The sequence below is a fragment of the Rutidosis leptorrhynchoides genome, chromosome 11 (assembly GCF_046630445.1).
Source record: "Rutidosis leptorrhynchoides isolate AG116_Rl617_1_P2 chromosome 11, CSIRO_AGI_Rlap_v1, whole genome shotgun sequence".
NCBI classification, from domain to species: domain Eukaryota; kingdom Viridiplantae; phylum Streptophyta; class Magnoliopsida; order Asterales; family Asteraceae; genus Rutidosis; species Rutidosis leptorrhynchoides.
This window is the reverse complement of record NC_092343.1, coordinates 409,241,493-409,385,671: the sequence shown is the minus strand read 5'-3', so window position 1 is coordinate 409,385,671 and position 144,179 is coordinate 409,241,493.

Sequence of the window (144,179 nt, the reverse complement as noted above, 5' to 3'; positions counted from 1 at the left end):
TCGGAAATCATCTGCTTATCATCCTTAGGAAATTACCTGCTTATCATTATTAGTCTAGACACGTCTTGCTACATTAATTGCATGAGTAGTGTATAGACAAAATTCATATCTTAGCGTATCTGCTAAATCATATCTTATCGTATCTATTACTGTAAACTTTGCCTGACATATTCCGTAAATTCCTCCGTAATCTATGAAATCTTTTGATCTATATACATATATGGATATCCTATGTAAATAGAATACCACCCGATAGCCGGAAAATCATTTTATATCTAAAAATCCTTTATCCAATCGTACGAAATGGAAGTTGTCATCAGTTCAAGTCACTCGGATTCTGAAATGGAATCTCACTCAAGCTCCAAAAGTAGTGTAACCGGAATGGATCAACCAATCAGTCATCATCTATTCTGGATGAATTGGGGATGGGTTCGTAGTCTCCTCAATCATTGGAGACAAGAAGAAGGCGATCCTTTCCATCCACCACATTGCCCTCTTGACGAAGAACCTGAAGCACTTACCGGCAAATCTGTCCGAAACACCATTTTCTCTCTCATTTCCAGAGTATCTCGTCACGATTATATACTCCATCAAATTCTAGATTTTATTTATCCGCTCGTCCGAACCGACAATCACCCCGGTGTAATAGAAGAAGTCAACGAGCTTCGCGCTCGGGTAGTAGCTTTGGAGAATATGTTGCAGAAATTACAAACACCAGTAGCAGCACCAGCAGCATAACCAGTACCACAATCATCAACACCAACAGTACCATTACCACCTCCAACCACAACCGCGTCGTAAACCTCAACTTCACAATCTGTCCCACGAGCATCAACGTCATACGCACCATAGATACCAAGGAGTACCAACAACAATAACTGATGAAGTATTAATTCATAACTTCATTGGAGAAACATTCCGCGGGAATTATGTAATCTCTAAAGTCTTAGAGATTATCTAATCTAGCCCTAACCATAAATCAGTTAAGCAAACCAAAATGATAGAAGGAAGAGTAGAAACCCTGATAAAAATGGTGTGTGATTAACAAGCTAAACTTGCTTTACCAACATCATCAACAGTACCGTCAGCGTTACCAGTATCGTCAGTACAGTCAACATCTGAATCAACAACACCGATAACATCACAAACTCTGTCAGTTCAAGAATCACTGTGGACATCGTTACGAATCAATAACGTGTATATTGTATCAACGAGTTATGAAGAATTAACTCATTCCCTCTGAAGAAATTATATGTATATTATATATATATATATATATTTTGAAATAAATCTTTTCGTGCTAAGCTATTGTGTGTGAATCTTAACTACTCGGTTAATTCATAGTACAAATATGCAATAATGTACGTCCTTCGGCCGCAACTTAACCAGCGTTAACTACAATCTCTGTCGCAATTCAACAAATTCCAATTCATAATAAATCAAGTATATATTTGATTTTACACTTTCATCATCGATGTACTCGAAACTTTTCAGATAACATCATTCGTACTTTGCGAAATTCACAAGAATTTCACGAACCGAACATCATACATCAACAAATAACGAAGTATTGATTCATAATTTCAATGTCATTAAAGAAATACTGCGTAAAAGTTATGTACTTTTTAAAGCCTTTCGGGATTATTCAATTCTAGTTTTAACCGTAAATCAAATGAGTTTAATTTAACATTAACTCATTAAATCTATGTTACATCTGAAGAAAATATACATATATATATATTTTCATAAAGACTGTAATAAAATTCTTTTGTACAAAATATTAATTGTGAAAATTTTTTTAACGGGTAGGTAATACCCGAGAGATATATAAATTCACAATTAATATGTTACATTCTTCGAATCTGATCAAGCAAATTATCAACTATACTTCCTACTTTCACAATAATATACATTCTTTCATAGAGATCAAAACAACCATACTCATTCAAACCCAATTACAAATTTTGATTTTGAAACCTCAGAATTCAATTCGAGATATAATCGGTATCATCACTTTTAGATTCCTACATCTTTCAAAGCTATACTTTGACTTCAAAACTGTGTTAGAACATCAAATGTATATTAACGATTACAATCTGTGTTCAAACCCTTCGAAAATATCTGAAGACACTTCAAATAATGAGCAATCGAGATGATGATCCAACCACATGTTACCCACAGTTATGTACCCAAAAAAAACTCTTGAAACCAAAGTAAAAGTTTAAACAACGTATCCGCGTCAGATTCTTTGGCATTTATTAGCAAAAATAACTTTGCGACTCCTATTCAAAGTAGCCAGTTTTGTCACAGCTCCAGCAAGTCAACTTCGACTTTTCAGTCAGACTAACCTTATTATAACCTTGAGATATACACCATCGTTACCAGGGAACCTTTTACATCCCACCACATTATTAGCAGATGTACCAACAACTTCATTACCCCTTGACTTTAGCCTCTCCAAAAAGTCATTATAATTATTCATTGAAACCCCATCATTTACTCATTCGCATCTTGTAATGAGAATTGCCATACGAATCATTGGGAATTAGCAATCAGTATTTTGAAATCTCGCAGCATGTCTACGCCAACAGTTATATGTGTATATATAACGTCTATCTTCTGGACTTAATTTGAATGTGAAGTTTCTGAAAAACACTCCGAACTACGAATTGGTTCTCCGAAAATGGAAAAAAATGCTGATGAAGCAGCAAAAACTATAAACGACTTTAAACGGTAAAATCTGGATGATAATGATGAAGTGTGCTGGCAAAGCGCAGAAAGAGAGAAGTTTTGGAACTGGAAAACGGATTGAGCAAGGTAGGAAGGAGGCTGTGGACAAATTACAAAGACTGAACCTGACTTCAAAGGATCCGAATGATTCAGTACCTGCTGAAGTCATTAACGAATACCTTGCTCCTGACTCTAAACCCCTGTGGACAATATTTTTCATCATCATCTGATATTAGAAATTCTAAAATATCATCATATATTTCATTATAAATATCCTCCATATTTCTGAAGATATTTTCTTAATTTTCTTATTTGAAATCATTTACCTCTTCGCACTATCCGTATTACATCATAAAAGAAACTATTTTAGTTTCTAAATTTTGAAACATTCAAGTTTAAGATAGGAATATTTTGAAGTAGTGTTGGGAACTGAAGCATGAATTAGTATAATATAATGACACTTGATCAATGTAATTATATTACAGTAAGTCATGCTGAGTTTCTAAATGGAACGTGATGATTCACAGATCATAACATCATCATGTGCCATGTTATACGACTCTTGTATTCTATTTAACCTCTAAAAAATCAAGAAAATATTTCTTGATGATTCGGCCTTTTCCAAGGTATTCTAGTAATTTGACAATCAAGATCGTGCCATCACAATTTCCTTCCTAGAACATTAACAATGTTCATTCCAAAATTCATATCTGTGAATTCTGGACCATTACAAGCGGTGCTTAATCGCAAGAAGAAGAAACGAAAGGACAAAACTCCGAAATAGAAATTGGGGTATAAATTGCAGCAAATAAAAGAGAGCATTAACTGTGAATGATAATGATTATAGAAGACAGAAGCAGAGACTTTGAAATATAAGGAAACATATAAAGCCCAACGACAAACTAAAAATTATAAACCATATATATCAATGGATATAGCAATATAAAAACACGGGAGAACTAGAAACACTATAAACCCAAGAGTATAGTAGAAGTAAATAGATTCTTCCGGCGGTAGATGAAAAAGAAGAATGAGCGATATGAAAGTTAGAAGCATATCGAGAATCAGAACTGGATGGAGCATATTGTGAATACTTTAAAATATGAGTTGAGGGAAAAAGAATAGAAGGTGATGAAATATGACTAGGAACTTAGAAATCAACAGATTTAACACACACAATGGCGGAATAAGTGAATCAAACCCTCTAGTGAATAGGTTAAGTTTTTTTTTTTGATTAATTTAGTCAAACCACAACTAAATCAAGTGTGATTAGATCAACACCTAGAGCTATTATTCACCACCTGGGTGATTTGGACTGAGAGAGAATCGGAGGAGCTCACTAGATCTGAATGTGTGTAGCAAATGAGAGGCTTAACCTAAAATGAAGAACATAAGACTTTATATACCCCTGTTGTTGACTCACCCATACGATTCATTCATCACACGTACGAGTTGGCTTCATCAGCCGTACAGGTGATCACTCACTCGTGTCTTCTCATTTAGGTTGTAATTGTGACTTAGCTTAGCATCAACCGTGCATATGAGCCTGTCAGTCGTACTAGTGAGGCTTCACTCGTACGTCTGACTAAGTCTAACATAGTCAAACATCTAAATCTCATTCCTGCAGTTCCTGTAACCACATACAAACACGGATATGATAATAACGAGTAATCATGGTGGCCTGTAAACTGTTGTACCTGCAATAGACGTGGGTAGATGTCTAGGGACTTGCATAAAATGCATCAACAGAAGGTGTGAGTTGTAAGGAAACGAAAGAGGTGAATTTATAAGAAAATCTCCGACAGAACAATTAAAATGGACGATCGCATTTAAATCGGATCCTAATTCCCTTGATTACCGGAGAGTCAAATCTTATTAAGAAGATTTTCTTCAAATCCCTTGAAATCTGGAAATCAATCATATCTACGTCAAATGATAAGATGAATCTACACTTACTCATTTCACTATTCTATGTTAGCTTCATTCGTACTCTTCATATAAATGGACTGTTTATCCAAATTATTCGCTGATGATAAAACTCTAATTTTCAGCCCGTATGCATCATGATAACATACTTATTATCATTCACGACCTTTCCACTCAAATTTCGGGACGAAATTTCTTTAACGGGTAGGTACTGTGACAACCCAGAAATTTCCAACCAAATTTAAACTTTAATCTTTATATGTTTCCGACACGATAAGCAATATTTGTTAAGTTAAATTTCAAGAATTTTAAACTATGTTCATACATTCATTCAACCTCGACCAAGTTTCAACGATTCACGAACCATTAAACGAATATGATTATATATGTATATGTGTATATATATTATAACTTGAAACGTAAACAAAATATTAGATTAAATACTTTATATGATTGTATCTGTTTCAAAATGTTTATCAATGAAATTAGAAGATAAGATCAAATGATTGAATTATCAAATATATTGAATTATGATTACAAGTCTCTGTTGAAAGGCCCACGTTGATTTGAGAAATCTTTCCATTTTAACAATATTCGAAAAATGGTAAAGTGATTTATAAATAAGAACAAATTGTCAATCATTGAGAACTAGACAAAGGATAGTGGAAGATTGAATCTCATAAAGACTCGATTGATCTATTTAGTTTCAAACGTACAAAAACGTTTTCAGTTTAAAAAGAACTTTATTATTAAAACGTATATAACTTTTATAAATATCTAGAACCACTTTTGATAACTCATTACTTAACTTGTATGATAAAGATAATAATATTTATATTTTATTTTATTAAATATATATAATGATTTAAATTAATATTATATATATTTATACGCGTATTATACATACATAGTTTTATACTTTTACTATACTTAAACTTTACCTTTACTTTATTTTTACTTTACTTTAACTTTAATAATTTACTTTAATAATTCATACTTTAATAATTCACTTTAATAATTCATACTTTAATAATTCACTTTAATAATTCATACTTTAATAATTCACTTTAATAATTCATACTTTAATAATTCACTTTAATAAATCAAAAATCTATTATAAATAGAATTCAATAGGTTTCATTATTTCATAGAAATTTGAAAATATTTTTCTCTAAACTCTCTCAATCGATTTACATATATATATTTACTCCGTATTATTTCAAGATATTATTAGTATACATAAAATATTATGACGGAGTGCTGTCCGAGTGATTTCGAAATTGTTTTTTGAGTAGAATAGGATTAAGGAAATTATGGGTTATAGCTATGGAGGTGATTGAGTATGGTTCATGGGTATGCTCGCGAGGTCAATATAGTGTTTATCATTTACGTTGCGTCTACGTACCTTTCCTGCAATATTGAATCTCAATATTGATACGTGAGTACTCATAATTTAACTTTTACATACCAATAGTGTATCCCTGACTAGTGCTCGAGTATTTAGGATTATGCATGCTTGTACTTTTTATATTGCCCTCAGACAGGTTAGGTTGAATCTTGAATTAGTTACACTTGCGGTTGAGATAAGGTATAAGATATGCATGTCCTTGGAAAGCTAGCGAAAAATTAAGAACTTTTCCTTTAGATATCGAATGGTTTCGATGAACGAATTAGAAGTTATAATCAATTGAATTTTCGATATTTTTATTAAAAATGATTATTATTATCGTCGTTTTTATCGTCGTTCTAGTTTTATCTTATTATTATCATTATTATTATCTTTATCAATAAAAGGGATTTATCATTAAAAATTGTTAATTTTTTTATTATTACTATCGTTATTATTGTTAAAGTTATAATTAGTATTATTATTATTATCCAATTATTATTATTATTATTATTATTATTATTATTATTATTATTATTATTAGTATTATTATTATTATTATTATTATTATTATTATTATCATTATTAATATATATATCATTATTTAAAAATGGTTATTTTTATTGTTATTATTATTATTACTATATTATCATTAAGATAATTATTAGTATTATCGTTAATAATATTATAGTAACTATCATTATTAATATTAGTGTAATTAAAACAAATATTTGTAACACCTAATTATTTTGATTACTATTATTATCATTATTATGGACACGATATAAAAGACGATTAAAAGCTATTAAACGAAACGATTAGGAAATAATGAGTAAGAGTATCATGATGAAATTAAAATATTATAAGATATTGATTTAGATAAAATTATCGTTCTTATTATTTTTATCATTACTATTATTATTAAAAGTATCGTTAGTATTAAAACTATCATTTTAACAAAAATTATCATTTTAATAAAAATGTCATTGTTACTATAAAATATCATTATTATTAATATTTTAAATAGAATTATTATTTTAAAGATAATATTAAAAAAATTATCGTAAATATTAAAGTTATCATAATTAGAATTATCGTTTTATCATAATGTCATCTTAGTAATTATAAATATTGATATTTTTATAATAATAATTATTATTACAAAATAATACAACTTTTACTTACTATCATTATAGATATTATTTTATCAAATAAATATGTGATACAAACATATTTTATTACGTGTAATAACTTACTTTAATAATACCTATCATATTATCTTTATGATATTAAATAAACCCTATAAATTTTATTACTTAATATATATAAAAGTATATTTTATTATATAAATTTAATATAAAATTTTATTTATTAATAAATAAATTATATTATTTACTCTAATAAATCTTTTAAAAATATTTAAAAATATAAAAGGACGATATTTAAACTATATATTAATCATGTATAGATTTTTGAAAATTATTTTGAGTCAAATTTACTTTTGTTGACTTTTGCATATTAGTCTCGAGCATTAGGATTGTGGTAAATTATGACTTGACCTAATTTGTTAGACAAATATTGACCAACACATAAATATATATAATTAATTTAGGTTCGTGAATCCGAGGCCAACCTTGCACTTGTTCAATGACGTTATATGTATTTTTACTACGAAATACAGTATGGTGAGTTTCATTTGCCTTTTTACCCTTTATATTTTTGGGACTGAGAATACATGCGCTTTTATAAATGTTTGACGAAATAGACACAAGTAATTGAAACTACATTCTATGGTTGAATTATCGAAATCGAATATGCCCCTTTTTATTAAGTCTGGTAATCTAAGAATTAGGGAACAGACACCCTAATTGATGCGAATCCTAAAGATAGATCTATTGGGCCTAACAAACCCCATCCAAAGTACCGGATGCTTTAGTACTTCGAAATTTATATCATGTCCGAAGGAGGATCCCGGAATGATGGGGATATTCTTATATGCATATTATTAATGTCGGTTACCAGGTGTTCAATCCATATGAATGATTATTTTTGTCTCTATGCATGGGACGTATATTTATGAGAACTGGAAATGAAATTCTTGTGGTCTATTAAAATGATGGAAATGAATGATTATGATAAACTAATGAACCCACCAACCTTTTGGTTGACACTTTAAAGCATGTTTATTCTCAGGTATAAAAGAAATCTTCCGCTGTGCATTTGCTTGTTTTAAAGATATTACTTGGAGTATTTCATGGCATATTTCGAAGAACGTTGCATTCGAGTCATTGAGTTCATCAAAGATTACTATTAAGTTAATTTATAATTGGATAGTGGATATTATGAAATGGTATGTGTAGTGACCCGAACTTTTCCATGTTTATATATATTAATTGAGATTGATATTTACATGATTAAATGTTTCCAACATGTTAAGCAATCAAACTTGTTAAGACTTGATTAATTGAAATATGTTTCATATAGACAATTGACCACCCAAGTTGACCGGTGATTCACGAACATTAAAACTTGTAAAAACCATATGATGACATATATATGGATATATATATAGTTAATGAAATGTCCCGTTCTTATTGATTAAAAACGTTCCATATTAATTGATTTCGTTGCGAGGTTTTGACCTCTATATGAGACGTTTTTCAAAGACTGCATTCATTTTAAAACAAACCATAACCTTTATTTCATCAATAAAGGTTTAAAAAGCTTTACGTAGATTATCAAATAATGATAATCTAAAATATCCTGTTTACACACGACCATTACATAATGGTTTACAATACAAATATGCTACAACAAAATAAGTTTCTTGAATGCAGTTTTTACACAATATCATACAAGCATGGACTCCAAATCTCGTCCTTATTTAAGTATGCGACAGCGGAAGCTCTTAATAATCACCTGAGAATAAACATGCTTAAAACGTCAACAAAAATGTTGGTGAGTTATAGGTTTAACCTATATATATCAAATCATAATAATAGACCACAAGATTTCATATTTCAATACACACCCCATACATAGAGATAAAAATCATTCATATGGTGAACACCTGGTAACCGACATTAACAAGATGCATATATAAGAATATCCCCATCATTCCGGGACACCCTTCGGATATGATATAAATTTCGAAGTACTAAAGTATCCGGTACTTTGGATGGGGTTTGTTAGGCCCAATAGATCTATCTTTAGGATTCGCGTCAATTAGGGTGTCTGTTCCCTAATTCTTAGATTACCAGACTTAATAAAAAGGGGCATATTCGATTTCGATAATTCAACCATAGAATGTACTTTCACGTACTTGTGTCTATTTTGTAAATCATTTATAAAACCTGCATGTATTATCATCCCAAAAATATTAGATTTTAAAAGTGGGACTATAACTCACTTTCACAGATTTTTACTTCGTCGGGAAGTAAGACTTGGCCACTGGTTGATTCACGAACCTATAACAATATATACATATATATCAAAGTATGTTCAAAATATATTTACAACACTTTTAATATATTTTGATGTTTTAAGTTTATTAAGTCAACTGTCCTCGTTAGTAACCTACCACTAGTTGTCCGCAGTTAGATGTACAGAAATAAATAGATAAATATTATCTTGAATCAATCCACGACCCAGTGTATACGTATCTCAGTATTGATCACAACTCAAACTATATATATTTTGGAATCAACCTCAACCCTGTATAGCTAACTCCAACATTCACATATAGAGTGTCTATGGTTGTTCCGAAATATATATAGATGTGTCGACATGATAGGTCGAAACATTGTATACGTGTCTATGGTATCTCAAGATTACATAATATACAATACAAGTTGATTAAGTTATGGTTGGAATAGATTTGTTACAAATTTTCACGTAGCTAAAATGAGAAAAATTATTCAATCTTGTTTTACCCATAACTTCTTCATTTTAAATCCGTTTTGAGTGAATCAAATTGCTATGGTTTCATATTGAACTCTATTTTATGAATCTAAACAGAAAAGTATAGGTTTATAGACAGAAAAATAAGTTACAAGTCGTTTTTGTAAAGGTAGTCATTTCAGTCGAAAGAACGACGTCTAGATGACCATTTTAGAAAACATACTTCCACTTTGAGTTTAACCATAATTTTTGGATATAGTTTCATGTTCATAATAAAAATCATTTTCTCACAATAACAACTTTTAAATCAAAGTTTATCATAGTTTTTAATTAACTAACCCAAAACAGCTCGCGGTGTTACTACGACGGCGTAAATCCGGTTTTACGGTGTTTTTCGTGTTTCCAGGTTTTAAATCATTAAGTTAGCATATCATATAGATATAGAACATGTGTGTAGTTAATTTTAAAAGTCAAGTTAGAAGGATTAACTTTTGTTTGTGAACAAGTTTAGAATTAACTAAACTATGTTCTAGTGATTACGAGTTTAAACCTTCGAATAAGATAGCTTTATATGTATGAATCGAATGATGTTATGAACATCATTACTACCTTAAGGTCCTTGGATAAAACTACTGGAAAATAGAAAAATGGATCTAGCTTCAACGGATCCTTGGATGGCTCGAAGTTCTTGAAGCAGAATCATGACACGAAAACAAGTTCAAGTAAGATCATCACTTGAAATAAGATTGTTATAGTTATAGAAATTGAACCAAAGTTTGAATATGATTATTACCTTGTATTAGAATGATAACCTACTGTAAGAAACAAAGATTTCTTGAGGTTGGATGATCACCTTACAAGATTGGAAGTGAGCTAGCAAACTTGAAAGTATTCTTGATTTTATGTAACTAGAACTTGTAAAATATATGAAGAACACTTAGAACTTGAAGATAGAACTTGAGAGAGATCAATTAGATGAAGAAAATTGAAGAATGAAAGTGTTTGTAGGTGTTTTTGGTCGTTGGTGTATGGATTAGATATAAAGGATATGTAATTTTGTTTTCATGTAAATAAGTCATGAATGATTACTCATATTTTTGTAATTTTATGAGATATTTCATGCTAGTTGCCAAATGATGGTTCCCACATGTGTTAGGTGACTCACATGGGCTGCTAAGAGCTGATCATTGGAGTGTATATACCAATAGTACATACATCTAAAAGCTGTGTATTGTACGAGTACGAATACGGGTGCATACGAGTAGAATTGTTGATGAAACTGAACGAGGATGTAATTGTAAGCATTTTTGTTAAGTAGAAGTATTTTGATAAGTGTCTTGAAGTCTTTCAAAAGTGTATGAATACATATTAAAACACTACATGTATATACATTTTAACTGAGTCGTTAAGTCATCGTTAGTCGTTACATGTAAATGTTGTTTTGAAACCTTTAGGTTAATGATCTTGTTGAATGTTGTTAACCCATTGTTTATTATAACAAATGAGATGTTAAATTGTTATATTATCATGATATTATGATATATAATATATCTCAGTATGATGTATATACAGTTAAATGTCGTTACAACGATAATCGTTACATATATGTCTCGTTTCGAAATCATTAAGTTAGTAGTCTTATTTTTACATATGTATTTCATTGTTAATACACTTAATAATATATTTACTTATCATTTAAAATAATTAACCAAGTGTATCAATATCTTAATATGATTCATATGTACCTAGTAAGACGTTGTTATAACGATAATCGTTATATATATCGTTTTCGAGTTTCTTAAATTAATAGTCTCATTTTTATGTATATAACTCATTGTTAAAATACCTAATGAGATACATACTTATAATAAAAACATGTTAACTATATATATAACCATATATATGTCATCGTATAGTTTTTACAAGTTTTAACGTTCGTGAATCACCGGTCAACTTGGGTGGTCAATTGTCTATATGAAACATATTTTAATTAATCAAGTCTTAACAAGTTTGATTGCTTAACATGTTGGAAACATTTAATCATGTAAATATCAATCTCAATTAATATATATAAACATGGAAAAGTTCGGGTCACTACAGTACCTACCCGTTAAATAAATTTCGTCCCGAAATTTTAAGCTGTTGAAGGTGTTGACAAATCTTCTGGAAATAGATGCGGGTATTTCTTCTTCATCTGATCTTCACGCTCCCAGGTGAACTCGGGTCCTCTACAAGCATTCCATTGAACCTTAACAATTGGTATCTTGTTTTGCTTAAGTCTTTTAACCTCACGATCCATTATTTCGACGGGTTCTTCGATGAATTGAAGTTTTTCGTTGATTTGGATTTCATCTAACGGAATAGTGAGATCTTCTTTAGCAAAACATTTCTTCAAATTCGAGACGTGGAAAGTGTTATGTACAGCCGCGAGTTGTTGAGGTAACTCAAGGCGGTAAGCTACTGGTCCGACACGATCAATAATCTTGAATGGTCTAATATACCTTGGATTTAATTTCCCTCGTTTACCAAATCGAACAACGCCTTTCCAAGGTGCAACTTTAAGCATGACCATCTCTCCAATTTCAAATTCTATATCTTTTCTTTTAATGTCAGCGTAGCTCTTTTGTCGACTTTGGGCGGTTTTCAACCGTTGTTGAATTTGGATGATCTTCTCGGTAGTTTCTTGTATAATCTCTGGACCCGTAATCTGTCTATCCCCCACTTCACTCCAACAAATCGGAGACCTGCACTTTCTACCATAAAGTGCTTCAAACGGCGCCATCTCAATGCTTGAATGGTAGCTGTTGTTGTAGGAAAATTCTGCTAACGGTAGATGTCGATCCCAACTGTTTCCGAAATCAATAACACATGCTTGTAGCATGTCTTCAAGCGTTTGTATCGTCCTTTCGCTCTACCCATCAGTTTGTGGATGATAGGCAGTACTCATGTCTAGACGAGTTCCTAATGCTTACTGTAATGTCTGCCAGAATCTTGAAATAAATCTACCATCCCTATCAGAGATAATAGAGATTGGTATTCCATGTCTGGAGATGACTTCCTTCAAATACAGTCGTGCTAACTTCTCCATCTTGTCATCTTCTCTTATTGGCAGGAAGTGTGCTGATTTGGTGAGACGATCAACTATTACCCAAATAGTATCAAAACCACTTGCAGTCCTTGGCAATTTAGTGATGAAATCCATGGTAATGTTTTCCCATTTCCATTCCGGGATTTCGGGTTGTTGAAGTAGACCTGATGGTTTCTGATGCTCAGCTTTGACCTTAGAACACGTCAAACATTCTCCTACATATTTAGCAACATCGGCTTTCATACCCGGCCACCAAAAATGTTTCTTGAGATCCTTGTACATCTTCCCCATTCCAGGATGTATTGAGTATCTGGTTTTATGAGCTTCTCTAAGTACCATTTCTCTCATATCTCCAAATTTTGGTACCCAAATCCTTTCAGCCCTATACCGGGTTCCGTCTTCCCGAATATTAAGATGCTTCTCCGATCCCTTGGGTATTTCATCCTTTAAATTTCCCTCTTTTAAAACTCCTTGTTGCGCCTCCTTTATTTGAGTAGTAAGGTTATTATGAATCATTATATTCATAGATTTTACTCGAATGGGTTCTCTGTCCTTCCTGCTCAAGGCATCGGCTACCACATTTGCCTTCCCCGGGTGGTAACGAATCTCAAAGTCGTAATCATTCAACAATTCAATCCACCTACGCTGCCTCATATTCAGTTGTTTCTGATTAAATATGTGTTGAAGACTTTTGTGGTCGGTATATATAATACTTTTGACCCCATATAAGTAGTGCCTCCAAGTCTTTAATGCAAAAACAACCGCGCCTAATTCCAAATCATGCGTCGTATAATTTTGTTCGTGAATCTTCAATTGTCTAGACGCATAAGCAATCACCTTCGTTCGTTGCATTAATACACAACCGAGACCTTGCTTTGATGCGTCACAATAAATCACAAAATCATCATTCCCTTCAGGCAATGATAATATAGGTGCCGTAGTTAGCTTTTTCTTCAATAACTGAAACGCTTTCTCTTGTTCATCATTCCATTCAAATTTCTTCCCTTTATGCGTTAATGCAGTCAAGGGTTTTGCTATTCTGGAAAAGTCTTGGATGAACCTTCTGTAGTAACCAGCTAGTCCTAAAAATTGGCGTATGTGTTTCGGAGTTTTCGGGGTTTCCCACTTTTCAACAGTTTCTATCTTTGCCGGATCCACCTTAATACCTTCTTTGTTCACTATGTGACCGAGGAATTGAACTTCTTCCAACCAAAATGCACACTTTGAAAACTTAGCGTACAATTCTTCCTTCCTCAATACTTCTAACACCTTTCTCAAATGTTCACCGTGTTCTTGGTCATTCTTTGAGTAAATAAGTATGTCATCAATGAAAACAATGACAAACTTGTCAAGGTATGGTCCACACACTCGGTTCATAAGGTCCATGAACACAACTGGTGCATTAGTTAAACCAAACGGCATGACCATAAACTCGTAATGACCGTAACGTGTTCTGAAAGCAGTCTTTGGAATATCATCTTCTTTCACCCGCATTTGATGATACCCGGAACGTAAGTCAATCTTTGAATAAACAGACGAGCCTTGTAGTTGATCAAATAAGTCATCGATTCTCGGTAGTGGGTAGCGGTTCTTGATGGTAAGTTTGTTCAACTCTCGGTAGTCGATACACAACCTGAATGTACCATCTTTCTTCTTGACAAACAAAACAGGAGCTCCCCACGGTGATGTGCTTGGTCGAATGAAACCACGCTCTAAAAGTTCTTGTAATTGGCTTTGCAGTTCTTTCATCTCGCTGGGTGCGAGTCTGTAAGGAGCACGAGCTATTGGTGCAGCTCCTGGTACAAGATCTATTTGAAAATCAACGGATCGATGTGGGGGTAATCCCGGTAATTCTTTCGGAAATACATCGGGAAATTCTTTTGCAATGGGAACATCATTGATGCTCTTTTCTTCAGTTTGTACTTTCTCGACGTGTGCTAGAATAGCATAGCAACCTTTTCTTATTAGTTTTTGTGCCTTCAAATTACTAATAAGATGTAGCTTCGTGTTGCCCTTTTCTCCGTACACCATTAAGGGTTTTCCTTTTTCTCGTATAATGCGAATTGCATTTTTGTAACAGACAATCTCTGCTTTCACTTCTTTCAACCAGTCCATACCGATTATCACATCAAAATTCCCTAACTCTACTAGTATCAAATCAATCTTAAATGTTTCGCTAACCAGTTTAATTTCTCGATTCCGACATATATTATCTGCTGAAATTAATTTACCATTTGCTAATTCGAGTAAAAATTTACTATCCAAAGGCGTCAATGGACAACTTAATTTAGCACAAAAATCTCTACTCATATAGCTTCTATCCGCACCCGAATCAAATAAAACGTAAGCAGATTTATTGTCAATAAGAAACGTACCCGTAACAAGCTCCGGGTCTTCCTGTGCCTCTGCCGCATTAATATTGAAAACTCTTCCGCGGCCTTGTCCATTCGTGTTCTCCTGGTTCGGGCAATTTCTAATAATGTGGCCCGGTTTTCCACATTTATAACAAACTACATTGGCATAACTTGCTCCGACACTACTTGCTCCGCCATTACTCGTTCCGACACCATTTGTTCCTTTCGTTCTATTAACCCCTGGTCCGTAGACCTCACACTTCGTCGCGCTATGACCATTTCTTTTACACTTGTTGCAAAATTTGGTGCAGAACCCTGAGTGATACTTTTCACACCTTTGGCATAGCTGCTTCTGATTGTTGTTGTTGTTGTTGCGGTTATTATTGTTGTTGGGATGATTATTGTAGTTGCTGTTGCTGTTGTTGTTGTTGTTGTTGTTGTTGTTGGGCCGTTTGTTGTAGTTGCGATTGATGTTGCGATTGTTGGGATAATTGTTGCGATTATTGTTGTAATTGCTGTTGTTGTTGTATTGGTGATTATTATCACCGTTTTACTCCCACTTTCTTTTGACTTGCTTCACATTGGCCTCTTCAGCAGTCTGTTCTTTAATTCTTTCTTCAATCTGGTTCACTAGTTTGTGAGCCATTCTACATGCCTGTTGTATAGAGGCGGGCTCGTGTGAACTTATATCTTCTTGGATTCTTTCCGGTAATCCTTTCACAAATGCGTCGATCTTCTCTTCCTCATCTTCGAATGCTCCCGGACACAATAGGCACAATTCTGTGAATCGTCTTTCGTACGTGGTAATATCAAATCCTTGGGTTCGTAACCCTCTAAGTTCTGTCTTGAGCTTATTGACCTCGGTTCTGGGACGGTACTTCTCGTTCATCAAGTGCTTGAATGCTGACCACGGTAGTGCGTACGCATCGTCTTGTCCCACTTGCTCTAGATAGGTATTCCACCATGTTAACGCAGAACCTGTGAAGGTATGCGTAGCGTACTTCACTTTGTCCTCTTCAGTACACTTACTTATGGCAAACACTGATTCGACCTTCTCGGTCCACCGTTTCAATCCGATCGGTCCTTCGGTTCCATCAAATTCCAAAGGTTTGCAGGCAGTGAATTCTTTGTAGGTGCATCCTACACGATTTCCTGTACTGCTAGATCCAAGGTTATTGTTGGTATGTAGTGCAGCCTGTACTGCGGCTATGTTTGAAGCTAGAAAAGTACGGAATTCCTCTTCATTCATATTCACGGTGTGTCGAGTAGTCGGTGCCATTTCCTTCAAAATAGTCAAATGGAACAAGTTAATCATACAGAATATTAAGAGTAGTTAATAGTATTTCGTAGCATAATATGAACTCATTTATAAAAGCTTTTTCTTCATATTAGCGTTTTATAAGTTTAAATTCGGGTAGTACCTACCCGTTAAGTTCATACTTAGTAGCTAATATACAATTCAACTACTACAATTCTATATGAAAAACTGATTATAATAATATTTCGCGTTCAAACTTTTATACAATATTTTACAAACTTACAATACCGTTTATTTTACATAAATCATGAAATATAGCACACAATAACTTTAATACAAGATAGTTGTGAAGATAATTCTAGCTAGTACACAAGTCGTTCAGCAAAGGCAATAAAGACACGTAATTCATACGTCCAGAAACAAGTCATGCATTCTGGTTTTACTAGGACTACTTCCCCTCCTTGGTCTTGTGGAACATAACCGTTATGGCCGTTGATAAGACAGCGTGTTGTAACGTCGTCAAAGGGACGAGGGTTACGTAATGTCCAACAGTCCCGTAATAATCTAAAAACCTCATTTCTTACCCCAATTACCGACTCCGTCACTTGTGGAAACGTTTTGTTTAATAGTTGTAGCCCGATGTTCTTGTTCTCACTTTGGTGAGAAGCGAACATTACTAATCCGTAAGCACAACATGCTTCTTTATGTTGCATGTTAGCCGCTTTTTCTAAATCACGAAGTCCAATATTCGGATATATTGAGTCAAAATAATTTCTTAACCCGTTGCGTAAAATAGCATTTGGGTTCCCCGCAATATATGCGTCAAAGTAAACACATCGTAACTTATGGGTTTCCCAATGTGATATCCCCCATCTTTCAAACGAAAGTCTCTTATAAACCAAGACATTCTTGGAACGTTCTTCGAATGTCTTACAAACTGATCTCGCCTTAAATAGTTGTGCCGAGGAATTCTGGCCGACTCTAGACAAGATTTCATCAATCATGTCTCCGGGTAGGTCTCTTAAAATATTGGGTTGTCTATCCATTTTGTGTTTTTAAACTGTAAAATAGACAAGAGTTAGATTCATAAAAAAAAATACTTATTAATACAAGCAATTTTTACATATATCATAAAGCATAAGAACACTATATTACATATATTACACCACACGAATACAACTATCTTATTCCGACTAACTCGTTTCTTCTTCTTCGGTTTTGGTTCATTTTGCCAAGTTTCTAGGGATATATGATGTTCCCCTAATACGAGCCGTCGTTGTCCACATTGGTTTAGAAAAACCTGGTGGTTTAGAGGTTCCCGGGTCATTGTTACAACTTAAGGACTTCGGGGGTTGACGATACATATAAAGTTCATCGGGGTTGGAATTAGATTTCTCTATTTTTATGCCCTTTCCCTTATTATTTTCTTTTGTCTTTTTAAATTCGGTTGGGGTAATTTCTATAACATCATTGGAATTCTCGTCGGAATCCGATTCATCGGAGAATTGGTAATCCTCCCAATATTTTGCTTCCTTGGCGGAAACACCATTGACCATAATTAACCTTGGTCGGTTGGTTGAGGATTCTCTTTTACTTAACCGTTTTATTATTTCCCCCACCGGTTTCGATTCTTCTTCCTGTTCCGATTCTTCTTCCGGTTCCGATTCTTCTTCCGGTTCCGACTCTTCTTCCGGTTCCTCTTCGGGAACTTGTGAATCAGTCCACGAATCATTCCAATTTACATTTGAATCTTCATTATTATTAGGTGAGTCAATGGGACTTGTTCTAGAGGTAGACATCTATCACATAATATCAAACACGTTAAGAGATTAATATATCACATAATATTCATATGTTAAAAATATATAGTTTCCAACAAAAATGTTAAGCAATCATTTTTAAAGAAAACACGGTCGAAGTCCAGAATCACTAATGCATCCTAACAAACTCGATAAGACACACTAATGCAAATTTTCTGGTTCTCTAAGACCAACGCTCGGATACCAACTGAAATGTCCCGTTCTTATTGATTAAAAACGTTCCATATTAATTGATTTCGTTGCGAGGTTTTGACCTCTATATGAGACATTTTTCAAAGACTGCATTCATTTTAAAACAAACCATAACCTTTATTTCATCAATAAAGGTTTAAAAAGCTTTACGTAGATTATCAAATAATGATAATCTAAAATATCCTGTTTACACACGACCATTACATAATGGTTTACAATACAAATATGTTACAACAAAATAAGTTTCTTGAATGCAGTTTTTACACAATATCATACAAGCATGGACTCCAAATCTCGTCCTTATTTAAGTATGCGACAGCGGAAGCTCTTAATAATCACCTAAGAATAAACATGCTTAAAACGTCAACAAAAATGTTGGTGAGTTATAGGTTTAACCTATATATATCAAATCATAATAATAGACCACAAGATTTCATATTTCAATACACACCCCATACATAGAGATAAAAATCATTCATATGGTGAACACCTGGTAACCGACATTAACAAGATGCATATATAAGAATATCCCCATCATTCCGGGACACCCTTCGGATATGATATAAATTTCGAAGTACTAAAGCATCCGGTACTTTGGATGGGGTTTGTTAGGCCCAATAGATCTATCTTTAGGATTCGCGTCAATTAGGGTGTCTGTTCCCTAATTCTTAGATTACCAGACTTAATAAAAAGGGGCATATTCGATTTCGATAATTCAACCATAGAATGTAGTTTCACGTACTTGTGTCTATTTTGTAAATCATTTATAAAACCTGCATGCATTCTCATCCCAAAAATATTAGATTTTAAAAGTGGGACTATAACTCACTTTCACAGATTTTTACTTCGTCGGGAAGTAAGACTTGGCCACTGGTTGATTCACGAACCTATAACAATATATACATATATATCAAAGTATGTTCAAAATATATTTACAACACTTTTAATATATTTTGATGTTTTAAGTTTATTAAGTCAACTGTCCTCGTTAGTAACCTACCACTAGTTGTCCACAGTTAGATGTACAGAAATAAATCGATAAATATTATCTTGAATCAATCCACGACCCAGTGTATACGTATCTCAGTATTGATCACAACTCAAACTATATATATTTTGGAATCAACCTCAACCCTGTATAGCTAACTCCAACATTCACATATAGAGTGTCTATGGTTGTTCCGAAATATATATAGATGTGTCGACATGATAGGTCGAAACATTGTATACGTGTCTATGGTATCTCAAGATTACATAATATACAATACAAGTTGATTAAGTTATGGTTGGAATAGATTTGTTACAAATTTTCACGTAGCTAAAATGAGAAAAATTATTCAATCTTGTTTTACCCATAACTTCTTCATTTTAAATCCGTTTTGAGTGAATCAAATTGCTATGGTTTCATATTGAACTCTATTTTATGAATCTAAACAGAAAAGTATAGGTTTATAGTCGGAAAAATAAGTTACAAGTCGTTTTCGTAAAGGTAGTCATTTCAGTCGAAAGAACGACGTCTAGATGACCATTTTAGAAAACATACTTCCACTTTGAGTTTAACCATAATTTTTGGATATAGTTTCATGTTCATAATAAAAATCATTTTCTCACAATAACAACTTTTAAATCAAAGTTTATCATAGTTTTTAATTAACTAACCCAAAACAGCCCCGGTGTTACTACGACGGCGTAAATCCGGTTTTACGGTGTTTTTCGTGTTTCCAGGTTTTAAATCATTAAGTTAGCATATCATATAGATATAGAACATGTGTGTAGTTAATTTTAAAAGTCAAGTTAGAAGGATTAACTTTTGTTTGCGAACAAGTTTAGAATTAACTAAACTATGTTCTAGTGATTACGAGTTTAAACCTTCAAATAAGATAGCTTTATATGTATGAATTGAATGATGTTATGAACATCATTACTACCTTAAGGTCCTTGGATAAACCTACTGGAAAATAAAAAAATGGATCTAGCTTCAACGGATCCTTGGATGGCTCGAAGTTCTTGAAGCAGAATCATGACACGAAAACAAGTTCAAGTAAGATCATCACTTGAAATAAGATTGTTATAGTTATAGAAATTGAACCAAAGTTTGAATATGATTATTACCTTGTATTAGAATGATAACCTACTGTAAGAAACAAAGATTTCTTGAGGTTGGATGATCACCTTACAAGATTGGAAGTGAGCTAGCAAACTTGAAAGTATTCTTGATTTTATGTAACTAGAACTTGTAAAATATATGAAGAACACTTAGAACTTGAAGATAGAACTTGAGAGAGATCAATTAGATGAAGAAAATTGAAGAATGAAAGTGTTTGTAGGTGTTTTTTGTCGTTGGTGTATGGATTAGATATAAAGGATATGTAATTTTGTTTTCATGTAAATAAGTCATGAATGATTACTCATATTTTTGTAATTTTATGAGATATTTCATGCTAGTTGCCAAATGATGGTTCCCACATGTGTTAGGTGACTCACATGGGCTGCTAAGAGCTGATCATTGGAGTGTATATACCAATAGTACATACATCTAAAAGCTGTGTATTGTACGAGTACGAATACGGGTGCATACGAGTAGAATTGTTGATGAAACTGAACGAGGATGTAATTGTAAGCATTTTTGTTAAGTAGAAGTATTTTGATAAGTGTCTTGAAGTCTTTCAAAAGTGTATGAATACATATTAAAACACTACATGTATATACATTTTAACTGAGTCGTTAAGTCATCGTTAGTCGTTACATGTAAATGTTGTTTTGAAACCTTTAGGTTAATGATCTTGTTGAATGTTGTTAACCCATTGTTTATTATAACAAATGAGATGTTAAATTGTTATATTATCATGATATTATGATATATAATATATCTCAGTATGATGTATATACAGTTAAATGTCGTTACAACGATAATCGTTACATATATGTCTCGTTTCGAAATCATTAAGTTAGTAGTCTTATTTTTACATATGTATTTCATTGTTAATACACTTAATAATATATTTACTTATCATTTAACATAATTAATCAAGTGTATCAATATCTTAATATGATTCATATGTACCTAGTAAGACGTTGTTATAACGATAATCGTTATATATATCGTTTTCGAGTTTCTTAAATTAATAGTCTCATTTTTATGTATATAACTCATTGTTAAAATACCTAATGAGATACATACTTATAATAAAAACATGTTAACTATATATATAACCATATATATGTCATCGTATAGTTTTTACAAGTTTTAACGTTTGTGAATCACCGGTCAACTTGGGTGGTCAATTGTCTATATGAAACATATTTTAATTAATCAAGTCTTAACAAGTTTGATTGCTTAACATGTTGGAAACATTTAATCATGTAAATATCAATCTCAATTAATATATATAAACATGGAAAAGTTCGGGTCACTACAGTTAACATGATACTATGATAAGTAAACATATCATTAAGTATATTAACAATGAACTACATATGTAGAAACAAGACTACTAACTTAATGATTTTTAAACGAGACATATATGTAACGATTATCGTTGTAAAGACATTTAATGATATTCATACATGATAATATCATGATAATATAATAATTTAAAATCTCATTTGATATTATAAACATTGGGTTAACAACATTTAACAAGATCGTTAACCTAAAGGTTTCAAAACAACACTTACATGTAACGACTAACGATGACTTAACGACTCAGTTAAAATGTATATACATGTAGTGTTTTAATATGTATTTATACACTTTTTAAAGACTTCAATACACTTATCAAAATACTTCTACTTAACAAAAATGCTTACAATTACATCCTCGTTCAGTTTCATCAACAATTCTACTCGTATGCACCCGTATTCGTACTCGTACAATACACAGCTTTTAGATGTATGTACTATTGGTATATACACTCCAATGATCATCTCTTAGCAGCCCATGTGAGTCACCTAACACATGTGGGAACCATCATTTGGCAACTAGCATGAAATATCTCATAAAATTACAAAAATATGAGTAATCATTCATGACTTATTTACATGAAAACAAAATTACATATCCTTTATATCTAATCCATACACCAACGACCAAAAACACCTACAAACACTTTCATTCTTCAATTTTCTTCATCTAATTGATCTCTCTCAAGTTCTATCTTCAAGTTCTAAGTGTTCTTCATATATTTTACAAGTTCTAGTTACATAAAATCAAGAATACTTTCAAGTTTGCTAGCTCACTTCCAATCTTGTAAGGTGATCATCCAACCTCAAGAAATCTTTGTTTCTTACAGTAGGTTATCATTCTAATACAAGGTAATAATCATATTCAAACTTTGGTTCAATTTCTATAACTATAACAATCTTATTTCAAGTGATGATCTTACTTGAACTTGTTTTCGTGTCATGATTCTGCTTCAAGAACTTCGAGCCATCCAAGGATCCGTAGAAGCTAGATCCATTTTTCTCTTTTCCAGTAGGTTTATCCAAGGAACTTAAGGTATTAATGATGTTCATAACATCATTCGTTTCATACATATAAAGCTATCTTATTCGAAGGTTTAAACTTGTAATCACTAGAACATAGTTTAGTTAATTCTAAACTTGTTCGCAAACAAAAGTTAATCCTTCTAACTTGACTTTTAAAATCAACTAAACACATGTTATATATCTATATGATATGCTAACTTAATGATTTAAAACCTGGAAACACGAAAAACACCTTAAAACCGGATTTACGCCGTCGTAGTAACACCGCGGGCTGTTTTGGGTTAGTTAATTAAAAACTATGATAAACTTTGATTTAAAAGTTGTTATTTTGAGAAAATGATTTTTATTATGAACATGAAACTATATCCAAAAATTATGGTTAAACTCAAAGTGGAAGTATGTTTTCTAAAATGGTCATCTAGACGTCGTTCTTTCGACTGAAATGACTACCTTTACAAAAACGACTTGTAACTTATTTTTACGACTATAAACCTATACTTTTTCTGTTTAGATTCATAAAATAGAGTTCAATATGAAACCATAGCAATTTGATTCACTCAAAACGGATTTAAAATGAAGAAGTTATGGGTAAAACAAGATTGGATAATTTTTCTCATTTTAGCTACGTGAAAATTGGTAAAAATCTATTCCAACCATAACTTAATCAATTTGTATTGTATATTATGTAATCTTGAGATACCATAGACACGTATACAATGTTTCGACCTATCATGTCGAGACATCTATATATATTTCGGAACAACCATAGACACTCTATATGTGAATGTTGGAGTTAGCTATACAGGGTTGAGGTTGATTCCAAAATATATATAGTTTGAGTTGTGATCAATACTGAGATACGTATACACTGGGTCGTGGATTGATTCAAGATAATATTTATAGATTTATTTCTGTACATCTAATTTTGGACAACTAGTTGTAGGTTACTAACGAGGACAGCTGACTTAATAAACTTAAAACATCAAAATATATTAAAAGTGTTGTAAATATATTTTGAACATACTTTGATATATATGTATATATTGTTATAGGTTCGTGAATCAACCAGTGGCCAAGTCTTACTTCCCGACGAAGTAAAAATCTGTGAAAGTGAGTTATAGTCCCACTTTTAAAATCTAATATTTTTGGGATGAGAATACATGCAGCTTTTATAAATGATTTACAAAATAGACACAAGTACGTGAAACTACATTCTATGGTTGAATTATCGAAATCGAATATGCCCCTTTTTATTAAGTCTGGTAATCTAAGAATTAGGGAACAGACACCCTAATTGACGCGAATCCTAAAGATAGATCTATTGGGCCTAACAAACCCCATCCAAAGTACCGGATGCTTTAGTACTTCGAAATTTATATCATATCCGAAGGGTGTCCCGGAATGATGGGGATATTCTTATATATGCATCTTGTTAATGTCGGTTACCAGGTGTTCACCATATGAATGACTTTTATCTCTATGTATGGGATGTGTATTGAAATATGAAATCTTGTGGTCTATTATTATGATTTGATATATATAGGTTAAACCTATAACTCACCAACATTTTTGTTGACGTTTTAAGCATGTTTATTCTCAGGTGATTATTAAGAGCTTCCGCTGTCGCATACTTAAATAAGGACGAGATTTGGAGTCCATGTTTGTATGATATTGTGTAAAAACTGCATTCAAGAAGCTTATTTTGTTGTAACATATTTGTATTGTAAACCATTATGTAATGGTCGTGTGTAAACAGGATATTTTAGATTATCATTATTTGATAATCTACGTAAAGCTTTCGAAATAGACACAAGTAATCGAAACTACGTTCTATGGTTGAATGATCGAATTTGAATATGCCCCTTTTTAGCTTGGTAGCCTAAGAATTAGGGAACAGACACCCTAATTGACGCGAATCCTAAAGATAGATCTATGGGCCCAACAAACCCCATCCGTGTTACGGATGCTTTAGTACTTCGATTTTTTATCATGTTCGATGTAGAGTCCCGGAATGATGGGGATATTCCATGTGCATCCACATTAGTCGGTTACCAGGTGTTCACCATATGAATAATTTTTATCTCTGCAGTTTGCGAATGCCTGATTTGAGATAGTTGTTATAAAAAATGAAATCTTGTGGTCTATTATTATTATGATTTGATAAATGTAGAAATTAAACCTATAACTCACCAACATTTTTGTTGACGTTTAAAGCATGTTTATTCTCAGGTGACTATTAAGAGCTTCCGCTGTCGCATATTTAAATAAGGACAAGATTTGGAGTCCATTCTTGTATGATATTGTGTAAAAACTGCATTCAAGAAACTGATTTTGATGTAACATATTTGTATTGTAAACCATTATGTAATGGTCGTGTGTAAACAGGATATTTTAGATTATCATTATTTGATAATCTACGTAAAGCTTTTTAAACCTTTATTGATGAAATAAAGGTTATGGTTTGTTTTAAAATGAATGCAGTCTTTGAAAAACGTCTCATATAGAGGTCAAAACCTCGCAACGAAATCAATTAATATGGAACGTTTTTAATCAATAAGAACGGGACATTTCAGTTGGTATCCGAGCTTTGGTCTTAGAGAACCAGAATTTTGCATTAGTGTGTCTTATCGAGTTTGTTAGGATGCATTAGTGAGTCTGGACTTCGATCGTGTTTACTTGAAAAATGATTGCTTAACAAATTTTGTTGGAAACTATATATTTTTAACATGTGAATATTATGTGATATATTAATCTCTTAACGTGTTTGATATTATGTGATAGATGTCTACCTCTAGAACAAGTCCCATTGACTCACCTAATAATAATGAAGAGTCAAATGTAAATTGGAATGATTCGTAGACTGATTCACAAGTTCCCGAAGAGGAACCGGAAGAAGAGTCGGAACCGGAAGAAGAATCAGAACCGGAAGAAGAATCGGAACCGGATGAAGAAATAGAACCGGTGGGGGAAATAATAAAACGGTTAAGTAAAATAAAATCCTCAACCAACCGACCAAGGTTAATTATGGTCAATGGTGTTTCCGCCAAGGAAGCAAAATATTGGGAGGATTACCAATTCTCCGATGAATCGGATTCCGACGAGAATTCCGATGATGTTATAGAAATTACCCCAACTGAATTTAAAAAGGCAAAAGAAAATAATAAGGGAAAGGGCATAAAAATAGAGAAATCTAATTCCAACCCCGATGAACTTTATATGTATCGTCTACCCCCGAAGTCCTTAAGTTGTAACAATGACCCGGGAACCTCTAAACCACCAGGTTTTTCTAAACCAATGTGGAAAACGACGGTTCGTATTAGGGGAACATCATATATCCCTAGAAACTTGGCAAAACGAACCAAAACCGAAGAAGAAGAAACAAGCGAGTCAGAATAAGATAGTTGTATTCGTGTGGTGTAATATATGTAATATAGTGTGCTTATGCTTTATGAAATATGTAAAAATTGCTTGTATTAATAAGTATTTTTTTTTATGAATCTAACTCTTGTCTATTTTACAGTATAAAAACACAAAATGGATAGACAACCCAATATTTTAAGAGACCTACCCGGAGACATGATTGATGAAATCTTGTCTAGAGTCGGTCAGAATTCTTCGGCACAACTATTTAAGGCGAGATCAGTTTGTAAGACATTCGAAGAACGTTCCAAGAATGCCTTGGTTTATAAAAGGCTTTCGTTCGAAATATGGGGGATATCACATTGGGAAATCCATAAGTTACGATGTGTTTACTTTGACGCATATATTGCGGGGAACCCAAATGCTATTTTACGCAACGGGTTAAGAAATTATTTTGACTCAATATATCCGAATATTGGACTTCGTGATTTAGAAAAAGTGGCTAACATGCAACATAAAGAAGCATGTTATGCTTACGGATTAGTAATGTTCGCTTCTCACCAAAGTGAGAACAAGAACATCGGGCTACAACTATTAAACAAAACATTTCCACAAGTGACGGAGTCGGTAATTGGGGTAAGAAATGAGGTTTTTAGATTGTTACGGGACTGTTGGACATTACGTAACCCTCGTCCCTTTGACGACATTACAACACGCTGTCTTATCAACGGCCATAACGGTTATGTTCCACAAGACCAAGGATGGGAAGTAATCCTAGTAAAACCAGAATGCATGACTTGTTTCTGGACGTATGAATTACGTGTCTTTATTACCTTTGCTGAACGACTTGTGTACTAGCTAGAATTATCTTCACAACCATCTTGTATCAAATTTATTGTGTGCTATATTTCATGATATATGTAAAATAAGCGGTATTGTAAGTTTGTAAAATATTGTGTAAAAGTTTGAAGGCGAAATATTATTATAACCAGTTTTTCATATAGAATTGTAGTAGTTGAATTGTATATTAGCTACTAAGTATGAACTTAACGGGTAGGTACTACCCGAATTTAAACTTATAAAACGCTAATATTAAGAAAAAGCTTTTATAAATGAGTTCATATTATGCTACGAAATACTATTAACTACTCTTAATATTCTGTATGATTAACTTGTTCCATTTGACTATTTTAAAGGAAATGGCACCGACTACTCGACACACTGTGAATATGAATGAAGAGGAATTCCGTACTTTTCTAGCTTCAAACATAGCCGCAGTACAGGCTGCGCTACATACCAACAATAACCTTGGATCTAGCAGTACCGGAAATCGTGTAGGATGAATCTACAAAGAATTCACTGCCTGCAAACCTTTGGAATTTGATGGAACCGAAGGACCGATCGGATTGAAACGGTGGACCGAGAAGGTCGAATCGGTGTGTGCCATAAGTAAGTGTACTGAAGAGGACAAAGTGAAGTACGCTACGCATACCTTCACAGGTTCTGCGTTAACATGGTGGAATACCTATCTAGAGCAAGTGGGATAAGACGATGCATACGCACTACCGTGGTCAGCATTCAAGCACTTGATGAACGAGAAGTACCATCCCAGAACCGAGGTCAATAAGCTCAAGACAGAACTTAGAGGGTTACGAACCCAAGGATTTGATATTACCACGTACGAAAGACGATTCACAGAATTGTGCCTATTGTGTCCGGGAGCATTTGAAGATGAGGAAGAGAAGATCGACGCGTTTGTGAAAGGATTACCGAAAAGAATCCAAGAAGATATAAGTTCACATGAGCCCGCCTCCATACAACAGGCATGTAGAATGGCTCACAAACTAGTGAACCAGATTGAAGAAAGAATTAAAGAACAGACTACTGAAGAGGCCAATGTGAAGCAAGTCAAAAGAAAGTGGGAGGAAAACGGTGATAAGAATCACCAATACAACAACAACAGCAATTACAACAATAATCGCAACAATTATCCCAACAATCGCAACATCAATCGCAACTACAACAAACGGCCCAACAACAACAACAACAACAACAACAACAACAACAGCAACTACAACAATCATCCCAACAACAATAATAACCGCAACAACAACAACAACAATCAGAAGCAGCTATGCCAAAGGTGTGAAAAGTATCACTCGGGGTTCTGCACCAAATTTTGCAACAAGTGTAAAAGAAATGGTCATAGCGCGGTGAAGTGTGAGGTCTACGGACCAGGGGTTAATAGAACGAAAGGAACAAATGGTGTCGGAATGAGTAATGGCGGAGCAAGTAGTGTCAGAGCAAGTTATGCCAATGTAGTTTGTTATAAATGTGGAAAACCGGGCCACATTATTAGAAATTGCCCGAACCAGGAGAACACGAATGGACAAGGCCGCGGAAGAGTTTTCAATATTAATGCGGTAGAGGCACAGGAAAACCCGGAGCTTGTTACGGGTACGTTTCTTATTGACAATAAATCTGCTTACGTTTTATTTGATTCGGGTGCGGATAGAAGCTATATGAGTAGAGATTTTTGTGCTAAATTAAGTTGTCCATTGACGCCTTTGGATAGTAAATTTTTACTCGAATTAGCAAATGGTAAATTAATTTCAGCAGATAATATATGTCGGAATCGAGAAATTAAACTGGTTAGCGAAACATTTAAGATTGATTTGATACCAGTAGAGTTAGGGAGTTTTGATGTGATAATCGGTATGGACTGGTTGAAAGAAGTGAAAGCAGAGATCGTCTGTTACAAAAATGCAATTCGCATTATACGAGAAAAAGGAAAACCCTTAATGGTGTACGGAGAAAAGGGCAACACGAAGCTACATCTTATTAGTAATTTGAAGGCACAAAAACTAATAAGAAAAGGTTGCTATGCTGTTCTAGCACACGTCGAGAAAGTACAAACTGAAGAAAAGAGCATCAATGATGTTCCCATTGCAAAAGAATTTCCCGATGTATTTCCGAAAGAATTACCGGGATTACCCTCACATCGATCTGTTGAATTTCAAATAGATCTTGTACCAGGAGCTACACCAATAGCTCGTGCTCCTTACAGACTCGCACCCAGCGAGATGAAAGAACTGCAAAGCCAATTACAAGAACTTTTAAAGCGTGGTTTCATTCAACCAAGCACCTCACCGTGGGGAGCTCCTGTTTTGTTTGTCAAGAAGAAAGATGGTACATTCAGGTTGTGTATCGACTACCGAGAGTTGAACAAACTTACCATCAAGAACCGCTACCCACTACCGAGAATCGACGACTTATTTGATCAACTACAAGGCTCGTCCGTTTATTCAAAGATTGACTTACGTTCCGGGTATCATCAAATGCGGGTGAAAGAAGATGATATTCCAAAGACTGCTTTCAGAACACGTTACAGTCATTACGAGTTTATGGTCATGCCGTTTGGTTTAACTAATGCACCAGCTGTGTTCATGGACCTTATGAACCGAGTGTGTGGACCATACCTTGACAAGTTTGTCATTGTTTTCATTGATGACATACTTATTTACTCAAAGAATGACCAAGAACACGGTAAACATTTGAGAAAGGTGTTAGAAGTATTGAGGAAGGAAGAATTGTACGCTAAGTTTTCAAAGTGTGCATTTTGGTTGGAAGAAGTTCAATTCTTCGGTCACATAGTGAACAAAGAAGGTATTAAGGTGGATCCGGCAAAGATAGAAACTGTTGAAAAGTGGGAAACCCCGAAAACTCCGAAACACATACGCCAGTTTTTAGGACTAGCTGGTTACTACAGAAGGTTCATCCAAGATTTTTCCAGAATAGCAAAACCCTTGACTGCATTAACGCATAAAGGGAAGAAATTTGAATGGAATGATGAACAAGAGAAAGCGTTTCAGTTATTGAAGAAAAAGCTAACTACGGCACCTATATTGTCATTGCCTGAAGGGAATGATGATTTTGTGATTTATTGTGACGCATCAAAGCAAGGTCTCGGTTGTGTATTAATGCAACGAACGAAGGTTATTGCTTATGCGTCTAGACAATTGAAGATTCACGAACAAAATTATACGACGCATGATTTGGAATTAGGAGCGGTTGTTTTTGCATTAAAGACTTGGAGGCACTACTTATATGGGGTCAAAAGTATTATATATACCGATCACAAAAGTCTTCAACACATATTTAATCAGAAACAACTGAATATGAGGCAGCGTAGGTGGATTGAATGGTTGAATGATTATGACTTTGAGATTCGTTACCACCCGGGGAAGGCAAATGTGGTAGCCGATGCCTTGAGCAGGAAGGACAGAGAACCCATTCGAGTAAAATCTATGAATATAATGATTCATAATAACCTTACTACTCAAATAAAGGAGGCGCAACAAGGAGTTTTAAAAGAGGGAAATTTAAAGGATGAAATACCCAAAGGATCAGAGAAGCATCTTAATATTCAGGAAGACGGAACCCGGTATAGGGCTGAAAGGATTTGGGTACCAAAATTTGGAGATATGAGAGAAATGGTACTTAGAGAACCTCATAAAACCAGATACTCAATACATCCTGGAACGGGAAAGATGTACAAGGATCTCAAGAAACATTTTTGGTGGCCGGGTATGAAAGCCGATGTTGCTAAATACGTAGGAGAATGTTTGACATGTTCTAAGGTCAAAGCTGAACATCAGAAACCATCAGGTCTACTTCAACAACCCGAAATCCCGAAATGGAAATGGGAAAACATTACCATGGATTTCATCACTAAATTGCCAAGGACTGCAAGTGGTTTTGATACTATTTGGGTAATAGTTGATCGTCTCACCAAATCAGCACATTTCCTGCCAATAAGAGAAGATGACAAGATGGAGAAGTTAGCACAACTGTATTTGAAGGAAGTCGTCTCCAGACATGGAATACCAATCTCTATTATCTCTGATAGGGATGGCAGATTTATTTCAAGATTTTGGCAGACATTACAGCAAGCATTAGGAACTCGTCTAGACATGAGTACTGCCTATCATCCACAAACTGATGGGCAGAGCGAAAGAACGATACAAACGCTTGAAGACATGCTACGAGCATGTGTTATTGATTTCGGAAACAGTTGGTATCGACATCTACCGTTAGCAGAATTTTCCTACAACAACAGCTACCATTCAAGCATTGAGATGGCGCCGTTTGAAGCACTTTATGGTAGAAAGTGCAGGTCTCCGATTTGTTGGAGTGAAGTGGGGGATAGACAGATTACGGGTCCGGAGATTATACAAGAAACTACCGAGAAGATCATCCAAATTCAATAACGGTTGAAAACCGCCCAAAGTCGACAAAAGAGCTACGCTGACATTAAAAGAAAAGATATCGAATTTGAAATTGGAGAGATGGTCATGCTTAAAGTTGCACCTTGGAAAGGCGTTGTTCGATTTGGTAAACGAGGGAAATTAAATCCAAGGTATATTGGACCATTCAAGATTATTGATCGTGTCGGACCAGTAGCTTACCGACTTGAGTTACCTCAACAACTCGCGGCTGTACATAACACTTTCCACGTCTCGAATTTGAAGAAATGTTTTGCTAAAGAAGATCTCACTATTCCGTTAGATGAAATCCAAATCAACGAAAAACTTCAATTCATCGAAGAACCCTTCGAAATAATGGATCGTGAGGTTAAAAGACTTAAGAAAAACAAGATACCAATTGTTAAGGTTCGATGGAATGCTCGTAGAGGACCCGAGTTCACCTGGGAGCGTGAAGATCAGATGAAGAAGAAATACCCGCATCTATTTCCAGAAGATTCGACAACACCTTCAACAGCTTAAAATTTCGGGACGAAATTTATTTAACGGGTAGGTACTGTAGTGACCCGAACTTTTCCATGTTTATATATATTAATTGAGATTGATATTTACATGATTAAATGTTTCTAACATGTTAAGCAATCAAACTTTTTAAGACTTGATTAATTGAAATATGTTTCATATAGACAATTGACCGCCCAAGTTGACCGGTGATTCACGAACGTTAAAACTTGTAAAAACTATATGATGACATATATATGGATATATATATAGTTAACATGATACTATGATAAGTAAACATATCATTAAGTATATTAACAATGAACTACATATGTAGAAACAAGACTACTAACTTAATGATTTTTAAACGAGACATATATGTAACGATTATCGTTGTAAAGACATTTAATGATATTCATACATGCTAATATCATGATAATATAATAATTTAAAATCTCATTTGATATTATAAACATTGGTTTAACAATATTTAACAAGATCGTTAACTTAAAGGTTTCAAAACAACACTTACATGTAACGACTAACGATGACTTAACGACTCAGTTAAAATGTATATACATGTAGTGTTTTAATATGTATTTATACACTTTTGAAAGACTTCAATACACTTATCAAAATACTTCTACTTAACAAAAATGCTTACAATTACATCCTCGTTCAGTTTCATCAACAATTCTACTCGTATGCACCCGTATTCGTACTCGTACAATACACAGCTTTTAGATGTATGTACTATTGGTATATACACTCCAATGATCAGCTCTTAGCAGCCCATGTGAGTCACCTAACACATGTGGGAACCATCATTTGGCAACTAGCATGAAATATCTCATAAAATTACAAAAATATGAGTAATCATTCATGACTTATTTACATGAAAACAAAATTACATATCCTTTATATCTAATCCATACACCAACGACCAAAAACACCTACAAACACTTTCATTCTTCAATTTTCTTCATCTAATTGATCTCTCTCAAGTTCTATCTTCAAGTTCTAAGTGTTCTTCATATATTTTACAAGTTCTAGTTACATAAAATCAAGAATACTTTCAAGTTTGCTAGCTCACTTCCAATCTTGTAAGGTAATCATCCAACCTCAAGAAATCTTTGTTTCTTACAGTAGGTTATCATTCTAATACAAGGTAATAATCATATTCAAACTTTGGTTCAATTTCTATAACTATAACAATCTTATTTCAAGTGATGATCTTACTTGAACTTGTTTTCGTGTCATGATTCTGCTTCAAGAACTTCGAGCCATCCAAGGATCCGTAGAAGCTAGATCCATTTTTCTCTTTTCCAGTAGGTTTATCCAAGGAACTTAAGGTAGTAATGATGTTCATAACATCATTCGATTCATACATATAAAGCTATCTTATTCGAAGGTTTAAACTTGTAATCACTAGAACATAGTTTAGTTAATTCTAAACTTGTTCGCAAACAAAAGTTAATCCTTCTAACTTGACTTTTAAAATCAACTAAACACATGTTATATATCTATATGATATGCTAACTTAATGATTTAAAACCTGGAAACATGAAAAACACCTTAAAACCGGATTTACGCCGTCGTAGTAACACCGCGGGCTGTTTTGGGTTAGTTAATTAAAAACTATGATAAACTTTGATTTAAAAGTTGTTATTTTGAGAAAATGATTTTTATTATGAACATGAAACTATATCCAAAAATTATGGTTAAACTCAAAGTGGAAGTATGTTTTCTAAAATGGTCATCTAGACGTCGTTCTTTCGACTGAAATGACTACCTTTACAAAAATGACTTGTAACTTATTTTTTCGACTATAAACCTATACTTTTTCTGTTTAGATTCATAAAATAGATTTCAATATGAAACCATAACAATTTGATTCACTCAAAACGGATTTAAAATGAAGAAGTTATCGGTAAAACAAGATTGGATAATTTTTCTCATTTTAGCTACGTGAAAATTGGTAACAAATCTATTCCAACCATAACTTAATCAACTTGTATTGTATATTATGTAATCTTGAGATACCATAGACACGTATACAATGTTTCGACCTATCATGTCGACACATCTATATATATTTCGGAACAACCATAGACACTCTATATGTGAATGTTGGAGTTAGCTATACAGGGTTGAGGTTGATTCCAAAATATATATAGTTTGAGTTGTGATCAATACTGAGATACGTATACACTGGGTCGTGGATTGATTCAAGATAATATTTATCGATTTATTTCTGTACATCTAATTGTGGACAACTAGTTGTAGGTTACTAACGAGGACAGCTGACTTAATAAACTTAAAACATCAAAATATATTAAAAGTGTTGTAAATATATTTTGAACATACTTTGATATATATGTATATATTGTTATAGGTTCGTGAATCAACCAGTGGCCAAGTCTTACTTCCCGACGAAGTAAAAATCTGTGAAAGTGAGTTATAGTCCCACTTTTAAAATCTAATATTTTTGGGATGAGAATACATGCAGGTTTTATAAATGATTTACAAAATAGACACAAGTACGTGAAACTACATTCTATGGTTGAATTATCGAAATCGAATATGCCCCTTTTTATTAAGTCTGGTAATCTAAGAATTAGGGAACAGACACCCTAATTGACGCGAATCCTAAAGATAGATCTATTGGGCCTAACAAACCCCATCCAAAGTACCGGATGCTTTAGTACTTCGAAATTTATATCATATCCGAAGGGTGTCCCGGAATGATGGGGATATTCTTATATATGCATCTTGTTAATGTCGGTTACCAGGTGTTCACCATATGAATGACTTTTATCTCTATGTATAGGATGTGTATTGAAATATGAAATCTTGTGGTCTATTATTATGATTTGATATATATAGGTTAAACCTATAACTCACCAACATTTTTGTTGACGTTTTAAGCATGTTTATTCTCAGGTGATTATTAAGAGCTTCCGCTGTCGCATACTTAAATAAGGACGAGATTTGGAGTCCATGTTTGTATGATATTGTGTAAAAACTGCATTCAAGAAACTTATTTTGTTGTAACATATTTGTATTGTAAACCATTATGTAATGGTCGTGTGTAAACAGGATATTTTAGATTATCATTATTTGATAATCTACGTAAAGCTTTTTAAACCTTTATTGATGAAATAAAGGTTATGGTTTGTTTTAAAATGAATGCAGTCTTTGAAAAATGTCTCATATAGAGGTCAAAACCTCGCAACGAAATCAATTAATATGGAACGTTTTTAATCAATAAGAACGGGACATTTCAGTATGCATGCCTGTCAATTTTCGATGTAAAGAAAGTTTGTCTTTTAAAAACGAATGCAATGTTTGTAATATGTATCATATAGAGGTCAAATACCTCGCGATGTAATCAACTATTGTGAATCGTTTATAATGTATATGAACGGGTCCTTTCAGAGTGAGAAAATGGTGTCTCGAACAGGTTCGCCAGTAAGTGCTTCAGGTTCATCGCCAAGAGGGCAATGTGGTGGATGGAAGGGATCGCCTTCTTCTTGTCTCCAATGATTGAGTAGACTACGAACCCATCCCCAATTCATCCAGAATAGATGATGGGAAATTGGTTGATCCATTCCGGTGACGCTGCTTTCGGAGCTCAGGTAGATATCCATATCGGAATAGCTGTCAGAATCTGAGGAATTCGAACTGGTTAAGGGATCCATCTCTAATGATCAGGGAAGGAATGTTTGGTATGAAATATATTGTAGAATTTAGATTTGGTATTCTTTAATTACATAATTTGCATATGTATATATAATACCTAAATCCCATAAATTACGGAGAATCTTTGAAAGATGTTAGTCAAAGTTCACAGCAATAGATACGCTAAGATATTAATTCGTCTATACACTATTACTCAATAAATGCAAGAAAATGCGTCTAGACTTAAGTTGATAAGCAGGTAATTTCCAAAGGATGATAAATAGATAATTTACGACTAGAAATGATAAGCAAAACTTTTGACATAAAGACACGGTCGAAGTCCAGACTCACTAATGCATCTTAACAACTATCAGTTAGACACACTAGTGCAAAACCTGGTTCGCTAAGACCACCGCTCTGATACCACATGAGACGACCCGTCCTAATCCATAAGGACGAATACAATAACATATGATTACATTGCGAGGTATTGACCTCTATATGATACATTTTTACAAACATTGCATTCGTTTTTAAAAGGCAATCTTTCATTACATCGAAAGTTGACAGGTATGCATACCATTTTATAATATCCAAACTATAAATGACCTAATCTGTCATTTACTTAAAAATAATCTCTAATGAACTTCAACGACTCTAATGCAATGTCTTTTGAAATATGTCATGAATGACTCCAAGTAATATCTTAAAATGAGCTAATGCACAGCGGAAGATTTCTTTCAAACCTGAGAATAAACGTGCTTTAAAGTGTCAACTAAAAGGTTGGTGAGTTCATTAGTTTATAGTAATTATTTCATTTTTATCATTTTAATAGACCACAAGATTTCATTTTTCATAACAACCATCTCAAATCAGGCATTTCGCAAACTGCAGAGATAAAAATCATTCATATGGTGAACACCTGGTAACCGACATTTACAAGATGCATATGGAATATCCCCATCATTCCTGGACTCTACATCGGACATGATATAAATTCTGAAGTACTAAAGCATCCGGCAAGTTCGGATGGGGTTTGTTAGGCCCATAGATCTATCTTCAGGATTCGCGTCAATTAGTAGACTGGTTTACTAATTCTTAGGCTACCAAGCTAAAAAGGGGCATATTCAAATTCGATCATTCAACCATAGAATGTAGTTTCGATTACTTGTGTCTATTTCGTAAAGCAGTTTTAAAAGTTGCGCATGTATTCTCAGCCCAAAAATATAAAGGGTAAAAAGGCAAATGAAACTCACTATACTGTATTTCGTAGTAAAAATACATATAACATCATCGAACAAGTGTAAGGTTGGCCTTGGATTCACGAACCTATATTGATTATATATATTTATATGTTGGTCAATATTTGTCTAACAAATTAGGTCAAGTCATAGTGTACCACAATCCTAATCCTCGAGACTAATATGCAAAAGTCAACAAAAGTCAATTTGATTCAAAATGATTTTTCCAAAATTTATACATGATTATTATATAGTTTAAATATCGTCGTTTTATATTTTTAAATATTTTTAAAAGATTTATTAGAGTAAATAATATAATTCATTTATTAATAAATAAAATATACTTTTATATATCCTAGATAATAAAATTTATAAAGTTCATTGAATATCAAAAAAAATGTTATGATATGTTTTATTAAGGTAATTATATTATTTGTATTACATTTTTATTTGATAAAATAACATTGGTAATAACAATAAGTAAAAGTTGTATTATTTTGTATTAGTAATTATTATTATTCTACTAATAACAATATTTATATTTACGAAAAAGGTATTATAACAATATGATAATTCTTATTAATTATGAAATTTTATATTAACAATTATATTCCTATCAAAATAATAATTTTTTTAAAGATGATATCTTTAATATTGATAATAATACTTTTAATAATAATAGTGAAAAATGATAATTTTATCTAAATCAATATCTTTAAATTTCATCATGATACTCATACTCATTATTTCCTACTCAATTTGTTAATAGATTTTAAATCGTCTTTTATATCTCGTTCATTTTAATGATAATAATAGTAATCATAATAATTAAGTGTTACTAATATTAGTTTTAATTATAATAATACTAATAATAATAAATATTATGATAATGATAATACTAATAACTATTTTAATGATAATAATAATAATAATACTAACTATAACTTTAATGATAATAATGATAGTAATAAAAATAACAATGTTTAGTGATAATACTTTTTATTGATAATTATAATAATAATAATAATAATAATAATAATAATAATAATAATAATAATAATAATAATAATAATAATAATAATAATAATACTAATAATAATAATAATAATTAGATAAAAACTAGAACGACGATAATAATGACGATAATAATAATCATTTTTAATAATAATACAAAAATTGAATTAACAATAACTTCTAATCCGTTCATCAAATCCATTCGATATCTAAATGAAAAGTTTATAGTTTTTTACTAGCTTTCCAACGACAAGCATATCTTATACCTTATCTCAACCGCATATGTAACTAATTCAGGATTCAACATAACCTATCTAATGGCAATATCAAAAGTACAAGCATGCATAATCCTGTATACTCGAGCATTAGTCAGGGATACACTATTAGTATGTAAAAATTAAATTATGAGTACTCACGTATCAATATTGAGATTCAATATTGCAGGAAAGGTACGTAGACGCAACGGAGATAGTAAACACTAAATTGACCTCACGAGCATACCCATGATCCACACCCATAACCTCCATAGCTATAACCCATAATTTCCTTTGCCCTATCCTACTCGAAAAACTCATTTTTGAAATCACGCGGGCAGAACCTCGTCGTAGTATTTTATGTATGATACTAATGTTAATACTACTACTACTACTAATAATAATAATAATAATAATAATAATCTTAATAATAATAATAATAATAATAATAATAATAATAATAATAATAATAATAATAATAATAATAATAATAATAATAATAATAATAATAATAATTTAAATAGAATAATATACGGAGTATATATATCTTTAGATAGGGAGATGTAAAGATATGTGTGTGTTATATCCGAAGCTTAAACGCGTTTTTATAATGATCTGACCAACCCAGCCATCCCATGCGATTGCATGGGATGTATATGGTATATTCATGCATTTGCATGATCGCTAAAACCAGCTGGTATCCACTTTTCATTCTTGCCGACACCCAACTTAAAAGTTTAAGATTCATTTGTTAACATAATTAATATTAATTAATTTATAATATATTAAATCCTTAGAATTAATTAAATATTATATTATATTTACGTGCGTAGTAAAAAATGTAATTTTTGTTCAAATGACTCGAACGTTGTCACTCGACTCATGTACCACTTTCGGTTTTTTGAGCGCACTTTCGTGCGTTTAGAAAACTAGCCTTTTTTCGTTACGCGACGTGTACCCTTATTAATAATTTGACTATCTCATCAACAAATTACTTTATAAAAAATGTAACTTATAAAATTGAGCGTTGTGGTCATTTATTTTTATAAATCATAGTCTCGTTATTTATCAAAGCATATTTAATAATATTATTTTAAATTAAAATGTTTTATGACTAAATTAAAAATATATATACATAATATATGGGTTTGAAATATTTACATAATAATACAATATTTAAATTTTCAAAACTAGTTATATTTCAAAGTATAAATTTAGATTGTTTACCTAATCGAAGATAACGTTTACACTTCAAAACTTAGTTTGATATAATTCCTTTATACGCAAATGTTTAGTTTACTTTCCTTAAACCTTCTAAATAAAATATCTTAATATCGATTGAATCAAGTAACGAGTGTTAATATCGTTCACATAACTAATTTGTAATCATAAATACTTAATATACTTAAACACATTTTAAATACGTGTTGCACGTTATTTATATATCTAACAACCAATATTCCAAGTTACGTTATCTAAACAAGACATTTTAATATACGAGTTCTATTATATTTGAAAAACGTTTTCGCACGTTTGAAAATCGATCAATCAAATATTATGAAATTCAATTCTCCACTAACTTTTGTCTTACTTTCGATAAGTGTCACTTTTTCTCATTTGTAAATCACTTTACCAATTATTTCGAATACCGTTAAAAAGAAATGATTTCTTAAATCAACGTGGTCCTCATAACAGAGACTCGTAATCATAATTCAATGTATCTGATAATTCAATCATATGATATTATCTTTTAATTCCGCTAATAACTATATTGAACAATTATCGAAACAAACACATTTATGTAAAGTATTATACATTTTCAATTTACATTACGAAATGTTTTAATAATAGACTTCTTTTAGACTGAAAACGTTTTCATTCGTTTGAAATTAAATCAAAAAACTATTATAGAGTTTCTAAAACTAATTATATTCAGATCACATGATTTATTACTAGAACTTATGTTTATCTTAAATCCTTATAAGTTTGTGTTAACTTGTTTAATAACACTTAAATGTTAATATATCTATTAATTGTATTTGACACCGCTCAAATATAAGTTCAATATACTTTGTCTATATATATATACACACATATCACAATAGCATGTTTTATTATGTAGATGTTTATCTAAAACAAAACGACATAATGTTATACGATTAGTACTTTGTTAACGTTTTCAAGTCATATAATAATTTCATAACTTATTTTCATATCAACCAACCGTTAACTGCTTTGCTACTCAATTTAATATTCACACATGTATATGATCATACATATCTATTTACACAAAATGTTCGTGAATCGCCAGGCACGGTCAAAGGTAATTAATTACATGAATATAGATTTCAAGACTTTCGAGACTCAACATTATAGATTTTGCTTATCGTGTCGGAACCATATAAAGATTAAATTTTAAATTTGATCGGAAATTTTCGGGTCATCACATATCCGAAAGGAATGACTCTTTGTCGACCACAATTGGAGGTGAGCATGTGACGAGTGATAAACGTTTGACCTATCGCTCTTCGTCGATCACATGTGAGTATTTAGTTATGTGGCGAGTGATTAATGTTTGACCTATCGCTCTTCGTGGGCCACATGTGTGTTTGGGTAAGTGGTGAGTGTTATCTGTTTAGGTGCTCTTCGTCGTCCACTTATCATAGGATGGTAAGTGTTTTCGCTTTTCGTCGACCATCCTTGTGATTGAGGTAAGTGTTAACGTTTCGATTGCACTTTTCGTTGGCCTCATGGTGTGTAGTGGCGAGTGGTTAATGATTTTGACCTACCGCTCTTCGTCGGTCACGTACGCGTTGTGATGGTTGGTGAGTGGTTAACACATTTGACCTACCGCTCTTCGCCGGTCACCATCGAGTCGAATGTCAGCATTGTGTATATTGGGTTGTGTAAGTTTTATTAGCATTGTATGTATGATTATTCGTTTATTGCGGTTTACTAATGATATTGTGTTTTTCGTGTAGGGGTATGCAAGTGATTGAATTATGTATGTATGCGTATAAGTATTGCATTCACTAAGCATTAACTTACCCTCTCGTTGTTTATATTTTTAGGTTCGGAGGCGGACGTGGCAAGGGTATGCTCGGGATTAGATGATTTCTCCTTTTGATGCTTGCTTGGATTATATTTGGATTCGACCTAGGATTTGGGTAGTTTATCCCCAAGCATCATGCTCGTAGTTTTGTTTGGAACTTAAACTCTTTTGGGTCGAAATTGCTACTTAAACGTAATTTGGGTCGTTGTGGGCCTGGTGTTGTAAAACTCGTTTTGATTATGGAAACCTCTTAATTATAATTATTATAATGTGTTGTGAAAGTGTTTTCGTGTAAAAGTGTCGGGAAGCGGGTTTTTCGCTCGCGTGATTTGGAAAAACTGAGCAGGAACTTTTAGTACATTTGGACACCGTCCAAAGGGCTTGGACGTCGTCCTGGTCTTCACTGCTGGACGCTGTCCAGATGAACTATCACATAAATTTTTTTTAAGGCGTGTTTTTGGAATAACGAAGTCGGGTCGTTACACATATCCTTAACATAAGCATAATTACCTTTCCCTAACCCAAATCTAATATCATGGTCAACATTTCCCTGATCTGCATACTCTGGATACCCTTCCACCTTATTTACTTTTCCGCACTTAGGACCATTAGCTTAAACAAAATACTATCCTTTATCTAGGTAATTTAAATAAAAGACAATTATCCACTTGATCTTCAATTCGTTAATCCATTCAAAAATATGACCATAGGTTAAATTACACATTCTACACCTTAGAACGTAAAAGTAAATTTAGGCCCCGCACAATATAAATTAACAAAACCACTGTATGCTACCTTGATCAACTGAATCTGACGTCCTGCGGCCTAATGACACCACATGAATAAAACCGTCCATTTCGGTCATATCATAGTAGTCATATCAGTACACTATCGAATCTCCCAATAAACAAGGGATGATAAAGCTACCCGGGTCTCCCAAATTTGGAGGCATCTTTTGCTTTTGCAAAATGGCCGAACATTCCTCATGGAGGAACGTGGCTGACACCTCTTGATATTTACCTTTAGATGAGATTAGGTCCTTTAACAACTTCCCGTAGTTGGGCATCCATCTTATCACTTCCGCCAACGACATATTAATACTGATTTGGCTGATCATATCCAAAAACTTTTTATATTGACTTGCTAACTTATCTTTCTTCAAAGCTTTAGGATATGAGATTGTCGCTTTATACACTTTCAACGGCGGCTTGGCTATGATCTCCGAAGAATAATCTTTCTTTTGCTCTTTAACCTTTGGCTCATCGTCCTTAGGTTCCTCATCATTTGGTACCTGCAAAACAGTAGGAGAAACAAAAGTTGGAGACTTTGGAGTCTCCGCGTTAATAGTCAAACCACTTCGGGTAGTTATAGCATTCACGTGTGAAATGTCTCATTCATATTGATTATAAACGTTCCATATTAATTGATTTCGTCGCGAGGTTTTGACCTCTATATGAGACGTTTTTCAAAGACTGCATTCATTTTTAAAATCAGCATAACCTTTATTTTATCGATAAATGTTTAAAAAGCATTACGTAGATTATCAAATAATGATAATCTAAAGTATACTGTTTACACACGACCATTACATAATGGTTTACAATAAGAATATATTACATCAAAAATAAGTTTCTTGAATGCAGTTTTTACGCAATATCATACAAGCATGGACTCCAAATCTTGTCCTTATTTTAGTATGCAATAGCGGAAGCTCTTAATAGTCACCTGAGAATATACATGCTTAAAACGTCAACAAAAATGTTGGTGAGTTATAGGTTTAACCTATATATTTATCAAATCGTAATAATAGACCACAAGATTTCATATTTCAATAAACATCCCATACATAGAGATAAAAATCATTCACATGGTGAACACCTGGTAATTGACATTAACAAGATGCATATAAGAATATCCCCTATCATTCCGGGAAATCCTTCATACATGATAAAAACGAATTCGAAGTACTAAAGCATCCGGTACTTTGGATGGGGTTCTTTAGGCCCAATAGATCTATCTTTAGGATTCACGTCAATTAGTAGATAGGTTTACTAATTCTTAGGCTACCAAGCAAAAGGGGCATATTCGGCTTCGATCATTCACCCATATAATGTAGTTTCATTTACTTGTGTCTATTTCGTAAAACATTTATAAAATTGCATGTATTCTCATCCCAAAATATTAGATTTTAAAAGTGGGACTATAACTCACTTTCACAGATTTTTACTTCGTCGGGAAGTAAGACTTGACCATTGGTCGATTCACGAACCTATACAAATATGTACATATATATATCAAAGTATGTTCAAAATATATTTACAACATTTTTAATACGATTTAATGTTTTAAGTTTATTAAGTCAGCTGTCCTCATTAATAACCTACAACTAGTTGTCCATAGTTAGATGTACAGAAATAAATAAATATAAATTATCTTGGATCAATCCACGACCCAGTGTATACAAGCCTCAGGCTAGATCACAACTCAAACTATATATATTATTTTGGAATCAACCTCAACCCTGTATAGCTAACTCTAACATTACTGCATATAGATTGTCTGCGGTTGTTCCAAAATATATTATATAGAGGGGTCGATATGATATGTCAAAACATTGTATACGTGTCTATGGTATCCCAAGATTACATAATATATATTAGAATACATGAATAATACAATATAAGTTTGTTAAGTTATGATTTGTATAGAATCGTTACAATATTTCCCGTAGCTACAACAATAAAAAAAATATCCAATCTTGTTTTACCCATAACTTCTTCGTTTTAAATCCATTTTGAGTGAATCAAATTGCTATGGTTTCATATTGAACTCTATTTTATGAATCTATACAGAAAAAGTATAGGTTTATAGTCGGAAATATAAGTTACAAGTCGTTTTTGTAAGAGGTAGTCATTTCAGTCGAAAGAACGACGTCTTGATGACCATTTTGAAAAACATACTTCCACTTTGAGTTTAACCATGATTTTTAGATATAGTTTCATGTTCATAAGAAAAATCATTTTCCCAGAAGAACAACTTTTAAATCAAAGTTTATCATAGTTTTTAATTATCAAACCCAAAATAGCCCGCGGTGTTACTACGACGGCGTATGTCCGGTTTTACGGTGTTTTTCGTGTTTACAGGTTTTAAATCATTAAGTTAGCATATCATATAGATATAGAACATGTGTTTAGTTGATTTTAAAAGTCAAGTTAGAAGGATTAACTTTATTTGCGAACAAGTTTAGAATTAACTAAACTATGTTCTAGTGATTACAAAGAGAATTGGAAGTGAATTGGAAGTGAATGATGAGTGGTAAGTGGTGAGTGGTGAGTGGGGTTAAAAGGAGTTCTAGTTAGTTGACTAGTTCATGGTAGAAGTTAAAATTGATTAGTCATACTTGACATAATCAAGAGTGGAATCCCATGCTAGTTCCTATTGGTATATACCCACAGTAAGTACATCTAGAAGCTGTGTATAATACGGGTATGAATACGACTAGAATTCTTGATGAAAAAAGAATGGGAATGTAATTGTACCCATTTTCATTAAGTATTAGTGTTTTGATATATGTTTTGAAGTCTTCTAAAAGTATATTAATACATCTAAATACACTACATGTATATATATTTTAATTGAGTCGTTAAGTCATCGTTAGTCGTTACATGCAAGTGTTGTTTTGAAACCTTTAAGTTAACGATCTTATTTAATGTTGTTAACCCATTGTTTATTATATCTAATGAGATGTTAAATTATTATATTATCATGATATTATGATATATTAATATATCTTAATATGATATATATACATTTAAATGTCGTTATAACAATAATCGTTACATATATGTCTCGTTTCGAAATCCTTAAGTAAGTAGTCTTGTTTTTACATATGTAGTTCATTGTTAACATACATAATGATATATATAATTATCATTTTATCATGTTAACTATAGTGTAACAATATCTTAATATGATACATATGTATTTAGTAAGACGTTGTAATAACGATAATCATTATATATATCGTTTCGAGTATCTTAACTTAGTAGTCTCATTTATGCATATAACTCATTATTAATATACTTATGGAGATACTTACTTATCATAATCTCATGTTAACTATATGTATATCCATATATATATCGTCATGTCGTTTACAAGTTTTAACGTTCGTGAATCGCCGGTCAACTTGGGTGGTCAATTGTCTACATGAAACTCATTTCAAATAATCAATTCTTAACAAGTTTGATTGCTTAACATGTTGGAAACACTTAATCATGTAAAAATCAATTTCATTTAATATATATAAACATGGAAAAGTTCGGGTCACTACAGTACCTATCCGTTAAATAAATTTCGTCCCGAAATTTTAAGCAGTTGGAGGTGTTGTCGTATCTTCTGGAAATAAGTGCGGGTATTTCTTCTTCATCTGATCTTCTCATTCCCAGGTGAACTCGGGTCCTCTACGAGCATTCCATCGAACCTTAATAATTGGTATCTTGTTTTGCTTAAGTCTTTTAACCTCACGATCCATTATTTCGACGGGTTCTTCGATGAATTGAAGTTTTTCGTTGATTTGAATTTTGTCTAACAGAATAGTGAGATCTTCTTTAGCAAAACATTTCTTCAAATTCGAGACTTGGAATGTGATGACCCGGGAATTTCCGACCAAATTTAAACTTAATCTTTATATGTTTCCGACACGATAAGCAAAGTCTGTAATGTTGAGTCTCGAAAACTTTGAAACTAGGTTCATATATTCAATTAACCTTTGACCGATTCCGAAGATTCACGAACATTGGTTGATAAGTAAATATGTATATACATATAATATAGTATATATAATAAATTGAAATTTTAAAATATAATTTAAACATTAAAACTAAATATGTAAGATAAGATACGAAATAATTAAGTTGTACTTCAAATGAATTTATATAAATATAGGATTTCTATAGATAATTATTATAATATGGATATCATAAAATATACATATATATACGAATTTACTACACTCGTGGGATTAGGTATTGTTGTTACTATTGTAGTATATATATAAGAATTTAATACTTAATGTAAGTTACTATATATATAATCATTAAATTTAATAATTAATAAATGGTATATTTCAAATGTAAATACAAGTTAAGAATATAATCGTTATAATAACTTTATTATTTCTATCATTAGTAATGCCAATATTAATATCAATATCAATATTAGTTTTATGTATATATTATAATTGTAATTTAAATATTATCAGTTATAATAATTGTTATCATTATGTATTGTATTATAAGTAAATTTATAAATACTATAGAACTCTGTAATATTTCATTCTATGTAAATAAGCTATGTGATAATATTAATTTGTTATATTATTATTATTATTATTACTATTATTATTATTATTATTATTATTATCTCCATGATAAGATTAACATTATCATTACTTCTACTATTTTTATCGTTATTAATAACAATGTTATTATTTTTATATCTATGTATTAGTATTAATTATATATAATGGGTAAAACAAATATTAACAGAAATCTTTATCATAATCTGTTTTGTTTTTTTTAAAGGCAGTTATGTATTAAATAAAAACTCAGAGTACAATAAAGTTTTGACACAATATTGTGTCCATAGAGTTTGGCATCGCACAGTATAAGCAAAAATATAAAACTCCTAATTTGTTTTGTATTTATCTATTTGTCTTTCTGTTTTTTTTCTTTTTCTTTCTCCTTGCTCGTGAATAAGTGTCGAGCTAGTTTTCTGCATAAAACAAGAAATCATCTCATATTATGGATAACAGGTCACTCGATTACTCTCATCTGTAGCAGATATAAAAGTTATTAGCTGCTATCATCTATTTAATTCAAATGAAAATAACAGGAGCACCTCTTTACCTCTGTTCATACACTTTTTCATCATATTCCAATTAAGAACGATTTTTCAAAATGTATTAATGCTATCATGTTCTAAATCTTCAGTTTAAACTATCTGTGAAGTTGCAAATCTCAATTCTTTTTATCAAGGACGAATTTGCGAGTCAAACTTATATTTCAAAAAGTCAAAGCTGTTGTTCATCCTAAAATTCGAAATGGTTTTGATGTTTCTGATTAAATTGATAATTTCTTAGGTTTCTGTAAATGATTTAAAATATATTTCATTTAGGTTTCATGAGCTATAACATACTAAATTTCAAAATCTATATTTTTTTTATACATAACAGCGACGGCTTATGCTGTTATATTTTTTTATTTATTTTTTTTCTCGTTTTAATTCAAGATCAAAATAGACGGATTATATTTTGTATAGAAGTCCTAAAGTCATTTACTTAATTAAATAGCATGTATGAATCAACCACGCAAGCTCGTAACATGTCCTCCAAGGTTTGAATTGTGCGTTCGCTTTGTCCATCGGTTTGAGGATGATATGCGGTGCTCACGTCTAAACGCGTTCCCAACGCTTCTTGCAAGGTACGCCAAAATCTAGAAACAAAACGGCCATCTCGGTCGGAGATAATCGATAAAGGTACACCGTGTCGGGCTACAATCTCCTTGATGTAAAGTTGTGCAAGTTTCTCCATTTTGTCGGTCTCCTTCCTGGCGAGAAAATGTGTGGATTTGGTGAGACGGTCAACAATAACCCAAATAGTATCATAACCGCCTGTCATTTTTAGTAGTTTGGTGATAAAATCCATCGTTATCCTTTCCCACTTCCATTGCGGGATCTCGGGTTGTTGAAGTAGTCCGGACGGTCTTTGGTGTTTGGCTTTGACCTTGGAACATGTCAAACACTTAGAAACATAAGTAGCTACGTCCCTTTTGATGTTCGGCCACCAATATTGTTGTTTAAGGTCGTGGTACATCTTATTGGCACCGGGGTGAATCGAGTATCATGACTTATGGGCTTCATCTAAAATAAGGCTTCGTAGGTCCCCATAACTAGGCACCCAAATCCTTCCGGCGAAATATCGGAGTCCGGTTTCCTTAGTTTCGAATCGAGAGACTAGAATGTTTAAGAGCTCGTGTGAAACATTTTCATTCTTGAGAGCCTCATCTTGGGCTACCCGAATTTGGCTATTAAGGTTGGTATGGATGGTGATGTTTAAAGCTCGGACACGAAGAGGCACTGCTCTTTCTTTTCGACTTAAGTCATCGGCTACTACGTTTGCCTTCCCGGGATGGTAACGAAGCTCGCAATCGTAATCTTTTAAGGTTTCAATCCACCTTCGTTTTCTCATGTTTAGTTGCTTTTGATCAAAGATGTGTTGGAGGCTTTTGTGATCGGTGAAGATAGTACTCTTGGTTCCATAAAGATAGTGTCTCCACATTTTAAGTGCAAAGACAACGGTTCCGAGTTCGAGATCATGTGTCGTATAGTTTCGTTCATGAATTTTGAGTTGTCGAGAAGCATAAGAGATGACTTTCGTTCGTTGCATCAACACACACCCAAAACCATGTTTCGAGGTATCGCAATACACAACAAAATCATTGTTGCCTTCAGGAAGTGACAAGATAGGAGCGGTGGTTAGCTTCGTTTTCAAGATTTGAAATGCGGATTCTTGTTCGGTTGCCCAAACGAATTTTCTTCCCTTATGAGTTAACGCAGTTATAGGACGAGCGACCAAAGAGAAATCTTTGATAAATCTACGATAGTATCTGGCGAGACCCAATAATTGACGAATGTGAGTAGGAGTAGTAGGAGTCTACCATTTACTAACGGCTTCGATTTTTGATGGATCGACTTTAATACCTTGATCACTTACAACATGACCAAGAAATTGAACTTCTTTCAACCAAAATTCACACTTGGAGAATTTAGCATAGAGTCGTTCTTGTCTCAAGAGTTTAATCACAAGTCGGAGATGTTCCTCGTGTTCTTCTTCGCTTTTAGAATAAACCAAAATATCATCGATGAACACGATAATGAATTTGTCAAGATACGGTTTGCACACGTGGTTTATAAGATCCATAAACACCGCCAGTGCATTAGTGAGACCAAAAGGCATGATAAGGAATTCATAACTACCATAACGAGTTCGAAAAGCGGTTTTGGAGACATCTTCCCCCTTAACCCTTAATTGATGATAACCCGAGCGGAGATCGATTTTCGAATATACACGAGATCCTTGTAGTTGATCAAAGAGGTCATCAATGCGAGGAAGAGGATATCGGTTCTTAACCGTCAATTTGTTTAGTTCACGATAATCAACGCACATTCGTAGGGATCCGTCTTTCTTCTTAACAAACAAAATCGGAGCGCCACATGGTGAATGGCTAGGTTGGATAAAACCACGATCAAGTAGTTCTTGGATTTGACTTTGCAATTCTTGCATTTCGGATGGAGCAAGTCTATATGGTGCACGTGCTACAGGTGCGACTCCCGGAATAAGATCGATTGGGAATTCAACCAGTCGATGAGGTGGAAGACCCGGCAATTCGTCGGGAAATACATCGGAATAGTCACTAACAATTAGCACATCATTGATGTGCTTCTCATCGGACTCGACTTTCTTAACGTGAGCAAGGATCGCAAAACAACCCTTACGGAGTAGTTTTCTAACTTTAATGCATGAAACGAGGTTGAGTCCGGTGCAACTCTTATCGCCATAGACGATCAAAGGTTCACCATTCTCGATAGGAATTCGGATTACGTTAAGATCACAAAGTATGTGAGATTTCATTTTGGCTAGCCAATTCATACCGATTATTACATCGAAGCTTCCTAGTTCCATGGGTATCAAGTCAATTTCAAACTCATTACCTAAAATGTTTAACATACACCCCCGGTAATATGTGTCGGCACTCAATAGTTTTTCGTTGGCCACTTCAATGGTATAAGTGGTATCTAGTGGAAGTGGTGGAGTGTTAAAAGAATGAGTCAAAGTCTTGGATACAAAACTCTTATCGGCACCCGAATCGAATAAACAAGTAACATAAGAGTTGTTGAGAAGAAACGTACCCTTGAATAATTCATTGTCATCTCGGGATTCCTCGGTGTTGATGTTGAAAGCTCGGCCGCGCGTATTGGGGTTATCTTTCTTCTTCGGGCATGCATTTCTATAATGGGCCGTTTGGCCACATTCGTAACAAGTACCCGTCTTTGGTGCATTGTGAAAGGACCCGTCCTAATCCATCCGGACGAAGTCCATATTGATTATAAACGATTCACAATAGTTGATTACATCACGAGGTATTTGACCTCTATATGATACATTTTACAAACATTGCATTCGTTTTTGAAAAGACAAACTTTCATTACAACGTAAGTTGACGGCATGCATACCATTTTATAATATATCTAACTATAACTGATTTAATAATAATCTTGATGATCTCAACGACTCGAATGCAACGTGTTTTGAAATATGACATGAATGACTCCAAGTAATATCTTTAAAATGAGCAATTTCACAGCGGAAGACTTCTTTCATACCTGAGAATAAACATGCTTTCAAGTGTCAACCAAAAGGTTGGTGAGTTCATTATTTCATCATAAATAATCATTTCATAATTTTAATAGACCACAAGATTTCATATTTCCGTTTTTCATAAACATACGTCCCATGCATAGAGACAAAAATATCATTCATATGGATTGAACACCTGGTAACCGACATTCACAATATGCATATAATAATATCCCCATCATTCTGGGATCCTCCTTCGGACATGATATAAATTTTGAAGTAATAAAGCATCAGGTACTTTGGATGGGGCTTGTTGGGCCCGATAGATCTATCTTTAGGATTCGCGTCAATTAGGGTGTCTGTTCCCTAATTCTTAGATTACCAGACTAAAAAGGGGCATATTCGGTTTAATAATTCAGCCATAGAATGTAGTTTCGCATACTTGTGTCTATTTCGTAAAACAGTTATAAAAACAGCGCATGTATTCTCAGTCCCGAAAATATATATTGGAAACGCGTTTAAAAAGGGATTAATGAAACTCACCATACTGTATTTTGTAGTAAAAATACATAGGACGACATTGAACAAGTATAGGGTTGGCTTCGGATTCATGAACCTCTATTAATTGTATTTCTATTAAAACATATAATATAAATTTCCAAATTTCATTTATTAGTTATATAATTTTTATGTGTTTGTAGTTATATAAGTTTTTATACTAAATTTTATTTATTACATATACTTTATTTATATGTATTATATCTTAAGTTATATGTTATATATATCTATGCTGTATATATACATTTAAAATACCTAATATTTATTCCTTCAGTCATATTAATATATCTATATATATATAATATATGTTTAGCATTATATTAAAAACTGATAATTTGTTATATGTAAGTATTTATATAAATAATGTTCATAATAGTAATACTAACCTAACTGGGATTTAAATAACTGTAGTAAAAAAAATGTTAATTTTTGATATAAAGGTAGTTTTAATAAAAAAAAAAAAAAAAAATAATAATAATAATAATAATAATAATAATAATAATAATAATAATAATAATAATAATAATAATAATAATAATAATAATAATAATAATAATAATAATAATAATAATAATATTTAAATGATAAAATTTATAATAATATTAATAATAATAAAAAATACTAATGATAATGATAATAATATTTCCAATTCTTATAAATATAAATATGATATTAGTGCTACCATTAATTACAAGACTAATAATAACAATATCATAATAATAATGATAATAACAAGAGTGGTAGTAAAAACTACCTCAAAGGAGTAGGTTAAAATAACAAACTGCCCACGACAGGACTCGAACCCGCAACCTATCGTTCTTCGAAAACGCTCCTAACCAATGCACCGCTAGTGTCTTTCTTGAATTAACTCCCATATTTAAAATATAATTCGATAGGCCTGCTGGGAATGAGTTGGGTCGGGCGCTACAGTGTGGCCCAAAATAATCCTAATCCAATTTGTTAATTTGACCCAAGTTGTGTTTGATGCGTACCCATTCACGAAACAGAAACAGAAGGAATCGATGTTCATCATCATCCTTCAATCATCATGACCGTATGATCATCATTCTCACGGCATCATCATTTATTATTTTCGTTCATGATCATCACCTAATTACTTCTATCCTTAAACAACACATTAAGATGACATGTTCTACTCCATAAAAAAATTAAATAGCTGTTATGAAAGCCGAACTCTTACGGCCCAAAACATAGACATGTGTCTCGGTTCAAAACAAACTTAAAGGTGTTCGGTCCCTTCCCTCACTTTAATACCGATCGAATAATTAAAATAAATATGATTAACCCTTGAGTTATTAGTTGGCAAAGGAAAAAATATTGGATACTTGCCATCATAAAATATTCTTGTTGACCGCATACCTCACAAACACACTTTACGAAATTTAAAATTTTGAATCCATCCACCACTTGTTCGATTTAGTCACAGCTCATTAAATGGATCCACTAAAAGTATGGGTAATCATTTGGAAGCTAGTATTTGGCTTGGTAAAAAAAAAGAATAACATATATGACCTACTATCCACTATCCCAATATTTATCTACTTTAATGATCATGTGGGGTTTATGATAAACAACTTGGAATCTTGTTATTTGCAAAGGAAATTTTCGGTGGGTGTGGGGTTCGAGCAGATAAAGGAACAGAAAGGTAATTATAGGTGTACCCCGAAATATTTAATGATTCTCCTTCATCAGAACTCTTCAAAAGAAAAAGAAAGGGATGCAGTTGGTTTGTTTGGCATTTATGGGGTTGGCAAAAATATATGTAATATTAAGAGGAAGTAGAACGACGGTTAATGGTTTAGTTGGTTGTTTCAATGGTTAACTTCAAACAGAAAGTTAGTTGCACATCAAGCACTTGAGGTTTTGTTGCAAATGGTTATTACGAAGAAAAATAAAGTGGGAAGAGAGGGAGAGAGATCGATTGCGAGCGTGGCTATGATGGTTCATAGAGTTTCAATATGGTGGTTTAGTGATGATTAAAAGGTGTGGCTTATGATTTTCTATTGATGATCAAAAGAGTTTGATGTGGGTTTTCAAAGGTGGTGAGAGTTATGGTGATTCAACAAAGAAGGATTCGAGCAAGGTGGTTCGATGGTCATTGTTGTTTTGGGTTCAAGAACAAGGAATGGTTTATATTTTCTGTCTTTTATTCTCCTTTGTAGTAGTTAGTATATATAACGTGCCAATGTATGATTTATAAAACAATATAAATCAATTGCGATTGTTTTGTAGTTCAATATGCTCGACATCAGAATCACCTGTCAGACTTAATAATATAGAAAGAATCTGATCAACTCCACTAAATTTTTGTTTGTTATTGAGCATACAGGATCGAGTTGTACTGGATGGTTGATAAAATCAACTTATGATTGTACTTGGGAAAGCGATTGCGAACAGGAAGAGTTACATATGCATATAACTGTATTTATAATTATAATTATTTTTATGTCTGTATATAACTTTATATATATATATATATATATATATATATATATATATATATATATATATATATATATATATATATATATATATATATATATATATATATATATAACTATATATATATATATAACTCTTTTATATGTCAGTTATATATATCTGTATCAATCCGTAATTTTTGGAAAAGAAATTAACAAGTGTAAATACTATTAATAATACAAATAATAATTTTTACTAATAATAATAATAATATTGATAAGGGAATTAGTAATAATAAATAATAAATAATAATATGATGATGTTAATATAAATAAAATAATAATTTTTAGTAATAGTGGTAATAATAACAAAAGGTTTAGAGTAATTGATAATATTAATGATAACAATATAAATTAAATAATAGTTATGATAATATTACATATAATAATAATGTTTAACCAATATTAATAATAAAGGTAATGATATTTATTAATAACAATAATACCAATAATATTATATCAATTTATATATATAACAATTTTCATAATCCATATATTATCTATTGTAAATAATAATAATATTAACACTAAATTTTTTATATTAATTTTAGTATTAAAATTGATATTAGTATAACAATCATATTTGTAATTTCATTCATCATATTAATATTCTATATTTTAATTATACCATGTATATTATATGATATCATATGTTTATTGTTTATACATTTCAATATAATTATATTTTTATAATATGTCTGCATAATAAATATGAAAATATAATTGTCTTACATATATTTATCTATTTACAACAATGGTTCGTGAATCTTCAGAAATTGTCAAAGGTCAACTGGATATATAAAATAGTTCAAAAATTTTAAGACTCGACATTACAGACTTTGCTTATCATGTCGAAATCATATAAAGACTAAGTTTAAATTTGGTCAGAAATTCCCGGTCATCACAGTACCTACCCGTTAAAGAAATTTCGTCCCGAAATTTGAGTGAGGTGGTCATGGCTAACAATAAAAATGTTTTCATGACGAATATGAGTTGGTAAATAGATTTTTATCATTATTGACCAATATAGATAAAACGATTCGATTATGCGAAGCGTACGAGTGACGCTATCACAAAATAGTGAAATGAATTAATGAAGTTTCGTTTTTAACTTCTGACGTTGCCTTGGTTGAATTCCGGAATTCAAGGGATTTAGAGAAAATCTTCGAAATCTAAAAGATTTGATTCTTCGGCGTGTAAGGAAATTAAGATCTCTATAATTAAATACGGTGATCTGCCTTGATTTCTCTGTCTGATATTTCTATTATAAATTAAACTCTTCCATTCCATTATTCTCACCATTCCCATACTTTCTTCCTTATTTCATACATCCTAAAGATTGTGGAAATGCTTAATCCAGTTCTAATCCTTGTCCTTACCCTTACTATTGTAACAATCATTTTCCTTTTCCAACTTCCACCCGAGGAACCTGCTTACTTCTACTTTGCTCTTGGGGTTATAGTGCTTTTAATTCTCCCGTGTCTTTATGTTGTGGTAAACATTGATATACACAGTTTGTAATTTATGAATTGTTATCGGGCTTTATATCTCTTCTTATATTTTAATGTCCCCCTTTTTGTTTCCTATAATCATTGTCATCCACAGTTAATACTCCCTCCTATTTGCTGCGATTTATACTCCAATTTCTATTTCAGAGTTTTGTCCCTTCGTTTCTTCTTCTGACGATTTGGCATCTCTCGTAATGGTCCAGAATTCGCAGATATAAGTTTCAGAATGAACATTATTAATGTTCTAAATATGAAGGAACGTAATAGCACAATTTGATTTGTCAAATTACCAGATTCACTGAGAATAGAACTATCAAGAATATACTTTCTTGATATGTTCAGAAGTTAAGCAGAATGACAGAGTTATGTAACATGGCACATGATGACGTTATGATCTGTGAATCATCACGTCCCATTAGAAACTCAGCATGACTTACTGTAATATAATCACGTTGATCAAGTGTCATTATATTATACTAACTCATGCATCAGTTCCCAACATTACTTCAATAACATTCATATTTTAAGCTCGAAAGTTTACAGAATATAGAAACTAACAGTTTCTGTATGATGTAAAACTGATAACACGAAGAGATTGATGATTTCAGATAAGAATAATTATAAAAATATCTTCAAAATTATGGAGGATATTTATAATGAAAGATACGATGATATCCCAGAATATCTAAGATCAAAGGATGATAGAAACTATTGTCTGCAAGGGTTTAGAGCAAGGAGCAAGATATTCACTAAAGACCTTAACAGACATTGAATCATTTGGATTCTTTGAAGTCAAACTTATTCTTTGTGATTTGTCCATGGATTTCTTCATAATTCTGCATAATCTTCTTTTTGGTACTAAATTTTCTATTGAATGTTTCAAATATAATGATACACAGGAAGCACGAAGAGGTATATAATTTCGGACGAGAATATTTATGAAAATATCCTCGGAAATATCGAAGATATTGATGATGATATTTTGGAATTTCTAAGTTCGATGGTTGATGGAGAAAGATTTTCCGCAAGATTTTAACATGACTTCGGAGCTGGATATTCTCTAAAGATTTAATCGGATCCAGAATTACCTGGATTCTTTGAATATAAGGTTTGGTCTTTGTATTTGTCCTTGGTCTCCTTCTTGGTTAGCTCAATCCGTTTTCCAATTCCAATCTTTTCTGAGATTTTCCAACGTACTATTCTTTATCATCAAACTTCCGATGATTAAGGTCGTTTACGGTTGTCTATAGTTTCTGCTGCTTCATTCAGCTTTTTCAACATTCAGAGTATTGATTTGTGACTGAGTGTTTTTCAGAATTTCAGAATGAGATATCATAATTCTAAGAGATAAATATCATACATATAACTGTTGATGTAGATATGCTGTGAGTTTTCAAAGTACTTATTACTGATTCCCGGTAATTGGTATGGCAGTTATCGTTACAAGATGCGGATGATTATATAATGGGTTTCAATGAATAAATATAATGATTTGTTAGAGAGATTTAAGCCAAGAATCAACGAGGTTGTTGGTACGTCTGCTGGTAATATGGTGGAATATAAAAGAATACTCTGGTATCAAAAGAGTAATCGTATATATCAGGATTATAGTAAGGCTACTTCGAATGAAAAGTCAAAGTTGACTTGCTGGAGCTGTGACAAAATTGGCTACTTTGAAAAGGGATCGCAAAGTTATTTTTGCTAATAATTGTCAAAGGATCTGACGCGGCTACGTGTTAAACTTTTACTCAGTTGCCGAGAGTTTCTCAGGTGCGATACTATATACATAAATCTTTCCTTCCGTAGATGAAGTTCGGTAGGTTCATCCTCTCGTTTGAGGTGTTTTCAAGAATTATGACAGGTTTGAACGCAGATCGTAATAATCAAGATACAAATGAGCTTTAAGATGAAATCAAGTGGCAAACTTGAAGAATTGTTTAGTTTCATATGTTATAGTCAATATTTTAATTCATTTTATTTGTCTAATGTTGATAGTCTTCAGTTGATAGTCCACAGTTAGCAGTGTACAAATAATAATTCATATATAGTTTACTATATAATATTCGAATTAATTAATACGTATCGTGACCCGTGTACATGTCTCAGACTCGATCACAACTCAAAGTATATATATTATTGTAGAATCAAACTCAACCCTGTATAGCTAACTCCCACATCACTGCATATAGATTGTCTATGGTTATTCCAAATAATATATATATATATATATATATATATATATATATATATATATATATATATATATATATATATATATATATATATATATATATATATATATATATATATATATATATATATATATATATATATATATATATGCGTCGATATGATATGTCAAAACCTTGTATATGTGTCCCCATATTTAAAGTGCGTAAAATAAATACAGAAATTAAATGACGATAAATAAAATTGCGAGAATTAAAATTGCGATAAATAAATTGCGATAAATAAATGTAATACGGAATTAACAGTTAGCTAGGGTTTTGTTAGCGTGAATTCTTAACAAGATTCCTCATATTTACTTTGTCTGTTTCTAACAAATTTTATTTTGTCAAATGTTTTCTTCATTATGCCACTTGTTGGATTCTGATAGATCAAAATCCAAATATGAAATTGAATGAAAATGGTTATTCTGTGGTGGACGGATACGTATATCAGTGGTTGTAAATAGGATAGTAAATGACTGTTGAATTAGATTTGAAAGAATGTACAGTGTACTTATTAATGTGAAATTTATATATTCATCAGGTACTACCTACCCGTTAAAATATTTTCATCATTAACAGTTTGTACGAAAGAATTTTTAATTACAATCTTTATGAAAATATACTTACATATATATTTTCTTCAGATGTAATATAGATTTAATGAGTTAATATGATATTAATCTCATTTGGTTTACTGCCAAAATTAGAATACATAATCTCTATAACATTAAAGATTACATAGTCACCATGAAGAACGAAGATAATTGATGTAGAACGATACGTAGAACGATGATTATACTCGAGGTACAGAATGAGATGTTGAGGCGTGTGATGTTGAAACTTGGGTTGTTGGTGGTACTGTGTGGTGACCCGAACTTTTCCATGTTTATATATATATTAAATGAAATTGTTATTTACATGATTAAGTGTTTCCAACATGTTAAGCAATCAAACTTGTTAAGGCTTGATTAATTGAAATAGGTTTCATATAGACAATTGACCACCCAAGTTGACCGGTGATTCACGAACGTTAAAACTTGTAAAAACTATACGATGACATATATATGGTTATATATATAGTTAACATGTTTTTATTATAAGTATGTATCTCATTAGGTATTTTAACAATGAGTTATATACATAAAAATGAGACTATTAATTTAAGAAACTCGAAAACGATATATATAACGATTATCGTTATAACAACGTCTTACTAGGTACATATGAATCATATTAAGATATTGATACACTTGGTTAATTATGTTACATGATAAGTAAATATATTATTAAGTGTATTAACAATGAAATACATATGTAAAAATAAGACTACTAACTTAATGATTTCGAAACAAGACATATATGTAACGATTATCGTTGTAACGACATTTAACTGTATATACATCATACTAAGATATATTATATATCATAATATCATGATAATATAATAATTTAACATCTCATTTGTTATAATAAACAATGGGTTAACAACATTCAACAAGATCGTTAACCTAAAGGTTTCAAAACAACATTTACATGTAACGACTAACGATGACTTAACGACTCAGTTAAAATGTATATACATGTAGTGTTTTAATATGTATTCATACACTTTTCAAAGACTTCAAGCCACTTATCAAAATACTTCTACTTAACAAAAATGCTTACAATTACATTCTCGTTCAGTTTCATCAACAATTCTACTCGTATGCACCCGTATTCGTACTCGTACAATACACAGCTTTTAGATGTATGTACTATTGGTATATACACTCCAATTATCAGCTCTTAGCAGCCCATGTGAGTCACCTAACACATGTGGGAACCATCATTTGGCAACTAGCATGAAATATCTCATAAAATTACAAAAATATGAGTAATCATTCATGACTTATTTACATGAAAACAAAATTACATATCCTTTATATCTAATCCATACACCAACGACCAAAAACACCTACAAACACTTTCATTCTTCAATTTTCTTCATCTAATTGATCTCTCTCAAGTTCTATCTTCAAGTTCTAAGTGTTCTTCATATATTTTACAAGTTCTAGTTACATAAAATCAAGAATACTTTCAAGTTTGCTAGCTCACTTCCAATCTTGTAAGGTGATCATCCAACCTCAAGAAATCTTTGTTTCTTACAGTAGGTTATCATTCTAATACAAGGTAATAATCATATTCAAACTTTGGTTCAATTTCTATAACTATAACAATCTTATTTCAAGTGATGATCTTACTTGAACTTGTTTTCGTGTCATGATTCTGCTTCAAGAACTTCGAGCCATCCAAGGATCCGTTGAAGCTAGATCCATTTTTCTCTTTTCCAGTAGGTTTATCCAAGGAACTTAAGGTAGTAATAATGTTCATAACATCATTCGATTCATACATATAAAGCTATCTTATTCGAAGGTTTAAACTTGTAATCACTAGAACATAGTTTAGTTAATTCTAAACTTGTTCGCAAACAAAAGTTAATCCTTCTAACTTGACTTTTAAAATCAACTAAACACATGTTCTATATCTATATGATATGCTAACTTAATGATTTAAAACCTGGAAACACGAAAAACACCGTAAAACCGGATTTACGCCGTCGTAGTAACACCGCGGGCTGTTTTGGGTTAGTTAATTAAAAACTATGATAACTTTGATTTAAAAGTTGTTATTCTGAGAAAATGATTTTTATTATGAACATGAAACTATATCCAAAAATTATGGTTAAACTCAAAGTGGAAGTATGTTTTCTAAAATGGTCATCTAGACGTCGTTCTTTCGACTGAAATGACTACCTTTACAAAAACGACTTGTAACTTATTTTTCCGACTATAAACCTATACTTTGTCTGTTTAGATTCATAAAATAGAGTTCAATATGAAACCATAGCAATTTGATTCACTCAAAACGGATTTAAAATGAAGAAGTTATGGGTAAAACAAGATTGGATAATTTTTCTCATTTTAGCTACGTGAAAATTGGTAACAAATCTATTCCAACCATGACTTAATCAACTTGTATTGTATATTATGTAATCTTGAGATACCATAGACACGTATACAATGTTTTGACCTATCATGTCGACACATCTATATATATTTCGGAACAACCATAGACACTCTATATGTGAATGTTGGAGTTAGCTATACAGGGTTGAGGTTGATTCCAAAATATATATAGTTTGAGTTGTGATCAATACTGAGATACGTATACACTGGGTCGTGGATTGATTCAAGATAATATTTATCGATTTATTTCTGTACATCTAATTGTGGACAACTAGTTGTAGGTTACTAACGAGGACAGCTGACTTAATAAACTTAAAACATCAAAATATATTAAAAGTGTTGTAAATATATTTTGAACATACTTTGATATATATGTATATATTGTTATAGGTTCGTGAATCAATCAGTGGCCAAGTCTTACTTCCCGACGAAGTAAAAATCTGTGAAAGTGAGTTATAGTCCCACTTTTAAAATCTAATATTTTTGGGATGAGAATACATGCAGGTTTTATAAATGATTTACAAAATAGACACAAGTACGTGAAACTACATTATATGGTTGAATTATCGAAATCGAATATGCCCCTTTTTATTAAGTCTGGTAATCTAAGAATTAGGGAACAGACACCCTAATTGACGCGAATCCTAAAGATAGATCTATTGGGCCTAACAAACCCCATCCAAAGTACCGGATGCTTTAGTACTTCGAAATTTATATCATATCCGAAGGGTGTCCCGGAATGATGGGGATATTCTTATATATGCATCTTGTTAATGTCGGTTACCAGGTGTTCACCATATGAATGATTTTTATCTCTATGTATGGGATGTGTATTGAAATATGAAATCTTGTGGTCTATTATTATAATTTGATATATATAGGTTAAACCTATAACTCACCAACATTTTTGTTGACGTTTTAAGCATGTTTATTCTCAGGTGATTATTAAGAGCTTCCGTTGTCGCATACTTAAATAAGGACGAGATTTGGAGTCCATGCTTGTATGATATTGTGTAAAAACTGCATTCAAGAAACTTATTTTTGTTGTAACATATTTGTATTGTAAACCATTATGTAATGGTCGTGTGTAAACAGGATATTTTAGATTATCATTATTTGATAATCTACGTAAAGCTTTTTAAACCTTTATTGATGAAATAAAGGTTATGGTTTGTTTTAAAATGAATGCAGTCTTTGAAAAACGTCTCATATAGAGGTCAAAACCTCGCAACGAAATCAATTAATATGGAACGTTTTTAATCAATAAGAACGGGACATTTCAGTTGGTATCCGAGCGTTGGTCTTAGAGAACCAGAATTTTGCATTAGTGTGTCTTATCGAGTTTGTTAGGATGCATTAGTGAGTCTGGACTTCGACCGTGTTTACTTGAAAAATGATTGCTTAACAAATTTTGTTGGAAACTATATATTTTTAACATGTGAATATTATGTGATATATTAATCTCTTAACGCGTTTGATATTATGTGATAGATGTCTACCTCTAGAACAAGTCCCATTGACTCACCTAATAATAATGAAGAGTCAAATGTAAATTGGAATGATTCGTGGACTGATTCACAAGTTCCCGAAGAGGAACCGGAAGAAGAGTCGGAACCGGAAGAAGAATCGGAACCGGAAGAAGAATCGGAACCGGATGAAGAAGTAGAACCAGTGGGGGAAATAATAAAATGGTTAAGTAAAAGAAAATCCTCAACCAACCGACCAAGGTTAATTATGGTCAATGGTGTTTCCGCCAAGGAAGCAAAATATTGGGAGGATTACAAATTCTCCGATGAATCGGATTCCGACGAGAATTCCGATGATGTTATAGAAATTACCCCAACTGAATTTAAAAAGGCAAAAGAAAATAATAAGGGAAAGGGCATAAAAATAGAGAAATCTAATTCCAATCCCGATGAACTTTATATGTATCGTCAACCCCCGAAGTCCTTAAGTTGTAACAATGATCCGGGAACCTCTCAACCACCAGGTTTTTCTAAACCGTTGTGGAAAATGACAGTTAGTATTAGGGGAACATCATATATCCCTAGAAACTTGACAAAACGAACCAAAACCGAAGAAGAAGAAACGAGCGAGTCGGAATAAGATAGTTGTATTCGTGTGGTGTAATATATGTAATGTAGTGTGCTTATGCTTTATGATATATGTAAAAATTGCTTGTATTAATAAGTATTTTTTTATGAATCTAACTCTTGTCTATTTTACAGTTTAAAAACACAAAATGGATAGACAACCCAATATTTTAAGAGACCTACCCGGAGACATGATTGATGAAATCTTGTCTAGAGTCAGTCAGAATTCCTCGGCACAACTATTTAAGGCGAGATCAGTTTGTAAGACATTCGAAGAACGTTCCAAGAATGTCTTGGTTTATAAGAGACTTTCGTTTGAAAGATGGGGGATATCACATTGGGAAACCCATAAGTTACGATGTGTTTACTTTGACGCATATATTGCGGGGAACCCAAATGCTATTTTATGCAAAGGGTTAAGAAATTATTTTGACTCAATATATCCGAATATTGGACTTCGTGATTTAGAAAAAGCGGCTAACATGCAACATAAAGAAGCATGTTATGCTTACGGATTAGTAATGTTCACTTCTCACCAAAGTGAGAACAAGAACATCGGGCTACAACTATTAAACAAAACGTTTCCACAAGTGACGGAGTCGGTAATTGGGGTAAGAAATGAGGTTTTTAGATTGTTACGGGACTGTTGGACATTACGTAACCCTCGTCCCTTTGACGACGTTACAACACGCTGTCTTATCAACGGCCATAACGGTTATGTTCCACAAGACCAAGGATGGGAAGTAATCCTAGTAAAACCAGAATGCATGACTTGTTTCTGGACGTATGAATTACGTGTCTTTATTGCCTTTGCTGAACGACTTGTGTACTAACTAGAATTATCTTCACAACTATCTTGTATCAAAGTTATTGTGTGCTATATTTCATGCTTTATGTAAAATAAGCGGTATTGTAAGTTTGTAAAATATTGTATAAAAGTTTGAACGCGAAATATTATTATAATCAGTTTTTCATATAGAATTGTAGTAGTTGAATTGTATATTAGCTACTAAGTATGAACTTAACGGGTAGGTACTACCCGAACTTAAACTTATAAAACGCTAATATGAAGAAAAAGCTTTTATAAATGAGTTCATATTATGCTACGAAATACTATTAACTACTCTTAATATTCTGTATGATTAACTTGTTCCATTTGATTATTTTGAAGGAAATGGCACCGACTACTCGACACACCGTGAATATGAATGAAGAGGAATTCCGTACTTTTCTAGCTTCAAACATAGCCGCAGTACAGGCTGCGCTACATACCAACAATAACCTTGGATCTAGCAGTACAGGAAATCGTGTAGGATGCACCTACAAAGAATTCACTGCCTGCAAACCTTTGGAATTTGATGGAACCGAAGGACCGATCGGATTGAAACGGTGGACCGAGAAGGTCGAATCGGTGTTTGCCATAAGTAAGTGTACTGAAGAGGACAAAGTGAAGTACGCTACGCATACCTTCACAGGTTCTGCGTTAACATGGTGGAATACCTATCTAGAGCAAGTGGGACAAGACGATGCGTACGCACTACCGTGGTCAGCATTCAAGCACTTGATGAACGAGAAGTACCATCCCAGAACCGAGGTAAATAAGCTCAAGACAGAACTTAGAGGGTTACGAACCCAAGGATTTGATATTACCACGTACGAAAGACGATTCACAGAATTGTGCCTATTGTGTCCGGGAGCGTTCGAAGATGAGGAAGAGAAGATCGACGCATTTGTGAAAGGATTACCGGAAAGAATCCAAGAAGATATAAGTTCACACGAGCCCGCCTCCATACAACAGGCAAGTAGAATGGCTCACAAACTAGTGAACCAGATTGAGGAAAGAATTAAAGAACAGACGGCTGAAGAGGCCAATGTGAAGCAAGTCAAAAGAAAGTGGGAGGAAAACGGTGATAAGAATCACCAATACAACAACAGCAATTACAACAATAATCGCAACAATTATCCCAACAATCACAACATCAATCGCAACTACAACAAACGGCCCAACAACAATAACAACAACAACAACAACAACAACAACAACAACAACAACAACAACAACAACAACAGCAACTACAACAATCATCCCAACAACAATAATATCCGCAACAACAACAACAATCAGAAGCAGCTATGCCAAAGGTGTGAAAAGTATCACTCGGGGTTCTGCACCAAATTTTTCAACAAGTGTAAAAGAAATGGTCATAGCACGGCGAAGTGTGAGGTCTACGGACCAGGGGTTAATAGAACGAAAGGAACAAATGGTGTCAGAACGAGTAATGGCGGAGCAAGTAGTGTCGGAGCAAGTTATGCCAATGTAGTTTGTTATAAATGTGGAAAACCGGGCCACATTATTAGAAATTGCCCGAACCAGGAGAACACGAATGGACAAGGCCGCGGAAGAGTTTTCAATATTAATGCGACAGAGGCACAGGAAGACCCGGAGCTTGTTACGGGTACGTTTCTTATTGACAATAAATCTGCTTACGTTTTGTTTGATTCGGGTGCGGATAGAAGCTATATGAGTAGAGATTTTTGTGCTAAATTAAGTTGTCCATTGATGCCTTTGGATAGTAAATTTTTACTCGAATTAGCAAATGGTAAATTAATTTCAGCAGACAATATATGTCGGAATCGAGAAATTAAACTGGTTAGCAAAACATTTAAGAATGACTTGATACCAGTAGAATTAGGGAGTTTTGATGTGATAATCGGTATGGACTAGTTGAAAGAAGTGAAAGCAGAGATCGTTTGTTACAAAAATGCAAATCGCATTATACGAGAAAAAGGAAAACCCTTAATGGTGTACGGAGAAAAGGGCAACACGAAGCTACATCTTATTAGTAATTTGAAGGCACAAAAACTAATAAGAAAAGGTTCCTATGCTGTTCTAGCACACGTCGAGATAGTACAAACTGAAGAAAATAGCATCAATGATGTTCCCATTGCAAAAGAATTTCCCGATGTATTTCCAAAAGAATTACCGGGATTACCCCCACATCGACCCGTTGAATTTCAAATAGATCTTGTACCAGGAGCTGCACCAATAGCTCGTGCTCCTTACAGACTCGCACCCAGCGAGATGAAAGAACTGCAAAGCCAATTACAAGAACTTTTAGAGCATGGTTTCATTCGACCAAGCACATCACCGTGGGGAGCTCCTGTTTTGTTTGTCAAGAAGAAAGATGGTACATTCAGGTTGTGTATCGACTACCGAGAGTTGAACAAACTTACCATCAAGAACCGCTACCCACTACCGAGAATCGACGACTTATTTGATCAACTACAAGGCTCGTCTGTTTATTCAAAGATTGACTTACGTTCCGGGTATCATCAAATGCGGGTGAAAGAAGATGATATTCCAAAGACTGCTTTCAGAACACGTTACGGTCATTACGAGTTTATGGTCATGCCGTTTGGTTTAACTAATGCACCAGCTGTGTTCATGGACCTTATGAACCGAGTGTGTGGACCATACCTTGACAAGTTTGTCATTGTTTTCATTGATGACATACTTATTTACTCAAAGAATGACCAAGAACACGGTGAACATTTGAGAAAGGTGTTAGAAGTATTGAGGAAGGAAGAATTGTACGCTAAATTTTCAAAGTGTGCATTTTGGTTGGAAGAAGTTCAATTCCTCGGTTACATAGTGAACAAAGAAGGTATTAAGGTGGATCCGGCAAAGATAGAAACTGTTGAAAAGTGGGAAACCCCGAAAACTCCGAAACACATACACCAGTTTTTAGGACTAGCTGGTTACTACAGAAGGTTCATCCAAGACTTTTCCAGAATAGCGAAACCCTTGACTGCATTAACGCATAAAGGGAAGAAATTTGAATGGAATGATGAACAAGAGAAAGCGTTTCAGTTATTGAAGAAAAAGCTAACTACGGCACCTATATTGTCATTGCCTGAAGGGAATGATGATTTTGTGATTTATTGTGACGCATCAAAGCAAGGTCTCGGTTGTGTATTAATGCAACGAACGAAGGTGATTGCTTATGCGTCTAGACAATTGAAGATTCACGAACAAAATTATACGACGCATCATTTGGAATTAGGCGCGGTTGTTTTTGCATTAAAGACTTGGAGGCACTACTTATATGGGGTCAAAAGTATTATATATACCGACCACAAAAGTCTTCAACACATATTTAATCAGAAACAACTGAATATGAGGCAGCGTATGTGGATTGAATTGTTGAATGATTATGACTTTGAGATTCGTTACCACCCGGGGAAGGCAAATGTGGTAGCCGATGCCTTGAGCAGGAAGGACAGAGAACCCATTCGAGTAAAATCTATGAATATAATGATTCATAATAACCTTACTACTCAAATAAAGGAGGTGCAACAAGGAGTTTTAAAAGAGGGAAATTTAAAGGATGAAATACCCAAGGGATCGGAGAAGCATCTTAATAGGAAGACGGAACCCGGTATAGCGCTGAAAGAATTTGGGTACCAAAATTCGGAGATATGAGAGAAATGGTACTTAGAGAAGCTCATAAAACTAGATACTCAATACATCCTGGAACGGGGAAGATGTACAAGGATCTTAAGAAACATTTTTGCTGGCCAGGTATGAAAGCCGATATTGCTAAATATGTAGGAGAATGTTTGACGTGTTCTAAGGTCAAAGCTGAACATCAGAAACCATCAGGTCTACTACAACAACCTGAAATCCCGGAATGGAAATGGGAAAACATTACCATGGATTTCATTACTAAATTGCCAAGGACTGCACGTGGTTATGATACTATTTGGGTAATAGTTGATCGTCTCACCAAGTCAGCACACTTCCTGCCAATAAGAGAAGATGACAAGATGGAGAAGTTAGCACGACTGTATTTGAAGGAAGTCGTCTCCAGACATGGAATACCAATCTCTATTATCTCTGATAGGGATGGCAGATTTATTTCAAGATTCTGGCAGACATTACAGCAAGCATTAGGAACTCGTCTAGACATGAGTACTGCCTATCATCCACAAACTGATGGACAGAGCGAAACGACAATACAAACGCTTGAAGACATGCTACGAGCATGTGTTATTGATTTCAGAAACAGTTGGGATCGACATCTACCGTTAGCAGAATTTTCCTACAACAACAGCTACCATTCAAGCATTGAGATGACGCCGTTTGAAGCACTTTATGGTAGAAAGTGCAGGTCTCCGATTTGTTGGAGTGAAGTGGGGGATAGACAGATTACGGGTCCGGAGATTATACAAGAAACTACCGAGAAGATCATCCAAATTCAACAACGGTTGAAAATCGCCCAAAGTAGACAAAAGAGCTACGCTGACATTAAAAGAAAAGATATAGAATTTGAAATTGAAGAGATGGTCATGCTTAAAGTTGCACCTTGGAAAGGCGTTGTTCGATTTGGTAAACGAGGGAAATTAAATCCAAGGTATATTGGACCATTCAAGATTATTGATCGTGTCGGACCAGTAGCTTACCGACTTGAGTTACCTCAACAACTCGCGGCTGTACATAACACTTTCCACGTCTCGAATTTGAAGAAATGTTTTGCTAAAGAATATCTCACTATTCCATTAGATGAAATCCAAATCAACGAAAAATTTCAATTCATCGAAGAACCCGTCGAAATAATGGATCGTGAGGTTAAAAGACTTAAGCAAAACAAGATACCAATTGTTAAGGTTCGATGGAATGCTCGTAGAGGACCCGAGTTCACCTGGAAGTGTGAAGATCAGATGAAGAAGAAATACCCGCATTTATTTCCAGAAGATACGTCAACACCTCCAACTGCTTAAAATTTCGGGACGAAATTTATTTAACGGGTAGGTACTGTGGTGACCCGAACTTTTCCATGTTTATATATATATTAAATGAAATTGTTATTTACATGATTAAGTGTTTCCAACATGTTAAGCAATCAAACTTGTTAAGACTTGATTAATTGAAATAGGTTTCATATAGACAATTGACCACCCAAGTTGACCGGTGATTCACGAACGTTAAAACTTGTAAAAACTATACGATGACATATATATGGTTATATATATAGTTAACATGTTTTTATTATAAGTATGTATCTCATTAGGTATTTTAACAATGAGTTATATACATAAAAATGAGACTATTAATTTAAGAAACTCGAAAACGATATATATAACGATTATCGTTATAACAACGTCTTACTAGGTACATATGAATCATATTAAGATATTGATACACTTGTTTAATTATGTTAAATGATAAGTAAATATATTATTAAGTGTATTAACAATGAAATACATATGTAAAAATAAGACTACTAACTTAATGATTTCGAAACAAGACATATATGTAACGATTATCGTTGTAACGACATTTAACTGTATATACATCATACTAAGATATATTATATATCATAATATCATGATAATATAATAATTTAACATCTCATTTGTTATAATAAACAATGGGTTAACAACATTCAACAAGATCGTTAACCTAAAGGTTTCAAAACAACATTTACATGTAACGACTAACGATGACTTAACGACTCAGTTAAAATGTATATACATGTAGTGTTTTAATATGTATTCATACACTTTTCAAAGACTTCAAGCCACTTATAAAAATACTTCTACTTAACAAAAATGCTTACAATTACATTCTCGTTCAGTTTCATCAACAATTCTACTCGTATGCACCCGTATTCGTACTCGTACAATACACAGCTTTTAGATGTATGTACTATTGGTATATACACTCCAATGATCAGCTCTTAGCAGCCCATGTGAGTCACCTAACACATGTGGGAACCATCATTTGGAAACTAGCATGAAATATCTCATAAAATTACAAAAATATGAGTAATCATTGATGACTTATTTACATGAAAACAAAATTACATATCCTTTATATCTAATCCATACACCAACGACCAAAAACACCTACAAACACTTTCATTCTTCAATTTTCTTCATCTAATTGATCTCTCTCAAGTTCTATCTTCAAGTTCTAAGTGTTCTTCATATATTTTACAAGTTCTAGTTACATAAAATCAAGAATACTTTCAAGTTTGCTAGCTCACTTCCAATCTTGTAAGGTGATCATCCAACCTCAAGAAATCTTTGTTTCTTATAGTAGGTTATCATTCTAATACAAGGTAATAATCATATTCAAACTTTGGTTCAATTTCTATAACTATAACAATCTTATTTCAAGTGATGATCTTACTTGAACTTGTTTTCGTGTCATGATTCTGCTTCAAGAACTTCGAGCCATCCAAGGATCCGTTGAAGCTAAATCCATTTTTCTCTTTTCCAGTAGGTTTATAGAAGGAACTTAAGGTAGTAATAATTTTCATAACATCATTCGATTCATACATATAAAGCTATCTTATTCGAAGGTTTAAACTTGTAATCACTAGAACATAGTTTAGTTAATTCTAAACTTGTTCGCAAACAAAAGTTAATCCTTCTAACTTGACTTTTAAAATCAACTAAACACATGTTCTATATCTATATGATATGCTAACTTAATGATTTAAAACCTGGAAACACGAAAAACACCGTAAAACCGGATTTACGCCGTCGTAGTAACACCGCGGGCTGTTTTGGGTTAGTTAATTAAAAACTATGATAAACTTTCATTTAAAAGTTGTTATTCTGAGAAAATGATTTTTATTATGAACATGAAACTATATCCAAAAATTATGGTTAAACTCAAAGTGGAAGTATGTTTTCTAAAATGGTCATCTAGACGTCGTTCTTTCGACTGAAATGACTACCTTTACAAAAACGACTTGTAACTTATTTTTCCGACTATAAACCTATACTTTGTCTGTTTAGATTCATAAAATAGAGTTCAATATGAAACCATAGCAATTTGATTCACTCAAAATGGATTTAAAATGAAGAAGTTATGGGTAAAACAAGATTGGATAATTTTTCTCATTTTAGCTACGTGAAAATTGGTAACAAATCTATTCCAACCATGACTTAATCAACTTGTATTGTATATTATGTAATCTTGAGATACCATAGAAACGTATACAATGTTTTGAACTATCATGTCGACACATCTATATATATTTCGGAACAACCATAGACACTCTATATGTGAATGTTGGAGTTAGCTATACAGGGTTGAGGTTGATTCCAAAATATATATAGTTTGAGTTGTGATCAATACTGAGATACGTATACACTGGGTCGTGGATTGATTCAAGATAATATTTATCGATTTATTTCTGTACATCTAATTGTGGACAACTAGTTGTAGGTTACTAACGAGGACAGCTGACTTAATAAACTTAAAACATCAAAATATATTAAAAGTGTTGTAAATATATTTTGAACATACTTTGATATATATGTATATATTGTTATAGGTTCGTGAATCAACCAGTGGCCAAGTCTTACTTCCCGACGAAGTAAAAATCTGTGAAAGTGAGTTATAGTCCCACTTTTAAAATCTAATATTTTTGGGATGAGAATACATGCAGGTTTTATAAATGATTTACCAAATAGACACAAGTACGTGAAACTACATTATATGGTTGAATTATCAAAATCGAATATGCCCCTTTTTATTAAGTCTGGTAATCTAAGAATTAGGGAACAGACACCCTAATTGACGCGAATCCTAAAGATAGATCTATTGGGCCTAACAAACCCCATCCAAAGTACCGGATGCTTTAGTACTTTGAAATTTATATCATATCCGAAGGGTGTCCCGGAATGATGGGGATATTCTTATATATGCATCTTGTTAATGTCGGTTACCAGGTGTTCACCATATGAATGATTTTTATCTCTATGTATGGGATGTGTATTAAAATATGAAATCTTGTGGTCTATTATTATGATTTGATATATATAGGTTAAACCTATAACTCACCAACATTTTTGTTGACGTTTTAAGCATGTTTATTCTCAGGTGATTATTAAGAGCTTCCGCTGTCGCATACTTAAATAAGGACGAGATTTGGAGTCCATGCTTGTATGATATTGTGTAAAAACTGCATTCAAGAAACTTATTTTTGTTGTAACATATTTGTATTGTAAACCATTATGTAATGGTCGTGTGTGAACAGGATATTTTAGATTATCATTATTTGATAATCTACGTAAAGCTTTTTAAACCTTTATTGATGAAATAAAGGTTATGGTTGGTTTTAAAATGAATGCAGTCTTTGAAAAACGTCTCATATAGAGGTCAAAACCTCGCAACGAAATCAATTAATATGGAACGTTTTTAATCAATAAGAACGGGACATTTCATACTGGTGCCATTGGTGCTGAGTCTGGTGATGTTACTGGTGTTGGTGATACTGCTGGTGCTTGTAAATTATGTACCGTGCTCTCTAAAGTTAACACTCGAGCTCGGAGTTCTTTAACTTCTTCTACTAACCCTGGTTGGTTATCTATGTGATGTAGAGATCGGATATCTTCTCTAGTTCCGTTAATGGTAGTCTCAAGATGAAAAATTCTGGCAAAAAGGGTATAAACGGTGTTACGAACAGGTTCGCTGGTAAGCGGGTCAAGTACTCCAAGGTTAGGTGGTAGATTCGGTTCATGATATGGAGTACCTTCTTCCTTTCTCCATAGGGTGAGTATGTCGCGAACCCACCCCCATTTTCTCCAGTAATCACGATAGTTAATTGGTTGGTGTGCTCCTGTCACGCTGTCTTCGGAGTCAGAGGAACGTGGTCGATTCGTAGAGGCCATCTTACGCGATCACAGAAAAATTTTTTGGTATGAAGAGTTTAGTGACAATAATTGAAAGTTAGATGTATTCCCAATGCATAATATGCATAGATATATATAGTACCAGGATCCCTTAAATTACGGAGAGGTTTACGTAGGATATCAAGCAAGGTCTTCAGTAACAGATACGCTAAGATATGAATTGTCAGATACGCTAAGATATGAATTTTGTCTATACACTATTCATGCAGTCAATTCAGTAAAACGTGTCTAGACTAAGAATAATGAGCAGGTAATTTCCTAAGGATGATATGCAGATGATTTCCGACAAAAATGATAAGCAAAACTTTTGACATGCAGACACGGTCGAAGTCCAGACTCACTAATGCATCCTAACGACTTATCAGTTATACACACTAATGCAGACCTGGTTCGCTAAGACCACCGCTCTGATACCAACTGAAAGGACCCATCCTAATCCATCCGGACGAAGTCCATATTGATTATAAACGATTCACAATAGTTGATTACATCACGAGGTATTTGACCTCTATATGATACATTTTACAAACATTGCATTCATTTTTGAAAAGACAAACTTTCATTACAACGTAAGTTGACGGCATGCATACCATTTTATAATATATCTAACTATAACTGATTTAATAATAATCTTGATGATCTCAACGACTCGAATGCAACGTCTTTTGAAATATGACATGAATGACTCCAAGTAATATCTTTAAAATGATCAATTTCACAGCGGAAGACTTCTTTCATACCTGAGAATAAACAAGCTTTCAAGTGTCAACCAAAAGGTTGGTGACTTCATTAGTTCATCATAAATAATCATTTCATAATTTTAATAGACCACAAGATTTCATATTTCCGTTTTTCATAAACATACGTCCCATGCATAGAGACAAAAATATCATTCATATGGATTGAACACCTGGTAACCGACATTCACAATATGCATATAATAATATCCCCATCATTCCGGTATCCTCCTTCGGACATGATATAAATTTCAAAGTACTAAAGCATCCGGTACTTTGGATGGGGCTTGTTGGGCCCGATAGATCTATCTTTAGGATTCGCGTCAATTAGGGTGTCTGTTCCCTAATTCTTAGATTACCAGACTAAAAAGGGGCATATTCGGTTTAATAATTCAGCCATAGAATGTAGTTTCGCATACTTGTGTCTATTTCGTAAAACAGTTATAAAAATAGCGCATGTATTCTCAGTCCCGAAAATATATATTGCAAAAGCATTTAAAAGGGATTAATGAAACTCACCATACTATATTTTGTAGTAAAAATACATAGGACGACATTGAACAAGTACAGGGTTGGCTTCGGATTCATGAACCTATATTAATTGTATTTCTATTAAAACATATAATATAAATTTCCAAATTTCATTTATTAGTTATATAATTTTTATGTGTTTGTAGTTATATAAGTTTTTATACTAAATTTTATTTATTACATATACTTTATTTATATGTATTATATCTTAAGTTATATGTTATATATATCTATGCTGTATATATGCATTTAAAATACCTAATATTTATTCCTTCAGTCATATTAATATATCTATATATATAATATATGTTTAGCATTATATTAAAAACTGATAATTTGTTATATGTAAGTATTTATATAAATAATGTTCATAATAGTAATACTAACCTAACTGGGATTTAAATTACTGTAGTAAAAAAATGTTAATTTTTGATATAAAGGTAGTTTTAATAAAAATAATAATAATAATAATAATAATATAATAATAATAATAATAATAATAATAATAATAATAATAATAATAATAATAATAATAATAATAATAATAATAATAATAATAATAATAATATTTAAATGATAAAATTTATAATAATATTAATAATAATAAAAAATACTAATGATAATGATAATAATATTTCCAATTCTTATAAATATAAATATGATATTAGTGCTACCATTAATTACAAGACTAATAATAACAATATCATAATAATAATGATAATAACAAGAGTGGTAGTAAAAACTACCTCAAAGGAGTAGGTTAAAATAACAAACTGCTCGCGACAGGACTCGAACCCGCAACCTATCGTTCTTCGAAAACGCTCCTAACCAATGCACCGCTAGTGTCTTTCTTGAATTAACTCCCATATTTAAAATATAATTCGATAGGCCTGCTGGGAATGAGTTGGGTTTGGTGCTACAGTGTAGCCCAGAATAATCCTAATCCAATTTGTTAATTTGACCCAAGTTGTGTTTGATGCGTACCCATTCACGAAACAGAAACAGAAGGAATCGATGTTCATCATCATCCTTCAATCATCATGACCGTATGATCATCATTCTCACGGCATCATCATTTATTATTTTCATTCATGATCATCACCTAATTACTTCTATCCTTAAACAACACATTAAGATGACATGTTCTACTCCATAAAAAAAAATAGCTGTTATGAAAGCCGAACTCTTACGGCCCAAAACATAGACATGTGTCTCGGTTCAAAACAAACTTAAAGGTGTTCGGTCCCTTCCCTCACTTTAATACCGATTGAATAATTAAAATAAATATGATTAACACTTGAGTTATTAGTTGGCAAAGGAAAAAATATTGGATACTTGCCATCATAAAATATTCTTGTTGACCGCATACCTTACAAACACACTTTACGAAATTTAAAATTTTGAATCCATCCACCACTTGTTCGATTTAGTCACAGCTCATCAAATGGATCCACTAAAAGTATGGGTAATCATTTGGAAGCTAGTATTTGGCTTGGTAAAAAAAATGAATAACATATATGACCTACTATCCACTATCCCAATATTTGTCTACTTTAATGATCATGTGGGGTTTATGATAAACAACTTGGAATCTTGTTATTTGCAAAGGAATTTTCGGTGGGTGTGGGGTTCGAGCAGATAAAGGAACAGAAAGGTAATTATAGGTGTACCCCGAAATCTTTAATGATTCTCCTTCATCAGAACTCCTCAAAAGAAAAAGAAATGGATGCAGTTGGTTTGTTTGGCATTCATGGGGTTCGCAAAAATATATGTAATATTAAGAGGAAGTAGAACGACGGTTAATGGTTGAGTTGGTTGTTTCAATGGTTAACTTCAAACAAAAAGTGAGTTGCACATCAAGCACTTGAGGTTTTGTTGCAGATGGTTATTACGAAGAAAAATAAAGTGGGAAGAGAGGGAGAGAGATCGATTGCGAGCGTGGCGATGATGGTTCATAGAGTTTCAATATGGTGGTTTAGTGATGATTAAAAGGTGTGGCTTATGATTTTCTATTGATGATCAAAAGAGTTTGATGTGTGTTTTCAAAGGTGGTGAGAGTTATGGTGATTCAACGAAGAAGGATTCGAGCAAGGTGGTTCGATGGTGATTGTTGTTTTGGGTTCAAGAACAAGGAATGGTTTATATTTTCTGTCTTTTATTCTCCTTTACAGTAGTTAGTATATATAACGTGCCAATGTATGATTTATAAAACAATATAAATCAATTGCAATTGTTTTGTAGTTCAATATGCTCGACATCAGAATCACCTGTCAGACTTAATAATATAGAAAGAATCTGATCAACTCCACTAAATTTTTGTTTGTTATTGAGCATACAGGATCGAGTTGTACTGGATGGTTGATAAAATCAACTTATGATTGTACTTGGGAAAGCGATTGCGAACAGGAAGAGTTACATATGCATATAACTGTATTTATAATTATAATTATTTTTATGTCTGTATATAACTTTATATATATATATATATATGTATATATATATATATATATATATATATGTATATATATATATATATATATATATATATATATATATATATATAACTCTTTTATATGTCAGTTATATATATCTGTATCAATCCGTAATTTTTGGAAAAGAAATTAACAAGTGTAAATACTATTAATAATACAAATAATAATTTTTACTAATAATAATAATAATAATATTGATAAGGGAATTAGTAATAATAAATAATAATATGATGATATTAATATAAATAAAATAATAATTTTTAGTAATAGTGGTAATAATAACAAAAGGTTTAGTGTAATTGATAATATTAATGATAACAATATAAATTAAATAATAGTTATGATAATATTACATATAATAATAATGTTTAACCAATATTAATAATAAAGGTAATGATATTTATTAATAACAATAATACCAATAATATTATATCAATTTATATATATAACAATTTTCATAATCCATATATTATCTATTGTAAATAATAATAATATTAACACTAAATTTTTGATATTAATTTTAGTATTAAAATTGATATTAGTATAACAATCATATTTGTAATTTCATTCATCATATTAATATTCTATATTTTAATTATACCATGTATATTATATGATATCGTATGTTTATTGTTTATACATTTCAATATAATTATATTTTTATAATATGTCTGCATAATAAATATGAAAATATAATTGTCTTACATATATTTATCTATTTATAACATTGGTTCGTGAATCTTCAAAAATAGTCAAATGTCAACTGGATATATAAAATAGTTCAAAAATTTTAAGACTCGACATTACAGACTTTGCTTATCATGTCAAAATCATATAAAGACTAAGTTTAAATTTGGTCGGAAATTCCCGGGTCATCACACATTGGGCCCCTTTCCAGCGATGGGGGCGACACTTTTACATTCGTTGGCCTTATGACCAACTTCTTGGCACCGATGGAAAATTAACTTGCCACATTCACCAAAGTGATGTTTGTTGCATTTGTTGCAAAGAGGTAGGTTCCCGGCATAACCCTTCTTGCCGTCGGAGGTGTAAGGCTTCTTAGCAAAGTTGTTGTTGCTTGATTGGGGGGCTTCCCACTTTCTTTTGTTGTTACCTGACTTATCCTCGGCTTTAGGTGCTGGCACTACAATTTCGTCCACCATTTCTATCAATTTGCAGGCCATGTTCAAAGCTTCTTGATGATTAGTGGGTTAGGATGACAGTACTCCATGTTTGATGCTCTTTGGAAGACTATCCATGTAAAGTTCAACCCTTAAAGCTTTGGGGTTCACAAGATTTGGGCACATCAAGGCTAGTTCGGAAAATCGTTGATTGTAAGCCTTGAGATCGTTTTCGACCGCTTTCAAAGTTCTTAGCTCTTGTTCGAGCCTTCGGGTTTCTTCACGAGGGAAATATTCGACGATCATCTTTCCCTTAAGTCAGCCCAAGAGAGGGCGTGAGCTTCATCGGTACCCACCGATTGTACATAGATGTTCCACCATGTGAGGGCGACACCGGCGAAAGTGTGAGTGGAGTATTTGACCTTATCTTGGTCCCGACAACCGCTTATGCTAAAGACGGCCTCCGTTTGTTCGAACCATTGAGTGAGAGTAACTGGTCCCCCGGTTCCATCGAAGGTATGAGGTTTGCACCCCATGAAAGCTTTATAGGAGCATCCCTCGCTTGAGTTACCGGCTCCTTGATTGTTGTTGTTGTGGTTGTTGTTATTTTTGTTGTTGGAGGAGTGACCGGCCATGGCTGCATCCACAGCGGTGGCTATCATCCGTTGTAGAGCTTGTTCGGGAGTCTCATGGCGTGGCACACGACGAGGAGGCATTGTTCCTTCAAAACACAAGAATACCGTTGATTAGTATTTTCAATAATACTAATCATGATATGGAATAAGGATAGAGAGAAAAATTTTCCTTGACTCGCCTTAAATTCTTTATGCCACAATATCGGAACGTTCATATGAGTCACCGTAATATAATCCCGGAAATTATATTACCCTAATTCATATGTGCATTCGACATCATTTCATATAGTCAAGGTGGCGCGTCAATTAAATTAAACAATGTGAGATTAAGATGAAACAAGAGTAGATATGAGTAGTAACGTTCGAGTATAATGCACAAGTAGTCAAGTAATTCCTACTTCAAGTCTATATGCCGGTTGTAGTCTAGACTCACTAATGTACCCTATGACTCGGGGTTGACACCAATGAACTCTAAATCCCTACAACCAACGCTCTGATACCATCTGTAGCGACCCGACAAAATCGTCATTGACGGTGCCGTCTACTTAGGTCCCGTTACGTGGTCATAAGTCTTTAAAACAACGTTTGACCAAAAGTATGTCGCATTCATTTCAAAAGTAAAGATGTTTCGAGGTTTCCAAAGTAGTTCGACAACTAGTTACATAACAAAGTTTAAAGTACAATTGAAACATATGCGACAAAATTTAAAAGTAGCCAAAAGACGCTCCACGTATGCATGTATACTCGACATCCAAGCAAGTATCAAAAGTAATGAGCAGAAGCATGTATCACAAAACGTTCAAGGACCTGAGAAAAACATAGAAACCTATCAACGAAAACGTTGGTGAAATCATAGGTTTAAGTAAGTAAGTACAAGTGAACCACAAGATTTGTAACATTGATATAATAGTAATACATTCCACAAGTTAATATTCACGAGCACCCAATTATCAATGCTTAACATTCCTTCCATAGAACCCCATCACAATAGTGTTAGAACATACACTGTTTCTAGAAAATATATTTCATTCGTAAACGGTAGCGAACCGTTTGAATGAGGGTTTGCCAAACCCATATGGCCATATAACATAAGTTCTCGCTTACACCCGGCAAGTGTAACTAATGATAATCGAATTGAGGATTTTTGTTCAAACTCGTATGTAGAATGTTTGTTTTCCTGTACTTGTGTTCACTTAGTAAAAAGAACGTTTATATTTTCTCATCCCAAATGTAAGTTCAAAAAGAGTAAAAGTGGGACTATGATCTCACCTTATATGCAAGAGTGTAATAGTACTTCGACAAGTAACGTGAACAAAGAGCAATGCTAGTCTTGACCTAAACAAATAGGTTGTATCAATATTGGTAATCATGTTTAATCAAAGAAGTTCAATTAGTCCTATGGCTCGTTATGACTCGATTATGTAGCATGTGAATCAAATTGTCAAGTTTCATTCAAGATACAAGTATAGAAACAAGTTAGGAAGGTTGCATAATCATTTGGTTAAGTTTGACAAAAAGTGAAACTTTGGTCGGTCAAAGTCAATGAAAAAGTCAACACGTTCGGGTCGGGTCCCGAACTATTTTTCTGAGGTTTTTATTCATATATAAGCATGTTAGAAGAAGTCTCATGTGAATCGGAGGTCCATAGCGTGCCAAACATTTTTCTTATTTTGACCAAGAAGGTCAGAACCTGGACACGGCTTATGCCGCGCCGCGGCCCCCAATTGTCGCGCCGCGACAATACACGGGAGCTGGTACCTGGCCAGTTTCAGTTTTTCTAAGTTCCAAACCAAAATCTTTTCATGCACAAAACACAAACCGCAAACACTTAGAACTCGCACCTTATATCGTTGGAAAGGTAATTTGACAAAGAACACAACTAAATACATTTCACCAACCAAAAACGTTATTTGTAACAATCGACTTTCCAAAATAAATGATCAATTAATGCACATATTTAATACTCAAATTTGATAAGTGCACATTTATGATTTGGGCATTTAATGCATACATACAACACGTCGTTTTGAAAGTAATCGAGCATACAATACAACTAACTACTTACTAACAATAATTCATGGCATTCAATGCATCAAATATTCATTTCAAGCTTATCAAACCCTAACCCAAATTCACCAAAATCACTAATCAAGTTTATGGAGTTTTCTCAAGCAACCTACACATTAAATTGAAGCTAGTGATACTAGGAACACATTTAATACATGCATTTATAACATTTAACAACATTCAAACAACTAAATCACCAAATCAAACACACCAAAATTCATACTCAAGCTAGTTACTTCAAATAACGAAATCGAGCATATAAATCATATATTCATGTTAGACTTGAGCCATAGACACTAATTAACAACTTTATAAGTTCAAAATATCAAGAACACAAAAATCTAGTGATTTTAGAAAGTTACCCAAATGTAATGTAATTGGTATGGAATCGAAGAGGAAGTTGCAAGGAGTTCAAATATGTAATTTGTTTTGATTGAAGCTTTCTTGAACGAATTTAGATGATGATTCTTGGTGATGGAGTTTTAGAGATAGTTTGAAAGTGTTAAAAGAAAAGAGAAAAGAAATTGATAAAGTGAATGGAGGAGATGGAGTGTTGACCCTTTGACCTAGTCAAAGGTTTGGCACTTTGGCAAGCTTGGTCCCTCTAGTTTCATTCGGGTGCGAGAATTAACTAAACGAGATAATTTAAAACACGTATTAACGGAAGATGTTATAAACATATAATGGAATTTAAATAGTTAAACGGAAAAGTAAACGGAAAAAGGCGGGATGTTACATTACCTACCCCTTAAAAGAAATTTTGTCCCGAAATTTAAGTAGGCGTAGTAGTCGTTGTTTCTTCCTCGAAATCTTGTGTTTCCGGGACCGGGAACAAGTGAGGGTATTTCTTTCGCATTTGGTCTTGCCTTTCCCAAGTAAACTCGGGTCCCCTTTTGGCATTCCAACAAACCTTGACAATCGGGATTCGGCTTTGTTTCAACGTCTTGACGGAGGTGTCCACAATTTCAACCGGTTCCTCCACAAAATGAAGTTTGTCATCAATGGTAAGTTCCTCGAGAGGGATGACGATATCGGGTATTAACGGAAGATGTTATAAACATATAACAGAATTTAAATAGTTAAACGGAAAAGTAAACGAAAAAAGGCGGGATGTTACATCGGCGGTGACATTCTTTTTGAGCTTTTCTTCAAAGGTTGTGATTTTTATTATTATTATTATTATTATTTTTATTATTATTATTATTATTATTATTATTATTATTATTATTATTATTATTATTATTATTATTATTATTATTATTATTATTATTATTATTATTATTATTATTATTATTATTATTATATTTATTTTTATTATTATTGTTATTATTAACTAATATTAATATCATTATTATTACTAGTAATATCACTAAATATTATTATGATTATGATTATTTTTAATTTTATCAGGTTATTAGCAATATAAGTATTACTATAATTATTATTATGATTATGATTATAATTACGATTTAATGCCATAAGAACTTTAGTCATTAGTTTAGAAATTTAACACGAAGATTTTGATTATTATGACTATGGATATAAAAGTTTTAATAACGTTATTAGGATTATAATCATGGAAATCTTTAATACAAATATTATTATGAAGAGGATTAAGTTAAAACTTAATTAGATTATGATTTAAAGAAATTATAAAAACTATTATTATTATTGATATCTTTGTTAATATAATACAATATAGTATAAAAATGAATATTTAAAATCATTATTACTCCTATTAACATTATTAATATATCATTTTTATCATTATATATATATATATATATATATATATATATATATATATATATATATATATATATATATATATATATATATATATATATATATATATATATATATATATATATATATATATATATATATATATATATATAGTATCACTATTATTCTAATATATTAGTAATGTCATAATTATCAGTAAAAACATAAGTAGTACTATTGTTATCAGCATTTTTATTATTACTAAATATCATTATTATTATTAAAATAACTATCAGCTATATAAAACTATATGTAATACATATAACATAACCAAATTTAATATTTTCATATACAAGAAGAAAATATGAGACATATATATATATGTATATTATTAATATAAAGATGATATAAGTAACAAATTTACAAATATAAACTTATTCAGTTACGATTACGTATATTAATATATATACAAATGTTATAGGTTCGTGAATCCAATGCCAACCCTGCATTGTTCAGTTGTGCAATGTCGTCATATGTATTTTTACTACAAAATACAGTATTGTGAGTTTCATTTACCTTTTTACCCTTTCTATTTTTGGGCTGAGAATACATGCGCAATTTTTATAAATGTTTTACGAAATAGACACAAGTAATCGAAACTATATTATATGGTTGAATTATCGAAATCGAATATGCCCCTTTTTATTAAGTTGGTAATCTAAGAATTAGGGAACAGACACCCTAATTGACGCGAACTCTAAAGATAGATCTATCGGGCCCAACAAGCCCCATCCAAAGTACCGAATGCTTTAGTACTTTGAAATTTATATCATGTCCGAAGGAGGATCCCAGAATGATGGGGATATTCTTATATGCATATTGTGAATGTCGGTTACCAGGTGTTCAATCCATATGAATGATATTTTTGTCTCTATGCATGGGATGTATATTTATGAGAAATGAAAATCTCGTGGTCTATTAAAATGATAGAAATGATTATTTATGATAAACTAATGAACTCACCAACCTTTTGGTTGACACTTGAAAGCATGTTTATTCTCAGGTATGAAAGAAATCTTCCGCTGTGCATTTGCTCATCTTAGAGTTATTACTTGGAGTCATTTATGACATATTTCAAAATACGTTGCATTCAAGTCGTTGCGTTCATCAAGATTATAATTAAGTCAATTATAGTTAGATATATTATGAAATGTTATGCATGTCGTCAACTTTCGATGAAATGAAAGATTTGTCTTTTCAAAAACGAATGCAATGTTTGTAAAATGTATCATATAGAGGTCAAGTACCTCGCGATGTAATCAATTGTTGTGAATCGTTTATAATCGATATGGACTTTGTCTGGATGGAACCAGGTCTTGCATTAGTGAGTCTAACTGATAGTTGTTAGGATGCATTAGTGAGTCTGGACTTCGACCGTGTCTGCATGTCAAAAGTTTTGCTTATCGTTTTTGTCGGAAATCATCTGCTTATCATCCTTAGGAAATTACCTGCTCATTATTCTTAGTCTAGACACGTTTTACTGCATTGACTGCATGAATAGTGTATAGACAAAATTCATATCTTAGCGTATCTGTCACTGTAGACTTTATCTGACACGTTTCCTTAATTATCTCCGTAATTCACGGGATCTTTGGAAGTATGTATAGATATTCTATACATAATTAGAATATCATTCGATATTCGAAAATCATTTCATATCAAAACCCTTTAACTGATCGTGAGAGATGGATCCTACACCTAGCTTGGATTCCATTAGTTCCGGAAGCGATTTCGAGATGCATATTGAAGCAGACTCCGAAGTCAATGAACCAGAAGTGCCTCAACCATTTAATTATTTTTCTTTCTGGAGGAGATGGGGGTGGGTCCGAGACTTACTCACTCGATGGAGAAATGAAGAAGGCGAGCCCTACCGCGAACCAAACTTACCTCCTAACATCGGAGAAAACGATATACTCGCCGGTGAACCTATGCGCAACACTGTATTCACCCTTCTTACTAAAGTTTTCCACCTCGAAGGTCGCGTTACTGCAATCTCAGAAAATATTTAACCTCTACTTCCGAATACCAATCGAAGGGGAATATTAGAAGAAGTTAGGGAACTTCGAATTGATAATCAAGATCTATCGAATCAGATGAGTGGATGGATAGAGATGATAGAGGGTAGGATAGAAACCCTGACAAGAATGGTGCGTGATTTACAAGCTATACTTACTACACTAACCTCAGCACCAACAACAATTGTAGCACTGACAGTAGCAGTACCACCATCAGCAGCACCAGCAGCATAACCAATACCAACAACAACAACATCATCACACGTCTCAACCTCGCAATCTATACCTCAAGCATAATCATCGTTCTACGAATTGTGCTACATAAACTATCTTCGTCCTTCATGGTGATTATGTAATCTTTAATGTTTTAGAGATTATGTACTCTAGTTCTAGCCGTAAATTTGATGAGTTAAATATCACATTGACTCATTAAATCCATAATTACGTCTGAAGAAAATATATATGTATATATGTTTTCATAAAGATTGTAATTAAAATTTTTAGTGTACAAACTGTTAATGGTGAAAATATTTTAACGGGTAGGTAATACCCGAGGAATATTTAGATTTCGCAGTAATAAGTTACACTGTACATTCTTCGAATCTGATTCAACAGTCATTTACTATCCTACTTGCAACCACAGCTATACGAATCCGTTCATCACAGAATAACCATTTTCATTCAATTTCATATTTAGATTTTGACCTATCAGAATTCGACAAGTGGCATAATGAAGAAAACATTGGACAAAATAAAATTTGTTAGAAACAAACAAATTAACTATGAGAAATTTTGTTAATAATCCACGCTAACAAAATCCTGGCTAACTGTTCCTAGTTAACTGATTACATTTTATATATCGCAATTTTATTTATCGTCATTTAATTTCTGTTATTTACTTTACGCACTTTATTTATCATCATTTAATTTCTGTTATTTATTTTTACGCACTTTAAATATCGGGACACGTATACAAGGTTTTGACGTATCATATCGACGCATCTATATATATTATTTGGAATAATCATAGACACTCTATATGCAGTAATGATCGAGTTCTCTATACAAGGTTGAGGTTTATTCTATAATAATATATATATTTTGAGTTGTGATCGAGTCTGAGACATGTACACGGGTCACGATACGTATTAATTAATTCAAATATTATATATTAAGCTATATATGAATTATTGGACTGTTAATTGTGGACTATCAACTGTGGACTGACGACATTGGACAATTAAAATGAATTAAAATAATTATTATAACATATGAAACTAAACAAATTCTTCAAGTTACCACTTGATTTCATCTTAAACCTCGTTTGTATCTTGACGATTATAATCTGCGTTCAAACACTTCATGATTCTTGAAAACACCTCAATCGAGAGGATAACCCAACTGCACTTCATCTACGGAAGAAAAGATTGATACATATAGTTATGCACTTGAAAACTCTCAGAACCTGAGTAAACGTTTAACACGTATCTGTGCTAATTCCTTTAGTATTATGATTACCCAAAATAACTTGGTAATTTCTTCCAAAGTAGAAAATTTTGTCACAGCTCCAGTAAGTCAACTTCGACTTTTCAGTCGGACTAGCCTTACTATAACCATAATTTATATGCGTGCTCTTTTATTGTTACCAGGGAACCTTTTATATTCTACCATATTACCAGCAGATGTGCCAGCAACCTCGTCGCTCCTTGGCTTAAATCTCTTTGACAAATCACTATATTTATCTATTGAAGTCTTATCATGAACTCATCGGCATCTTGTAACGAGAATTGCCATACCAATTACCGAGAATCAGCAATCAGTATTTCGAATCCCGCAACGTTTCTACATCAACAGTTATATGTATGACATTTATCTCTTAGAATTATGATCTCTCATTCTGAAATTCTAAAAAGCACTCAGTCACAAATCAATACTCTGAATGTTGAAAAAGCTGAATGAAGCAGCAGAAACCATAGACAACCATAAACGACCTTAATCATCGAAAGTTTGATGATAAAGAATAGTATGTTGGAAAAGCTCAGAAAAGTTGGAACTGGAAAACGGATTGAGCTAACCACGAAGGAGACCAAGGACAAATACAAGGATCATACCATATATTCAAAGAATCCAGGTAATTCTGGATCCGATGAAACCTTCAACGAATATTTTGCTCCGTACTCATGTTAAAGTCTTGCGGAAAATCTTCTTCATCAACCATCGAACTTAGAAATTCCAAAATATCATCATAAATATCTTCGATATTTCTGAAGATATTTTCATAAATATTCTCGTCCGAAATTATTTATCTCTTCGTACTATCTATATTACATCATAAAGGAAACTACTTTAGTTTCTAAAATTCTTTAAAATTCGAGTTTAAATTATGAATGTTTTTGAAGTAGTGTTAGGAAATGATGCATGAGTTAGTATAATATAATGACACATGATCAACGTGATTATATTACAGTAAGTCATGATGAGTTTCTAATGGAACGTGATGATTCACATATCATAACGTCATCATGTGCCATGTTACACGACTCGTTCATTCTACTTCACCTCCGAACATATCAAGAAAATATATTCTTGATAGTTCTATTCTCAGTGATTCTGGTAATTTAAGAAATCAAACCGTGCCATTACGATTTCTTTCTTAGAATATTAACAATGTTCATTCTGAAGTTTATATCTGCGAATTCTGAACCATTACAAGCGGTGTTTAATCGCAAGAAGAAGAAACGAAGGGATAAAGCTCCGAAATAGAAAGTGGGGTATAAATCGCAGCAAATATGAGGGAGTATTAACTGTGGATAACAATGATTATAGGAAATAGAAATAGGGACATTGAAATATAAGGGGAGATATAAAGCCCAATAACAACACAGAAATTACAGACCGTGTATATCAATGTTTATCGCAACATAAAGACACGGGATAATTAAAAACACTATAATCCCAAGGGCAAAGTAAAAGAAAACAGATTCCTCCGGTGGAAGTTGGAAAATGAGAATGATTGTTGCGATAATCAGGATAAGGACAAGGATCAGAACTGGATTAATCATTTTCACGATCTTTTGAATTTGGGAATTGAGTATTGAAGTGGTGAAAATTAATGGAATGAAAAAGGTAAAATTTATAGTGAAAATATCAGACAGAGGAATCGAGGCAGATCACCGCATTTAATTTTAGAAATCTAAATTTCCTTATTCGCAGGAAAATCAGATCTTTTAGATTTCGAAGATTTTTCTTCAAATCCCTTAAATTCCGGAATTCAACTAAAACAACGTCAAAAGTTAAGACGCATCCTGTTTTCTAAATTCAATCGTGACTACGTCAAAAGTTAAGATGTATCTTACTTTCAAAATTCAACCCTGACTCTGTCAAAAGTTACGACGAATCTTTACTTATCCTATTTCAATCTTTTGTGATAATTTCACTCGTACGCTTCGAATAATTGAGTTGTTTTATTCAAATCACCTGATGGTGATAAAACTTTAATTATTGACTCATATTCATCATGAAAACATTTTTATTGTTAGCCATGATGACCACTCTCAAATTTTGGGACGAAATTTCTTTAACGGGTAGGTACTGTGATGACCCGGGAATTTCCGACCAAATTTAAACTTAATCTTTATATGTTTCCGACACGATAAGCAAAGTCTGTAATGTTGAGTCTCGAAAACTTTGAAACTAGGTTCATATATTCAATTGACCTTTGACCGATTCCGACGATTCACGAACATTGGTTGATAAGTAAATATGTATATACATATAATATAGTATATATAATAAATTGAAATTTTAAAATATAATTTAAACATTAAAACTAAATATGTAAGATAAGATACGAAATAATTAAGTTGTACTTAAAATGAATTTATATAAATATAGGATTTCTATAGATAATTATTATAATATGGATATCATAATATATACATATATATACGAATTTACTACACTCGTGGGATTGGGTATTGTTGTTACTATTGTAGTATATATATAAGAATTTAATACTTAATGTAAGTTACTATATATATAATCATTAAATTTAATAATTAATAAATGGTATATTTCAAATGTAAATACAAGTTAAGAATATAATCGTTATAATAACTTTATTATTACTATCATTAGTAATGCCAATATTAATATCAATATCAATATTAGTTTTATGTATATATTATAATTGTAATTTAAATATTATCAGTTATAATAATTGTTATCATTATGTATTGTATTATAAGTAAATTTATAAATACTATAGAACTCTGTAATATTTCATTCTATGTAAATAAGCTATGTGATAATATTAATTTTTTATATTATTATTATTATTATTATTATTATTATTATTATTATTATTATTATTATTATTATTATTATTATTATTATTATTATTATTATTATTATTATTATTATTATCTCCATGATAAGATTAACATTATCATTACTTCTACTATTTTTATCATTATTAATAACAATGTTATTATTTTTATATCTATATATTAGTATTAATTATATATAATGGGTAAAACAAATATTATCAGAAATCTTTATCATAATCTGTTTTGTATTTTTTTTAAAGGCAGTTATGTATTAAATAAAAACTCAGAGTACAATAAAGTTTTGACAGAATATTGTGTCCATACAGTTTGGCATCGCACAGTATAAGAAAAAATATAAAACTCCTAATTTGTTTTGTATTTATCTATTTGTCTTTCTGTTTTTTTTTTCTTTTTCTTTCTCCTTGCTCGTGAATAAGTGTTGAGCTAGTTTTCTGCATAAAACAAGAAATCTTCTCATATTATGGATAACAGATCACTCGATTTCTCTCATCTGTAGCAGATATAAAAGTTATTAGCTGCTATCATCAATTTAATTCAAATGAAAATAACAGGGGCACCTCTTTACCTCTGTTCATACACTTTTTCATCATATTCCAATTACGAACGATTTTTCAAAATGTTTTAATGCTATCATGTTCTGAATCTTCAGTTTAAACTATCTGTGAAGTTGCAAATCTTAATTCTTTTTATCAAGAACGAATTTGCGAGTCAAACTTATATTTCAAAAAGTCAAAGCTGTTGTTCATCCTAAAATTCGAAATGGTTTTGATGTTTCTGATTAAATTGATAATTTCTTAGGTTTCTGTAAATGATTTAAAACATATTTCATTTAGGTTTAATGAGCTATAACATACTAAATTTCAAAATCTATATTTTTTTATACATAACAGCGACGGCTTATGCTGTTATATTTTTTTATTTTTATTTTTCTCGTTTTAATTCAAGATTAAAATAGACAGATTATATTTTGTATAGAAGTCCTAAAGTCGTTTACTTAATTAAGTAGCATGTATGAATCAATGGATGATTGTTAGAATTTTTTTTTTTGATGAAGAAGATGATAGATTAAGGAAAAAGAATACGGGTTAAATTATATTGGGTTCTGTAATATTTCGGAAATTGGGCACAGCCCAGCTGGTTAAGTGCGTGTCGGGGAAGCGGGAGGTCGTGGGTTCGAGTCCCGTCGGTGACATTCTTTTTGAGCTTTTCTTCAAAGGTTGTGATTGTTATTATTATTATTATTATTATTATTATTATTATTATTATTATTATTATTATTATTATTATTATTATTATTATTATTATTATTATTATTATATTTATTGTTATTATTATTGTTATTATTAACTAATATTAATATCATTATTATTACTAGTAATATCACTAAATATTATTATGATTATCATTATTGTTAATTTTATCTGGTTATTAGCAAAATAAGTATTACTATAATTATTATTATGATTATGATTATAATTTACGATTTAATGCCATAGGAACTTTAGTCATTAGTTTAGAAATTTAACACGAAGATTTTGATTATTATGACTATGGATATAAAAGTTTTAATAATGTTATTAGGATTATAATCATGGAAATCTTTAATACAAATATTATTATGAAGAGGATTATGTTAAAACTTAATTAGATTATGATTTAAAGAAATTATAAAAACTATTATAATTATTGATATCTTTGTTAATATAATACAATATAGTATAAAAATGAATATTTAAAATCATTATTACTCCTATTAACATTATTAATATATCATTTTTATCATTATATATATATATATATATATATATATATATATATATATATATATATATATATATATATATATATATATATATAGTATCACTATTATTCTAATATATTAGCAATGTCATAATTATCAGTAAAAACATAAGTAGTACTATTGTTATCAGCATTTTTATTATTACTAAATATGATTATTATTATTTAAAAAAATAACTATTAGCTATATAAAACTATATGTAGTACATATAACATAACCAAATTTAATATTTTCATATACAAGAAGAATATATGAGACATATATATATATATATGTATATTATTAATATAAAGATGATATAAGTAACAAATTTACAAATATAAACTTATTCGGTTACGATTACGTATATTAATATATATACAAATATTATAGGTTCGTGAATCCAAGGCCAACCCTGCATTGTTCAGTTGTGCAATGTCGTCATATGTATTTTTACTACAAAATACAGTATTGTGAGTTTCATTTACCTTTTTACCCTTTCTATTTTTGGGCTGAGAATACATGCGCAATTTTTATAAATGTTTTACGAAATAGACACAAGTAATCGAAACTACATTATATGGTTGAATTTTCGAAATCGAATATGCCCCTTTTTATTAAGTCTGGTAATCTAAGAATTTGGGAAAAGACACCCTAATTGACGTGAACTCTAAAGATAGATCTATCGGTATCACACCCCCAAATAGGGCCTGGGGTATTTGTGACTAATTATATCAAATCACAGTTGTATAAACGAGAACAACTCTACATGAGACGTTTTGTTGAGTTTTGCAGCAGAAGATAAATATGTCTTTAATTGATATGATATGTAATGAAGACTCCAAGCATAGCAAGCAATCATCATCAAAGCAGTAGATATACAACGGAAGCAATACTTAAGTACCTGAGAATGAACATGCTTAAAAAGGTCAAAATGAGGTTGAGTGAGTTCATAGGTTTGTCATAAATAATGATTTCAGTAATAGTGTTAGACCACAAGATTTGTTTTCATAAGTAGATCACTCAGATCCAGTCAAGTTGATCTCCCGCAGGATCAAAAGTTATGCCAGTGCGTGATATTTAGACTAAACGTTGTTTGCCCCGTGACAAGTTGTTCTGTCCTTGTCGTTTAATTTCATTATCAAGTAATACAAAGACATAGTAAAATGTATCAGGGACGTTACTCCCAATAGGCCTATCCCCAATAATTAAGAATGCCGCAGCAATTAAAAATATCACTGTAGAGACTTAGTCGAACATAGCCGGGTATAGCATAGTTTTAACAGTTGGTACTGATATTTAGACTAGACTTTCAAGTTTGCCCCGTAACAAGTTATCGTTTATACTTGTCGGTTGGGAACTTGCTGGTCATAGCCCAACATATCAAAGTTTAATAGTTGGTACTTGTATTTAGACTAGACTTTCAAGTTTGCCCCGTAACAAGTTATCATTTATACTTGTCGGTTGGGGACTTGTTGGTCATAGCCCAACATATTACAGTTTAATAGTTGATACGTGTAAAACAGTTATAAAATTTGCGCATGTATTCTCAGCCCAAAAATATAGATAAAAAGGGAGCAGATGAACTCACATTAAATAGCAGTTGAAGTATTCCATGCAAGAAGGAAAGTAAAGCAAGTAAGTGATCTGGATATCAACCTTGAGGTATAACATTTGATTAGTTAATATCTAACTTGACATAAAGTATGTTTATTAATATAGCAACTATATTGACAGTGACGGTTTTCGAGAAAAATTCGTATTTCTCAAAAGTTTCTATTTTTGGAAACCTACTATTTATGAAAAACTTCCACTTATAGTAAGCTTCTAGTTTAAGAATGTTCGGGTTATAATTCTTAACAAAGATGTTGTACACTCTCGCCCAAACTTCGTCGCTAACATGCAAGTCACTCGAATGATCTATTGTTACCGAGCGGCCCAGGATCTCTTGACCAGAATCTAAGTCTTGGCATTCGAGATCCACAAGCGTCCCATAATGGTAACAAGGATCACCCTAGGCCACAAGTAGCGGTGATGTTTGTAGTCTTTGTACGCTATCTTTAATTATAACCTTCACGTTAGGTGCGTATATACATACATATTCATGAATTCGATTTTAATTATAACTCATATATATTATTCATAAAAATACTTTTATAATTTTTAGTAACATATATTACTAATTATAACAAGTTATTTATTTTAATTTTAATTGTATATAATTTATAACATTATTTACATGTTTCGGTAAAAAAATAATAAACCGAAGTAAATAGTAAAAAGTAAAAAGTAAAAAGTAAAAAAGTAAAAAAGTAAAAAGTAAAAAAGTAAAAAGTAAGAAAAGAATACTTACTAGTAGTAATTCTTCAAAGAGAGAATGAGAGAAATTTTGGTGGGAGTTTGAATGAGAAATGAGGGGTATTTATACTTGAAAAAATTAGGTAAAAAGAATAAAATAATTAAAAGAAAAAGAAATATTTTAATTTTTAATGGGATTTTAAAATTTAAAAGTATTAAATGTTAGGTCATGGGATAATGCACAAAATAAAATAATAAAAGTAGTTTTCCATTATAATTTTTAATTAAAAAGTAATTTATTTATTTTATTAAAAATATCATTTATTTTAAGGAATTTTTTTTTAAAATAAACCAATTGATTTACTACTTTTCCAAGAATATTTGTCAATATTTTTTTTATTCATAATAACAATACTGATAATAAAGATATTAATTATTGATATCTTGTTTAAAAAGGATATTAATAATAATAATATTAATATATCAAATTAATGCGTAATTATTTACAAATAATTATTCGTGAATCGTCGGAATTAGTCGAGGTTAAATGAAATCATATAAAGATTTTTGTTTAAATTTTGCCGGAAATTTACGGGTTATCACAGTATCCCCCTATTAATAGAAATTTCGTCCCGAAATTTAGTTGTTGCCATCAGTCGGCGTTGTTTGTAAACAGGTGAGGATATTTTCGTTTTATTTGGTCTTCACGTTCCCAGGTATGCTCGGGGCCTTTCGTGAATTCCAACTAATAGGATATTGTTTTGTTTCTAGCGTTTAAATCTTACGATCCATAAATTCTACGAAGTGCATTTTATTATTAATGCGGAGGCTATCTAAAGGATTTAACAAGAGTGTCATTGATTAGGTTTCCTCAGAAGGAGATGATAACATTATGTAGGCATTTCAATACACATGAAATGAATAATAGTGAGCTTATTTAAACCTTGAGCGTTTATGCCATAATATTAGGGTAGACAAAATAGAGAGGAGTTCATGAAAATCATAATCATGAAATTTGATAGAGATCATCATTGTTTACAACATGGATATTGTAATGATGAATATGAGTTGAAAAATAGAGTTTTATCACCTTTGAATAATGTGGATAAAATGATTCGATTATAGAAAGAGTATAAACGAAGCTATCGCAAAAGATTGAAATGAGGAAATTAAATGTTCGCTTTAACTTTTGACGTAGTCACGATTGATTTCCGGGATTCAAGGAATTAGAGGTAATCTTCGTAGTCTATAGGATTTGATTCTCCGGTAATTAAGGAAATTAGGATTTTCTTTAATTAAATGCGGTGAATTGCCTCAATTGCTGTGTCTGGAATTTCGCTATAAATTACCTTCTTCCATTTCATTATCTTCACCACTTCTATACTTTCTTTCCTCAATTCATATTTCCAAAAGATTTGTTAATATGCTCAATCCAGTTCTTGTTCTTGACCTTATATTGGTTATCGCCACAATCTTCCTTCTTTTCCAACTCCCACCAGAGGAGTCTGTTTACTTCTATTATGCTCTAGGAATTATTGCGTTTTTAGTTCTCCCGTGTCTTTATATTACTATACGCATTGATATACACGGTTTGTAATTTCAGTGTTGTTATCGGGCTTTATATTTTCCCTTATATATCAGAGCTCTTTGGCTTTTTATTCTCCTCTCGACTCTAAGTAAAGCGAGTAATGGTCCAGAATTTGTAGGTATGAAGTTTCGAATGAACATATTTAATGTTCTAAGAAAGCAATAGCACGATCTTGATTTGTCAAATTACCAGATAAAACTATCAAGAATATATGTTCTTGATATGTTTAGAGATTATATAGAATGTAAGAGTCGTGTAACATGGCAAATGGTGATTATTGTAGTGACCCGAACTTTTCCATGTTTATATATATTAATTGAGATTGATATTTACATGATTAAATGTTTCCAACATGTTAAGCAATCAAACTTGTTAAGACTTGATTAATTGAAATATGTTTCATATAGACAATTGACCACCCAAGTTGACCGGTGATTCACGAACGTTAAAACTTGTAAAAAACTATATGATGACATATATATGGTTATATATATAGTTAACATGATATTATGATAAGTAAACATATCATTAATTATATTAACAATGAACTACATATGTAAAAACAAGACTACTAACTTAATGATTTTGAAACGAGACATATATGTAACGTTTATCGTTGTAACGACATTTAATGTATATATATCATATTAAGAGATATTCGTACATCATAATATCATGATAATATAATAATTTAAAATCTCTTTTGATATTATAAACATTGGGTTAACAACATTTAACAAGATCGTTAACATAAAGGTTTCAAAACAACATTTACATGTAACGACTAACGATGACTTAACGACTTAGTTAAAATGTATATACATGTAGTGTTTTAATATGTATTCATACACTTTTTAAAGACTTCAAGACACTTATCAAAATACTTCTACTTAACAAAAATGCTTACAATTAGATCCTCGTTCAGTTTCATCAACAATTCTACTCGTATGCACCCGTATTCGTACTCGTACAATACACAGCTTTTAGATGTATGTACTATTGGTATATACACTCCAATGATCAGCTCTTAGCAGCCCATGTGAGTCACCTAACACATGTGGGAACCATCATTTGGCAACTAGCATGAAATATCTCATAAAATTACAAAAATATGAGTAATCATTCATGACTTATTTACATGAAAACAAAATTACATATCCTTTATATCTAATCCATACACCAACGACCAAAAACACCTACAAACACTTTCATTCTTCAATTTTATTCATCTAATTGATCTCTCTCAAGTTCTATCTTCAAGTTCTAAGTGTTCTTCATAAATTCTAAAAGTTCTAGTTTCATAAAATCAAGAATACTTTCAAGTTTGCTAGCTCACTTCCAATCTTGTAAGGTGATCATCCAACCTCAAGAAATCTTTGTTTCTTACAGTAGGTTATCATTCTAATACAAGGTAATAATCATATTCAAACTTTGGTTCAATTTCTATAACTATAACAATCTTATTTCAAGTGATGATCTTACTTGAACTTGTTTTCGTGTCATGATTCTGCTTCAAGAACTTCGAGCCATCCAAGGATCCATTGAAGCTAGATCCATTTTTCTCTTTTCCAGTAGGTTTATCCAAGGAACTTAAGGTAGTAATGATGTTCATAACATCATTCGATTCATACATATAAAGCTATCTTATTCGAAGGTTTAAACTTGTAATCACTAGAACATAGTTTAGTTAATTCTAAACTTGTTCGCAAACAAAAGTTAAACCTTCTAACTTGACTTTTAAAATCAACTAAACACATGTTCTATATCTATATGATATGCTAACTTAATGATTTAAAACCTGGAAACACGAAAAACACCGTAAAACCGGATTTACGCCGTCGTAGTAACACCGCGGGCTGTTTTGGGTTAGTTAATTAAAAACTATGATAAACTTTGATTTAAAAGTTGTTATTCTGAGAAAATGATTTTTATTATGAACATGAAACTATATCCAAAAATTATGGTTAAACTCAAAGTGGAAGTATGTTTTCTAAAATGGTCATCTAGACGTCGTTCTTTCGACTGAAATGACTACCTTTACAAAAACGACTTGTAACTTATTTTTCTAACTAGAAACCTATACTTTTTTTGTTTAGATTCATAAAATAGAGTTCAATATGAAACCATAGCAATTTGATTCACTCAAAACGGATTTAAAATGAAGAAGTTATGGGTAAAACAAGATTGGATAATTTTTCTCATTTTAGCTACGTGAAAATTGGTAACAAATCTATTCCAACCATAACTTAATCAAATTGTATTATATATTATGTAATCTTGAGATACCATAGACACGTATACAATGTTTCGACCTATCATGTCAACACATCTATATATATTTCGAAACAACCATAGACACTCTATATGTGAATGTTGGAGTTAGCTATACAGGGTTGAGGTTGATTCCAAAATATATATAGTTTGAGTTGTGATCAATACTGAGATACGTATACACTGGGTCATGGATTGATTCAAGATAATATTTATCGATTTATTTCTGTACATCTAATTGTGGACAACTAGATGTAGGTTACTAACGAGGACAGCTGACTTAATAAACTTAAAACATCAAAATATATTAAAAGTGTTGTAAATATATTTTGAACATACTTTGATATATATGTATATATTGTTATAGGTTCGTGAATCAACCAGTGGCCAAGTCTTACTTCCCGACGAAGTAAAAATCTGTGAAAGTGAGTTATAGTCCCACTTTTAAAATCTAATATTTTTGGGATGAGAATACATGCAGGTTTTATAAATGATTTACAAAATAGACACAAGTACGTGAAACTACATTCTATGGTTGAATTATCGAAATCGAATATGCCCCTTTTTATTAAGTCTGGTAATCTAAGAATTAGGGAACAGACACCCTAATTGACGCGAATCCTAAAGATAGATCTATCGGGCCCAACAAGCCCCATCCAAAGTACCGGATGCTTTAGTACTTCGAAATTTATATCATATCCGAAGGGTGTCCCGGAATGATGGGGATATTCTTATATATGCATCTTGTTAATGTCGGTTACCAGGTGTTCACCATATGAATGATTTTTATCTCTATGTATGGGATGTGTATTGAAATATGAAATCTTGTGGTCTATTATTATGATTTGATATATATAGGTTAAACCTATAACTCACCAACATTTTTGTTGACGTTTTAAGCATGTTTATTCTCAGGTGATTATTAAGAGCTTCCGCTGTCGCATACTTAAATAAGGACGAGAATTGGAGTCCATGCTTGTATGATATTGTGTAAAAACTGCATTCAAGAAACTTATTTTGTTGTAACATATTTGTATTGTAAACCATTATGTAATGGTCGTGTGTAAACAGGATATTTTAGATTATCATTATTTGATAATCTACGTAAAGCTTTTTAAACCTTTATTGATGAAATAAAGGTTATGGTTTGTTTTAAAATGAATGCAGTCTTTGAAAAACGTCTCATATAGAGGTCAAAATCTCGCAACGAAATCAATTAATATGGAACGTTTTTAATCAATAAGAACGGGACATTTCAATTATAAAGTCTATGAATCATCATCTTCCATTAAAAATTTAGCATGACTTACTGTAATATAATCACGTTGGCCTGACGTTATTATATTATACTAACTCATGCTTCAATTCTCAACACTTCTTCAAAACATTTTAAACTTGAATTTTTTTTAGAATATAGAAACTAATACAGTTTCCTTTATGATGTAATAAAGTTATTGCAAAGAGATAATTAATTGCAGACAAGAATCGTTATAAAGATATCTTCAGAAATATAGAAGATATTTATAACGAAAGATACAGTGATATCTTAGAATTTCTAAGATCGAAGGATGATAAAGAAGATTTGTCCGTAAAGGTTTAGAGTCGGGAGCATGGTATTCGTTAATGACCTCAGCAGATACTGAATCATTTGGATTCTTTGAAGGCAGGTTTAATCTTTGTGATTTATCCACAGCCTCCTTCATACTTTGCTCAATCCTTTTTCCAGTCCCAAATCTGAGCTTATACCATTCTTTATCATCAAACTTGTGGCCCTTAAGACCTTCTACAATGTTTCCTCTGCATTTAATGCATCTATATTTGAATCATCGGTTATCAATGGTTTCAAGAAATTTTATTTTTAGATGATTAAATGCTGACTGTAATCGTCAACGGATCTAATGGTTGATGAATAGGTGTTGTTGATTTCAAAAGTAATGAATGATAATTTCGGTGGTTTGATGTGATAATTCATCATAGAATACGAATGAATATAATTCATGAATGTAGTAATCTTTAGGAAGATAACACCTGCTAAAGCTTTACTTAAATTCCGATATGTTAATTTCAGAATGTGTAATTGATTTTGTATGAAGATGACTGTGTATCATTGTGAAGGTAGTGCGTATAATTAATGATTTATGAATTGAAATTGAAGAATGTACAATGTATTAATGTGAGATGTAAATATTTCTCGGGTATTACCTATCCGTTAAAATATTTTCACAATTAACAGTTTGTACAACAGAATTTACAATCTTTATGAAGATATACGTTCATATATGTATTCTTCAGATATAATCATGGATTTAATGAGTTAATATATATTAAACTCATCTGATTTGCGGTTTGGAACGAGAGTAAATAATCTCCAAAACCTTAGAGATTTCATAATTGTCGCGAAATATTTCGCTAATGAAGTTATGAATCAATACATTCATCGTTACACTTGATTTATTATGAAATGGAGTTTATTGTGTTGAAGCAGTGATTAACAATTATTAAGTCATTAACGAAGGGATTACATCATAGTATATTAGTGATATGAATTAACCAAGTAGTACATACTAGTTGAGATTCTCACGTAATTGCTTAGTACGCCAAGATTTATTATTGTTTTAAATCATATATATATATATATATATATATATATATATATATATATATATATATATATATATATATATATATATATATATATATATATATATATATATATATATATATATATAAAGTATACATATATAATTCTTCACGGAGAATGAGTCAATACATCTTAACTCATTATTATTAATATTCCTTGGTATCTATGGGACGTATGATGTTGATATCCGAGGTACTGAGTGAGATGCGGATGTTGTTGTTGATGAAGCTGATGATGTTGGTTGTGATGTTGATGGTACTGGTTATGCTGCTGGTGCTGCTGATGCTTGTAGATATCGCACCGTATTCTCCAGTGCCACCACTCGAGCGCGAAGCTCGTTGACTTCTTCTACTATTCCGGGATGATTGGCGGTTGGAACAAGGGGGTGAATAAGATCTAAAATCTTCGATATTATATATTCGTAACGGGATACCCTGGAAAGAAGATAGAAAATGGTGTTTCGGACTGGTTCGCCGGTAAGCGCTTCAGGTTCTTCGCCAAGAGGTGAATTCGGTTGGTGGAAGGGATCACCTTCTTCTTGCCTCCATTGATTGAGTCGGCTACGAACCCATCCCCAATTCATTCAGAATAGATGATGGTTGATTGGTTCGTTTGTTCCGGTTACGCTGCCGTTGGAGCTCGAGGAGTTCGAGAAATTCATATTATGTGTTTGGAATAGGGTTTGATATGAAATGGGTATTGAATATTGAATGATATCTTCGTCTCCTCAAATAGTATATATAGCAAAAAGATTTCCGTCATTTACGAAAGAAATTTAGGAAAAGTGTTAGACAAAGTCTATTGAGATAGATATGATAAGATATGATGTGTCTATACTCCACTTATGCAATAATGGCAGTATGACGTGTCGTATTTAAATGTGGTGGCGGAATTGGATAGTACTTAGGAAAGTGAGCAGAGTTCTTAGGTTGGCTCGGCATTCTAAGATAAGTAAAGTTTCTAATGCATAGTGTAGCATTTAACAGTTAAAGGCAACAAGTAAAGGCACTACGGTCAAGGAAAGTTGTAGTCCTACATTGCTAAGGTACCTAATTGTATAAGGCACACATAAAATGCAATCCTGGTTCTCTACAACAACCTGCTCTGATACCAATCTATCACACCCCCAAATAGGGCCTGGGGTATTTGTGACTAATTATATCAAATCATAGTTGTATAAACGAGAACAACTCTACATGAGACGTTTTGTTGAGTTTTACAGCGGAAGATAAATATGTCTTTAATTGATATGATATGTAATGAAGACTCCGAGCATAGCAAGCAATCATCATCAAAGCAGTAGATATACAGCGGAAGCAATACTTAAGTACCTGAGAATAAACAAGCTTAAAAAGGTCAACACGAGGTTGAGTGAGTTCATAGGTTTGTCATAAATAATGATTTCAGTAATAGTGTTAGACCACAAGATTTGCTTTCATAAGTAGATCACTCAGATCCAGTCAAGTTGATCTCCCGCAGGATCAAAAGTTATGCCAGTGCGTGATATTTAGACTAAACGTTGTTTGCCCCGTGACAAGTTGTTCTGTCCTTGTCGTTTAATTTCATTATCAAGTAATACAAAGACGTAGTCAAATGTATCGGGGACGTTACTCCCGATAGGCCTATCCCCAATAATTAAGAATGCCGCAGCAATTAAAAATATCACTGTAGGGACTTAGTCGGACATAGCCGGGTATAGCATAGTTTTAACAGTTGGTACTGATATTTAGACTAGACTTTCAAGTTTGCCCCGTAACAAGTTATCGTTTATACTTGTCGGTTGGGAACTTGCTGGTCATAGCCCAACATATCACAGTTTAATAGTTGGTACTTGTATTTAGACTAGACTTTCAAGTTTGCCCCGTAACAAGTTATCGTTTATACTTGTCGGTTGGGGACTTGCTAGTCATAGCCCAACATATTACAGTTTAATAGTTGATACGTGTAAAACAGTTATAAAAGTTGCGCATGTATTCTCAGTGCAAAAATATAGATAAAAAGGGAGCAGATGAACTCACATTAAATAGCAGTTGAAGTATTCCATGCAAGAAGGAAAGTAAAGCAGATAAGTGATCTGGATATCAACCTTGAGGTATAACGTTTGATTAGTTAATATCTAACTTGACATAAAGGATGTTTATTAATATAGCAACTATATTGACAGTGACGGTTTTCGAGAAAAGTTCATATTTCTCAAAAGTTTCTATTTTTGGAAACCTACTATTTATGAAAAACTTCCACTTATAGTAAGCTTCTAGTTTAAGAATGTTCGGGTTATAATTCTTAACAAAGATGTTGTACAATCTCACCCAAACTTCGTCGCTAACATGCAAGTCACTCGAATGATCTATTGTTACCGAGCGGCCAAGGATCTCTTGACCAGAATCTAAGTCTTGGCATTCGAGATCCACAAGCGTCCCATAATGGTAACAAGGATCACCCTAGGCCACAAGTAGCGGTGATGTTTGTAGTCTTTGTACGCTATCTTTAATTATAACCTTCACGTTAGGTGCGTATATACATACATATTCATTAATTCGATTTTAATTATAACTCTTATATATTAATTCATAAAAATACTTTTATAATTTTTAGTAACATATATTACTAATTATAATAAGTTATTTATTTTAATTTTAATTGCATATAATTTATAACATTATTTACATGTTTCGGTAAAAAAATAATAAACCGAAGTAAATAGTAAAAAGTAAAAAGTAAAAAAATAAAAAGTAAAAAAGTAAAAAATAAAAAGTAAAAAGTAAGAAAAGAATACTTACTAGTAGTAATTCTTCAAAGAGAGAATGAGAGAAATTTTGGTGTGAGTTTGAATGAGAAATGAGGGGTATTTATACTTGAAAAAATTAGGTAAAAAGAATAAAATAATTAAAAGAAAAAGAAATATTTTAATTTTTAATGGGATTTTAAAATTTAAAAGTATTAAATGTTAGGTCATGGGATAATGCACAAAATAAAATAATAAAAGTAGTTTTCCATTATAATTTTTAATTAAAAAGTAATTTATTTATTTTATTAAAAATATCATTTATTTTAAGGATTTTTTTTAAAATAAACAAATTGATTTACTACTTTTCCAAGAATATTTGTCAATATTTTTTTTATTCATAATAACAATACTGATAATAAAGATATTAATTATTGATATCTTGTTTAAAAAGGATATTAATAATAATAATATTAATATATCAAATTAATGCGTAATTATTTACAAATAATTATTCGTGAATCGTCAGAATTAGTCGAGGTTAAATGAAATCATATAAAGATTTTTGTTTAAATTTTGCCGGAAATTTACGGGTGCTTTAGTACTTCGAAATTTATATCATGTACGAAGGAGAATCCCGAAATGATGGGGATATTCTTATATGCATATTGTGAATGTCGGTTACCAGGTGTTCAATCCATATGAACGATATTTTTGTCTCTATGCATGGGACGTATATTTATGAGAAATGAAAATCTTGTGGTCTATTAAAATGATGGAAATGATTGTTTATGATAAACTAATGAACTCACCAACCTTTTGGTTGACACTTGAAAGCATGTTTATTCTCAGCTATGAAAGAAATCTTCCGCTGTGCACTTGCTCATCTTAGAGTTATTACTTGGAGTCATTTATGACATATTTCAAAAGACGTTGCATTCAAGTCGTTGCGTTCATCAAGATTATAATTAAGTCAATTATAGTTAGATATATTATGAAATGTTATGCCTGTCGTCAACTTTCGATGAAATGAAAGATTTGTCTTTTCAAAAACGAATGCAATGTTTGTAAAATGTATCATATAGAGGTCAAGTAACTCGCGATGTAATCAATTGTTGTGAATCATTTATAATCAATATGGACTTTGTCCGGATGGATTAGGACGGGTCGCTTCATGGAAAGTTTTATGTACAGCCGCGAGTTGTTGAGGTAACTCAAGTCGGTAAGCTACTGGTCCGACACGATCAATAATCTTGAATGGTCCAATATACCTTGGATTTAATTTCCCTCGTTTACCAAATCGAACAACGCCTCTCCAAGGTGCAACTTTAAGCATGACCATCTCTCCAATTTCAAATTCTATATCTTTTCTTTTAATGTCGACGTAGCTCTTTTGTCGACTTTGGGCGGTTTTCAACCGTTGTTGAATTTGGATGATCTTCTCGGTAGTTTCTTGTATTATCTCCGGACCTGTAATCTGTCTATCCCCCACTTCACTCCAACAAATCAGAGACCTGCACTTTCTACCATAAAGTGCTTCAAACGGTACCATCTCAATGCTTGAATGGTAGCTGTTGTTGTAGGAAAATTCTGCTAACAGTAGATGTCGATCCCACCTATTTTCGAAATCAATAACACATGCTCGTAGCATATCTTCAAGCGTTTGTATCGTCCTTTCGCTCTGCCCATCAGTTTGTGGATGATAGAAAGTACTCATGTCTAGACGAGTTCCTAATGCTTGCTGTAATGTCTGCCAAAATCGTGAAATAAATCTTCCATCCCTATCAGAGATAATAGAGATTGGTATTCCATGTCTGGAGACGACTTCCTTCAAATACAGTCGTGCTAACTTCTCCATCTTTTCATCTTCTCTTATTGGCAGGAAGTGTGCTGATTTGGTGAGACGATCAACTATTACCTAAATAGTACCAAAACCACTTGCAGTCCTTGGCAATTTAGTGATGAAATCCATGGTAATGTTTTCCCATTTCCATTCCGATATTTCGGGTTATTGAAGTAGACCTGACGGTTTCTGATGCTCAGCTTTGACCTTAGAACACGTCAAACATTCTCCTACGTATTTAGCAACATTATCTTTCATACCTGGCCACCAAAAATGTTTCTTGAGATCCTTGTACATCTTGACCGTTCCAGGATGTATTGAGTATCTGGTTTTATGAGCTTCTCTAAGTACCATTTCTCTCATATCTCCAAATTTTGGTACCCAATTTCTTTCAGCCCTATACCGGGTTCCATCTTCCCGAATATTAAGATGTTTCTTCGATCCTTTGGGTATTTCATCCTTTAAGTTTCCCTCTTTTAAAACTCCTTATTGCGCCTCCTTTATTTGAGTAGTAAGGTTAGTGTGAATCATTATATTCATAGATTTTACACGAATGGGTTCTCTGTCCTTTCTGCTCAAGGCGTCGGCTACCACATTTGCCTTCCCTGGGTGGTAACGAATCTCAAAGTCATAATCATTCAACAATTCAATCCACCTGCGCTGCCTCATGTTCAGTTGTTTCTGATTAAATATGTGTTGAAGACTTTTGTGGTCGGTATATATAATACTTTTGACCCCATATAAGTAGTGCCTCCAAGTCTTTAATGCAAAAACAACCGCGCCTAATTCCAAATCATGCGTCGTATAATTCTGTTCGTGAATCTTCAATTGTCTAGATGCATAAGCAATTACTTTCGTTCGTTGCATTAATACACAACCGAGACCTTGCTTTGAGGCATCACAATATATCACAAAATCATCATTCCCTTCAGGTAATGACAATATAGGTGGTGTAGTTAACTTTTCCTTCAACAATTGAAACGCTTTTTCTTGTTCATCCTTCCATTCAAATTTCCTCCCTTTATGCGTTAATGTAGTTAAGGGTTTTGCTATTCTGGAAAAGTCTTGGATGAACCTTCTGTAGTAACCAGCTAGTCCTAAAAACTGGCGTATGTGTTTCGGAGTTTTTGGGGTTTCCCACTTTTCAACGGTTTCAATCTTTGCTGGATCCACCTGAATACCTTCTTGTTCACTATGTGACCGAGGAATTGAACTTCTTTCAACCAAAATGCACACTTTGAGAACTTAGCGTACAGTTTTTCCTTTCTTAACAACTCTAGCACTTTTCTCAAATGTTCTTCGTGCTCTTGGTCATTCTTTGAGTAAATAAGTATGCCATCGATGAAAACAATGACAAACTTGTCAAGATATGGCCCACACACTCGGTTCATGAGGTCCATGAACAAAGCTGGTGCGTTAGTCAATCTAAAAAGCATAACCATAAACTCGTAATGACCGTAACGCGTCCTAAAAGCAGTCTTCGGAATGTCATCCTCTTTCACCCGCATTTGGTGATATCCAGAATGTAAATCGATTTTCGAATAAACCGACGAGCCATGTAGCTGATCAAATAAGTCATCGATTCTCGGTAATGGGTAACTGTTCTTGATGCTAAGTTTGTTCAACTCTCGGTAGTCGGTACACAACCTGAATGTACCATCTTTCTCCTTGACAAACAGAACAGGAGCTCCCCATGGTGATGTACTTGGTCGAATGAAACCACGCTCTAAAAGTTCCTGTAGCTGACTTTGTAATTCTTCCATATCGCTAGGTGCGAGTCTGTATGGAGCACGAGCTATTGGTGCAGCTCTTGGTACAAGGTCTATTCGAAATTTAACGGATCGATGTGGGGGTAATCCTGGTAATTCTTTCGGAAATACATCGGGAAATTCTTTTGCGACGGGAACATCACTGATGTTCTTTTCTTCAGGTTTAACTTCCTCGATGTGTGCTAGAATGACGTAACAACTTTTTCTTATTAGTTTTTACGCCTTCAAACTACTAATAAGATTTAATTTCACGTTGTTCTTTTCTCCGTACACCATTAAAGGTTTTCCTTTTTCACGCATAATGCGAATCGCATTTTTGTAACAAACGACCTCTGCTCTCACTTTTTCAACCATTCCATGCCAATTATTACATCAAAACTTCCTAACTCGACTGGTATTAAATCAATTTTAAATGTTTCATCCCCCAGTTTAATTTCTCTCCCCCGACATATATTATCTGCTGAAATTAATTTACCGTTTGCTACTTCGAGTAAAAATTTACTATCCAAAGGCGTCAATGGGCAACTTAATTTAGCACAAAATTCTCTACTCATATAGCTTCTATCCGCACCCGAATCAAATAAAACATAAGCAGATTTATAGTTAATAAGAAACGTACCCGTAACAAGCTCCGGGTCTTCCTGTGCTTCTACTGCATTAATATTGAAAACTCTTCCACGGCCCTGCCCATTAGTATTCCCCTGATTCGGGCAATTTCTAATAATGTGGCCCGGTTTTCCACATTTATAACAAACAGCGTTGGTATTACTTGCTCTGACACTATTCGTTTCGGCATTACTTGTTCCGACATTATTTATTCCTTTAGTTCTGTTAAACTTTGGTCCGTAGACCTCACACTTTGTCGCGCTATGACCATTTCTTTTACACCTGTTGCAAAATGTCATTGAAAACCCCTGATGATTTTCTTCACACCTATGATATGGCTGTTTTTGATTTTTGTTGCCGTTGTTGTTATTGAGGTTGTTGTTGGGATTGTTATTGTTGTTGAAACAGTTGTTATAGTTGTTGTTGTTGGGATATTTGTTGTAGTTATTGTTAGGATTGCGGTTATTGTTACGATTGTTGTTGCGATTGTTGGGATAGTTGTTGCGATTGTTGTTGTAATTGTTGTTGTTGTTGTTGTACTGGCGACTCTTGTAACCGTTTTCCTCCCACTTCCTCTTGAGTTGTTTTGTATTGGCTTCTTCGGCCGACTGCACTTTAATTCTTCCCTCAATTTGATTTATGAGTTTATGAGCCATTCGACTTGCCTTCTGTATAGAAGCGGGCTCGTGTGAACTTACATCTTCTTGAATCCTTACTGGTAACCCTTTTACAAGCGCGTCGATCTTCTCTTCTTCATCTTCGAATGCTCCCAGACACAATAGGCACAACTCAGTGAATTGTCGTTCATATGTGGTAATGTCGAACCCTTGTATTCGAAACTCTCTAAGTTCTGCCTTGAGTTTATTGACTTCGTTTCTAGGACGGTACTTCTCATTCATCAATTGCTTGAATGCCGACCATGGTAGTGCGTAAGCAGCATTTTGACTTACCTGTTCAAGATAGGTGTTCCACCACGTTAACGCAGTACCTGTGAAGGTATGCGTAGCGTACTTAACTTTGTCCTCTTCAGTACACTTACTTATGCCAAACACCGATTCGACCTTCTCGGTCCACCGTTTCAATCCAATTGGTCCTTCGGTTCCATCAAATTCCAAAGGTTTGCAGGCAGTGAATTCTTTGTAGGTGCATCCTACACGATTTCTTGCGCCGTTAGCTGCATTGCTAGATTCAGAGTTATTGTTGGTATGTAGCGCAGCCTGTACTGCAGCTATGTTTGCAGCAAGAAAAGTATGAAATTCCTCTTCGCTCATATTCATGGTTTGTCGAGTATTCAGTTCCATTTCCTTCAAAATAGTCAACTGAATCGAGTTAATCATACAGAATATTAAGAGTAGTCAATAGTATTTCGTTGCATAATATGAACTCATTTATAAAAGCTTTTTCTTCATATTAGCGTTTTATAAGTTTAAATTCGGGTACTACCTACCCGTTAAGTTCATACTTATTAGCTAATATACAATTCAACTACTACAATTCCATATGAAAAACTGATTATAATAATATATCACATACAAATATTCTTCAAACTTACAACTTCGCTATATTACATATAACATGAAATATATTACACTTTGATACAGGACAGTTTTGAAGATAAATCTAGTTAATACGCAAGTTGTTCAGCAAAGGAAATAAAGACACGTAATTCATAAGTTCATAAACAAGTCATGCATTCTGGTTTTACTAAGACGACTTCCCATCCTTGGTCTTGTGGAAAATAACCGTTATGACCATTGGCTAGGCAGCATGTTGTAATGTTGTCAAAAGGACGAGGGTTTCGTAATGTCCAACAGTCCCGTAATAATCTAAAAACCTTGTTTCTCACCCCAACTACTGAATCCGTCACTTGTGGAAAGGTTTTATTTAAAAGTTGTAACCCGATATTCTTTTTCTCACTTTGGTAAGAAGCGAACATCACTAACCCGTAAGTATAACATGCTTCTTTATGTTGCATGTTAGAAGCTCTTTCTAACTCGCGAAATCCTACGTTGGGATATGTTGAGTCAAAATAGGTTCTTAACCTGTAGCGTAAAATTGTATTTGGGTTCCCCGCATTTAATGCTTTAAAGAAAACACGGCGTAACTTACGGTCTCCCCAATGTAATATACCCCACCTATCAAAGGAAAGCCTTTTATAAACTAAGGCATTTTTGGAAAGTCTTTCAAATGTTTGATAAATTAATTTCGCCATAACTAAATGTGCTGATGAACTCTAACCGACTCTAGACAAGATTTCCTCAATCATATCCTCTGGTAGGTCTTCTAAAATATTCGGTTGTCTACCCTTAACGTTCATTTTGTTTTTAGACTGTAAAATAGACAAGGATTAGATTCATAAAAGATAATTAACAAACAATACAAGCAATTTGTACATAGAACATAAAAGTACAAGCACAATATAATACATATAATACACAACATGATTACAACCCCCTAATCTGAATCACTGGTTTCTTCTTCTTCGGACTTGGTTCGATTTCCTAATTTTCCAGGGATATATGGTGTTCCTCTAATACGAGCTGTCATTTTCCACAATGTTTTAGAAAAACCTGGTGGTTTAGAGGTTCCCAGGTTATTGTTACACTTTAGAAAATACGGATGTTGCTGATACATATAAAGCTCATTGGGATTGGAATCGGGTTTCTCTATTTTTATACCTTTTCCCTTATTATTTTCTTTTGCTATATTAAATTGGGTTGAGGTGATTTCTATAACATCATCGGAATCCTCATCGGGATTCGATTCATCGGAAAATTGGTAATCTTCCCAATATTTTGCATCCTCGGCAGAAACACCATTGACCATTTTTAACTTTGGTCCGTTGGTTGAGGATTTTCTTTTATTTAAACGATTTACTGTAGGTATCACTATTTCTTCCTCCGGAACCTCTTCTTCTTCAGGTTCCTCTTCTTCCGATTCATCCTCTTCTGGTTCCTCTTCTTCCGGTTCCTCCTCTTCCGGTTCCTCTTCGGGAATTTGTGAATCTTCCCAAAATATATTCGACTCTTCATTATTATTAGGTGAATCAATGGGATTTGTACTAGAGGTAGACATCTATCACACAATATCAAACACATTAAGAGGTTAATATATCACATAATATTTACATGTTAATAATATATAGTTTCCAACAAAAGTGTTAAGCAATCGTTTTTAAAGAAAATGCGGTCGAAGTCCAGACTCACTAATGTATCCTAACTGAAATGACCTGTCCTAATCCATCCGAACGAAGTCCATATCGATTATAAACGATTCACAACAGTTGATTAGATCGCGAGGTACTTGACCTCTATATGATACATTTTACAAACATTGCATTCGCTTTTGAAAAAGACAAACTTTCATTACATTGAAAGTTGACGACATGCATACCATTTCATAATATATTCAAATTATAAATGACTTGATAATAATCTTGATGAACTTAATGACTCGAATGCAACGTCTTTTGAAATATCTCATGAATGACTCCAAATAATGTCTCTAAAATGAGCAAATGTACAACGAAAGATTTCTTTCGTACCTGAGAATAAACATACTTTAAAGTGTCAATCAAAAGGTTGGTGAGTTCATTAGTTTATCATAAATAATCAATTCATAATTTTAATAGACCACAAGATTTCATATTTCCATTTCTCATAAACATACGTCCCATGCATAGAGACAAAAATATCATTCATATGGATTGAACACCTGATAACCGACGTTCACAATATGCATATAAGAATATCCCCATCATTCTGGGATCCTCCTTCGGACATGATATAAATTTCGAAGTACTAAAGCATCCGGTACTTTGGATGGGGCTTGTTGGGCCCGATAGATCTATCTTTAGGATCCGCGTCAATTAGGGTGTTTGTTCCCTAATTCTTAGATTACCAGACTAAAAAGGGGCATATTCGATTTCGATCATTCAACCATATAATGTAGTTTCAATTACTTGCGTCTATTTCGTAAAACATTTATAAAAATTGCTCATGTATTCTCAGCCCAAAAATATAAAGGGTAAAAAGGCAAATGAAACTCACCTAATGTATTTTGTAGTAAAAATACATATGAAGTCATTGAACAAGTATAAGGTTAGCCTCGGATTCACGAACCTATATTATGTATATATATTAACATAAGTAACGAAAATCGAACAACTTTATATATTATTATCAGTGATATATCTGTTATTTTAATGATTTATGTGTTCCATTTATAGCTTAAATATATTTATTTTATATATCTTACTTATTATAAAAGTAGAGGGAGGTTATATGTACTAGGTATATTTTTATGTAACTAATATTTATATAGTAAAATAATACTGATAAATGAAAAATTGTAATATCTTTATAACGATAATAATAACAATAACTAATAATCATTTTAAAAATAGTAATAATAGAAATAATGATATTAGTAATAAAAATAATGATAATAATAATAATAATAATAATAATAATAATAATAATAATAATAATAATAATAATATAATAATAATAATAATAATAATAATAATATTAATAATAATAATAATAATAATAACAAAAATAATAATAATAATGATAATAACAAAAAAACAAAATGGTGACTACCTCAATAATTAGCTCCAAAAATAAAATGTCGTTGCCCGGGATCGAACCCGCGACGTCCCGCTAACCCGATAATATCCTTAACCGTTTCTGTGTTGCTTACTTTTTGTTTTAATTTACACCCTTAAATCTCTTATCCTATAATTTTGGCGCAATAAATGAACTTAGTTCTCGGCCCAAGTAACTAATCACGGCCCAACATATTTCTGGTTTTTTTCTAAAAAAAAAAAATGGCACTGCCGGGATTGAACTCGAGAACTCTCGCTTAACGATCACACACTTAACCATCCTTCTGTCTTTCCATTTCTCGATTTAATTTCCCCTATAATTCTTTTAACCTTTCTTTTACTGTATCCTTCTTCTTCATCTAATGAATATCATCACAACATTATTATCATAACCTAATCATTTCTTAATTATCACAATCCCTATATTATCCCATCATTATCAATTGGTGATCATCTAATCTAAACAACATCATCATACGTATCATTCTGTCATCATCATCATTAATAAAATCACGATTATGATTTCATGTATATCACCATAATTAATTCCGTAATTATCATATATCAAACATCATCTTCGTCCTCTCTACATCATCATTAATAAATAAGTGAAAGCATTTGTGTTTTATCGACGATAGGAGCCAGAAAGAAAGAGGAAAAAATAATATTTTGTTTATAACTCATGGCCCAAGTTACCTCATGAGCCCAACAACTAAATTGCTCCAAGAACCTTAAAGAACTATCGGTGCTTGATCATATTTTAATGGGATGGCTAAAAAAATTATTTATAAATATGATACTGAATGCATTTTTCCTTGAATACTCGATTTACATCTCGCAATGCAAACCAACTGTCATCCATAAATTATCAATTAGTGCCACCATTATGTTCCAATATTATAAACAAACTAGTTGACAAGTTTCTAAAAAAAAAATATGTGGTGTTTTGTCTTTATGAAACATGTGGGTGTCGTGACATGTGGGGGATTCAAACCACTTGCAAATCAGTTTCATTTCTTTTTTTTTCTTTTTTCAAAAAAAAAAAACTCGAATAACACAAACAATAATAGAAGTACCGGAAATAGGAAAAGGAGAAAAATAATCACCATTCATCTTCTTCATCATCATACGTACGTTTCAGTTGGAAATAGAAAAGGAAATAGAAATGTGCGGTAGCAGTGACAACCGTAACTACAAATGGGTTTCAAAAAAAAATTATTACAATAACCATAAAGTGATCGAAAGTGGTGGAAGGTTGTGGTTGTACATCACGGTATTGGAGATGGAGATCGTGGTGGTGATGATTGTGGTGTTTTTAAACATAACAAAGGTGGCGAGTGGGTTGAGCTGAGATGATGGAAGGTAGTCTGTAAGTGTCTTGTGAAGGTGGTGATAGGTTGAAAGTGGTGGGTTATGGTGGCGGTTCAAGGTGTCTTGGCCTTTGCTCATTAAAACAGAAATAATAAACTTTGAGGTGGTGCAGGGCAAGAGAAAATTTTATGTCTATTTCTATATCATAAATCTATTGTATATATTTGTTAGTGGAATAGGTTAGGATTGATAAAGGCGAACAGTACATAAAAATAATTAAATCACGGACTACATGATTGTTTATCTGCCGACACTTTTAACGAGTATCAATTCATGATCCGTTGTTAATCAGTGGGGGATAAAAAGGTCTCCGCAAAATCCCAAACTTTTAAATTAAATGTCTTTATTTATTTAGGTCATTATGGCATAAAATTTAGTCATTTATTTAATAACTAAAAAGTACATCAACTGTCCCTCTCATTTATGAGTAAAATATAAAAAGTATTAAAATAAAATAATTAGATCCTAAATATACTTTTAATAAGACTATAACTTATATAACTCAATTTCGGATCACCGTTTATTATAAAATCATAAAAATTTGAATTAAACTTGCTTAATATCAATCGGGACATCAAACAAGTATTACAATCATTAAATATTTATTTTTAACATACTTGATTTATATATATTGATATATTTTAAATTTTAAATAATTATTATTATAATACCCTATTTTTATTTTATTAATTTTTTTTATAACAACAACATATAATACTTCAAATTATATTTCGAATTATTATTTATATATACATACACACATATCTATTTACAATTAATTGTTCGTGAATCGTCGAGATAGTCAAAGGTCAATTGAATATATGAAACAGTTCAAACTTTTTGAGGCTCAACTTACAGACTTTGCTTATTATGTCAAAACCATATAAAGATTAAGTTTAAATTTGGTCGGAAATTGCCGGGTCATCACAGTAACTACCCGTTAAAGAAATTTTGTCCCGAAATTTGAGTGAGGTGTTCATGGCTAACAATAAAAATATTTTCATGACGAATATGAGTTGATAAATTGAGTTTTATCATCATTGAGTAATATAGATAAAACAATTCGATTGTGTGAAGCGTACAAGTGAAGCTATCATTAAATAGTGAAATGAAAATGACAAGTTTCATCATAACTTTTGACTAATCATGGTTGAATTCCGGAATTCAAGGGATTTAAAGAAAATTTTCGAAATCTAGTAGATTTGATTCTTCGGCGAATAAGGAAATTAAGATCTCAAGAATTAAATGCATTGATCTGCCTCGACTACTCTGTCTGATATTTCCATTATAAATTAAACTTCTCTGTTCCATAATTCTCACCATTCCTATACTTTCTTTCTTAGTTCATACATTCAAAAGATAGTGAAAATGCTTAATCCCGTTCTAATCCTTGATATTTTTCTAATTATCACTTCTGTCATCCTTCTTTTCAATCTTCCACCAGAAGAATCTGTTTACTTCTACTATTACCTTGGGGTGATACTATTCTTAATTATACCGTGTCTTTATATTGCTATTCGTATTAATATCCACGGTTTGTAATCTCCGTGTTGTTATTGGGCTTTATATTTTCTCTTATATCTTGGAGCTCTTTTGCCTTTTTATTTTCTTCTCGACCTCTAGTAAAGCGAGTAATGGTCCAGAATTCGTAAGTGTGGAGTTTTGAAAGAACTTAATGTTCTAAACAAGAAAGAACAAAATCGCACAATTTAATTTGTCAAATTACCCGAATCACTGAGAATAGTACTATCAAGAATATATTTTCTTGATATGTTCGGAGGTGAAATGGAATGAACGAGTCATGTAATATGGCACATGATGACGTTATGATCTGTGAATAATCACGTTCCATTAGAAACTCAGCATGACTTACTGTAATATAATCACGTTGATCAAGTGTCATTATATTATACTAACTCATGCATCAATTCCCAACACTACTTCAAAAACATTCTTAATTTAAACTCGAATTTTAAAGAATTTTAGAAACTAAAGTAGTTTCCTTTATGATGTAATATAGATAGCACGAAGAGATAAATAATTTCGGACGAGAATATTTATGAAAATATCTTCAGAAATATCGAAGATATTTATGATGATATTTTAGAATTTCTAAGTTCGATGGTTGATGAAGAAAGATTTTCCGCAAGATTTTAACATGGGTACGGAGTAAGATATTCGTTGAAGGTTTCATCGGATCCAGAATTACTTGGGTTCTTTGAATATATGGTATGGTCCTTGTATTTGTCCTTGGTCTCCTTCGTGGTTAGCTCAATCCGTTTTCCAGTTCCAACTTTTCTGAGCTTTTCCAACATACTATTCTTTATCATCAACCATTCGATGATTAAGGTCGTTTACGGTTGTCTTTGGTTTCTGCTGCTTCATTCAGCTTTTTCAACATTTAGAGTATTGATTTGTGACTGAGTGCTTTTCAGAATTTTAGAATGAGAGATCATAATTCTAAGAGATAAATGCCATACATATAACTGTTGATGTAGATATGCTGTGAGTTTTCAAAGTACTGATTGCTGATTCCCGGTAATTGTTATGGTAGTTCTCGTTACAAGATGCGGATGAGTATATGATAGGGTTTCAATGAATAAATATAATGATTTGTCAGAGAGATTTAAGCCAAGAAGCAACGAGGTTGCTGGTACGTCTGCTGGTAATATGATGGAATATAAAAGAATTCTCCGGTATCAAAAGGGTAATTGTATATATATCAGGCTTATAGTAAGACTACTTTGAATGAAAAGTTGAAGTTGACTTGCTGGAGCTGTGACAAAATTGGCTACTTCGAAAAGGGATCGAAAAGTTATTTTTGCTAAAAAATGCCAAAGGATCTGACACGGCTACGTGTTAAACTTTTACTCAGTTGCCGAGAGTTTCTCAGGTGCATAACTATATGCATAAATCTTTCCTTCCGTAGATGAAGTGCGGTTGATTTATCCTATCGATTGAGGTGTTTTCAAGAATCATGAAAGGTTTGATCGCAGGTGTAATTGTCAAGATACAAATAGGGTTTAAGATAAAATCAAGTGGCAAACTTGAAGAAATTTTTAGTTTCGTATGTTATAATCGATATTTTAATTCATTTTAATTGTCCAATGTTATTAGTCCTCAGTCGATAGTCCAAAGTTGACAGTCCAATAATTCATTTATAATTTAATATATAATATTCGAATTAATTAATACATATCGTGACCCGTATACATGTCTCAGACTCGATCACAACTCAAACTATATATATTATTGTAGAATCAACCTCAACCCTGTATAGAGAACTCGGTCATTACTGCATATAGTGTGTCTATGGTGATTCCAAATAATATATATAGATGTGTCGATATGATATGTCAAAACCTTGTATACGTGTCCCGATATTTAAAGTGCATAAAATAAATAACAGAAATTAAATGACGATAAATAAAATTGCGATAATTAAATTGTGATAGATAAAATGTAATACTGAATTAACAGTTAGCTAGGAACAGTTAGCTAGGATTTCGTTAGCGTGGTTTCTTAACAAATTTTCTCATAGTTAATTTGTTTGTTTTTAACAAATTTTATTTTGTCAAATGTTTTCTTCATTATGCCACTTGTTGGATTCTGATAGGTCAAAATCCAAATATGAAATTGAATGAAAATGATTATTCTGAGGTGAACGGATTTGTATATCGGTGGATGTAAGTAGGATAGTAAATGAACGCTGAATCAGATTCAAAGAATGTATAATGTAACTTATTAATGTGAAATCTAAATATTCCTCGGGTATTACCTACCCGTTAAAATATTTTCACCATTAACAGTTTGTACGAAGGAATTTTTAATTACAATCTTTATGAAAATATACTTACATATATATTTTCTTCAGATGAAATCATTAATTTAATGAGTTAATATAATATTAACTCATCTGTTTTAATGTTAGAACAAGAATATATAATCTCTAAAACATTAGAGATTACATAATCGCCATGTCGAACGAAGATAAATGATGTAGAACGTCATGTAGAACGACGATTATACTCGAGGTACAGAATGAGATGTTAAGGCATAGATTGTTGATGGTACGGGTGCTGCTACTGAGGTACTGTTGGTGCAGGTGATGTTGTTGAAGCTGGTATGTTTTGCACCATACTTTTCAAGGCTACAACTCGGGCACGAAGCTCGTTGACTTCTTCCATTACTCCAGGATGATTGTCGGTCGGAACGAGAGGATGAATAAGGTTTAGGATCTGAGTTATGATATATTCGTGGCGAGATATTCGGGAAATAAGAGTGAAAATGGTGTTACGAACATGTTCGCAGGTATGTGCTTCAGGTTCTTCATCAAGAGTTGAATTCGGTTAGTGGAAGGAATTGCCTTCTGCGCGTCTCCATTGATTAAGTCGACTATGAACCCATCAGATGAATTGGGGATGGATGATTGGTTGACTCATTCTGGTGACACTGCTTTCGGAGCTTAGGTGAAACTCCATATCGGAATAGCTGTCGGAGTCCGAGGAATTCGAACTGGTTGAGAGATTCATCTCGTACGATTAGATGAAGGATTTTTGATAAGAAATAGATTATAGGGTGTAGATTAGTACCCTGCAATACATAATTTACATATGCATGTATAATACTAAAATCCCATAAGTTACGGAGGAATCTACGGAATATGTTAGGTAAAGTTTACAGTAATAGATATGCTAATATATGAATTAACAGATACGCTAAGATATGAATTTTGTCTATACACTATTCATGCAATCCAGGCAGTAAGATATGTCTAGATTAGGAATGATAAGCAACTGATTCCCTAAGAATGATAAGCAGGAAAGTTTTGACATGAAATGATAAGCAAAACTTTTTACATGCAGACACGGTCGGAGTCCAGACTCACTAATGCATCCTAACGACTTATCAGTTAGACACACTAATGCAGACCTGGTTCGCTAAGATCACCGCTCTAATACCAACTGAAATGACCCGTCCTAATCCATCCGGACGAAGTCCATATCGATTATAAATGATTCACAACAGTTGATTACATCACGAGGTACTTGACCTCTATATGATACATTTTACAAACATTGCATTCATTTTTGAAAAAGACAAACTTTCATTACATCGAAAGTTGACGATATGCATACCATTTCATAATATATTCAAATTATAAATGACTTGATAATAATCTTAATGAACTTAACGACTTGAATGCAACGCCTTTTGAAATATCTCATGAATGACTCCAAGTAATGTCTCTAAAATGAGCAAATGTACAACGGAAGATTTCTTTCGTACCTGAGAATAAACATGCTTTAAAGTGTCAACCAAAAGGTTGGTGAGTTCATTAGTTTATCATAAATAAGCAATTCATAATTTTAATAGACCACAAGATTTCATATTTCCATTTCTCATAAACATACGTCCTATACATAGAGACAAAAATATCATTCATATGGATTGAACACCTGATAATCGACATTCACAATATGCATATAAGAATATCCCCATCATTCTGGGATCCTCCTTCGGACATGATATAAATTTCAAAGTACTAAAGCATCCGGTACTTTGGATGGGGCTTGTTGGGCCCGATAGATCTATCTTTAGGATTCGCGTCAATTAGGGTGTCTGTTCCCTAATTTTTAGATTACCAGACTAAAAAGGGGCATATTCGATTTCGATCATTCAACCATATAATGTAGTTTCAATTACTTGCGTCTATTTCATAAAACATTTATAAAAATTGCGCATGTATTCTCAGCCCAAAAATATAAAGGGTAAAAAGTGAAATGAAACTCACCTAATGTATTTTGTAGTAAAAATACATATGACGTCATTGAACAAGTATAAGGTTAGCCTCGGATTCACTAACCTATATTATGTATATATATTAACATAAGTAACGAAAATCGAGCAACTTTATATATTATTATCAGTGATATATCTGTTATTTTAATGATTTATGTGTTCCATTTATAGCTTAAATATATTTATTTTATATATCTTACTTATTATAAAAGTAGAGGGAGGTTATATGTACTAGATATATTTTTATGTAACTAATATTTATTTGGTAAAATAATACTGATAAATGAAAAATTGTAATATCTTTATAACGATAATAATAACAATAACTAATAATCATTTTAAAAATAGTTATAATAGAAATAATGATATTAGTAATAAAAATGATAATAATAATAATAATAATAATAATAATAATAATAATAATAATAATAATAATAATAATAATAATAATAATAATAATAATAATAATAATAACAAAAATAATAATAATAATGATAATAACAAAACAAAAAAAAATGGTGACTACCTCAATAATTAGCTCCAAAAATAAAATGTCATTGCCCAGGATCGAACCCGCGATGTCCCGCTAACCCGATAATATCCTTAACCGTTTCTGTGTTTCTTACTTTTTGATTTAATTTACACCCTTAAATCTCTTATCCTATAATTTTGGCCCAATAAATGAACTTAGTTCACGGCCCAAGTAACTAATCACGGCCCAACATATTTTTGGTTCTTTTTCTAAAAAACAAATGGCACTGCAGGGATTGAACCCGAGAACTCTCGCTTAACGATCACACAATTAACCATCCTTCTGTCTTTCCATTTCTCGATTTAATTTCCCCTATAATTCTTTTAACCTTTCTTCTACTGTATCCTTCTTCTTCATCTAATGAATATCATCACAACATTATTATCATAACCTAATCCTTTCTTAATTATCACAATCCCTATATTATCCCATCATTATCAATTGGTGATCATCTAATCTAAACAACATCATCATACGTATCATTCTGTCATCATCATCATTAATAAAATCACTATTATGATTTCATGTATATCACCATAATTAATTCCATAATTATCATATATCAAACATCATCTTCGTCCTCTCTACATCATCATTAATAAATAAGTGAAAGCATTTATGTTTTATCGACGATAGGAGCCAGAAAGAAAGAGGAAAAAATAATATTGTGTTTATAACTCATGGCCCAAGTTACCTCATGAGCCTAACAACTAAATTGCTCCAAGAACCTTAAAGAACTATCGGTGCTTGATCATATTTTAATGGGATGGCTAAAAAAAATTATTTATAAATATGATACTGCATGCGTTTTTCCTTGAATACTCGATTTACATCTCGCAATGCAAACCAACTGTCATCCATAAATTATCAATTAGTGCCACTATTATGTTCCAGTATTATAAACAAACTAGTTGACAAGTTTCTAAAAAAAAAATATGTGGTGTTTTGTCTTTATGAAACATGTGGGTGTTGTGACATGTGGGGGATTCAAACCACTTACAAATCAGTTTCATTTTTTTTTTTTGAAAAACTCGAATAACACAAACAATAATCGAAGTACCGGAAATAGGAAAAGGAGAAAAATAATCACCATTCATCTTCTTCATCATCATACGTACGTTTCAGTTGGAAATAGAAAAGGAAATAGAAATGTGCAGTAGCAGTGACAACCGTAACTACAAATGGGTTTCAAAAAAAAATTATTACAATAACCATAAAGTGATCGAAAGTGGTGGAAGGTTGTGGTTGTACATCACGGTATTGGAGATGGAGATCGTGGTGGTGATGATTGTGGTGTTTTTAAACATAACAAAGGTGGCGAGTGGGTTGAGCTGAGATGATGGAAGGTGGTCTGTAAGTGTCTTGAGAAGGTGGCGATAGGTTGAAAGTGGTGGGTTATGGTGGCGGTTCAAGGTGTCTTGGCCTTTGCTCAATAAAACAGAAATAATAAACTTTGAGGTGGTGCAGGGGAAGAGAAAATTTTATGTCTATTTCTATATCATAAATCTATTGTATATATTTGTTAGTGGAATATGTTAGGATTGATAAAGGCGAACAGTACATAAAAATAATTAAATCACGGACTACATGATTGTTTATCTGCTGACACTTTTAACGAGTATCAATTCGTGATCCGTTGTTAATCAGTGGCGGATAAAAAGGTCTCAGCAAAATCCCAAAATTTTAAATTAAATGTCTTTATTTAGTTAGGTCATTATGGTATAAAATTTAGTCATTTATTTAATAACTAAAAAGTACATCAACTGTCCCTCTCATTTATGAGTAAAATATAAAAAGTATTAAAATTAAATAATTAGATCTTAAATATACTTTTAATAAGACTATAACTTATATAACTCATTTTCGGATCACCGTTTATTTTAAAATCATATAAGTTTGAATTAAACTTGCTTAATATCAATCGGGACATCAAACGAGTATTACAATCATTAAATATTTATTTTTAACATACTTGATTTATATATATTGATATATTTTAAATTTTAAATAATAATTATTATAATACCCTATTTTTATTTTATTAATTTTTTTTATAACAACAACATATAATACTTCAAATTATATTTCGAATTATTATTTATATATACATACACACATATCTATTTACAATTAATTGTTCATGAATCGTTGAGATAGTCAAAGGTCAATTGAACATATGAAATAGTTTAAACTTTTTGAGACTCAACTTACAGACTTTGCTTATTATGTCGAAACCATATAAAGATTAAGTATAAATTTGTTCGGAAATTGTCGGGTCATCACACTAACAAACTCGATAAGACACACTAATGCAAATTTCTGGTTCTCTAAAACCAACGCTCTGATACCAACTGAAATGTCCCGTTCATATTGATTATAAATGTTCCATATTAATTGATTTCATCGCGAGGTTTTGACCTCTATATGAGACGTTTTTCAAAGACTGCATTCATTTTTAAAACAAGCATAACCTTTATTTTATCGATAAAGGTTTAAAAAGCATTACGTAGATTATCAAATAATGATAATCTAAAGTATACTGTTTACACACTACCATTACATAATGGTTTACAATAAGAATATATTACATCAAAAATAAGTTTCTTGAATGCTGTTTTTACACAATATCATACAAGCATTGACTACAAATCTTGTCCTTATTTTAGTTTGCAACAGCGGAAGCTCTTAATAGTCACCTGAGAATAAACATGCTTAAAATGTCAACAAAAATGTTGGTGAGTTATAGGTTTAACCTATATATTTATCAAATCGTAATAATAGACCACAAGATTTCATATTTCAATAAACATCCCATACATAGAGATAAAAATCATTCATATGGTGAACACCTGGTAACCGACATTAACAAGATGCATATAAGAATATCCCCTATCATTCCAGGAAATTCTTCGGACATGATAAAAACGAATTCGAAGTACTAAAGCATCTGGTACTTTGGATGGGGTTCGTTAGGCCCAATAGATCTATCTTTAGGATTCACGTCAATTAGTAGATCGGTTTACTAATTCTTAGGCTACCAAGCAAAAGGGGCATATTTCGTAAAACATTTATAAAACTGCATGTATTCTCATCCCAAAATATTAGATTTTAAGAGTGGGACTATAACTCACTTTCACAGATTTTTACTTCGTCGGGAAGTAAGACTTGGCCACTGGTCGATTCACGAACCTATACAAATATTTACATATATATCAAACTATGTTCAAAATATATTTACAACATTTTTTAATACGTTTTAATGTTTTAAGCTTATTAAGTCAGCTGTCCTCGTTAATAACCTACAACTAGCTGTCCATAGTTAGATGTACAAAAATAAATAAATATAAATTATCTTGGATCAATCCACGACCCAGTGTATACAAGCCTCAGGTTAGATCACAACTCAAACTATATATATTATTTTGGAATCAACCTCAACCCTGTATAGCTAACTCCAACATTACTGCATATAGATTGTCTACGGTTGTTCCAAAATATATTATATAGATGGGTCGATATGATATGTCAAAACATTGTATACGTGTCTATGGTATCTCAAGATTACATAATATATATTAGAATACATGAATAATACAATATAAGTTTGTTAAGTTATGATTTGTATAGAATTGTTACAATATTTCCCCGTAGCTACAACAATAAAAAAAATATCCAATCTTGTTTTACCCATAACTTCTTCGTTTTAAATCCGTTTTGAGTGAATCAAATTGCTATGGTTTCATATTGAACTCTATTTTATGAATATATACAGAAAAAGTATAGGTTTATAGTCGGAAATATAAGTTACAAGTCGTTTTTGTAAGAGGTAGTCATTTCAGTCGAAAGAACGACATCTTGATGACCATTTTGAAAAACATACTTCCACTTTGAGTTTAACCATGATTTTTGGATATAGTTTCATGTTCATAAGAAAAATCATTTTCCCAAAAGAACAACTTTTAAATCAAAGTTTATCATAGTTTTTAATTATCAAACCCAAAACAGCCCGCGGTGTTACTACGACGGCGTATGTCCGGTTTTACAGTGTTTTTCGTGTTTCTAGGTTTTAAATCATTAAGTTAGCATATAATATAGATATAGAACATGTGTTTAGTTGATTTCAAAAGTCAAGTTAGAAGGATTAACTTTATTTGCGAACAAGTTTAGAATTAACTAAACTATGTTCTAGTGATTACAAGTTTAAATCTTTGAATAAGATAGTTTTATATGTATGAATCGAATGATATTATGAACATCATTACTACCTTAAGTTTAGTAGGTAAACCTACTAGAAGTGAAAAGAAATGATCTAGCTTCAAAGGATCTTGGATGGCTTGAAAGTTCTTCAAGTAGGATCATGACACAAAAATAAGTTCAAGTAAGATTTTTACTCGAATTAAGATAGTTTATAGTTATAGAAATTGAATTAAAGTTTGAATATGATTATTACCATGAATAAGAAAGATAACCTACTATAAATAACAAAGGTTTCTTGATCTTAGATGATTACTTGGAATGGATTAGAAAGCTTGGATGTAAACTAGTAAACTTGAAAGGATTTTCGAAGTATTCTTGAAGTGTTCTTCCTAAGATGATTATAGCTTGATTCTTGAAGTAATTTTTGATGAAGATGATGATTAACTACTGGAAAAATTCATTCATAAGTGTGTGTGTGTGTGTGTTGAGAGAGAATTAGAAAGAGAATTGGAAGTGAAATGGAGTGAATGATGAGTGGTAAGTGGTGAGTGGTGAGTGGGGTTAAAAGGAGTTCTAGTTAGTTGACTAGTTCATGGTAGAAGTTAAAATTGATTAGTCATACATGACATAATCAAGAGTGGAATCCCATGCTAGTTCCTATTGGTATATACCCACAGTAAGTACATCTAGAAGCTGTGTATAATACGGGTATGAATACGACTAGAATTCTTGATGAAAAAAGAATGGGAATGTAATTGTACCCATTTTCATTAAGTATTAGTGTTTTGATATATGTATTGAAGTCTTCCAAAAGTATATTAATACATCTAAATACACTACATGTATATATATTTTAACTGAGTAGTCAAGTCATCGTTAGTCGTTACATGCAAGTGTTGTTTTGAAACCTTTAAGTTAACGATCTTATTTAATGTTGTTAACCCATTGTTTATTATATCTAATGAAATGTTAAATTATTATATTATCATGATATTATGATATATTAATATATCTTAATATGATATATATACATTTAAATGTCGTTACAACGATAATCGTTACATATATGTCTCGTTTCAAAATCCTTAAGTTAGTAGTCTTGTTTTTACATATGTAGTTCATTGTTAACATACATAATGATATATATAATTATCATTTTATCATGTTAAATATAGTGTAACAATATCTTAATATGATACATATGTATTTAGTAAGACGTTGTAATAACGATAATCGTTATATATATCGTTTCGAGTTTCTTAACTTAGTAGTCTCATTTATGTATATAACTCATTGTTAATATAATTATGGAGATACTTACTTATCATAATCTCATGTTAACTATATGTATATCCATATATATATCGTCATGTCGTTTACAAGTTTTAACGTCCGTGAATCGCCGGTCAACTTGGGTGGTCAATTGTCTACATGAAACTCATTTCAAATAATCAATTCTTAACAAGTATAATTGCTTAACATGTTGGAAACACTTAATCATGTAAAAATTAATTTCGTTTACTATATATAAACATGGAAAAGTTAGGGTCACTACAGTACCTACCCGTTAAAAAAATTTTGTCCCGAAATTTTAAGCAGTTGGAGGTGTTGTCGTATCTTCTGGAAATAAGTGCGGGTATTTCTTCTTCATCTGATCTTCTCATTCCCAGGTGAACTTGGGTCCTCTACGAGCATTCCATCGAACCTTAATAATTGGTATCTTGTTTTACTTAAGTCTTTTAACCTCACGATCTATTATTTCGACGGGTTCTTCGATGAATTGAAGTTTTTCGTTGATTTGAATTTCGTCTAACGGAATAGTGAGATCTTCTTTAGCAAAACATTTCTTCAAATTCGAGACGTGGAAAGTGTTATGTACAGCCGAGAGTTATTGAGGTAACTCAAGTCGGTAAGCTACTGGTCCGACACGATCAATAATCTTGAATGGTCCAATATACCTTGGATTTAATTTCCCTCGTTTACCAAATCGAACAACGCCTTTCCAAGGTGCAACTTTAAGCATGACCATCTCTCCAATTTTAAATTCTATATCTTTTCTTTTAATGTCGGCGTAGCTCTTTTGTCGACTTTGGGCGGTTTTCAACCGTTGTTGAATTTGGATGATCTTCACGGTAGTTTCTTGTATTATCTCCGGACCCGTAATCTGTCTATCCCCCATTTCACTCCAACAAATCGGAGACCTGCACTTTCTACCATAAAGTGCTTCAAACTACGTCATCTCAATGCTTGAATGGTAGCTGTTGTTGTAGGAAAATTCTGCTAACGATAGATGTCGATCCCAAATGTTTCCGAAATCAATAACACATGCTCGTAGCATGTCTTCAAGTGTTTGTATCATCCTTTCACTCTGCCCATCAGTTTGTGGATGATAGACAGTACTCATGTCTAGACGAGTTCCTAATGCTTGCTGTAATGTCTGCCAGAATCGTGAAATAAATCTTCCATCCCTATCAGAGATAATAGAGATTGGTATTCCATGTCTGGAGAAGACTTTCTTCAAATACAGTCGTGCTAACTTCTCCATCTTGTCATCTTCTCTTATTGGCAGGAAGTGTGCTGATTTGGTGAGACCATCAACTATTACCCAAATAGTATCAAAACCACTTGCAGTCCTTAGATATTTAGTGATGAAATCTATGGTAATGTTTTCCCATTTCCATTCCGGGATTTCGGGTTGTTGAAGTAGACCTGATGGTTTCTGATGCTCAGCTTTGACCTTAGAACACGTCAAACATTCTCCTACATATTTAGCAACGTCGACTTTCATACCTGGCCACCAAAAATGTTTCTTGAGATCCTTGTACATCTTCCCCGTTCCAGGATGTATTGAGTATCTGGTTTTATGAGCTTCTCTAAGTACCATTTCTCTCATATCTTTAAATTTTGGTACCCAAATTCTTTCAGCCCTATACCAGGTTCCGTCTTCCCGAATATTAAGATGTTTCTTTGATCCTTTGGGTATTTCATCCTTTAAGTTTCCCTCTTTTAAAACTCCTTGTTGCGCCTCCTTTATTTGAGTAGTAAGGTTAGTGTGAATCATTATATTCATAGATTTTACATGAATGGGTTCTCTGTCCTTTCTGCTCAAGGCGTCGGCTACCACATTTGCCTTCCCTGAGTGGTAACGAATCTCAAAGTTGTAATCATTCAACAATTCAATCCACCTGCGCTGCCTCATGTTCAGTTGTTTCTGATTAAATATGTGTTGAAGACTTTTGTGGTCGGTATATATGATACTTTTGACCCCATATAAGTAGTGCCTCCAAGTCTTTAATGCAAAAACAACCGCGTCTAATTCCAAATCATGCGTCGTATAATTCTGTTCGTGAATCTTCAATTGTCTAGACGCATAAGCAATTACTTTCGTTCGTTGCATTAATACACAACCGAGACCTTGCTTTGAGGCGTCACAATATATCACAAAATCATCATTCCCTTCAGGTAATGACAATATAGGTGCCGTAGTTAACTTTTCCTTCAACAATTGAAATGCTTTTTCTTGTTTATCCTTCCATTCAAATTTCCTCCCTTTATGCGTTAATGCAGTTAAGGGTTTTGCTATTCTGGAAAAGTCTTAAATGAACCTTCTGTAGTAACCAGCTAGTCCTAAAAACTAGCGTATGTGTTTCGAAGTTTTTGGGGTTTCCCACTTTTTAATGGTTTCAATCTTTGCTGGATCCACCTGAATACCTTCTTTGTTCACTATGTGACCGAGGAATTGAACTTCTTCAAACCAAAATGCACACTTTGAAAACTTAGCGTACAGTTTTTCCTTTCTTAACAACTCTAGCACTTTTCTCAAATGTTCTTCGTGCTCTTGGTCATTCTTTGAGTAAATAAGTATGTCATCGATGAAAACAATGACAAACTTATCAAGATATGGCCCACAGACTCGGTTCATGAGGTCCATGAACACAGCTGGTGCGTTAGTCAATCCAAACGGCATAACCATAAACTCGTAATGACCGTAACGCATCCTAAAAGCAGTCTTCGGAATGTCATCCTCTTTCACCCGCATTTGGTGATATCCAGAACGTAAATCGATCTTCGAATAAACCGATGAGCCTTGTAGCTGATCAAATAAGTCGTCAATTCTCGGTAATGGGTAACGGTTCTTGATGGTAAGTTTGTTCAACTCTCGGTAGTCGCTACACAACCTGAATGTACCATCTTTCTTCTTGACAAATAGAACAGGAGCTCCGCATGGTGATGTACTTGGTCGAATGAAACCACGCTCTAAAAGTTCCTGTAGCTGACTTTGTCCTATAGCTAACTTTGTAATTCTTTCATTTCGCTGGGTGCGAGTCTGTATGGAGCACGAGCTATTGGTGCAGCTCCTGGTACAAGGTCTATTCGAAATTCAACGGATCGATGTGGGGGTAATTCCGGTAATTCTTTCGGAAATACATCGGGAAATTCTTTTGCGACGGGAACATCACTGATGTTCTTTTCTTTAGGTTTAACTTCCTCGATGTGTGCTAGAATGACGTAACAACCTTTTCTTATTAGTTTTTGCGCCTTCAAACTACTAATAAGATTTAATTTCACGTTGTTCTTTTCTCCGTACACCATTAAAGGTTTTCCTTTTTCACGCATAATGCGAATCGCATTTTTGTAACAAACAACCTCTGCTCTCACCTTTTTCAACCAGTCCATGCCAATTATTACATCAAAACTTCCTAACTTGACTGGTATTAAATCAATTTTAAACGTTTCATTCCCCAGTTTAATTTCTCTCTCCCGACATATATTATCTGCTGAAATTAATTTCCCGTTTGCTAATTCGAGTAAAAATTTACTATCCAAAGGCATCAATGGGCAACTTAATTTAGCACAAAATTCTCTACTCATATAGCTTCTATCCGCACCCGAATCAAATAAAACATAAGCAGATTTATCGTCAATAAGAAACGTACCCGTAACAAACTCCGGGTCTTCCTATGCTTCTGCTGCATTAATATTGAAAACTCTTCCACGGCCCTGCCTATTAGTATTCCCCTGATTCGGGCAATTTCTAATAATGTGGCCCGGTTTTCCACATTTATAACAAACAGCGTTGGTATTACTTGCTCCGACACTATTCGTTTCGGCATTACTTGTTCCGACCTTATTTGTTCCTTTAGTTCTGTTCAACGTTGGTCTGTAGACCTCACACTTTGTCGCGCTATGACCATGTCTTTTACACCTGTTGCAAAATGTCGTGCAAAACCCCTGATGATTTTCTTCACACCTATGACATGGCTATTTTTGGTTTTTGTTGCCGTTGTTGTTATTGAGGTTGTTGTTGGGATTGTTATTATTGTTGAAACGGTTGTTGTAGTTATTGTTGTTGTTGGGATGTTTGTTGTAGTTATTGTTAGGATTTCGGTTATTGTTGCCATTGTTGTTGCGGTTGTTGGGATAGTTGTTGCGATTGTTGTTGTAATTGTTGTTGTTGTTGTTGTACTGGTGACTCTTGTCACCGTTTTCCTCCCACTTCCTCTTGAGTTGTTTCGTGTTGGCTTCTTCGGCCGCCTGCTCTTTAATTCTTCCCTCAATTTGATTTATGAGTTTATGAGCCATTCGACTTGCCTTCTGTATAGAAGCGGGCTCGTATGAACTTACATCTTCTTGAATCCTTACTGGTAAACCTTTTACAAACGCATCGATCTTCTCTTCTTCATCTTCGAATTCTCCCGGACACAATAGGCACAACTCTGTGAATTGTCGTTCATATGTGGTAACGTCAAACCCTTGTGTTCGAAAATCTCTAAGTTCTTCCTTGAGTTTATTGACTTCGTTTCTAGGACGGTACTGCTCGTTCATCAATTGCTTGAATGCCGACCATGGTAGTGCGTAAGCAGCATTTTGTCCTACCTGTTCAAGATAGGTGTTCCACCACATTAACGCAGTAACTGTGAAGGTATGCGTAGCGTACTTAACTTTGTCCTCTTCAGTACACTTACTTATGGCAAACACCGATTCGACCTTCTCGGTCCACCGTTTCAATCCAATTGGTCCTTCGGTTCCATTAAATTCCAAAGGTTTGTAGGCAGTAAATTCTTTATAGGTGCATCCTACACGATTTCTTGCGCCGTTAGCTGCATTGCTAGATTCAGAGTTATTGTTAGCGCAACCTGTACTGCAGCTATGTTTGCAGCAAGAAAAGTACGAAATTCCTCTTCGCTCATATTCATGGTTTGTCGAGTAGTCGGTGCCATTTCCTTCAAAATAGTCAACTGAATCGAGTTAATCATACAGAATATTAAGAGTAGTCAATAGTATTTCGTAGCATAATATGAACTCATTTATAAAAGCTTTTTATTCATATTAGCATTTTATAAGTTTAAATTCGGGTACTACCTACCCGTTAAGTTCATACTTAGTAGCTAATATATAATTCAACTACTACAATTCCATATGAAAAACCGATTATAATAATATATCACATACAAATATTCTTCAAACTTACAACTTCGCTATATTACATATAACATGAAATATATTACACTTTGATACAGGACAGTTTTGAAGATAAATCTAGTTAATACGCAAGTTGTTCAGCAAAGGAAATAAAGACACGTAATTCATAAGTTCAGAAACAAGTCATGCATTCCGGTTTTACTAAGACGACTTCCCATCCTTGGTCTTGTGGAAAATAATCGTTATGACCATTGGTTAGGCAGCATGTTGTAATGTCGTCAAAAGGACGAGGGTTTCGTAATGTCCAACAGCCCCGTAATAATCTAAAAACCTTGTTTCTCACCCCAACTACTGAATCCGTCACTTGTGGAAAGGTTTTATTTAAAAGTTGTAACCCGATATTCTTTTTCTCACTTTGGTAAGAAGCGAACATCACTAACCCGTAAGTATAATATGCTTCTTTATGTTGCATGTTAGAAGCTCTTTCTAACTCGCAAAATCCTATGTTGGGATATGTTGAGTCAAAATAGGTTCTTAACCCGTAGCGTAAAATTGCATTTGGGTTCCCCGCAGTTAATGCTTTAAAGAAAACACGACGTAACTTACGGTCTCCCTAATGTGATATACCCCACCTATCAAAGGAAAGCCTTTTATAAACTAAGGCATTTCTGGAAAGTCTTTCAAATGTTTGACAAGTTAATTTCGCCATAACTAAATGTGTTGATGAACTCTGACCGACTCTAGACAAGATTTCCTCAATCATATCCTCTGGTAGGTCTTCTAAAATATTCAGTTGTCTACCTTTAACGTTCATTTTGTTTTTAGACTGTAAAATAGACAAGGATTAGATTCATAAAAGATAATTAACAAACAATACAAGCAATTTGTACATAGAACATAAAAGTACAAGCACACTATAATACATATAATACACAACATGATTACAACCCCCTAATCTGAATCACTGGTTTCTTCTTCTTCGGACTTGTTTCGCTTTCCTAATTTTCCAGGGATATATGGTGTTCCTCTAATACGAGCCGTCGTTTTCCACAATGGTTTAGAAAAACCTGGTGGTTTAGAGGTTCCCGGGTTATTGTTACACTTTAGGAAATACGGATGTTGCCGATACATATAAAGCTCATCGGGGTTGGAATCGGGTTTCTCTATTTTTATACCTTTTCCCTTATTATTTTCTTTTGCTATATTAAATTGGGTCGAGGTGATTTCTATAACATCATCGGAATCCTCATCGGGATCCGATTCATCGGAAAATTGGTAATCTTCCCAATATTTTGCTTCCTCGGCAGAAATACCATTGACCATTTTTAACTTTAGTCCGTTGGTTGAGGATTTTCTTTTATTTAAACGATTTACTGTAGGTATCACTATTTCTTCATCCGGAACCTCTTCTTCTTCAGGTTCCTCTTCTTCCGATTCATCCTCTTCTGGTTCCTCTTCTTCCGGTTCCTCCTCTTCTGGTTCCTCTTCGGGAATTTGTGAATCTTCCCAAAATATATTCGACTCTTCATTATTATTAGGTGAATCAATGGGATTTGTACTAGAGGTAGACATCTATCACACAATATCAAACACATTAAGAGGTTAATATATCACATAATATTTCCATGTTAATAATATATAGTTTCCAACAAAAGTGTTAAGCAATTGTTTTTAAAGAAAATGCGGTCGAAGTCCAGACTCAATAATGTATCCTAGCAAACTCGATAAGACACACTAATGCAAATTTCTGGTTCTCTAAGACCAACGCTCTGATACCAATTGAAATGTCCCGTTCATATTGATTATAAACGTTCCATATTAATTGATTTCGTCGCGAGGTTTTGACCTCTATATGAAACGTTTTTCAAAGACTGCATTCATTTTTAAAACAAGCATAACCTTTATTTTATCGATAAAGGTTTAAAAAACATTAAATAATGATAATCTAAAGTATACTGTTTACACACGACCATTACATAATGGTTTACAATAAGAATATATTACATCAAAAATAAGTTTCTTAAATGCAGTTTTTACACAATATCATACAAGCATGGACTCTAAATCTTGTCCTTATTTTTGTATGCAACAGCGGAAGCTCTTAATAGTCACCTGAGAATAAACATGTTTAAAACGTCAACAAAAATGTTGGTGAGTTATAGGTTTAACCTATATATTTATCAAATCGTAATAATAGACCACAAGATTTCATATTTCAATAAACATCCTTTACATAGAGATAAAAATCATTCATATGGTGAACACCTGGTAACCGACATTAACAAGATGCATATAAGAATATCCCCTATCATTCCGGGAAATCCTTCGGACATGATAAAAATGAATTCGAAGTACTAAAGCATCCGTTACTTTGGATGGGGTTCGTTAGGCCCAATAGATCTATCTTTAGGATTCGCGTCAATTAGTAGATCGGTTTACTAATTCTTAGGCTACCAAGCAAAAGGGGCATATTCGGCTTCGATCATTCACCCATATAATGTAGTTTCATTTACTTGTGTCTATTTTGTAAAACATTTATAAAACTGCATGTATTCTCATCCCAAAATATTAGATTTTAAAAGTGGGACTATAACCCACTTTCACAAATTTTTACTTCGTCAGGAAGTAAGACTTGGCCACTGGCCGATTCACGAACCTGTACAAATATGTACATATATATCAAAGTATGTTCAAAATATATTTACAACATTTTTTAATACGTTTTAATGTTTTAAGCTTATTAAGTCAGCTGTCCTCGTTAATAACCTACAACTAGTTGTCCATAGTTAGATGTACAGAAATAAATAAATATAAATTATCTTGGATCAATCCACGACCCAGTGTATACAAGCCTTAGGCTAGATCACAACTCAAACTATATATATTATTTTGGAATCAACCTCAACCCTGTATAGCTAACTCCAACATTACTGCATATAGATTGTCTACGGTGTTCCAAAATATATTATATAGATGGGTCGATATGATATGTCAAAACATTGTATACGTGTCTGTGGTATCCCAAGATTACATAATATATGTTAGAATACATGAATAATACAATATAAGTTTGTTAAGTTATGATATGTATAGAATTGTTACAATATTTCCCGTAGCTACAACAATCAAAAAAATATCTAATCTTGTTTTACCCATAACTTCTTCGTTTTAAATCCGTTTTGAGTGAATCAAATTGCTATGGTTTCATATTGAACTCTATTTTATGAATCTATACAGAAAAATTATAGGTTTATAGTCGAAAATATAAGTTACAAGTCGTTTTTGTAAGACGTAGGCATTTCAGTCGAAAGAACGACGTCTTGATGACCATTTTGAAAAACATACTTCCACTTTGAGTTTAACCATGATTTTTGGATATAGTTTCATGTTCATAAGAAAAATCATTTTCCCAGAAGAACAACTTTTAAATCAAAGTTTATCATAGTTTTTAATTATCAAACCCAAAACAGCTCGCTGTGTTACTACGACGGCGTATGTCCGGTTTTACGGTGTTTTTCGTGTTTCCAGGTTTTAAATCATTAAGTTAGCATATCATATAGATATAGAACATGTGTTTAGTTGATTTTAAAAGTCAAGTTAGAAGGATTAACTTTATTTGCGAACAAGTTTAGAATTAACTAAACTATGTTCTAGTGATTACAAGTTTAAATCTTCGAATAAGATAGTTTTATATGTATGAATCGAATGATGTTATGAATATTATTACTACCTTAAGTTTAGTAGGTAAACCTACTGGAAGTGACAAGAAATGATCTAGCTTCAAAGGATCTTGGATGGCTTGAAAGTTCTTCAAGTAGGATCATGACACAAAAACAAGTTCAAGTAAGATTTTTACTCGAATTAAGATAGTTTATAGTTATAGAAATTGAATTAAAGTTTGAATATGATTATTACCTTGAATAAGAAAGATAACCTACTATAAATAACAAAGGTTTCTTAATCTTAGATGATTACTTGGAATGGATTAGAAAGCTTGGATGTAAACTAGTAAACTTGAAAGGATTTTCGAAGTGTTCTTGAAGTGTTCTTCCTAAGATGATTATAGCTTGATTCTTGAAGTAATTTTTAATGAATATGATGATTAACTACTGTAAAAATTCATTCATAAGTGTGTGTGTGTGTGTTGAGAGAGAATTAGAAAGAGAATTGGAAGTGAAATGGAGTGAATGATGAGTGGTAAGTGGTAAGTGGTAAGTGGTAAGTGGTGAGTGGGGTTAAAAGGAGTTCTAGTTAGTTGACTAGTTCATGGTAGAAGTTAAAATTGATTAGTCATACATGACATAATCAAGAGTGGAATCCCATACTAGTTCCTATTGGTATATACCCACAGTAAGTACGTCTAGAAGCTGTGTATAATACGGGTATGAATACGACTAGAATTCTTGATGAAAAAAGAATGGGAATGTAATTGTACCCATTTTTGTTAAGTATTAGTCTTTTGATTTATGTATTGAAGTCTTCCAAAATTATATTAATACATCTAAATACACTACATGTATATACATTTTAACTGAGTCATTAAGTCATCGTTAGTCGTTGCATGCAAGTGTTGTTTTGAAACCTTTAAGTTAACGATCTTATTTAATGTTGTTAACCCATTGTTTATTATATCTAATGAGATGTTAAATTATTATATTATCATAATATTATGATATATTAATATATCTTAATATGATATATATACATTTAAATGTCGTTACAACGATAATCGTTACATATATGTCTCGTTTCGAAATCCTTAAGTTAGTAGTCTTGTTTTTACATATGTAGTTCATTATTAACATACATAATGATATATATAATTATCATTTTATCATGTTAAATATAGTGTAACAATATCTTAATATGATACATATGTATTTAGTAAGACGTTGTAATAACGATAATCGTTATATATATATCGTTTCGAGTTTTTTAACTTAGTAGTCTCATTTATGTATATAACCCATTGTTAATATACTTATGGAGATACTTACTTATCATAATCTCATGTTAACTATATGTATATCCATATATATATCGTCATGTCGTTTACAAGTTTTAACGTTCGTGAATCGCCGGTCAACTTGGGTGGTCAATTGTCTACATGAAACTCATTTTAAATAATCAATTCTTAACAAGTTTGATTGCTTAACATGTTGGAAACACTTAATCATGTAAAAATTAATTTCATTTAATATATATAAACATGGAAAAGTTCGGGTCACTACAACGTGCTCATTTCGGCCCGACCCCTTATTATTTGGATTAGATTGCTTATTAGATGGTAGGGCACCTAGTGGTCTCTCCGATAGTGATTGAGCTATACGCCCCACATCCCGTTCTAAATTTTGTATCGAGGCTTGTTGACTTCTGACTTGCTGCTTTGTTAAATCATTATCTTGCCTCAAAGCCGATATACTTTCATCCGTCTTCATAATAAACCATCTTAATAACTCCTCTAATGAAGGAACCTTATCAACCTTAGGTTGAATGGGCTGCTGAAAATTCCTTGGTGGCGCTTGTTGATTTCTGTTGTTATACCCCGGTGGCCTATACGGATAAGTCTTTTGGTTACCTTGGAAGCCCTGATTATGTAGTGACCCGAACTTTTTCATGTTTATATATATTAATTGAGATTGATATTTACATGATTAAATGTTTCCAACATGTTAAGCAATCAAACTTGTTAAGACTTGATTAATTGAAATATATTTCATATAGACAATTGGCCACCCAAGTTGACCGGCGATTCACGAACGTTAAAACTTGTAAAAATGACATGACGATATATATATGGATATAAATATGGTTAACATGAGATTATGATAAGTAAGTATCTCCATAAGTATATTAACAATGAGTTATATACATATAAACAAGACTACTAACTTAAGGATTTCGAAACGAGACATATATGTAACGATTATCGTTGTAACGACATTTAAATGTATATATATCATATTAAGATATATTAATATATCATAATATCATGATAATATAATAATTTAACATCTCATTAGATATAATAAACAATGGGTTAACAACATTAATTGAGATCGTTAACTTAAAGGCTTCAAAACAACACTTACATGTAACGACTAACGATGACTTAACGACTCAGTTAAAATGTATATACATGTAGTGTATTTAGATGTATTAAAATACTTTTGGAAGACTTCAAGACATATATCAAAGCACTCATACTTAACGAAAATGGTTACAGTTACTTTCCCATTCTTTTCTTTCATCAAGAATTCTAGTCGTATTCTTACCCGTATTATACACAGCTTCAAAACGTACTTACTATGGGTATATACCAATAGGAACTAGCATGGGATTCCACTCTTGATTATGTCATGTATGACTAATCAATTTTAACTTCTACCATGAGCTAGTCAACTAACTAGAACTCCTTTTAACCCCACTCACCACTCACCAATTACCACTCATCATTCACTCCATTTCACTTCCAATTCTCTTTCTAATTCTCTCTCAACACACACACACTATTATGAACGTATTTTTCCAGTAGTTAATCATCATCTTCATCAAAAATCACTTCAAGAATCAAGCTATAATCATCATAGGAAGAACACTTCAAGAACACTTCAAAAATCCCTTCAAGTTTACTAATTTACTTCCAAGCTTTCTAATCCATTCCAAGTAATCATCTAAGATCAAGAAACCTTTGTTATATACAGTAGGTTATCTTTCTTATTCAAGGTAATATTCATATTCAAACTTTGATTCAATTTCTATAACTATAAACTATCTTAATTCGAGTAAAAATCTTACTTGAACTTGTTTTTGTGTCATGATCCTACTTCAAGAACTTTCAAGCCATCCAAGATCCTTTAAAGCTAGATCATTTCTTGTCACTTCCAGTAGGTTTATCTACTAAACTTGAGGTAGTAATGATGTTCATAACATCATTCGATTCATATATATAAAACTATCTTATTCGAAGGTTTAAACTCGTAATCACTAGAACATAGTTTAGTTAATTCTAAACTTGTTCGCAAACAAAAGTTAATCCTTCTAACTTGACTTTTAAAATTAACTAAACACATGTTCTATATCTATATGATATGCTAACTTAATGATTTAAAACCTGGAAACACGAAAAACACCGTAAAACCAGATTTACGCCGTCGTAGTAACACCGCGGGCTGTTTTGGGTTAGTTAATTAAAAACTATGATAAACTTTGATTTAAAAGTTGTTATTCTGAAAAAATGATTTTTATTATGAACATGAAACTTTATCCAAAAATTATGGTTAAACTCAAAGTGGAAGTATGTTTTCTAAAATGGTCATCTAGACGTCGTTCTTTCGACTGAAATGACTACCTTTACAAAAACGACTTGTAACTTATTTTTCCGACTATAAACCTATACTTTTTCTGTTTAGATTCATAAAATAGAGTTCAATATGAAACCATAGTAATTTGATTCACTCAAAACGGATTTAAAATGAAGAAGTTATGGGTAAAACAAGATTGGATAATTTTTCTCATATTAGCTACGTGAAAATTGGTAACAAATCTATTCCAACCATAACTTAATCAACTTGTATTGTATATTATGTGTAATGACCCGCACTTTTTCGATCATACTATACTTATAAGATTAATATTTACATAAATTAAACCTTGCCAACATGATAAGCAATCCAAATTGTCGAGACTTATATTTCCGAAAAGAGTTTTACACAACGTTTGACCGTCTAGTTTGACCGATGATATCACAAACTATACAATATATGATAATTATACGTTTGTGTATATAAATGTATATATACATATTTAACATGATTAATAAATGTTTTAATATCTCATTTTGTATTAATAACAACAAGTTATATGTGTATTTTGAAACTACTAACTTAAGTTTTCAAAACGATAACTATACGTAACGTTATTTGACATAAATACTTTAGACATATAATGTTTATACATATATTGTATAAGTAATGTATTTAATCACTTTTAAAGACTTAAATACATAAAACCATATAAGTGTATTCACAAAAGATAGCTATATTTGAATCCTCATTCCATTTTTCACAAAATTTCTATACGTATACCTAGAGTATTTGTACTCGTATCATACCAAGCTTCTATACGTATTTACTAATAGTAAATACACATCAAAATCACCACCTAACCAGCCATTATTCATGCCCTTAGAGCTAGGTAATTACTTTTGGATGATTACTTGACTAATTAGCAAGATTACAAACTAAAATTTTGTCCATGACACCTAATGGCCACGTTTTTGAAAGGCCTATATGTATCACCATTTTGTTTCATTTTTACTTCAAATCTCTTAGCAAAAACACACACTCTTTCAAGAACTCTAAACTCCATAACACTTCAGCAACTTATCAAGAAGATCTAGCTTCAAAAACACTAGTTAAACATCATAAGAAAACCATACAAAAACACTTCAAGAAAACCCTCCAAGAACACCAACTTACTTCCAAACTTTCATCCACTTCTATCACCCTTTTGATTCTAGCTTCTTACTCCTCTTTTACAGCAAACTTATCCAAGGAACTTGAGGTAGAATTTATGTTCATAACCTTATTCGATTCATATATATATAGCTATCTTATTTTGTGGTACAAAAGTTTAACAACAAGAACATAGTTTGAATGTTTTCAAACTTGTTTGCAAACTAAATAGATCCTTCTAACTTAACTTTTAAAATACTTCAAGACACGTAACATAACTTATTTATATGTTAATTCAACAAGGTAAAACTTGGTTTTTCAAAGTATAAATATTTTTGGAAAAATGGTCATTAAATGATTTTGTTGTAACAAAATGTTTAACTTCATATGTTTCACTAAACTTACACTTATGCCGTATGATTTTGAATACAAACCAAGGTATTTACAGTTCATAGTCTTAAAGAAGAACTCGATCCAAGAAGATGGCAATTTGAATCAACGAAAACGGACTTATAACGAAGAAACTATGACCGAAACAAAATTGGTTATCCAAGACTTAATTGACTACGGGATTCATTGGAAAAATTTACATAAAATCACATACTTCTAAGATAACATGATATTTTATATATATGTACTTATAATTCAATTTTATATGGTTCAGGATCACCCGTAAACAACACGAGAAGATTAATCATAAGATCCCATGATTGTACGCAACACGTCATTTGACAACACCGGTACCATGGGTCAAGATTAATCTCGACCAATACATATACGATGGGGTTTTATTTATTTCGTTGGGGGGTTTTATTTATTTCATTGCGGGTATATTAAACATCTAAAAATGAACCATTAAAATTGAATTACTAACATCGGACTGCTAACTACGGACTAAGGAATTATTCAAAGTATTAAAAGTATAACAAGTATATATTTATAACGTTTGTTTAAAAATGAAAACATATTGATATATTATATATGGATAGGTTCGTGATATCAACCGGAAGACCGAGTCAAATTATTTATATCATCAAGACAAGAGTGAGTATATAGTCCCACTTTTAAACTCTAAATATTTTGGGATGAGAATACATGTATTTTATGTTTTACGATATGGACACAAGTAACTGAAAAATATATTCTACGTTGAGTTGTACCACTGGCATACTTCCCTGTAGCTTGGTAACTGTTATTTACAGCGGTATTGTAAACGCGAATCCTGTTGATAGATCTATCGGGCCTGACAACCCCAACCGGACTGGACGACCAGTATTCAACGGTTGCACAGTACTTCGTTTTGTGACTACACTTGGTACGGTGTAGTAAGATTTCATATTAAAGGGAATATGCGACGTGAAAATGTTAAGTATGGTTACCAAGTGCTCAACCACTTAGAATACTTTTATTAAACTGTTTATATACGAAATCTTGTGGTCTATATATATATTGCTGCCGGCATTAAACCTATATCTCACCAACTTTATGTTGACCTTTTTAAAACATGTCTATTCTCAGGTGATTTCTAAAGCTTCCGCTGCATCATGTTGGATCTAACCAGGATCTTGCGTACGCATGTTTGTGTCAAAAATAAAACTGCATATCCGAGATGTTGTATTGTAAAATATGCTAGAAACCGTGTTGTTGTCATCATTTGTAAAGTTTGTAAGTCGAAGATTATCGCTAAACGTTAATCTTCTTTTTATTGTCTTAAGCTTGTAACAAAAATAATGGTTATGGTTTGTAATGTATAATATATGCAGTTTTCTTTCAAAAATGTCTCATATAGAGGTCAATACCTCGCAATGAAATCATACGTTATCTAACGCGTTCTTATGGTTAAGGACGGGTTATGACATGTGGTATCAGAGCGTTGGTCTTAGCGAACCAGGTTTGCATTAGTGTGTCTAACCGAGAAGTCGTTAGGATACATTAGTAAAGTCTGGACTTTGACCAGGTCTGATTTTAAAAAAAAAAAACCATTGTTTATCACTGTTGGTTAAAAATTTATATGTAAATATTATGTAAGTACTAATGGGTTAGTTGTTATGTGTTAGATGTCGGGCTCGAAACTTATTATCACATTCAGCGACTCCGAATCAGAACCTTCAGATTGTGTTTCAGTCATTAACATATCCGATGACGAAAATGGTATTTTTGGGGAAGACTCACAATTTCCGGATGAACCAACTATTGAAATATCGGAAAGTGAACCCGAGGAGGAAAGTGAACCCGAAGAGGAAAGTGAACCCGAGGAGGAAAGTGAACCCGAGGAGGAAAGTGAACCCGAGGAAGAAATACAGGAAATTACAAAAGAAGAGTTCAAACTAGGAAAGAAACGAAAGGCTAATGAATTAGAAAATCCAAATCCCGAGTTTAATAAGAATGATGTGGCACCAATTCCACTCAACACTACCACCCCTATCCCCGCTATTCCTATTAGTGATATCCCCGCATCTAGTTCTTCGGCACCTCAGCCAAAACGTAGGGAGACAGCTAGGATTCGCGTTGGGGGATTCCCTGGACATAAATGTTTTGGGAAATAGACCAAATGATGCGCTACCGTATTAAACCATGGAATCACATAATGTTTTGTATAATATTATTAGTGTGGTTTGTTTAAAGTTTGATGTAAGCATATGTAAAATAGCGAAGTATGAAATGCAATAATTTTCCATGGTTAAGTATTATTTAGATTGTAGTAATTGGTTCTGTACTAAGCTATTAAGTATGAACATTAACGGGTAGGTACTACCCAAGATATAATTATAAAACGCTAATAAGAAGAAAAGGCTTTTATAATAATACCTGGTTCATATTATTAACAAGCTATAAATGTACTATAAATACACACTACATCTATAATATTCCATGTGAATAATTATTTTCTTTCATTAGGAAATGGCGCGATTGAATCGAATGACGGAACAAGAAGTCGAAGACTTCATCAATCAGCGAGTCAACGATAGAATGCTATGGGTCGAAGCTGCAAGAGCTGCTGCAGTTAATCCAAATCCTCGTGTAGGATGCTCCTACAAGACGTTTCAAGCTTGCAAGCCATCATCATTCAGTGGAACGGAAGGACCGATCGGTTTAACCCGATGGATAGAAAAGATGGAGACGGTGTTTAAAATCAGTGGTTGTGATGAAAAAGACATGACCAAGTTTGCATCGTGCACTTTACAAGATAGTGCACTCACATGGTGGAAGAATTATGTGAAGGCGGTAGGAGGAGATGTAGCTTATGATACTCCATGGGAAGAATTCAAAGCAATGATAATCACCGAGTATTGTCCAAGGAATGAGGTTATTAAGTTAGAAGATGAGTTACGAAGTTTGAAGGTGGTTGGTACTGAAATCACCAACTACAATCAGCGATTCATGGAATTGGTTTTACTATGTCCTGAATTGGTTCCAACCGAAGCACGGAAGATTGAAATGTACAAAGGTGGTTTGCCCAAAAAGGTCAAGGCAAATGTTACGGCATCGAAACCTAAAACAATTCATGAAGCTATAACCATGGCGAACGAGCTAATGGATCAGGTCATTTTGGACAAGAAAGCATTCAATACTGAGGTGAAGGTATTGGGGAACAAGAAAAAGTGGAATGGAGGTTATGATCGAGGTAACCAACAACAACCTTATAAGAAACAAGAAACCACGAAAGGTGCGGGTAGTGGTTCAGGCTTTGGTTACAAAGGACAAAGTCCTTTATGCAACCGTTGTCACAAACATCATTTTGGTTACTGTAGTGTGTTGTGCACTAAATGCAATAGACAGGGACATCTTGCTGAAGATTGTAAGGCTCTCGTTACGAATGCAAACGGTAACAAGACTCCTGCCACCAACGCAAATAGAACTGCTTTGGCTAACATTACTTGTTTTGGGTGTGGAAAACAAGGTCATTATAAGAGCCAGTGCCCGAATCAGAATGGCGGACCTGCACGTGGAAGAGCGTTTGTTATTAATGCTAGAGAGGCACGAGAAGACCCGGAGCTTGTTACGGGTACGTTTACCATTAATAACTTATCAGCATCTATTTTATTTGATACTGGCGCCGATAGAAGTTACGTGTGTATAAACTTTTACACTAAATTGAATTGTTCATCATTACCTCTAGATGCTAAGTACTTGATTGAGTTAGCTAATGGTAAACTAATTAAAGCCGATAAAATTTGTCGTGATTGTGAAATAAATCTAGCCGGAGAAACGTTTAAAATCGACTTAATACCCGTAGAATTAGGAGGTTTTGATGTAATAGTTGGCATGGACTGGATGTCCAAAGTAGGAGCGGAAGTTGTTTGTGCCAAGAAGGCAATTCGTATTCCTGGTAAGGATAAAATACCGGTGATGATTTATGGAGAGAAGGGTAATTCAAAGCTAAAACTCATTAGCTGTTTGAAAGCCAAGAAGTGTTTAGAAAAGGGATGTTATGCTATTCTAGCACATGTTAATAAAGTCGAAAAGAAAGAAAAAGAGAAGTGCATCAACGACGTGCCTGTGGCAAGAGATTTTCCTGAAGTTTTTCCGGAAGAATTGCCGGGATTACCTCCATTTAGATCGGTAGAATTTCAAATAGATTTAGTACCAGGAGCTGCACCAGTGGCTCGTGCTCCATATAGACTTGCACCGTCCGAGTTAAAAGAACTTCAAAGTCAGTTAAAAGAATTACTGGACCGTGGATTCATACGACCGAGTACTTCACCGTGGGGAGCTCCAATTCTGTTTGTTAAGAAGAAAGATGGATCTTTTAGGATGTGTATAGACTATCGTGAATTAAATAAGTTAACTATCAAGAATCGGTATCCACTACCGAGAATTGATGACTTATTTGATCAATTGCAAGGATCATGTGTTTATTCAAAAATCGACTTAAGATCGGGCTATCATCAACTACGCGTCAAAGAAGAGGACATTCCGAAAACTGCTTTTCGGACACGTTATGGTCATTACGAATTTTTGGTTATGCCGTTTGGATTGACGAATGCGCCAGCTGTATTCATGGACCTCATGAATCGAGTTTGTAGTCCGTATTTAGATAAGTTTGTTATCGTTTTCATTGATGATATTCTTATCTATTCCAAGAGTGAGCAAGAGCATGAAGAGCATTTAAGGTTGATACTGGAGTTGTTGAGAAAAGAACAACTTTATGCTAAATTTTCTAAGTGTGCTTTCTGGTTGAAAGAAGTGCAATTTCTTGGTCACGTTGTTAATAGCGAAGGAATTCAGGTTGATCCAGCAAAAACTGAAGCTATTGAAAAATGGGAGACTCCTAAGACACCAACGCAGATACGTCAATTTTTGGGTTTAGCCGGTTATTATAGAAGGTTTATTCAAGATTTTTCCCGAATAGCTAAGCCGCTGACAACATTAACGCAAAAAGGGAAGAAATACGAATGGACCTCGGAGCAGGAGAACGCATTTCAATTACTGAAGAAGAAGTTAACTACGGCGCCTATTTTATCGTTACCTGAAGGGAACGATGATTTTGAAATATATTGTGACGCTTCGCGACAAGGTTTTGGTTGTGTTCTTATGCAACGAAAGAAAGTTATTGCATACGCATCCCGACAATTAAAGATTCACGAGCGGAATTATACGACGCATGATCTAGAACTGGGAGCAGTCGTGTTTGCATTGAAGATATGGAGACACTACTTGTATGGGGTTAAATGCACTGTTTTTACTGATCATAAAAGCCTTCAACATATTTTCGATCAAAAACAGCTGAACATGAGGCAACGTAGGTGGGTTGAGCTGATAAACGACTATGATTGTGAAATTCGTTATCATCCCGGGAAGGCGAATGTGGTGGCTGATGCTTTAAGCAGAAAAGAACGAGAACCAATTCGAGTACGAGCGATGAACATAAAAATTCGCATGAATCTCAACTCACAAATCAAAGAAGTTCAACGAGAAGCACTTACTAAAGAAAATATAGGAAATGAAATAATGAAGAAGTATGCGAAGCAACTCGTTATGCGGGAAGATGGAATTCGATATTTTGCAAATCGTATTTGGGTACCGAAGTTGGGTGGATTAAGGAAGTTAATATTGAATGAGGCACATAAGACAAGATACTCGATACATCCTGGAGTTGGAAAGATGTATCAAGATCTTAAGACGCATTATTGGTGGCCTAATTTGAAGACAGACGTTGCAACATATGTTGGGGAATGTTTAACTTGTTCCAAAGTCAAAGCAGAACACCAAAAGCCGTCAGGGTTACTTCAACAACCAGAAATCCCAGAATGGAAATGGGATGGTATTACCATGGATTTCATCACGAAGTTACCAAAGACTGCCTGGGGATACGACACCATTTGGGTGATTGTTGATCGTCTCACCAAGTCTGCACATTTCTTGCCTATAAAGGAAACGGATAGAATGGAGAAACTATTACGATTGTATATAAAGGAAGTTGTTTCAAGGCATGGGATACCTATTTCCATTATATCTGATCGTGATAGTAGATTTACCTCAAAGTTTTGGCAATCACTACAGGAGGCACTAGGAACTCGTTTGGATATGAGCACCGCATATCATCCGCAAACCGATGGGCAGAGTGAAAGAACAATTCAGACTCTCGAAGACATGCTCAGGGCATGTGTGATCGATTTTGGAAACGGATGGGATAAATATTTACCGTTAGCAGAATTCTCGTATAATAATAGTTATCATGCGAGCATTGGAGCTGCGCCATTCGAAGCATTGTACGGAAGGAAGTGTAGATCTCCTATCTGTTGGAATGAAGTAGGAGATCGACAATTAACTGGTCCCGAGATCATACATGAAACGACTGAGAAGATAATGCAAATCAAGGAGAGATTAAAAACAGCCCGCAGTCGCCAAAAGAGCTACGCCGATGTCCGAAGGAAACCATTAAAGTTTCAGGTCGGGGACATGGTTATGCTAAAGGTGTCACCTTGGAAAGGTGTAATACGTTTCGGCAAAAGGGGTAAACTGAACCCAAGATACGTAGGCCCGTTTAAGATCATCGA